Source organism: Hyla sarda, chromosome 2 (genome assembly GCF_029499605.1).
Source record: "Hyla sarda isolate aHylSar1 chromosome 2, aHylSar1.hap1, whole genome shotgun sequence".
Taxonomy (NCBI): domain Eukaryota; kingdom Metazoa; phylum Chordata; class Amphibia; order Anura; family Hylidae; genus Hyla; species Hyla sarda.
Window position 1 is genome coordinate 214,049,236 of NC_079190.1, and position 144,179 is coordinate 214,193,414.

A 144,179-nucleotide genomic window follows, 5' to 3' on the forward strand; every position below is an offset into this window, starting at 1 on the left:
AATTTTCTCTTTCACTTTGCTGCTATTCCTGTGAAACACCTAAAGGGTTAAAAAACTTACTGAATGTCATTTTGAATACTTTGAGGGGTGCAGTTTTTATAATGGGGTAATTTATTGGGTATTTTTATATGAAGGCCCTTCAAATCCACTTCAAAACTGAACTGGCCCCTAAAAAATTCCGATTTTGAAAATTTTGTGAAAAATTGGAAAATTGCTGCTGAACTTTGAAGCCCTCTGGTGTCTTCCAAAAGTAAAAACATGTCATCTTTATGATGCAAACATAAAGTAGACATATTGTATATGTGAATCAAAATATTATTTATTTAGAATGTTTATTTTCCTTACAAGCAGAGAGCTTCAAAGTTAGAAAAATGCAAAATTTTCAATTTTTTCATCAAATTTTAGAATTTTTCACCAAGAAATGATGCAAGTTACCACAAAAATTTACCACTAACATAAAGGAGAATATGTCACGAAAAAATAATCTCGGAATCAGAATGAAAAGTAAAAGCATCCCAGAGTTATTAATGCTTAAAGTGACAATGGTCAGAATTGCAAAAAATGCTCCCGTCCTTAGGGTTATAATGGGCTCCGTCCCCAAGGAGTTAAAAGAAAAAAAAGGCCTCTGAAAAATACAAGTGCAATCTAATTGGTTGCTGCGGGCTACTTGTCAACTTTTTCTCTGCACAAGTTTTGATAAATGTCCTAATATGTATGCGTTTAGTCCTGTATACTTGTTATACTTGTCACGTACCAGCAGATGGCAGCATAGTCCCTTAGGCTGGGTTTGTACTGTGTATATCATGGCGTGCATCAGAGGGAAACTGATAGCAGAACTTATCCCGCAGGATAGGGGATAAGTTTTAGATCACGGGGTTTGAGCGATGAGACCTCACCACCACCATGATCTGCTGTATGGAGCCCCGGCTCTCCATCACAGGGGCACATCACAACCCCTGCCCAAAGCGGGGGCCGCCACACCCCGTCCATATAGCTCTATAGGAGAGCCATTCGGCAATCTTCGGCTCTCCCATAAAGCTATATAGAGGGGGAGTGGCGGCCCCCGCTTTGGGCAGGGGTTGTGATGCCCCCAGCGCTCGGACCCCCCGCGATCTAAAACATTTCCCCTATCCTTAGGATAAGGGATAAGGTTTTTTTTTGTTCATGATACTTATCCTTTAACCCTTTGAAAGCAACACTTACTTAATCAAACCACATAAAATGTAAGGGCAGGTGGCAAGATTTTTGAGCCAGGCTGGATACATTGGGGTAGGGGCCTTCACTCTTACATCCAGCCCCTTGGTCAGTCGCCCAATGGTGTTTAACCCCTTTTAAGGGGTACTCCGGTGCTTACACATCTTATCCCCTATCCAAAGGATAGGGATAAGATGCCTTATCGCAGGAGTCCCGCAGCTGGGGACGCCCGTGATCATGCAGGCGGCACCCCGTTTGTAATGAGTCCCCGGAGCGTGTTCGCTCCGGGACTGATTACGGTCGACTGCAGGGCTGGCGGCGTGTGACGTCACGCTCCACCCCTCAATGCAAGCCTACGGGAGGGGGCGTGATAGCTGTCACGCCCCCTTCCATAGGCTTGCATTGAGGGGTGGAGCGTGACGTCACACGGGGCAGAGGCGTGACGTTACACGCCGCCGGCCCTGTGGCTGGATACACTTGGATATTATGTAGGGGCCCTTATTCTTTATATTCCTGCCATGTGGTAGGTGGCTCAATGGTTTTTAACCTTGAAATCCTCAGTTACACATTTTTTATATTGTTCTTTTTTCTTCTTTTTTTTAAACTAGATTTTTTTTTCTTCATCTGATGGTTCCCACATATTGGGGAGATTTATCAAAACCTGTGCAGATCAAAAGTTAACCAGTTGCCCATAGCAACCAATCAGCTCGTTTCTTTCATTTTGTAGAATCCTTGTGAAAAATGAAAGAAGCGATTTGATTGGTTGCTATGGACAACTGAACAGCTTTCCCTCTACACAGGTTTTGATAAATCTCCCCCATTATGTATAAAAAGCAGGTTTTATGATAGTAATAAGACAATGCTCGAAGAAATTAACTTCAGCCTTGTATACCCCTTAGTGCAGTGTTTTCCAAATAAAGTGTCTTTAGCTGTTGCAAAACTACAACTCCCAGCAGCCCCGGACAGCCAAAGGCTGTCCGGGGATGCTGGGAGTTGTAGTTTTGCAACAGGTGGAGACACACTGTTTGGAAAACACTGTCGTACTGTATCCACGTCATATGTATTCCCCTGCCAGCACTGAACATGGAGGCGCAGCCCGAGTCACCTGACACTGAGACGTCGCATCGTGTGACGTCACGGCGCCCGTTGCCATAGAAAGCAAATTAACGCTGATGCGCTGGGAGCGAGGATCGCGGCCTCCGGTGTGATCGCCGTGGCGTTAGGTGGGTGCACGCTGTACACTGGGCTGCCGGTGCCTTTCGTAGATCTCGGTGTGTGTCTCCCGGCAGCAGCCATCATCTTTATGTAAAGCCGACCATAGCGATCATGGTGTGGTCCTGGCCCGTTATGGGATGTGGAAAGCCCTTGGTGTATCCGATCTGATTGCCTGTATATACAGGTGTGTTATGGCTCTATAGGGGAATCCTCAGGTACAGTCACTGTAATAGGACCTGATGGGGTCTAAATATAGGAGATCTCATTCTGATCACTCTTCAAGAGTAGGAAGAGTTTTTCCTGTCAAAATGTTAGACCCCCCTAAGGGACCCAATTATAAGTCAACAGGGTCTGTATTACAGCCATGAATCTCTGCCAGACCACGGCTTTGATGACTTAACCCCTAAGGGACTCAGGGTTTTTCAGTTTTTGCACTTTCATTTTTTCCTCCTTACCTTTTAAAAATCATAACCCTTTCAATTTTCCACCTAAAAATCCATATTATGGCTTATTTTTTGTGTCGCCAATTCTACTTTGCAGTGACGTTAGTCATTTTACCCAAAAATTCACGGTGAAACGGAAAAAAAAATCATTGTGCGACAAAACCGCAGCGGGCCCGGCGTCATAGTGAAGCCAGGACCCGCCGCTAATAGCACGCAGTGCCGATCGCGACGCCGCGTGCTATTAACCCTTTAGCCGCACGCTCAGAGCTGAGCCGCGCGTCTAAAACCGAAAGTGAAAGCTGCCGGTTAACTCAGTGGGCTGTTCAGGATAGCCGCGGCGAAATCGCGACATCCCGAACAGCTTACAGGACAGCTGGAGGGCCCCTACCTGCCTCCTCGCTGTCCGATCGCCGAATGACTGCTCAGTGCCTGAGATCCAGGCATGAGCAGTCATGCGGCAGAATCGTCGATCACTGGTTTCCTATGAGAAACCAGTGATCAATGATAATGATCAGTGTGTGCAGTGTTATAGGTCCCTATGGGAGCTAGAACACTGCAAAAAAAAAGTGAAAAAAAAAAAGTGAATAAAGATCATTTAACCCCTCCCCTATTAAAAGTTTGAATCACCCCCCTTTTCCCATAAAAAAAAAACACAGTGTAAATAAAAATAAACATATATGGTATCACCGCGTGCGGAAATGTCCGAATTATAAAAATATATCATTAATTAAACCGCTCGGTCAATGGCGTACGCGCAAAAAAATTCCAAAGTCTAAAATAGTGCATTTTTGGTCACTTTTTATATAATTTAAAAATGAATAAAATCAATCAATAAGTCCTATCAATGCAAAAATGGTACCGTTAAAAACTTCAGATCACGGCGCAAAAAATGAGCCCTCATACCGCCCCATACACGGAAAAATAAAAAAGTTATAGGGGTCAGAAGATGACAATTTTAAACGTATTAATTTTCCTGCATGTAGTAATGATTTTTTCCAGAAGTACGACAAAATCAAACCTATATAAGTAGGGTATCATTTTAACCGTATGGACCTACAGAATAAAGATAAGGTGTCATTTTTACCGACAAATGTACTGCGTAGAAACGGAAGCCCCCAAAAGTTACAAAACAGCGTATTTTTTTCAATTTTGTCGCACAATGATTTTTTTTCCGTTTCACCGTAGATTTTTGGGCAAAATGACTGACGTCATTACAAAGTAGAATTGGTGGCGCAAAAAATAAGCCATCATATGGATTTTTAGGTGCAAAATTGAAAGAGTTATGATTTTTTAAAGGCAAGGAGCAAAAAACGAAAATGCAAAAACGGAAAAACCCCCGGTCCTTAAGGGGTTAAACTGACAGCATCATAGTGCTCTACAGTGTTCTCAGTTCAGACCAGCGGTCAGGTCAGGAGTTGCAACTGTAAGATGGGCCCAGAAATGTGCTCATACCTACTGGTGCGGAACCAGGCTTATCTATACATTTCTCCTGACCCTCTAACACGTGACACAAGCCCTAACACCATAAAAATGTGACATCTATAAACTCACAAAATCTGAAAAAACAGGGGGAGATTTATCAAAACCTCTCCAGAGGAAAAGTTGCTGAGTTGCCCATAGCAACCAATCAGATCGCTGCTTTAATTTTTCCAGAGGCCTATTCAAAAATGAAAGTAGCGATCTGATTGGTTGCTATGGGCAACTGGGCAACTTTTCCTCTGACAGGTTTTGATAAATCTCCCCCATAGTGATCTCCGGGATCATGGCCACATGAGCTCAGGAATGGACAAGCCATCTTGGTCTTAGGATGGTCGATTTCCCCCCCAACCTGCTGAAGCTTGACAGTTGCCAAACACAGCCTGCTCCAACCTGTAATACGCGGAGCACACATGTATGTATGGTTGTGTCATACTTGGATAGCAAACTGGCAACTGCATGTCCTCCACCCTTCAGTAGCCATCTTGTTCCTACATACTCGTCATCCTGGCCATGTTTTTTCTCCTGTGTTTACGTTACGCTACAAGTCCATAAGAACCTGTACACCACTTTTTCATCTGTGGACATGGCTGCTGTATAGAAAGTTGGGTGCTTCTAGCTGCAGTTAACATAAGAAACAGTTCTTATCGCTATAACCTATTCTTAGATTCTAGACAAAGACGAGTTGAAATAACTGAAGAAAATTCTATAGAAGTAGAAAATGACTGAAGATGGCAGGAGAATGGAAGAAGAGGAACGTGGCCCCGGAGCGGTCTACCATGTGTTCATCCTCATGGAGGACTTGTTGGAGAAATTGAAACTACTTGATTATGAAGAAGATTTACTAAGGAAACACAATATGAGGCCAATATCACGGTAAGGGATTTTCTTGTGTTATTTCTGGTGTTTGTGATTGTGCAGTCATTCAGAGCCCTGTATAGCCAGCATTCTCACTCAGCTCTCCTCTGGGATTCTGCTGGGCTGTGTACATAGCGGAGTCTCACGTCAGATGTTTCTGGTGTGGAAATTCCAATTCCACTTGCCGAAGTCCATTCTGTCTGCGGACTCTGCACAGAATGCACTGGCATCTATAAGAGAGCATGTTCCTAGGCGGTCTTAGCGCTGGCACAGGACATTGCCCCCAGTCTGTGGAATGTCCGCACAGAGATTTTCCGACGTGTGAACATAGCCTTAAAGAAACCTTATAGTGCAAGGGCCCCATCCCTATTTTGTGGGAAGGAACCTCCATGTAAGGCTGGAGTCGGACAGAGTTTTCTGTCTTTAGATTTTAGTTGGGGGTGTACACAAACCCTGCTATACTATATATTTTTCTATATGATAGTGTCAAATTAAGAGAAGTATTGTGTATGTATAACGTGCTGTTAATCTTCTCTCAATAGGCTATATTTTGCAATACCAACCAACCCTGGCGAGCAGTTCTACATGTTTAGCACTCTTGCTGCATGGCTTATAAATAAAGCCGGGCGATTCTTTGAACAGCCACAAGAATACGATGATCCAAATGCAGTCATTTCCAAAATTCTTACAGAGTTGCGTTCATTTGTAAGTGTTAAAGACTCTTCTTAAAAGTACATAAAATTGTGTAGAAATCTGCATATCTGTAATGTGATATATTGTTTTGCTCAGGGTGGCACCGCAGATTTCCCCCCCTCTAAACTGAAGGCAGGTTATGGAGAACAAGTGTGCTACGTCCTTGACTTTTTAGCAGAGGAAGCCTTAAAACATATAGGTTTTACATGGAAGAGGTAAGTTTGTTTGAATGGTAGTCTTACAGCAGACTACATATCTGTTATATAATGAAATTGCTTTATTAGCAGTTCCCTCATGTAATCTGATTGTGAGAGTCTCAGAATGACTGTTTTTTTAGTAGTTAAAGGGGTACTCCGCTGCTCAGCGTTTGGAACAAACTGTTCCGAACGCTGGAGCTCGTGATGTCATAGCCCTGCCCCCTCAATGCAAATTGATGGGAGGGGGCATGACGGCTTTCACGCCCCCTCCCATAGACTTGCATTGAGGGGGAGGGGTGTGACGGCACGAGGGGTGGCGCTATGATGTCACAAGCTCCCGGTGCCGGCTCCAGCATTCGGAACAGTTTGTTCCAAACACTGAGCAGCAGAGTACCCCTTTAAATCACTCTGCAAGGCACTTTCAGCAAAATGGCAGTGCTGGATTATTATTATAATTTTTTTTTTCCAGAATACTTGTGCCTTTTAATATTGTAAGGAGCAGTGGCTGTGATTCAAGGAAACCTGATGTGCCATTGTGGGCATGTACAGTACTGAGAGAACTGGTTTATAGTGTCCCTATCATTATACAAAACTTTTGATCAGTCAGGGTCTGACTCTCCAGACCTCACTGATCTCTAGGTATAGCAAAGTAAGGCAACGGTTGAAAGCTTCACTCCCTGGCTGGCTGCAATCTCCATCCAGTTGCAAGAGATGACTTCATTATAATTCTATTGGGCCATCCCTTCAACATATCAAAAGATTAGGGACAGTTTACAGTAGAGCTGGGCGGTATGAGCAAAAACGTGTATCACTGTATTTTTGTAAGTGTTGGCGGCTCCATGGTATTTAACGGTATTCCCCCCCCCCCCCCCCATGTGTGTGTCCCCCCATGTGTCCTGGGCGCAGCTTCTCTTCAAACACCCCGCCCCCAATGAATTATCAGCTGCGCTGTCCCCACATCTGTCCACACATCATGTCACCCGCAAGCGCTCCTCTGCGCATCCTCCTATGAGTTTATTTTTGCAGCCCGGGCAACGTTATTTGTAGTACAGTACAGATTTCCAGCGCCAGCGGCCCGCAACTCATAGGAGGATGAGCAGAGGAGCACTTGCGGGTGACATGATGTGGGGACAGCGCAGCTGATAATTCATTGGGGGGCGGAAGAAAAGCAGAACAGCGCTCACGGGTCACAGATGATTAGTTCCTCGATGTGGGGACAGCGCGCTGCAGCGGATAATTCACTCATTCAAGGGGGGAGGGACCCAACCGGTATTGTGGTATGGGCAAAATTCATATCGTGCAGGAAAACAATTTCGGTATTCGGTATGAACCGGTATACCGCCCAGCACTTGTTTACAGCAGTTCTGTCAGTGTAAGAAGGGGAAATGTAAAGGCTTATTTGTACGTCCACAATAAAATTTCACCTTAAAATCTATGTAGACTTTGCCATGCGGAAATGTTCAGAAAATCAGCATGTCATTTTTCTTTGAAGACCATGCTTTTTTTTAACATTCTCAATTGTTCTTTATTGAAATCAATTAAAGATGGTTTTTAATACGAAACTAAGCAATTTTACCGGAAAAATAGGCACTGATTCTACAACAAAATCTGAATTTCACGCATGTGAACGAGCCCTAAAAATCTTGTAGAAAGCAACCCTTTTAAAAATAAAGGTTGAAGCTGTTTTGTGTAATTTCAGACCATCCTACCCATCAGAGGAATTGGAAGAAGAGGTTGTTGCAGAAGATGATGCAGAGTTAACATTAAATAAGATTGAAGATGAAATAATTGTGAGTTCCATTACATAATAATGTAGACTTTTAGCCCCTTAGTAATTGTCCTATTGTAGCTCTTAAAGGAGTATTTCCATCTCAGCTTGTTATTCCCGATCCATAGGATAGATAACAAGCTGATCGGTGGGAGTCAAACTGCTGGGACCCCCACCAATTCCAAAAAGGGGGACAAAATTGTCCCTGGAATGAATGGAGCATGTGTGTGTCCATCGCTCTATTCATTATCTATGGAGCCTCTGAGTGTTTCTGAGTTTACTTCTCACAAATGTTCGGTGGCCCCATAGAGAATGAATGGAGCACTGTATCAAAATATAATGTTAAAGATTCATAATGGCATACATAAAAAATAGTGACAACAGATGCAAAGATTTTGAGACTTTACCCATAATTTGTACACTAGCTTGGTATGCCATGCACATAACTAATATTTAGGTTACTGTTTACTAGGAAGAAGATTCAGACAATGATGAAGAACAGTTCTTAGATTTAAATGTTCTTAAGGCACAAACCAGCAAGTTGGTAAGTATCTCTATTTTATTATAAATGTATAATGCCCCTGTGTACATTTTAGGGATTCCCATATCTCAGACTAGTCATTTTAAGTTTTCTTTAATGGCACATGTAGAGTAGAGGCACCACCCCATGTCTCCATACTCTGATATGCCCCACACCTCCTCCTTCCTGCTACAATCTTTAAGACTGAGAGAAGGAAGGGGGAGACCAGGGAGAGCAATGAAGCCAGGAGCAGTTTGCAGTCAAAGCTGTATCAGAAAAGGCAGGACAACCAGCTATGTGAAGGAGTTGTACAGACTCTTGCACAACATTTCCAGCATGGCAGCCCTGACTTGTTATTGTGCATGTGCAAGATTTCTGTGCTCGCTTGTTACGTCACTGCAGGGAAGGTAGGGGGTGGGTGTAGCTGTGCACTTGGGGACTAGGTAACACCCAGTGAACTAAGGTTGGTCATTTGCACAATTATAAAAATAAAGATTTATAGAAAAACTGCAGTGGATGTTAATAACAAAGGTACCATTGTGTTTAGCGCCACTAGCTCTATTACCCAAATTCAAGCAGCTTAGTATATAAACTAACTTAATGTCAGTTTCCCTTTTGAGAATTGTTGTCTTTCTTCAGAATTCCGGTGAATCTACTAAGCCAGGAGAGATTTTGGAATCCAATACAGATGCGGCAGAGTGGTACCTGGAAGTGGAGCGGGTTCTTCCTCAGTTAAAGGTCACAATCAGAACTGACAATAAGGTGAGATGTCCTCAATAGCTTACTGTCTTGCTAAACATATATGCACGACTTGTTGGAAGCGCTGAAATATTTCCATTGTTTTAATTTTAGGACTGGAGAGCCCATGTGGATCATATGCATCAGCACAAAGATGGCATGGAAACATCCTTAAGTGAAACAAAGGTGAGTGCAGAGAAGCTTTAGGAAAATGATAGAAACTGAGCTAGGTTCGGTGTGGTGATCAGCTGCTTTAGAGGTTCCTCAGAGTTTGTGTCTGGGACTGAACAGTCTTTTTAACCTCTTAAGGACGCAGGGCTGCCCTGCGCCTGCTCCCGTTCTATGACGCGGGCTCAGCTGCCAGCACCCTTGCCTACCGTCGGACATCACCGATCGCGGTGATGCCCGGCATTAACCCCTTAAGCGCCACGATCAAAGTTGATCACTGCTTCTAAAATAAAGATAAAAAAATTATTTCTGGCAGCTCAGCGGAGCTCTATGTTATGGCATAGCATTGAACAGTGTATGCAATCCAAGGATTGCATGTAATAGTCCCCCATGGGGACTAAAAAATGGTGTTAAAAAATTTTTATAAATGGGAATTAAAACCTTCCCTAATAAAAGTTTGAATCGCTCCCCCCTTTTCCCATAAAAAAAAAAAATATATGTACACAAAAATAAACATATGTGGTATCGCCGCATGCGTAAATGTCTGAACTATTAAAATATAATGTTAATTAAACTTCACGGTCAATGGTGTGTATGTAAAAAAATACCAAAGTCCAAAATTGCGTATTTTTGTAAATTTTGTATACCCCCAAAAAATTATAAAAAGCGATCAAAAAGTCCCATCAAAACAAAATAAAGGTGTAATGTTTACCAAAAAGTGCACTGCGTCCCACAAATATATATTTTTTTCTGTTTTGCTGTAGATTTTGTGGTGAAATGACTGATGTCATTACAAAGTAAAATTGGTAGCACATAAAACAAGCCCTCATATGGGTCTGTTGGTAGAAAACTGAAAGTGTTTGTGAGGTAAGGGGAGGAGAAAAAAATGCTAAAATGGAAAAACCCAGAGTCCTTAAAGGGGTACTCCGGCGCTAAGACATCTTATCCCCTATCCAAAGGACGCCCCCTCCCATAGGCTTGCATTGAGGGGGCGTGACGTCACAATACTCCGGCCCCGTGATCGGCAGTCATCAGACCCGGAGCGAACATGCTCTGGGGGCTGATGGTAACGGGGTGCTGTGTGAAAGATCACGGGGGGTCCCCAGCGGCGGGAACCCCGCGATCAGGCATCTTATCCCCTATACTTTGGATAGGGGATAAGATGTCTTAGTGCCTGTGTACCCCTTTAAGGTGTTAAGGAAAGTGTCAGCAAAATAATTTTTAAATTTTTTTTTTTGTTTAAAAAATAAAATAAAACCTTAAAGTGTACCTGACATATCACAGAAAAAAAATGCTTACATATCTTACTCACTATGTCTTGCAGATTCTTTACATGTCTTATAATGTTCTGCTGCTCACTCATTCTGGTATTCACTGCTCAGGAAGGGGCGTGTGCGAAGGCAAGCAGTGAGCCCGCCCTCACTCACCATGCATTCACTTCCTCCAAGAGTCTGCTGTGCTTGGTCTCTTCATCCAATCACTGCAGGCTTCTCTGTAATCCCCTCCTCCCTGTTTTCAGACAGGAGTCTAATAGGATGGGTAGGAGTGAGTACAGAGGAGTGCTTGTCCGACCTCTCTTCTTGGACTTTGTCCCAGCCTGTGCTTCAGCTTGGACAAAGATGATACTGCAGTCGGATTAAATTATGTTGTGCATGGTATGGGGACACTTAGTGGTCCGTATTTTTATTTTTTTTAAAGCCATGATTTCTATAAAAAGGAGATAATAATAATTAAAAAAAAGTATATTAGGTTAATGTTTGCCAAGATGTACAAAATATAAGACGATTTAGATTTGGACAGTTCCCAAATCTTTTATTGTAGTATGTGAAAAGCCTGCTACATTAAATAGGTCAGGGCCCCACCAACCACTAGCACATGGACCCCAAACCCCTGTTCTCCATCAGAATGATCTCATTGAGGGGTGTGTTTTATGAAATAGCAGTCCATATGTCGACCAAATACTTTAGTTTTCATTTTTAGTAAGTTATATTTTCAAACACATTCTGGGGATGGTGTAACTGGATTTTCACCTAAGTGATACCATGTTTCCATTGTATGAAACAAACAACTTGCAATTGCTGTGTGGACAAAGGACACTTCCTATTACAGTGGCTTTTATACCTGAGACCTAGTGAGACCGGTGGATTTTTAGATATAATATTGATTGATTTAGGTTATTGTAGAATTGGTACGTGTCTCCCTATGCATAGGTTTCTTTTACTATTGCCGTGTACATTACTTTTATAGCTTTTTATCTCACATGAAAGAAGAGTGTACAAAATGTTACATTGTTGCTGTTTTCTCTTCAGACTCCTCTGTACAAAAGATAAATCTCCCGCATTGTTTTTGCAGGGATATCTGGACAAGCTCCATAGTGAAGTCAGCAAGACTTTGGAGAAGGTGGGAAGTCGTGAGAAGTATATCAACAGCCAGCTAGATCCCTTGATCCAAGAGTATCGAGCTGCACAAGCCAAACTAAGTGAGGTAATACTTTGCAGGTTTGTTAAATGTATTTTGTTACTACTGGCCTAGTGGAAATAACAGATCTCAATACATTTTAATGTTAACAGTTTTGGAAAGTTATGTATACTTTACACTACATTTATTTTGATCATTTTCAGGTTCCTCTTTATTCATTACCTCTAATCTAATTGACATCAGTCTGTATGAACTGGCGCCATTTATAGTATATAGCATGTAGAATCGGTTTAGCACTCTGTGTATGTGTAGGCCAAACTGCTGTCATGCTACCATGTAGAATTGGTGCATCAGAGGGTTTATGGGCTGAAATTCTGGTTAAAGGGGTTGTTTGAGATATATTTAAAAAAATGACACACTGCTAAGGTTCCAAAATAATGAAAAATACAGCATACTGTCCCATCTGCGTCCAGCAACACCGCTGCTTCGGTACTTTCCGTGAACTTTAAGCAATGTTGCCGGAATGCCTTAAACAAGTCAGTATGTTGTACTTTTGGTTTAATTTTCTTTTTCAACTGTATATTTATTTATTTTTAGTTATAGTTAAGAAAAAAAACAATTATAACAAAACTGTATAAAGCGAGTCAAAGTACAATAAGCCATACGTGACAAGGCATCAAATATGGCAGAACCAAAGATAAATGCTCATAGAGCACGGCCAGACAGGCCACGCACAACAATCGGTTGAGAAACCAGTAACAGACACAGACAAAAACCTCAATACATGAAAAGGAACACAATACCAAAAAGACCACATGACCAAGGAAGGGGTCAAGGGGATGGACCGTCCGCAGGGTTCCCAAATAGAGAGAAACACATTTACCGTATTATTGAGGGAAGCAGTAAGATGTTCCTGAGACCAAATCTCTGCCGAAGATCAAGAAGAGACTGGGAAGACGACCTCTTTCAAAACTTTGCTATCAGAGTTTTGGCCGCCAAGAGTGGATGCAGAAGCAACGTAATGCTTTTTTTTTACCCATTTAGCTGGGGGAGAGATGAGGGAGGTACACTAAGGGGTCAAGGGGGACAGGTGTGATGAAGATACTGGACATCAGGTTACCAACTTCCCCCAAGATACCCACAATCAAAGGGCAAAACCAGAACATATGGTACGTTGAGCCCACTCCCCTTCCACAATGTCAACAGAGGGATCATTTAGGGTAGGGTTCAATCTGTGTAAAAGCTCTGGTCATGACCAGTTTATACTGAGTTTCCTTATAGGCGTGCATATAGAGGCCTTAGAAGCCCTCTCCCAGCAACTCTTATATTTATGGGACCACTGATCATCAACCACAGGGAAATTGAGAATAGAGTATATATCAGAAAGGAGTCCTTTAACCTGGGGACCCGAACGGTCAAATTTGGTAGGGATTGATACAGAGTGATTTTTTTCCCCACGGAAACCAATCGCAGCTCAGGTTTCACTTTACCTGAGCTGTGATTGGTTACTGTGGGAAAATCTCTCTATTTTTTTCAGAGATGTGGAAATTATATCGGCCGATTCCCAGGACATGCAGTTTCGGGCGCTGGGCAGGTGGATTCTTCCGGCATTTAGCCCGGCTTCGGGCAAGCAGCTCTAAATGCCGGAAGAATTTGAAAAATGTGCGCAGCTTTTGTATTGTACCTGCGGCCTCCTTCCTGAAGCGGTGCGCACTATCCATGACGTCATAGGAAGTGCAGAACGCCGGGACGCATAGGCAGCGGCGTAACGCTGACGTCCCGTGCATCCGCCGGCCCGTGCATAGTGGATCCCCCGGCCCGCGCAACGTGGATCCCCCGGCCCGCGCATCGTGGGTGCCTCCAGCTGTTGCAAAACTACAACTCCCAGCAACATGTTGGACTATATAGTAGTATATAGTATAGGTCAGTGTTTCCCAACCAGGGTGCCTCCAGCTGTTGCAAAACTACAACTCCCAGCATGCTCGGACAGCCGATAGCTGTCTGGGCATGCTGGGAGTTGTAGTTTTGCAACAGCTGGAGGCTCCCTGGTTTCTATAAACAGCGGTATACTGGTTGCACAGAGAGTCACAGCTCACTCCCCCACTGTGACACACAGGTCCCAGCACATAGAAGATACCCTATTATCCTTATGTGCGGGCGGCGAAAATGCATGTTTATATAAAAAAACATACCATTATTCGGTATGAACAGGTATACCGCCCAGCCCTAGGGGTCATATATATCTGGGGGCCTGTACACCTATTGGTAACCCCTATCTCATCATCATCACCCCTCCCGCAGCGTGATCGCAGGTGGAGATCCACTATAGAGGTAGCCGGAGGGCTTACCTCTGCTTCCTCCTGTCCCGACTCTGTCATTGATAGATCCTGGCTGGACTAGGCTCTATCAATGGATCACAGAGCACACAGATTAATGGAGTTCAATAGAACTCTATTCACCTGTCTGAGGAATCTAATGATTCCTCCTATAAATGTAATAAAGTGTAAAAAAAAAAAAAAAAAAAAAAAATAAAAGAAAGTTTTAATAAAAGTTTGAAAGACACACATTAACCCAGTGGTCTTCAAACTGTGGCCCTCCAGATGTTACAAAACTACAATTCCCAGCATGCCAGGACAGCTGTTGGCTGTCCGGGCATCCTGGGAGTTGAAGTTTTGCAACATCTGGAGGGCCACAGTTTGAAGACCGCTGCATTAACCCCTTCCATGTTAAAAGTTCAAATCACCCCCTTTTCCTATATAAAAACATGCAAACATAATAAAAATAAACATATTTGGTATCGCTTCGTGCGTAATTGTACAACCTATTAAAATATAACATTATGTATCCCGTACGGTACATGTAAAAAAAATAAAATAAAACACAGATTTGCAATTTGTATAATATCCCAGAAAAAAAAGTTAAAAAGCAATTAAAAGGTCAGATCAATACCAAAATGGTACCGATACAAAAAACAGATTATGGCGCAAAAAATGAGCCCTCATACAGCCTGGTATGTGGAAAAAAAGAAATAAAGCTACAGGGGTTAAAAAATGTCAATTAAAAAAAATTTGAAAAAGTTCTGAATTAGTAAAACATGACGTAAACGATACAAATCTGGTATCGCTGTAATCAGGCGGCCTAAAGTATAAAACTAACATGTTACCTCAACCACAAGGTAAATGGCGCAGAAAAGAAAAAACACCAAATCTGCAAAATTATCTTTTACTATTTCAATTTCACTTCACATAATATATATTTTTTGGTTTGGAGAATATGTTATTGAAAAATTAAAAGGTATCCTTATAGTAGGTAGTTATGGCTATTATAGGGTGAGGAGGAAAAAAATTAGAGCGTAAAAGCGAAAATTGGCCCGGACAAGTGAATCGTCATGAGGGACAAGTAGATTTTGCTCCATGTTAGTCCCGTGGACAAGTAGTTTTTTTATAAAATTTCCACACCCCTGACCTCATATGTGTATGTAACGTGATCTGCGGGTGCACTAGAGGGCTCAGAAGGGAAGGAGAGCAACATTGGGCATTTGGAGAGCGAATTTTGCTGAAATGGTTTTTGGGGGCATGTCGCATTTAGGAAGCCCCCATGATGCCAGAACAGTAAAAAAAAAAAAAACGCATGGCTTACTATTTTGGAAACTACACCCCTCACAGAACTTAATAATGGGTGCAGTGAGCATTTAAACCCCACTGGCATTTGACAGATCTTTGGAACAAAAGGCTGTGCAAATGAAAAATTACATTTTTCATTTTTACGGACGACTGTTCAAAAAATCTGTCAGACACCTGTGGGGCGTAAATGCTCACTGTACCCCTAGTTACATTCCGTGAGGGGCGTAGTTTCCAAAATGGGGTCACATGTGGAGGGGGTCCACTGTTCTGGCACCATGGGGGCTTTGTAAACACACACAGCCTTCAATTCCAGCCTAATTCTCTCTCAAAAAGCCCAATGGCGCTCCTTCTCTTCTGAGCATTGTAGTTCGCCCGCAGAACACTTTACTTCCACATATGGGGTATTTATATACTCAGAAGAAATGGGGTTACAAATTCTGGGGGGCTTTTTTTCCTATTACCCCTTGCGAAAATGAAAAATTTGGGGTAACACCAGCATTTTTGTTACGTTCTGTAGGGGGGTGTAGTTTCCAAAATGGGGTCACATGTGGGTGTTTTTTTTTTTTTTTTCCGTTCATGTCAGAACCGCTGTAACGATCAGCCACCCCTGTGCAAATCACCAATTTAGGCCTCAAATGTACATGGCGCTCTCTCACTTCTGAGCCATGTAGTTCGTCCCCAGAGCATTTTATGTACACATATGGGGTATTTCCGTACTCAGGAGAAATTGTGTTACAAATTTTGGGGGTCATTTTCTCCTTTTACCTCTTGTGAAAATGAAAAGTATGGGGCAACACCAGCATGTTAGTGTAAACATATTTTTTTTTTTTTACACTAACATGCTGGTGTAGCCCCCAACTTTACCTTTTCATAAGGGGTAAAAGGAGAAAAATCGCCCCAAAATTTGTAACGCAATTTCTCCCGAGTACGGAGATACCCCATATGTGTACGTAAAATGCTTTGCGGACGAACTACATGGCTCAGAAGTGAGAGAGCGCCATGTACATTTGAGGCCTAAATTAGTGATTTGCACAGGGGTGGCTGATCGTTACAGCGGTTCTTTTTGGAAACTACACCTCACGGAACGTAACAAAAATGGTGGCGTTACCCCAAATTTTTCATTTTCGCAAGGGGTAATAGGAAAAAAGCCCCCCAGAATTTGTAACCCCATTTCTTCTGAGTATATAAATACCCCATATGTGGAAGTAAAGTGCTCTGCGGGCGAACTATCTCCCGAGTACGGAGATACCCCATATGTGGCCCTAAACTGTTGCCTTGAAATACATCAGGGCTCTGAAGTGAGAGAGCGCCATGTGCATTTGAGGCCTAGTTAAGGAATTTGCAATAGGTTACCTACAGTAAAACCCTACAGCAGTGTTTCCCAAACAGGGTGCCTCCAGCTGTTGCAAGACTCCCAGCCTGCCAGCACAGTCTATGGCTGCCCGGCAATACTGGGAGTTGTGGTTTTGCAGCAGCTGGAGGCTCCCTTTAGGAGACACTGCCATATGTGACTTTTTTCATTTTTATTTGGGGTGGGGGGGGGGGAACGTGTAAGGGGGTGTATATGTAGTGTTTTACTTTTTATTATTTGGTAGTGCAGTGTAGTGTTTTTAGTAGAGGTGCACCGAAATGGAAATTTCAGAACCGAAACGAAACCGAAATAAAAAAAAATGTCCGGCCGAAACCAATACCGAAAATGACTTCTCCCCGTCTTCTGGTAAAATGCAGCACTCCGCTCATTAGATTAGATTCCCCCACATTAGATTGCCAGCTCCCCCACATTAGGTCGGGAGTTCCCCCACAATAGTAGGCAGCTCCCCCACAATAGTAGGCAGCTCCCCCACAATAGTAGGCAGCTCCCCCACAATAGTAGGCAGCTCCCCCACAACAGTAGGCAGGTTCCCAAATTAGGTCAGCATTTCCCCCACAATAGTAGGCAGGTTCCCCACAATAGTAGGCAGCTCCCCCCAACAATAGTAGGCAGTTCCCACACAATATTAGGCAGCTCCCCCCAACAATATTAGGCAGCTCCCCCCACATTTGTAGGCAGCTCCCCCCAACAATATTAGGCAGCTCCCCCCAACAATATTAGGCAGCTCCCCCCAACAATATTGGGCAGCTTCCCCCCCCCCACAATATCAGGCAGCTTCCCCCCCCCCACAATATCAGGCAGCTTCCCCCCCCCCCTCCACAATATCAGGCAGCTTCCCCCCCCCCCCCCCACAATATCAGGCAGCTTCCCCCCCCCCCACAATATCAGGTAGCTCCCCCCCCCCCCACAATATTAGGCAGCTCCCCCCCCCCCACAATATTAGGCAGCTCCCCCCCCCCCCACAATATTAGGCAGCTCCCCCCCCCCCCCCCCACACACATTTGTAGGCAGCTCCCCCCCCACATTAGGTCAGCAGTCCCCCCACCCCACTGACATACAGCTTCCAGTCATATACAGTGTATGGCTGGAGGCTGTATGTCTGTACTGCTGCCCCCACAGTGATCCGGTCACCGCTCCTCCGGCCCGGGGTCACATCTACTGCTATGGCCTATGGACCATAGCAGTAGGTGCCGTTGCCGGAGGAGCGATGACCGGAACACTGAAGAAGATGACGCGGTCACTTACCAGGCCCCGGCCGGCGTGCGTTCTCCTGCGACGATCCTGCGGTCCTCCTGCGTCTCTATGGTTGTACGCACGGGACGTCAGTGACGTCCCGTGCGTACGACCATAGAGGCGAAGAAGCGTAGGACCGAAGGAGGATCGCGGGAGGATCGCAGGAGGACGCCGGGGAATGGTGAGTGACCGCCGGACATCCTTATGTCCCGAAAAGATTTTTCGGGACACAGGGATGTCCGGGATAGGATTAGGAATACTTCTTTTTATGTGCCCGGGCCGGCTCCTGTGTGTGGCTGCAGGCGGGGGCCGACCAGAGCATATAAAACCTAATACTGTATACTGAAAACCAGGGGGCCTCCAGCTGTTGTGAAACTACAACTCCCAGCATGCCCGGACAGACTTTGCCGGTCCGGGCATGCTGGGAGTTGTAGTTTCACAACAGCTGGAGGCCCCCTGGTTTTTAGTACACAGTATTAGGTTTTATATGCTCTGGCCGGCCCCCGCCTGCAGCCACACACAGGAGCCGGCCCGGGCACATAAAAAGAAGTATTCCTAATCCTATCCCGGAGAGCGCAACCCCCCCCCCCCCCCACGAGTTGCGGCCGCCGCCCCCTGTACCGCCCACGAGTGCCTCTGCCACTGGCAATGTTTGTAACTTGTGCTGTGGGCGGGCAGGGGAGGTGGGTCATTATCGGCAGATTTTTAGTTGTTTCGGCATTTCGTTATGTATCGGCCGCCGATATATCGGTGCATCCCTAGTTTTTTGGGTACATTCACACAGGCGGGGTGTCACAGTAAGTTTTCCGCTGGGAGTTTGAGCTGCGGCGGAAAATTTGCCGCAGCTCAAACTTGTAGAAGGAAACCCACTGTAAACCCGCCCTTGTGAATGTATCCTGTACATTCACATGGTGGGGGCACCCCAAACCTATAGCTGTTACAAAACTACAACTCCCAGAATGCACTGACAGACCGTACATGCTGGGAGTTGTAGTTTTACAACAGCTCTAGGCACACTGCTGGGAAACCACTGAGTTAGAAAACAGACTCTAGCTCAGTGATTCCAACCAATGTGCCTCCAGCTGTTGCAAAGCTACAACTCCCAGCATGTATGGCCTGTCAGTGCATTCTGAGAGTTGTAGTTTTGGAGCTGGAGGCACACAAGTTGGAATCACTGAGTTAGGAAACAGACTCTAGCACAGTATTTCCCAACCAGTGTGCCTACAGCTGTTGCAAAACTACAATTCCCAGCATGGCCAGTTAGTCAGGGATGCTGGGCGTGTAGTTCTGCAATATCTGGCCCTTCAGTGGTCCTTATAGTGGTCTCCAAACTGTGCCTCTTCAGATGTTGCAAAACTACAACTCCCAGCATGGCCAGACAGTCAGTGCATGCTGAAAGTTGTAGTTTTGCAACATCTCGAGGACCACAGTTTAGAGACCACTACACAGCGGACTCCAAACTGTGACCCTCCAGATGTGGCAAAACTACAACTCCCAGCATGCCCAGACAGCCTTTGGCTGTGAGGGCATGCTGGGAATTGTAGTTTTGCAGCTTTTTGAAGGCCACAGTGAAGATCACTTACCGCGTTCTTCACTGCAGCCTTCTCCGCCGCACTTTCCGGCCATCGCTGCTCGTGGATGCCGCCTCCACCGGTCCGGGTAAGTCAGGCCATGTTCCTCCCCCCTCGCCTCCCGTGTTCCCCCGCTCTTTACCGACTTACGATGGGTGGCCAGAGCGGGGGAAATTAACTCTAACCCCCGCCCCCCCCTGCCATTGGTGGTCAGCCTGACTGACCAATGGCAGGGGATAGGAGGGGGTCGCAACGCTGCCACCTTGCTCCTATGCTTTAGTATGGTCGGAGCTGTCTTTGACAGCTCCGATCATTCTTATTTTCCGGGCGATCGGGTCACCAGTGACCCGATTTGCCCGGATCGTGGGCAAATCGCTGGTCTGACTTGACCAGCGATTTGCTGCGATCGCCGACATGGGGGGGTCTAGGCATCTATCAGCACGGGATGCCTGCTGACAGAGATCAGTCATCCTGATCCGATCAGCGCCCGGCATGCGGCAGTGAGCGGAAATGCCGAGGGCGTATGGATATGGGACGCGAGGGTGTATGCATACGCCCTCCGTCCCCAAGGAGTTAAACATTTGTATAGTTCCAAGACGAACTGAACATTGCAGTGTATTCATATAAGGATTTAGTGCAAAACTGAAACTGTCACTTATATATGTCACTTATATATTACAAAGTATATAAAACTGCATATAATGTGTTTTTTTTCTTCTCCTAGTTAAAAGAGCAACATAAAGAAGTAACTGAAAAGGTTACAGAAAAGACACGAATCCTGTCTGAGGTAAGCAATTTGTATTCTATGATTTTGAATATATGTAAATTTAGATATATGCAGTTAAGACCCTTTTGAAGGTTTATAAATAGTAGAGTTACAATTTAGTGGCATTTCCGGCTCAAAGCCTGAGGCGACACTGCAGAGAGATTCTCTTAATTTTATCCTTTATATTTTGCTATTGGGTATGTTGTATCCAAACATCCAGATTGTTGGATACATGAACATGTCTACAACTTGCCTTGATTTTGGGAGATTTATCAAAACCTGTGTAACAGAAAAGTGGTGCAGTTGCCAATAGCAACCAATCATTATCAATAAAGCAACCAATGCTTTATTAATAAAGGCCTCTGAAAAGTGAAACAATCTGATTAGTTTTGGGCAACTGTTCTACCTCTACACAAGTTTTTGTACATCTGCCCCATTGTTTAAAAAAAAAAAAAAGAAGAATACACCAATATAGGATTGTCTAATTGCTTTTAAAACTGGGCATTAAGGTATGTCTCAGACAGAAAAGGGGCTCTCAGAGGCTATTTTTTGGTAGTGTATCTCCTGTGAGAGATCGTTGACTGCTAGACATGCCTCTATAATGCACTCAAATACTTTTTGCCAGTTGATAGACTTCGACTCATACCCCTATCTATATAAGGTATCGCAGCAAACGCCAAGCCACGAGGAGAAAATAACTGCCTGTAGAGCTTAAAGACCTGATTGTATGGGAGAAATACAAAGAAGGGTACAAAAATGTTTTTGCTGCACTGAAACAGGACAGTGGCCTCCATGATTCTTAAATAAAAAAAAGTCTGAAACAACCAAGAGATGAGATGACTGAGAACCCAATAGTCACTCTGGATGAGCACCAACGATCCTGTGTGGAGATGGGAGAAACCTTAAGAAGGTCAACCTTCTTTCAATTATTCCCAATAAACGTATCCTTGCGCTCTAATATTGTAATCACTTACATACGGTATATCCTTATTGCATTCCAACATATATTGGGACATTTATTAAAACCTGTGCAGAGAAAAGATGACCAGTTGCCCATAGCAACCAATCAGATTTTCTTCTTTAGTTTTTCAAGAGCCTTTTTTTTTAAATAAAAGAAACAATCTATTTGGTTGTTATGGGGAACTGGTTACATTTTTCCTCTGCGCAGCTTTAGATGAATCTTCCTCTTAACATTTAATTGGATTTCATCGACCCCTTCTTGGTGAATTATATATTTTTTTGTTATTGAGGGTGTATATATAGATGGATACTAGGAATGGGTCATTTGTACCTATAACAATTCTGACAGAGGTCAGAACCACAAATGTTGTCTCTAAGAAAATGGCGGCAATTCTAATGCTTTCTCTGATAACCTTGGGCCTGCACCTTCCAGTCATCATATCTAAGCACGGAAGTAGAGTGGTACACACGTCACCTTCTCCTTCTGAAGGCTTAATAGCTCCTCTAACGCACACACAGCATCATGTGAGAGGGCATTAGGTTGAAGGACCTTTTTCTCTGTTGTAATGAATTCAGGTGTATGTCTATGACTATTTATTTGACTAGTCTAGAAGATATATTAAATGAAGCTCTATATATTTCTTTTAAGCTAAATGAAGAGTTAGAAAAAGTAAAGCAGGAAATTGAAGAAAAAGGAAGCAGCATTACAGATGGTGGTAAGTATGGAGGGAGGTGACTGGACCACGTCCGTGTTTGATTTTAATGTGATTTCCCTATAACTGAGTAGGGGGACTGATAGCTCCACTTTAGGTCAGAGATACAGGCATGACGTCTGCATAATGTAGGGGGAGATTTATCCAAACGTGGAGAGGCAAAGTTGCCCACAGCAACCAATCGGATCGCTTCTTTCATTTTTCAGAGGCCTTGTTAAGAATTAAAGAAGCAATCTGGTTGCTATGGGCAACACAGCAACTTTGCCTCTCCACAGGTTTTGATAAATCTCCCCCCCCCCCCCCAGTAGCCCCTGTATTATGGCAATTTGTGTCTTCCAACTGTCGAGAACTTATGACAGTTTAGGTCTCTTCATATCTGTGAGAGGTTTGCTATGGGGATTTGCTCCTACTCTGGGCAGTTCCTAAAATGGATAGAGGGGTCAGCAGAGAGCACTGTGGTCAGACAGTAAGGAAATTCAAAAAGAAAAGAACTTCCTGTGGAGCATACAGCAGCTGATAAGTACTGGGTTAGTTTTAGATTTTAAATAGAAGTAATTTACAGATCCTTTTAACTTTATTGCACCAGTTGATTTAAAAAAAAAAAAAAGTAATGTTTCTAATGGAGTACCCCTTTAATGTGGGGCCTTTCTGGTTTCAGACAGGTGTTCATTTATTTAGCAGGATCTGTCTGGCCAAAACATTTTCCGTTTTGTCTGTTCAGGTCCCGCTAATAAACCAAAATTCTGCGATAGAGCTCCCTGAACAGGATCATAGCTTTAGAAGCTTCTGATAGGTTTATTGCCATCATTTTAGGTAATTGAAATTGCTGGTAGTAGGATTAAAAAAAAAAATTCATAACTGAAAAAGGAGAGCACCTGTCATCAACAAAAACTTTTAATATGTTGTTCCTAATCATTAATGAAGACATATTGTAATATATCTTCATGAAAAATATTAATATTTATACCAGTTTTTTCATTTTATACTTTTGGCCACTAGAGGTCACTCTTCTATGCCTGGTCTGCAGGCAGCATCCTATGCTTTTCATAGTAAGTGTACAGCTCTTAGGACTAATGCTGAAGGGCACTGGTCCTTCCACAGGAAGTTCAGTCAATCATGCATGAGCATCACTGGGAGCTAGAAGCCTACACCACCTCCCCCGCCCCTCAGCACCTGTTATCTTATACATTGTATCCTCTCACTGCACTCCCTGCTCTGTGTTCCCGTATCATCTTACTTCTGTCACTGTAATAGCTTCCCTCACATTATATTTGTCCAGCCATCAGCATTGACTTTTTAGTGCAACACTGATGGTCTGAGGAGAGAGTGTGGCACTACTTTTGTTGGCTCTGATCGAGCTCTTATTTTTCTAAATGTAAGTCCTCTTTATGGAGCTAATGAACACCCCATGAAAAAGCGGAAGCCAGCCCGTGCAGTTCGTCCTCTCCCCGAGGAAACCTGCGTTATACACAGCAAACTAATATAACTCAGCCCTGGTTGGGATACACTGGCATACACACACAAGGGACTACAACTCCCAGCATGTGTCATTCAGGAGTCTTCAGTCTGTAGTATAACACCAGCAGCTGCCTCTGTAGTCTCCTGGGAGTTGTAGTTCACCACGCCTCTACAGGGCATACACCAGTGTTTCCCAACCAGGGTGCCTCCAGGTGTTGCAAAACTACAACTCCCAGCATTCCCTGGTTGGGAAACACTAGCATACACACACCTAACTGGGACTACAACTCCCAGCATACACACACACCTAACGGACCACAACTCCCAGCATATATACACACACACATAACAGGGACTACAACTCCCAGCATACACACACCGAACAGGGACTACAACTCCCAGCATACATACACACACCTGACAGGGACTACAACTCCCAGTATACACACACGCACACATAACAGGGACTACAACTCCCAGTATATACACACGCACACATAACAGGGACTACAACTCCCAGTATACACACACGCACACATAACAGGGACTACAACTCCCAGCATACACACACACACCTAACGGGGACTACAACTCCCAGCATACACACACCTAACGGGGAATACAACTCCCAGCATACACACACCTAACAGGGACTACAACTCCCAGCACACACACACACACACCTAACAGGGACTACAACTCCCAGCATACACGCACACATAACAGGGACTACAACTCCCAGCATAGACACACACACCTAACAGGGACTACAACTCCCAGCATAAACACACACCTAACTGGGAGTACACCTCCCAGCATACATACACACACCTAACAGGGACTACAACTCCCAGCATACACACACACCTAACAGGGAATACAACTCCCAGCATACATACACACAAGCCTAACAGGAACTACAACTCCCAGCATACACACACACACACACACCTAACTGGACTGGGACTACAACTCCCAGCATACATACACACACCTAACAGGGAATACAACTCCCAGCATACATACACACAAACCTAACAGGGACTACAACTCCCAGCGCGCACACACACACACACCTAACAGGGACTACAACTCCCAGCACACACACACACACACCTAACAGGGACTACAACTCCCAGCATATACACATACATACTCACACACACACACACAGGGACCCCCCTCCTCCTCACATAGAAATCATCCCCAGTCAGAGATTTATTCCCAGTCCCTGCAGTGTATGAATCCCCAGTCCATGTACAGTAAACACAGTCAGAGCTCAGGCAGGGGAGATGAGGAACAGTGCTCAGGCTTCTAGACCTGCTCTAGCCATGCTCTTCCTCTCTCCCCCTGCTCTGGCTTTCCGTGGAGATCTGGAGATGAGGGAGGGGGCGTGTACTTGTCCCCGTGGAGATCTACGTCCTCCGCTCGGGGAGATGAGGGAGGGGGCGTGTACCTTCTCCCTCCCCTTGCTCTGCCCTCCCCCAGCTCTAGCTTCGGAAATCTTCGGGGAGCTGGGGGAGGAGCGGACACAAGAATTGACGGGGGCGCAAAAATCCACCTCACACCGGCCCTCCCCTGTGCTCCACTTGTATGCGCACTCCAGAAAGGGAGCGCAGCATACAGGAAGAAGGGCGGATGCTGGCCCGGCCAGGCTTCTGATATCGTTGCGCCTACCGGGCCACCCCCAATTCCTGCCCTCGTATACTGCTCAACACTGAGCTACTGATGATGCTATGAAAAAGATATATACATGGGGTTTTAAACAAAAATAAATACAGGGATAGAGATAGTTAGAGTCAGGGACAGATGGGGAGGGGGGATTAGGGAAAGTTTAGTTGATGACAGGTGCTCTTTAAAACAGTGTTCAAAAAAACTGAAGGCAACATACATTTCACACATATATATTAAATACACTAGTACATGCCCCTTTGTGATATCAGAAATCATGCAGTGTGTTTTAAAGACATATCCTCACAAACGTGTAATTCTAAAAACACTTTGAGGTCAAAGTACATACTTTGGTTCCTATGATCCATTTTGCTTTTCTAACAGTAGTTTGTGTCTCTTTCTGATCGAAAAGCATTAACCCATTTAGTTCCTGCAAAATGCAGGGTCTCTGGATTACCCACATGTGCCTCTCACGCATGCTAGATCAATTGGGGTTACCCAGTCACTGTAGTAATATATCTAAAATGTTCCCTGAACCCTATTTGCATATTACTATTTGTTTTCCTGATAAGGACAGACTATTGCATACACAGCACAGTCTGACTTGGAGCTCATGTACTGAGTGTATGAGAGACTCTTTCCAAGGTCAATCTTTTGATGGGAACAAGTATTTACAGCAGTGTTTCCCAACCAGAGTGCCTCCAGCTGTTGCAAGGCTGTCCAGGCATGCTGGGAGTTGTAGTTTTGCAACAGCTGGGGGCACCCTGGTTGGGAAACACTGATTTACAGTAAGAGCATCTGTTACACTTGAATTGCAATTTCATTTACTCTTAACCAAAGTCTCCTTTAAACTAGCTTTGCAGTGAACATTTATTATGGGATTTTGTAAAGCCACATTTCTCTCCACTGAATTAACACTGGATTTTACAGAAATCCTTAAAGGGGTACTACCACCCTAGACATATTATCCCCTATACGAAGGATAGGGGATAAGATGTCTGATCGCGGGGGTCCCGCCGCTGGGAACCCCCGCATTCTTGCATGCGGCACCCACCTGTTTTTTCACCGGAACCGCTGGAGGGTCTGAGTCGCGACTACGGGAACGGAAGTCCATGACGTCAGGACTCCGCCCTCGTTTGACATCACGCCCGTCCCCTCAATGCAAGTCTATGGGAGGGAGCGTGACGGCCTATCCTTTGGATAGGGGATAAGATGTCTAGGGTGGGAGTACCCCTTTAAAGGGGTACTCCGGCCCAAAGACATCTTAACTCCTATCCAAAGGATAGGCGATAAGATGTCTGATCGTGGGTGTCCCGCAGCTTGGGACCCCCGCAATCTCTCATGCAGCACCCACCTGTCTTAGCTGCATGCAGCGATAATCGCTCCGTGTCTGAAGACTCATGACCGTGGGGCCGGAGTATTGTGACATCACGACTCCGCCCCCTTCCCATAGGCTTGCATTGAGGGGGCGGGGCGTGATGTCAGGAGGGGGAGGAGCTGTGATGTCACGATACTCCGTCCCCTGCACCACCCGTCATCAGCTACATCCTCGCTCTGTGCAGCTGAAAAACGGGGGTGCTGCATGAGAGATCACTGGGGTCCCCAGCGGCAGGATCCCCTCGATCGAACATCTTCTCCCCTATCCTTTTGATATGGGATAAAATGTTTAGTGCCGGAGTACCCCTTTATAAGTTAAAAACAAAAAACAGGTATGTGTCACGAAATGCTGAGCATTCCCTACATGTCCCAATAAAGATATATTTGTGTATATGACAGAGGGATGGTAATGTACGCTGGTCAGAGGTAGGGACATCACTCGGGGGGATGGGGCTTGAGCTCATTGACAAGATCCAGTCACACCTCCACCACTGCACTCAACGGGGACTATTCAACTTCCTATTAGTGGTTGTTAAAGGAAAACCAAGTGGCAGCCTGTATAATCTGCAACACTATATTATTAAGTTATATATCTTGGAGTGATAGTTTTATTTAATTATAATTTTCTGATACCGGAATGCCCCTTTAAATATATTTGTATTCTTTTACACAAAAATTAGGTAAAAATAAAGTTTTGTTCAGGAAGGTCCACATGCAGTTTCCATTAGCTGTCATATACTGTAGATATGTATATTTAAAGTGTACCTGTCGTCAACAAAAACTTTTTACATAATGTACATAATACCACTATATGTATATTTGTAAAATACATTGGTTAAAAAAAATATGTATGTTTTTGTCCCTGCAGCTATTGTCTGTCTGTCTCAGTGAGGAGTCCAAATACAGGCTCATCTTTGACCCGTATCCGGTTTTGTGACCGGACCTAAAACCGTAGTATACTACGGTTTTAGGTCCGGTCAGGAAACCACATACGGGTCAAAAATGAGCCGAACGGAGTCACCGTTTGACTCCGGTCGGATCATTAAAGTAAATGGAGTTCAGAGCTGATCCGGCTGGGGTACGGGAAAGCCCGGTTTGCCCCTCCCCCAGTCGGATCCGGCACCCGTAATATAAAAACGAAGTGTGAATGCAGCCTATGGTAGAGCTATATATACCCCTTATTGCTTTGTCTATCCCCCATGTTGCTACACTTAATTTATTGAGCATGCGCACGTGTTTTGGTAAATTGTGCACACCCTTAGAGATAACCTCATCTCTTCTATGTTGCGTGCTTCTCTACTTCCTGTGGATTGTAGACTGTCTGCTGCTCACATGACATTTTCCCTATTATCCTGTAAAGCAAAGAGGGCTGCTGTGGTGTAAGTAGTGCTATTTAAAATATTAAGCTCTATGGTTTTGAAAGGGGCTAACATGATGGCAGTGGAGTACCCATTTAAGGAATTTAATTAAAATACACTAGGATGTTGGGTTAAAGCACAATGTAAAAAAAAATAGGCAATATTGAACCTTGCTGTTTACCAAATTCCTAATGCTTGGCTATAAGGAACCGAATTTTAGAACACATACCAAACATATATGTTCTGGAAAACATGAGGTCAATCTGTCACCCTGGGCCTTGTTTACTCGTCCTATTGTAGAGGTTTAAAAGTTACAGTGGGGCAAAAAAGTATTTAGTTAGCCACCAGTTGTGCAAGCTCCCCCACTTAAAGAGAGAGGCCTGTAATTTTCATCATAGGTATACCTCAACTATAACTCACATTGTCTGATTTTTAAAGAATTTATTTGTAAATTATGGTGGAAAATGAATATTTGGTCAATAACAAAAGTTAATCTCAATACTTTGTTATATTTGTTGGCAGTGACAGAGGTCAAATGTTTTCTGTAAGTCTTCACAAGGTTTTCAGACACTGTTGCTGGTATTTTGGCCCATTCCTCCATGCAGATCTCCTCTAGAGCAGTGATGTTTTGGGGCTGTCGCTGGGCAACACGGACTTTCAATACCCTCCAACGTTTTTCTATGGGGTTGAGATCTGGAGACTGGCTAAGCCACTCCAGGACCCTGAAATGCTTCTTACGAAGCCACTCCTTTGTTGCCCGGGCGGTGTGTTTGGGATCATTTTCATGCTGAAAGACCCAGCCACGTTTCATCTTTAATGCCCTTGCTAATGGAAGGAGGTTTTCACTTGAAATCTCACGATACATGGCCCCATTCTTTCCTTTACACGGATCAGTCATCTTGGTACTTTAGCAGAAAACCAGCCCCAGAGCATGATGTTTCCACCCCCATGCTTTTTTGGATGCAACTCAGCATTCGTTCTCCTCCAAACACGACGAGTTAAATTTTTATCAAAAAGTTCTACTTTGGTTTCATCTGACCATATGACATTCTCCCAATACTCTTCTGGATCATCCAAATGCTCTCTAACAACTTAATGACGGGCCCGGACATGTACTGGCTTAAGCAGGGGGACACGTCTGGCACTGCATGATTTGGGTCCCTGGCAGCGTAGTGTGTTACTGATGGTAGCCTTTGTTACTTTGGTCCCAGCTCTCTACAGGTCATTTACTAGGTGCCCCCGTGGGGTTCTGGGATTTTTGCTCACTGTTCTTGTGATCATTTTGACACGACGGGGTGAGATCTTGTGTGGAGCCCCAGATTGAGGGAGATTATCATTGGTCTTGTATGTCTTCCTTTTCTAATAATTGCTCCCACAGTTGATTTCTTCACACCAAGCTGCTTGCCTATTACAGATTCAGTCTTCCCAGCCTGGTGCAGGTCTACAATTGTGTTTCTGGTGTCCTTCACCAGCAGTTTGGTCTTGGCCATAGTGGAGTTTGGAGTGTAACTGTTTGAACTTGTTATCAGTATAAAAGTCATCTGTCCACAACCTCAAACAGGTGCCATTAATACAAGTTACAAGTGGAGGACAGAGGAAACTCTTAAAAAAGAAGTTACAGGTCTGTGAGAGGTGACCAAATACTTATTTTACAACATAATTTGCATTTGCTCTACAGTAAACATGAACATAGACATCGCTAGGAAGAATTCTATCAAACTCTGCGCACCAAAAAAGCGCAAGGAGATGCTTTGTGCAAAATTTTGTGAACAAATATACACCAAAAAACCTCTGTGACTTTTATGCTGTCTATGGGGCCTGGCTTGCAGTTCTGTCTCTGAGTCCATGTAAGCCATGTCCCCTAGAAGCATCTGCACAGAAGAAAGATCTGGCAACTCTGAGTTTAGAGGCCGGGGACTTGGCTGCAGAAATCTTTAGCAGAGGAGAGACAGAAGAGGATGCTGTACTTGGAGGTAGTGTCAAATGTGGGGGGAACAGGGGAGATACTGATGTGTGATGAGACAAACTGTGTCTCTTATGAAGCAGAGGTGTGTGTGTCTGTCTGTCTGTCTGTCGTATGAAACAGAGATATGTCTGTGTCTCTCTTATGAAACAGAGCAGTGTGTGTTAGTGTTTGTGTCTCTTATGAAGCAGAGGGGTGTGTGTGTCTGTCTCATGAAGCAGAGATGTGTTTCTCTCTTATGAAGCAGAGCACTGTGTGTATGTTTCTCTCTCTCTCATGAAGCAGAGCTCTGTGTGTGTGTGTGTGTGTGTGTGTGTGTGTGTCTCTCTTATAAGGCAGAGCTCTGTGTGTGTCTGTTATGAAGCAGAGCACTGTGTGTGTCTCTCTCTCATGAAGCAGAGCTCTATGTGTGTGTCTCTCTTATTAGGCAGAGCTCTGTGTGCGTCTCTTATGAAGCAGAGCTCTGTGTGTGTCTCTCTCTCATGAAGCAGAGCTCTATGTGTGTGTCTCTCTTATAAGTCAGAGCTATGTGTGTGTCTCTTATGAAGCAGAGCACTGTGTGTGTGTGTGTCTGTCTCATGAAGCAGAGCTCTGTGTATGTGTCTCATGAAGCAGAGCTGTGTGTGTGTGTCTCATGAAGCAGAGCTGTGTGTGTGTTTGTCCTATGAAGCAGAGCAGTGTGTGCGTGTGTCTGTCCGTGTGTGTCTCTTATGAAGCAGAGCTATAGTCAGCTACGTTACCTCCGAGACCTGGACCATACTACCTCTGAGGCTGGGACCTTGGAGTCTGCAACTTGCTCTGGGGCCTGGCTTACTGCAGCATCTCTCTGGTAAGCCAGGCCTCCTTTATGACGTGACTCCCAACCAGTGTGCCTCTAGCTGTTGCAAAACTACAACTACCCAGCATGTTCGGACAGCCTCTGGTTGTGTGGGAATGCTGAGAGTTTTAGTTTTGCAACAGCTGGAGGCACCTGGTTGGGAAACACTGATTATATATAATATATATGCACACTATATACTTGTGTGTGTGTGTGTGTATGTATATATATATATATATATATATATATATATATATATATATATATATATATGTATATGTATATATATATATATAGCAACAGAAGAGTGCAGCAGCATTCTTTGTCTATATAATTACATATACACACACACTATAGCAATACTAAAATATGATATATTTTTATATGGCATATAAATTGATATATTATATGTTTATACTACATAGCAGTGTTTCCCACAAAGGGTGCCTTCAGCTGCTTAAAAACTTAAAAACTTCAACTCCACGCATGCACAGATGGACTTTGAATTTTTGGGAATGCTGGAGTTGTAGTTTTGCAACAGATGAAGGCCCCCATTTTGTGAATCATTGCTATATAGTACAGTAGGTGAAAGCAGGATGGGAATGGTTGCTTAGTAACATTCTGAGTGCTGGGGCTGGTCAGGTGACTGGGGCAGAAAACTGCAGTTATGAGGAAGTGAGCACAGAGCGGCATCAAAGAATGCTGGGACCTATAGTTAAAAGGAGTATTCCAGGCAAAACCTTTTTTTATATATATCAACTGGCTCCGGAAAGTTAAACAGATATGTAAATTACTTCTATTAAAAAATCTTAATCCGTCCAATAGTTATTAGCTTCTGAAGTTTTCTGTCTAACTGCTCAATGATGATGTCATGTCCCTGGAGCTGTGCATGATGGGAGAATATCCCCATAGGAACTGCACAGCTCCCGGGACGTGAGTCATCAGAGAGCAGTTAGACAGAAAATAACAACTCAACTTCAGAAGCTAATAACTATTGGAAGGATTAAGATTTTTTAATAGAAGTAATTTACTAATCTGTTTAACTTTCCGGAGCCAGTTGATATATAAAAAAAAGTTTTGGCCTGAAATACCCCTTTAAAGATAACGTGTGGGGAAGGGAACAAGTAGGGGGGCAGAAAGGTTTATTAGAGCCACGTACAGGAGATAAAAAGGTCATGGTAGAATAATAGATGCAAGGTTAATGTCCTATGCTGGTCTGAGTTTTTTAGTAATTTTTATTTTGTTTGTAGGATAACCCCTTTAAAGTGTTATGCAAATAAACATCTTTATATTTTGTCCCAGTGAAAGGCATTTGCTTGTAACCCGGGCTGTGTTGTGTTTGCAAATCTCATATCTTGGCAACATGCTGCTGATGAATAATATGATTACCTATACAAACATTTTGATTAAAGATCCTGTCAGCTCTCCTGGCATGTTTGTTGCAATTACAGTACTGAGGAGCCTTTTCTTAAGGTAGTCACACTTTTTCAACAAGCGTTATCTCTCCTAACTTTCCCATACACATGAACATTTAGTTTGTGCGCTCAAAAACATTAAAAGGTGTTACAAACATATGGCGTACACCAGAAATTACAAGTGCAAAGCACAGCTCTTGCCCCCCTCCCCCCCCCCCCCCCCGCCCCCCCCCCCCAAAATCAGGCTATAGTGAAGACATTTGCAAATTCAACACGGGGGTGGGCCGGACAGGGAATATTGAGGAGGCAGGGGAGCTTGGTGAGCCGGCTCCCCACCTCCATTGTGCACCGCAGCGCAACAGTAATGAAAGTATAAACGGCTGTCACTTGGAAACTACTCCACAGATAAAAGAAAGTGATGATTGTTCCAGAGTTAGAGCACCATAACGCCAGTTCTGATAAATTACAGTTACACTCATCTGAAAATGGGAAAATACTAGAAAAAAAACTAATGGATAAAAATGTAAGTCATTTCAATCTGTCAGAAATGCCTCTTTTACATCTATTATTTTACATACAAGTGGTTAGTGGATTTATGCTAAAGAATGGGTATGGACAGCATAGGGATAGTATAGTATGTATAAACATTCTTAATAATTGCTTCTGTATGGTATGAGCATTTGGTGCAACTTATTTGACTCTGGTTCAAAGTCAAGGAGTCAATAATAAGCAAATCTAGGTGTAGAGGAGGGATTAGATGAGCAAGTGCCCATGTTCTCAATGTACAATGCTCTGTACCATCTTAAATTCTTGTGAATGGGACAAATGCTGCCTATTTTTGTCTATGCCCATGGGCCTGCTGTAAGTGCCTATGTGCCCATGTACAACATCAATATAACATATGTACACCGTAGCAGTACCAACGTGATCACCCACAGGACAGCTAGAAGGCACAATGTACTAGGTGATAGGAACTGAGAAACTTACTGTTTTTTTTTATTGTTTTTTTTTAGTTTTGTTTGTTTTGCGCCAGTATTTTGGTGCATGGACTATTCTGTGGATGATGCGCCAAAATTTGCACCACTTTTTTTCATCCAACCTGTTCTTTGGGGCTGAAAGCACGACAAAACAAAACTCATTGACAAATATTACCACTATCGGATATTTTTAATGTTACCTGTCATTTTTTGGCCACATTGTATGCAACATTTTACTGGATGCACCAAATTTTTAAAGCCGTGTGCAGATTTCATTTATAAGAAGCCACGTATAGGCAGAGCTAACATCCACACTGGCCACCATTTTTCATTTATTCCCCCCCATTGTCTGGCTGGAGCACAGTTTAAAAATAAATAAATAGAATGAGCCAGATGAGCAAAAAAAATATTCTTTATTGAATAAACAATCAGCAAATCACACGTTTACATGAGTATCCAACAACATACCCGCACTAAATCCAATGAACGGGTTATAGTGTGGGTTAACCTGATTAAAAAGAGGTATAACGCCTCACTCCGATCCGTGGTCCGGGTTTATACATTAAAGGGTGTACTCCGCTGTTAGACATTGTATCCCCTATTGGTACTTCAGCATCCCGGAGCTAAGTTTTCTCCGAGGCTGATGACTGGCAGTGCAGGGGATGGGGCATAGTGACATCACGGCCCTGCTCCTCGTGACGGCACGTCCGCCACCCCTCAATGCAAGTCTATGGAAGGGGCATCGCGCCCCCACAATGTCTAACAGCGGAGTACCCCTTTAACCATTGGTAACCCCCCCCCCCCCCCCCCACACACACACACACCTTCTGCTCTCCTACGCCGTCCACCTCATAAATATATAAAGTGCAGTTTTCAAGATCTTTTACAGCTTTACAAAGTACTGTTTTCTCTATTTCTGTCTTAATGATATATGTTACATAGACTTTCCCAATTACACATGATGGGATCTGATCCTGGTGCCCCACATAACATATATGCTCCCACATCCAGTTTTCTGAAGGTCATCTGAATTCAGCCTTTTCTATCAATATGATCAGTAGGAGCACAGACACCTTGGTTGTTTTGAATGCTTTAAATCTCATTCTTTTCCCTGTTAATATAGTAAACTTTTTTTTGCAGCTCCCCTTGTGAAGATGAAGCAAGCCTTAACAAAGCTGAAGCAGGAGAACATTCAGATGGACATTAGGATTGGTGTTGTGGAGCATATGTTGCTTCAGTCAAAGCTGAAAGAGAAATCTATCATGACAAGAGACATGCACGCTGCAGTTATTCCAGAATCTTCTATTGGAGACTATTAAATATCACAGAGTCCTAGTTTTCAAAGAAAAATAAAATCGAGATCTTGTCTGTATATAAATCTATATTTTATATGTACAATTCTCCATTATTTCCAGTGGTAAAAATATTGTTTATTGTTGCAGCCAGGTTGACACCTGCAAACCTATAAAGTTACAATCTAGCAGAACTTAAAGGGGTTGAATGGTGAATAATTTCTTTTTTTTCGTTTTGTATTTAAAGCAATAATTCCAGCCTGCCCGCTAAAATCATAAAAACCTTAATTGACCTTCCTTGGCTCCCTCGTAGCTCCGGTATCATGGTGCTCTGCCTGTGGCCAGTGTTGCTTCTTTAACCAAGCTGCAAATTGTAGCATCTACAGCCGGGGGAACTCACAGTGATTGGCTGGGTGGCACTGTGATGTCACAGGTTCGGGAAGAAGACAGTCAGCAGAGACTGGCAAGAGGCGGGGCGCACTGATACCAGAGTCTACGAGGGAGCAGAGGAAGGTTAAAGACTTTATTAGGCAGTCAGGGAACATTTATAGAACACTTTTCCCATATCCAGACTAGATTTTGTGCAGGATTTCCAGTGCATTATACTTTATGCATAGTGGCCATTCTATGGTGAGTAGAATTGTGGGTTGTCTTCTCCAATAGATTTTGCTGTTATTGGTAAATACTGTCCTGTTTTCTATTTTTGTATTTTAGAAAATGTATTTATTCTTACTGGGAAATCATTTTAATTGGCAAATTATTTTGTAAGTGCTGGTAAAATATATATTTTAAATACTGTGCTGTGGTTGTCTTTTAAGAGTACACTTCTGCCACATATAAGTGCATATAAGTGGCTCTCAGTGCCATTACCAATGGTGGGTGTACACAGTATGTCACATAAAGATGGTCTGCTCACCTTGCTGGGTTGTGCTGTGGCCACAACACCAATCACTGCATATAGTATTGCTCATCGTTGTCCAGCCACAGCCTGTGTCTTGCCATGGTCCCTTGGTTTGGGGACATGAAATATAGAAATGAAGACAGTGCAGGTGCTGTGATGCTTCACAGGAAATTTGGATACTTCTTGGCGCTGTTCTGGGGGACTATAATAAAAATCCCTTATTGGACAGTAAAATAATAAAATGTTTTTTATTTTAATTTTGTTGATCTCTGTCCTTAAAGGAGTACTCTGTCCCTAGACATCTTATACCCTACCCAAAGGATAGGGGATAAGATGTCTGATTGTGGGGGTCCCGCCACTGGGAATAAGATGTCTAGGGGCAGAGTACCCCTTTAAGGGATTAGTCTGGTTCAACCAAACCGGAGGCAAATGCAAACTGCGCACTGTGTGGCTGATCATGGGAGTTCCCCTAGTCTACATTTATTTTTCTTTCTTACGTACTTTATTGACAGCCTTTACTAATCGTATCATGCTTGCATCAAAAAGGTCCGTAAGGAATTTCCAGCACGTGTTCAAATAGCATACAAAACAGAAACCTATCGGACAAATATTTTTTTTTACTTGTTCCCTTTTAAAGCCTTCTTGTCATTTGTAAAGACTTTTGACATGTCATCATGGCATAGCAATAATTTAGGTCCCACCAGGGAGAGAGACCTAAACCTGCTGTGATCACTAATACTCCATTAAAGGGCCACACTATACATTCAGCCAGAGCCAAGTAAAAGATTAAACAATACAAATGAATTTTAAAAAACAGAAAACCAATATCCCTAATAATAAATATACAATCCCAAGTACAAGAAATAGCATAATCGCTAAGAATAGCATCAAGTAGACACAAGTAGAGTGGCAAAACAGGGCAAATAAGACCAAAAGTCAAGTAGCAGAGACACAGAGGCAAGAAATGATGAAGCAGTCTGTCCAGAATTGTGGGTTCCTGAGCCCTTCCTTTTACTATAAATGTACTACTATTTGTTATGTGCGATTTGTGATGCATATTGCAATATCTTATTTGCATCGTTCTTGTATCTGCTACTTGACTTTTGAGCTTATTTGCCCGTATGTCTTACATTTTTTTTTTTTTTGTACCAGTGACTTCTACCTGACTATACATGTATAAGGGACCAGTTGCTTATAAGTGTTCTAATGATATACTGCATTTAGGGCTCATTCATACGGGCGCTGTGCTCTCATAAAATGCACTTTGTCGGAAGGACGTGAGTTAAGCAGAGAAAAAAAGGGTGCATGCCCTATTTTAAAAAATATATATATAAAACATAACAAATATAATAAACAGCAACATAATAATACAAACAAAATACACCTGTATAATATATACAAAAATGAGTTCATATGAGTCTATTAATGTCAAAGTATTTTTCAGTCATCTCCTGTAAAATACCGGACACTCAATGGACCCCATTTAAGTCAATGGGATCCAGCGATGTCAGTTGCATTTCAACCTGTTCATGGTCCATCCAACGTAAAAAAAAAAAAAAAAAACAGCCGAACAAACCCAGCATGGGTCGGAGCACAACGGCCGCGTGAACTTACTATCTAGCACCTAGTTCTTGCTTCTGGATACCTTAGAATGCTTTTAGGATGTATCTTTAGCAAAGTTTTATTCATCACTTTATTTGTGTCCTCTTTTTAAAATAAACTTAGTTTATTTTAAAAATAGGTTTTGTTTTAGCTTAAGTAAATAACTCTTTTCCAAAACAGGTCTTTTTGAGATCTTTTCTTGTTTTTGCCAAAATACACACATAAGGAACACATAATACAAATACAGATACATAAAAACATTCCAGACATGGCTACATTAATGTAAAAAAAAAAGCACAAATCCTAAAAAAGCACACTTTTTTTTTGCATTTTATTGTTGGGCAGAACATTTGCATACATTCTCTGCCCAACTATAAAATACAGAAAAAAATGTTCTGCTTGTGCCATACATTTGAGATATTATTAACTTTGTTGGAAAAGAAATGTTTTATAAAGGCCTGTGCTAAAAATAAAAAATTTACAGAAAGGTCGATGAAATGTTGACTTGTTTGTACAAATAATGGGGAAAATGTATCAAAACCAGTGCAGTGACATTGACCAGTTGCCCATAGCAACCAGCCAGCTTGCTTATTTTATTTGTTGTGGATCTTCATTGTTTCTGAACCTATGGATTATTACTTGCCTACTAAAGTAATTGCGGAAAATCTTCAAGATATCAGCAGCTTTTCAGACATATAAATTGCCAACACATCTCAATTTCCACATATATTTTTTGTGGAATTTGTTTCCTACATTGTGTGGATGACATTTTGTTTAATCTCATTCACTTTGTTACTGTACATACAGCAAGCATATCCTTAGTTGAAATAAGAAGGCAGTGTTTTCATTTTTCAAGTGAAAGGCTGGTTCCTTGCAAGTAGTACACCACCTACATGTATCGATATCATAGATGCGGATTGATTATTGTGAGGCCCACACTCTCTTCTTGGGTTGTGAGATCCAGAAAATTGTAGGAAATTACAAAATGTTTTTTATTTATAAATTTTTTTTTTTTTTCATATATGCCAATCACCTTTCATCAGATCTCTGGTATTATACATTGCAGATGAAATTCTGAACTTTGGACTCCGCTGAAAGAATGAACATGTTTGTTTTTCTTCAGCGGAATACAGTGCCTTGCAAAAGTATTCGTATATTGGTACATTACAGCCTTAAGTTCAATGTTTTGTTAATCTTAATTTTATGTGATGGATCAGAACACAATAGTCTACGTTGGTGAAGTGAAATGAGAAAAATAAATAAAACTATTGTTTAGAAACAGAAAATTGGCATGTGCGTATGTATTCACCCCCTTTGTTAGGAAGCCCATAAAAAGCTCTGGTGCAACCAGTTACCTTCAGAAGTCACATAATTAGTGACATGATGTCCACTTGTGTGCAATCTAAGTGTCACATGATCTGTCATTACATATACACACCTTTTTTTTTTTTTTGAAAGGCCCCAGAGGCTGCAACACCTAAGCAAGAGGCATCAGTAACCAAACACTGCCATGAAGACCAAGGAACTTTCCAAACAAGTAAGGGACAATGTTGTTGAGAAGGGCAAGTCAGGTTAGGTTATAAAAATATCCAAATCTTTGATGATCCCCAGGAGCACCATCTATCATAACCAAAGGGAAAGAACATGGCACAACAGCAAACCTGCCAAGAGAAGACCACCCACCAAAACTCACGGACCGGGGTAGCACAGAGACCTAAGGTAACCCTGGAGGAGCTGCAGAGTTCCACATCAGCGACTGGAATATCTGTACATAGGACAACAATAAGCCGTACGCTCCATAGAGTTGGTCTTTATGGCCAGAAGAAAGCCATTACTTTCAGCTAAAAACAAAAAGGCACATTGTGAGTTTGCGAAAAGGCATGTGGGAGACTCCCAAAATTTATGGAGGAAGGTGCTCTGGTGAGTCTAAAATTTAACTTTTCGGCCATCAAAGAAAACACTATGTCTGGCGCAAACCCAACACATCACCCAAAGAACACCATCCCATGTTTTTAATAACAGCCGGGACTGGGAAAGAGTCAGAGTCCGAGTTGAGGGAAAGATGGATGGTGCTAAATACAGGGAAATTGTTGAGCAAAACCTGTACCACTTTGTGCAGGATTTGAGGCTAGAATGGAGGTTCACCTTCCAGCAGGATAATGACCCTAAACACAATGCTAAAGCAACACTTGAGTGGTTAAGGCTAAGGTTCCACTTTTTTTCCCAAAGAAACTCCAAAACGGCCCCCATGGCGTTTTTTCATTGAAAAAAAAGCTGTGGCCAGATGTTAGCTGTAAATCAATGAGAAATCTCAAAATTCTTTTTCCACTTTTCGTTTTTCACTCTTTTTTTTAGCTCCTTGGTGGTTTTGCCAAAGTCGCAGCATGTTGAGCCTATGGCGTTTTTTTTCCCTGAAATCGTGCCAAGAAAAATGACATGTGGGTTTTAACTTTGGCATTTTTTGTAGGCTTTATTTTTCCTTTTTGGACTATAGCAATCCAAAAAAGTCATAGAGATACCTTTTTTTTTTATAAAATATTATAAAAGATACAGTAGTTATGGAAAAAATTGTATTTAACAAAATTATCTTTATTATAACAAAATTTGTATTCATTTTTAAACAGGGATCAATTTTTGTGGGCAGGCAGGGCACTAAAAATGTAGTGTGTGTGTGTGTGTGTGTTTTTCGCTTTTTTTAATTTTTTTTAATTTTTTAGGTAGTACTACCACTCTCAGCATGGAACACACTGTTCCATGATGGGAGTAGTAGTACCTGTACTAATTGACAGATCGCCTCAGGTCTTTTGCGATCCTTCTGTATAATGTATAGATGAGGGCTGCCGCTCTTCTATGGTCCCCTGAACTGCCGTATATATACACCTATTCATATTTCCTGCAGATGGTTCCAGCCAATCGCAACTCTCTGTGGGAAATATGAATAGGTGTATATATATACACCTCAGTGCAGGGGTCCATAGAAGAGCAGCCAACAGCATCTATACATTATACAGGAGGATCACAGCAGGTGTCAGGAGAGACACTCGCTGCGATCTGTCTATTAATGCAGGTACTACAGCTCCCAGCATGGAGCAGAGTGTGCTCCATGTTGGGAGTAGTAGTACTTGCAGTTAAGGACAGATCACAACGGGTGTCACTTCCGACACCCACTGCGATCATCCTTCATGAGATGTGGGGTGGCTTTCTCCGGCACTCACATCTCTGCTCTTTACTCCGGCCGGCCACTCACTCATTCATATTTCCCTCTGAGAGTGGGGATTGGCTGCCACCATCCAGACAATCCCCACTCTGGGCAGAAAATATGAATGAGTGATGTGAATTTCTATTCACATCACTGGCCGGCCCAGAGTATAGTGCAGAGATGCAAGGGCTGTATAGAGCCGCACCGCATCTCTGCTATATTATGGACAATCGCATCGGGTGTCAGGAGTGACACCCGGGACGATCTGTCTATTAATACAGGAACTACTGCTCCCATCATGGAACAGTATGTTCCATGCTGGGAGTAGTAATACTACCTAAAAAATATTTCAAAGAAAAAAAAAGTGAAAAACACACACACACGCACTACATTTTTATTATTGTCGGCTACATTTTTAGTGCCCTGCCCACCCACATAAATTGATCCCTTTTTTAAAAATGTATAAAAATTTCCTTATAAAAAAAATATAAATTTCGTTAAATAAATTTTTTTCCATCACTACTGCATCCTCTTTTTTTTTCCTTGCACTTTTTTCGGCCACAAAAAAAAAACAAGTCGGAAACATGTAAGGGGAAACATGTAAATGTGGAATGGCCTAGTCAAAGCCCAGATCTCAAGCCAATCGAAAAATTTGTGGTCAGACTTAGATTGCTGTTCACAACGCAAGCCATCCAACTTGAAGGAGCTGTAGCAGTTTTGCAAGGAGGGATGGGCAAAAATCCCAGTTGTAAGATGTAGCAAGCTCCTAGAGACTTATCCAAATCGACTTGGAGCTGTGATTGCCACAAAAATGTGGCTCTACAAAGTATTGACTTTAGGGGGATGAATAGTTATGCACATTGACTCTTTTCTGTTATTTTGTCCTATTTGTTGTTTGTGTCACAATAAATAAATAAAAAATAAAAAAAACACATCTTCAAAGTTATTGGTATGTTCTGTAAATTAAATGATCAAAATCCTCAAACAATCCATTTTAATTCCAGGTTGTGAGGCACCAAAATACGAAAAAAGTCAAGGGGGGGATGAATACTTTTGCAAGGCACTGTACATTGCTGTCTGTGGGGACCGACAATACTTGCATGGTTCAGCTACACTGGTAATGAACATGTTCATTCTTTTGATGGAATATAGTGCTGAATACATTGCTGTCTATGGAGACTGGTTAAGTCCACGTGGTCCTAGTGCCAGCCACCCTCATAATCAGAAATTACAATCATACTGAGCTGAGCTGAGCTGGTGAACATCTTCCTCATGAGTACAAAGTGAATTTTGACATAGATTCACCTCACCATTGTTGCCTCTGTTGTTATAGCTGTGCTTGGAGATGGGTTAATATTTTTGGTTGCTGAGGACACTTCCACGCTGGTTCATCCACCTGTGAAAAATGTGTCTCATGGAATAATTTTAAAAAAAGGGTTAATATGGCCTCTGGTGTATTCTTAGAGTCTCCACACCAAGGGACACAAGTCTCTTTCTTTTCTCTATTCAAGAATGTAAGTTGTAAGGTAAAGATGCACCTTGTGATGTATGTAAGAGATTTGGGTGTAATGCGCCACAATATATAATGCCCCCAAATTCGTTCTAACCTGAGACACATCAATAAATGTAAAGGGTTTCATACAGTAAAGAACAACACTATGAGAAATGCAAATCCACACTATTGCTAAATTTCCCCCTAAAGTCTTTATTTTACCTTGGTAAGTGCAGATAGAGGCTGCTCTAGGCTTTGTGAGGCCTTATGCAAAACCCGAAAATGAGGCCTTTACTGACACTTATTAAAAAAGATATTCAAGCATCGAGATGGTCGATATGTAGCATGATGTTATGGTGTAATGTGGGTTGGCAGCACCCAGGACAAGTATTTTAACAGAATTATGTTTTTTATTTTTTGGTCAAATCACATCCCCCAAAAATGTTATAAAAAGTTATTACAAAGTCTGAAAAATGCAAATGTGGTACCAATAAAAATGTAGATTACGGTACAAAAATTACCCCCTATACAGCTATCTACACACAAAAAAAGTTATGCCGTGAAATGCTGTGTGACTCAAAGTGCCTCTGCTGCTGATGCGCTTTCTTGGAGCCAGCGCCCACCTCACCCCTGCGAGGCCTTAGGTGGCCGCCTAACATGCCTTATGGTAGAGCCACCTTTAGGTGTAGATACCTTTCATTTTGCTGTTCTGCTGTATTTTTCTTCTGGCTAGCAACTAGTTTCCGCCTCTCCTTCTTCTTGTTTACTATTTAGTGGTGATGGATTTGGACTTGTTGATTCTTTAACCTTCGTATTTATGTATACTGCAGTAAAAAACAAGAGAACCACCGCAATAGATGAAACGATAATCCCACCTTTCCAATAACTTTCTGCAAATAAAATGTGAATTTTTAGATACATTTATACAGTTTTGAAACATTTATCAGATACAAGCGTAGTGTAATTATTGTACTGTAAGTATTTCATATCTGTTGTAAGAATATACCCCTCTGTTTTGGTAGGGAAGTTTTCCGGCATGAAACCCTTAAAGCGACCCTCCTTCCCTAAATTTTATATCATGAGGGCCATTAGTAGGGTGAGGCTTAACAACCACCTTGCTTTTCCTCTCACTGCATGGCTCTATTCCCCTGCTTTTCACTTGACTCCTGGCGTGCTAGAGTGGGACCAGCCATTTTACATATGGGTTTCTGTGTAAAGCAGTTTCTCTATGTAACCCACAAGCATCTTGTAAAGAAAGTGGCTTCTGCTTCACACACATACCCATGTGTAAAATGTCTGGTCACAATCTAGTGCCCCAGGAGCTAGAGGGCTATTTTTTTTTATTTTTTTGCACTGCAAACTCATGTCTGTAGTTTTTATCTGTACCATTTTGGGGTAGGTGGGACTTCTTGATCGCTTTTTGTTGAATAACATTACATTTTATTAGTTTGAACAATTCCACATGTGGTGACTTGATACCAAATATGTTATTTGAAAAAAACTTTTTCACATTTTACAGAACACTTTTTAAGTCCTCCATGGGACAGTTATAAGTAATCATTGGATTGCTTATACTAATCAATGCTGTTCCATTGCGTTGATAAGTTCAGTGGACTCTCTGATAGTACAACATGCCTGAAGCTATAGAAACACAGATGCCTTCAGATACAATGATAACTGAATGACACCCCAGGATCGTGTTTTGGGGGTGCTAATTGGGCCCTCAACACCCAAAGCGCCTGTCATTTAGCCTTTTAAATGATGTGATTGATCGTGGTATTTACGGGGTTAAATGATGAAACATCAGCAATTGCTGACGTCGTTTATATGGGGTGAGCGTCAGTTGCTCATAGCAGCTGGCACCGCCATCTATAAAGTGAGCTCTGCTTCAGAGTTCTTGAGCACCTGTCTGCGGTACATGTGTAGTGGGTTACCTGAAGTCCCTGGCTGCAGCTCCATAGATGTACATCCTATCACCAAGGGGTTGTCTACTTTTTATTGTGTTTTTTATGTTTAGACTAGGTAATCATACACTTTTCTTATATATACAGTATTTATCAAAACTAGTGTTGAGCGGCATAGGCCATATTCGAATTCGCGATATTTCGCGAATATATGGACGGATATTCGTCATATTTGCTAAATTCGCATATTCGTAATATTTGCGTTTTATTTCAAAATTAGCATATGCACAAATTTGCATATGTGAAAATTAGCATATGCAAAAATTTGCGTAAGCGAAAATTTGCATATGCAAAAATGTGCGTATGCGAAAATTCGTGCGCCAGTCTCACACAGTAGTATTAGAGCCTTCTTTACACCACACAAGCTGGAAGCAGAGAGGGGTGATCACTGTGATGTGTACTATGAAAAAAAATAAAAAAAAATAAACGAATATTCGTAATTGCGAATATATAGTGCTATATTCGCGAATTCGCGAATATGCGATACTCGTGAATAAAATTCGCATTTGCGAATATTCGCGAGCAACACTAATCAAAACCTGTCCAGAGGAAAAGTTGCTGGGTTGCCCAGAGCAACCAATCAGATTGCTTCTTTCATTTCTCAGAGGCCTTTTTAACCCCTTAAGGACTCAGGGTTTTTCAGTTTTTGCACTTTCGTTTTTTCCTCTTTACCTTTTAAAAATTATAACCCTTTCAATTTTCCACCTAAAAATCCATATTATGGCTTATTTTTGCATCGCCAATTCTACTTTGCAGTGACATTAGTCATTTTACCCAAAAATGCACGGCGAAACGGAAAAAAAAATCATTGTGCGACAAAATCGAAGAAAAAACGCCATTTTGTAACTTTTGGGGGCTTCCGTTTCTACGCAGTGCATATTTCGGTAAAAATTACACCTTATCATTATTCTGTAGGTCCATACGGTTAAAATGATACCCTACTTATATAGGTTTGATTTTGTCGTACTTCTGTAAAAAATCATAACTACATGCAGGAAAATGTATATGTTTAAAAATGTCATCTTCTGACCCCAATAACTTTTTTATTTTTCCACGTACAGGGCGGTATGAGGACTAATTTTTTGCGCCGTGATCTGAAGTTTTTATCGGTATGATTTTTGTTTTGATCGGACTTTTTGATCACTTTTTATTCATTTTTTAATGGTATAAAAAGTGACCAAAAAATTCGCTTTTTTTGACTTTGGAATTTTTTTGCGCGTACGCCATTGACCGTACGGTTTAATTAATGATATATTTTTATAGTTCGGACATTTACGCACGCGGCGATACCACATATGTTTATTTTTTTTTACACTGTTTAATTTTTTTTATGGGAAAAGGGGGGTGATTCAAACTTTTATTAGGGAAGGGGTTAAATGACCTTTATTAACACTTTTTTTTTACTTTTTTTTTGCAGTGTTATAGCTCCCATAGGGACATATAACACTGCACACACTGATCTTTTACACAGATCACAGGCGTGTATTAACACGCCTGTGATCAGTGTTATCGGCACTTGACTGCTCCTGCCTGGATCTCAGGCACGGAGCAGTCATTCGCCGATCGGACACCGAGGAGGCAGGTAAGGGCCCTCCCGGTGTCCTGCAAGCTGTTCGGGACGCCACGATTTCAGCTGGGTCACTTTCACTTTCGCTTTAGAAGCGGCGGTCAGCTTTGACCGCCACTTCTAAAGGGTTAATACCGCTCATCGCCGCGATCGGCGATGTGTGGTATTAGCCGCGGGGACCGTTGCGATATGATGCGGGATCGCGGCGTCGTTAAGGGATTTTGATAAATCTCCCCCTATGTGTATTTTAAATTGTATGTATATACTATTTTATTATTATTATTATTATGATGTGCATTAGACCCTAGTCTAGGAAAGAACATGGTATAGTCCACAGATTAATCCATAATGCCATGGACTAGCTGAATGGATTAAACATGGTGTCAGTCATGTGACCTGGTATTTTGGTATCACTGTTGAGGTATCTAACAAATATATAGTTTATTTAGGAGCAGAACTAAATATAAAGTATTTACAGCTGCCTCTCCGCATTGTGTCTGTAGGCATCTGTGTAGAAGTAGCTATTATATTCTTCTCTCTGCTTCCTCTGTGTAATTTAACTCTATTAACAACATTATACACATAAACAAGTAAATACATATAGTAAATTTGTTCGAATAACCTTACCAATGTTATTCCTATTCAGTTAGCCCATGGATGTCATGTCATTCTATTCTTAATTTTGAATGCCAGGGGTCACATGGTATATATGGTGTGACATGACTAAGGCCATGTTTTGTTTTATTAAATTCCTCCCTGATGCCGGTATATGATAGGTAAGCAAAATTTAATGTGCATGTATACTGTATAAGAAAACTGTATGATTTCCATTTCTATAAACAAACATTTATAAACTGGATAATTCCCATCAATATGTATATTTACCTTTATTACTACCATCCTGCTGCAAAAAAACCCCCAAAAAGGCTACATTTGCCACTAAAACGCTGGTTTGGCAATGGCTTCATATTGCAACAGGTCCCTGAACAACATTCTGGGCATGGCTTAGCCAATAACTGCCCACTGCTTGCTGGTATAAGCAATATTGGGGAGATTTATCAAAACCTGTGCAGAGGAAGAGTGGTCCAGTTGCCCATAGCAACCAATCAGATTGCTTCTTTCATTTTCCACAGGCCTCTTTAGAGGCCTGTGGAAAATGAAAGAAGCAATCTGATTGGTTGCTATGGGCAACTGCACCACTCTTCCTCTGCACAGGTTTTGATAAATCTCCCCCTATATCTATAATATTGGCTGGTAGCAATTTTCTATAAATTGTTCATAGTATTTAATAGTATATATTTAATAGGTAATAGTATATATTTGTATCTACAATTCCGTTATTTTACTGATCCACATTATGGGCAAAGGGTGAGTCCTAGAAACCCCTGGTGATATAAAGATAATTTTGATTTCAGATGCCGTTATTAGCGACAGCTAATAAATGCTTCAGAATAGTAAATAACTACACTAAAATACACTACAAAGTAGCAGGTCAATAATTACTTGTTTGTGAAAAATATACAGTACATTATCCCCTCCGACTTATCTGTACCTGCTTTAGGTAATAACAGTTATGGAAAAAAAAAGTGCACGTAATAGAGCCAGGTCATTTCTGACTGTCTAGTTATTACAGAATGACATTAATGTACCTATTCAGCTGAAATAGAGGCGTGGATTACAATGGTATAAAGTCATAATCAAGCACAGAATCTTAAAGGGGTACTCTGCCGCACACATCTTGTCCCCAATCCAAAGGATAGGGGATAAGATGTTTGATCACGGGGGGTCATGCCGCTAGGGACCCCCGCGATCTCTGGACCAGCTGCTGCAGCATCCGGAACACGGAAGCTTGCAGCTTTGTGATCATGACGTCATGCCATGCCCCCTTCATTCATGTCTATTAGAGGGGACGTGACGGCTAGTACATAGCCATCATGCTTCCTCCCATAGACTTGAATGGAGGGGGCATGGCGGCCTGCATCGCCAGTCTTCAGGTACGGAGCGGAGTTCGCTCCGTGACCCGAATAACAGGGGTGCCGGCCCGTGGATCGCGAGTTCCCCAGACGTGGGACCCCCGCGATCTAGCATCTTATCCCCATCCTTTGTATAGGGGATAAGATGTGTGCAGCGGAGTACCCCTTTAAGGTGTGGAGCACCGCCATTTATTACCATGAAATATGTCCTCATTATGACTCAAAGTACACTTACATCTGGAACATTGTACATATTCTAGCTTAGTGACTGTAAACTGATTATTCCAGATCCCTGACACATTGGGTTGTCACTATAATAGGTTAGTTCAAGAAGTGGCAGTGTACCATTGTAAAAGTTGTCCGCTTAGGAGAATTCCCTTTCATTTGAAGGGTCCCCAACAATAGCGTGATCATAGGGTGTGGGGCTGACGCCACTCACAACAGAAGAAATAGAGCGTTACATGGTAAATAATAAAATGATCTGTCTGTGTAATACCCAGAACCCATTGGGTCCTGTAAATTGAGAGATACTGTTTGACACTGTCTTCTCTCTTTTGAAAATAGGGTTTCTCCACCAGACCCCTCTAACCTTCTCTAAGTAACTATCCCATCTTGTAGCAAGTGAAGTTTACTATGAAGAGGTAAATACAGTATCTCACATAAGTGAGTTTAGACATTAATGGCTGTGTTGAGTTATTTTAAGGGGGTATAACATTAAAGGGGTACTCTGCCGCTCAGCGTATTGGAACGGGAGCTCGTGACATCATAGCCCCGCCCCCTCGTGATGTGACGCCCGCCCCATCAATGCAAGTCTATGGGAGGGGGCGTGACGGCTGTCACGCCCCCTCCCATAGACTTGAATTGAGGGGGCAGAGCTATGACGTCACAAGCTCCCGGCGCCAGCGTTCGGAACAGTTTGTTCCAAATGCTGAGCAGCGGAGTACCCTTTAATCACAGGTATACAGGCTGTGCACTCACTACTTTATCGTGTAGCAGAGTGTCATTTCTTCAGTGTTGTCACATGAGAAGATATACTAAAGTATTTATAAAAATCAGAGGGGTGTACTCACTTATGTGAAATACTGTATATACGGTATTGTGCATTATATACACTGTATCTGCTCTTTAGTAGATGAATCAAACAATTATTGGATTAAATGTCTATGTTATACAGTATGTTGGTATGTAGTACTGTTTACATTAATAAAATCTATAACTACTGCTTTGTTAATAGAGAAATCCAGCTTACCTTTCTTGTTTTCAATATTGACCCTGGTCATTTCAATATTCTTTTTCTGTTCTGTTTCAACAGAACAAATGTAGATCCCATTGTCGTTGGCACTAAGATTGGGTAAAGTCAGCGTGTGTTCATCAGAGCGTTCTATCCTATTCTGATAATGTGCAGAAACATCAGCCACCGATTTGTTCATTAAGGCTATTGTCACTTCACCTGTTTTATTTCCTAAATTCCATTTGGCATAGAAATCCGAGTTTGCAGCCAGACAAATACTGCATCCACATGTAATATTGTTACCCTTCTTCATGAAAAGGTCTAAACATAAAGACAAACATGTAAGTCATGTAAGTGTAACTAGGAATTACCATACCCAAAAACAAAGATAATCCCTGCAGTCCAAGTCATGATCTGGCAAAACAATGTTGGTCACTAGGCACCGTTGGTGAAGTTTATCGAAACCTGTAGAGGAAGAGTGGAGCAGTTGCCCACAGCAACCAATCAGATTGCTTCTTTAATATTTCAGAGGCCTTTTTAGAAATGAAAGAGGCGATCTGATTGGTTGCTATGGACAACTGCACCACTCTCCCTCTACACAGAAAATTCAGCTAGAAAATTCCTTGCTGCATTTACATATTGTTAATGGACTCTTAGGCTAACATCATAACTCGTGAAAAGGAAAGACTATATTAGCTTTCAGGTATATAAACTCTAGCAGTACAAATAATATGAACCAAAAATCAGAAGCCAAAAGAGTCATTTAAGAAATTATAAAAACATGAAATTTATTGGTATACATTAAAACCAAACACACATAGAGGAAAAATGCATAAAAAATATGATGCATTTTTCCTCTGTGTGTGTTTGGTTTTAATGTATACCAATAAATTTCATGTTTTTATATTTTCTTAAATGACTTTTGGCTTCTGCTTTTTGGTTCATATTTATATTCGGAGTCTAATATTATTTTTGGGCATTACTAATTAAGGGGGTGTTACGGTAGTTGTCTCTGTACTACACACCAATTTTCCCTGGTTTGTTGTCTGTTTCTCTGTACAGTACAAATAATAGTAAGCACAAAATGTAAATTTGCACAGACCTTTAAAAAAATATTGCAAGCTTGAGTGACACAACTGTGGCTGTCTGTATGTATCTGTATATTAACATTAATATGGGGAAAGTGCCAAAAGAAAAAAACTATTCTGCTATTTATTTATACCATTTACTTTATGTGTCAACTACATTTTTGTTACATTAAAGGAGATGTCCGGTGCGGACTATTCTTATTCCATCCTGCCCGAGCTGCAAAAAAAGAGGAAACAAACGTTCACTTACCTTGAACCTACGTTCCCCCGGAGCTCAGCGATGTCCCGCCTCGGCCGGTGATAGGCTGAAGCGCCATGTGACGTCCCGGGCTAAGGGAAGTAGCAAGTAGACAGCCCGGCCGGCCGATCAGCTGTTGCGGAGCTCCGGGGGAATGTAGGAAGGTAAGTGAAAGTTTGTTTTCTTTTTTTTTGCAGCCCGGACAGGATGGAATAAGAATAGTCCGCACCGGACATGTCATTTAATGAGGATACCAAACGTCTGTGTTATTTATGTTATTGATATATATTATTTTATACACTGCGTAAAAAAATAAAGGGAACACTTAAACAACACAATGTAACTCCAAGTCAATCACACTTCTGTGAAATCACTCAGGAAGCAACACTGACAATCAGTTTCACATGCTGCTGTGCAAATGGAACAGACAATCATTTTTGTGTGATTTATTTTTTTGTCAGCACAATAAACTATGTAAAGACGAATGTATTTCATATGATTAGTTCATTCATTCAGATTTAGGATGTGTTATCTTAGTGTTCCCTTTGAGCAGTGTATGTTCAGCCTTGCACAATTTTACTCTTTTCTGACCTAGGGATTCTTTTTATCCCTGACTTCCCAGAGCCATAACTTTTATTTTTCTGTCGACATACAAGGGCTTGTCGTTTTGTGGGATGAATTATATTTTTCAAGGGTAACATTCAGGTGGGGGATTTATCAGGACTAGCGTCTGACATGTCGGTTTAAATTATTTTACATCTAAAATGATGAAAATTGGCTTCCGCTATATGTTTTCTGTTTTACTTGCTCTGGACCAACACTATTGGGTACTAGGCAGAATACTATAGGTTCAAAGGCTAAACTGGATGAATAAATGTCTATATGTCTTTTTTTAAGCCTTATAAACTATGTATGTAATATGACATTACCTTGGGGAAATATAGTAGATATATAAATATAATGGATGTTTTATTTTTATTCAATTATTTATTTATTTTACTTTTAACTCTTTACAGGAGTTCTCTGGGGAAGTTAAGAAAAATAAAATTGTCTCAAAGCCAACAGAACACCTGTTCTGTGTCCCCTGTAGTTATCCATGTGTTTTTGCCAGCTCCTGTGGCCCTTGTTGTCTCCTGAATATTATTTTTCCTTGCTTGCAGCCCAGACTACAACTCCCAGAAGTCAGTGCAGCTCTGTGTAATGGCTGCCAGCCAATTGCTTTTACTATCTGTTTGCATGCTGTGTTGTTATAAACACAGTGAGCAGCACACATTGTACAAATCTTTTCTTTCAAACTATCCTTCCCCTCAGCAATAAATCATGTTATTCTTTGAATGGCGGCAGTCAGTGATGAGGTCTAACGCAGTCAAAGAGCAGCATTATGTGCTGAGTTGTGACTGAGAATCTTCACGCAAGACGCTGGCAAGCTCTTCACACAGGGAGGGGAGGTGTAGCTGTGAAGCCTGACAAGACAGAAATCATGTGGTGTTTGTCTTCAAGGAGGATGGGGGCTAGGTTTCAGTGGATCTGATAATGACGTCTTTCTCTCACTCTCTGCATGTGACAGCTGAAAGAGGAAAACTGCTGTATATAGCTAATAAATGATATTTAGACAAATTAGTAGGTTGGTGATAGGGAAAAAATGGTCTATGGGTTTAGTTCTCTGGAGTACCCCTTTAAGGACACATGCAATTTTGGCCTTAACCCCTTAACGACAATGGACATAAATGTACGTCATGGTGACGTGGTACTTATCGCACCATGACATACATTTACGCGCCGCCATGATCACGAGCACGCAGGTCCCAGCTGCTATCAGCATCCAGGGACCTGCCATTAATGGCGGACATCCGCGATCGCATGGATGTCCGCCATTAACCACTCAGATTTTGTGATCAATACAGATCACGGCATCTGCGGCTGTGCGGTACTTTGAATGGATGATCGGATCGCCCGCAGCACTGCCGCAGGGATCCGATCATCCAGCATGGCAGCCAGAGGTCCCCTCACCTGGCTCCGGCTGTCTCCCGAGGTCTTCTGCTCTGGTCTGAGATCGAGCAGACCAGAGCAGAAGATCACTGATAACACTGATCAGTGCTATGTCCTATACATAGCACTGAACAGTATTAGCAATAAAATGATTGCTATGAATAGTCCCCTATGAGGACTATTAAAGTGTAAAAAAAAAAAGTAAAATAAAAAAGTGAAAAATTGTGAAAAATCCCCTCCCCCAATAAAAAAGTAAAACGTCAGTTTTACCCATATTTGGGATCGCCGTGTGCTTAAAAGTCTGAACCATTAAAATATATTGTTAATTATCCCTTACTGTGAACGGCGTAAACGTAATTTTTTTTTTTATGTCCAAAATTGCTGCTTTTTATTCCCCAAAAAATTTATTAAAAATGTATAAAAAGTAAAACCTAAGCAAAAGTGGTACAGATAAAAACTACAGATCATGGCACAAAAACTTAGCCCTCATACCGCCCCATATATGGAAAAATGAGAGAGTTATAGGTGGCAAAATAGGGCAATTTCAAACAAGCTAATTTTGTTAAAATCGTTTGAGATTTTTTTTAAGCGGTAAAAGTATAGAAAAGCATATAACACGGATATCATTTTAATCATATTGACCCACAGAATAAAGAAAACATGCCATTTTACCGGAAAGTGTATAACGTGAAAAACCTTCCAAAATTTGCTAAATTGCGGTTTTCTTTTCAATTTTCCCTCATAAATAATATTTGTTTGGTAAAATAAGTGATGTAATTACAAAATAGAATTGGTGACACAAAAAACAAGCCCTCATGCCCTATGGGTCTGTGGATGGAAATAAAAGAGAGTTATGATTTTTAGAAGGCGAGGAGGAAAAAATGAAAATGAAAAAATTAAATTGGTCTGGTCCTCACGGTGTTAAGGATGTAGTCAATTTTAATTTTTGCGTTTTCTTTTTCCTCCTCGCCTTCTAAGTGGCATCATTTTTCCATCTACAGATCCAATTGTGCGGCCAATTGTATTTTCTAATGACACCTTTCATTTTACCATAAAATATATTGCACTGCAAAAAAATACTATTTGTGGGGAAAAAAACTGCAGTTTTGTAACTCTTGAGAGGTTTTATTTTTATGCATTGCACTGTATGGTAAAACTGACATTTCTTTCTGTGGGTCAATACAATTATAATGATGTCCTCAAAAGAAAGAATAGCGGAGCAACTTACCCGGTATTAGTAGAGTCAATTCAGACGATCAGCATCGCGGTCAGCATTGCGGTCAGGCGGGGGTGCAGCGGGAGGCGGAAGATGTTACAGGGGGAAGTCAGACGTCAGGCCACAGCCGTATCGCACCTTTTGGTGCTTCGTCAGGCCTGGGGGAGTTGCTCCGCTATTCTTTCTTTTGAGGACATTGATTTTGCTTATACTACTGGCGTAGAGCACCACCCACAGGAGAGCATACACCTGCTACACCAAGTTATGTATTAAGAGGATTTAAGTTGACAGGTACATAGGGCTGTGCCGGATCTGTTTGTTCTTTTGTGATTGCACACAATTATAATGATACCCATGTTTACATGCTTGTCTGTTACTGTACTTTATGTAAGAAGAGGAGTAAAAATGTACCTATTTTCTCCTCTATAACGTTCTTACTTTTCCATATAAGCAGCTGTATGAGGACTCATTTTTGGTACTACATTTGTGTATATGTGGCTTTTTAATCACTTTTTATTCCATTTTATCTTGGATGTGATATGACCAACAATGAGCAATTTTGGAATTTGGTATGATTTTTTTTTTTTTTCTTAAATTTTTTTAGCTGCAAAATGAAAAAAAGGGGTGATTTAATTTTTATTTAGGGAGGAGCTTATTTATATATTTTAAAAACGGGATTATATATAGCAATCTTTTGATCGCTATTACTGTTCAGGGTTATGCTTTGCATTAGCAGTGCAGCCTGTGTCTTACTGCTAGAGATTTTGCATTACAAAGACATTGTCCTGAGTAATGGCTCTTACCAGCCTTTGTAAAAAAAAATACACAAGATTAAATTACATGGCACATAGTATCAGTGGACCCTTCCTCCTGCAGTCGGTTCTGGCATTTGCCCATCCTCCCCAAGTGCTGTCGCTGACCATGAACTGTAAACCTAGTCTTGCTTGGCACCGCACAACAATAAATATAATAAATGAATGCAGAATGGATTCTGTAGGAATAATCAAGTTGAATTCTTACCCTTCATTGTCCAGGTACCTGTCCAGCTGCTTAGTGTAAGGGAGTGCTCCACAATGCACTGATGTTCCAGAGAATGATTTTGGACAGTATAGGAGCTTTTATTGCTTCGATCTTCATGAACTATAATGCTATTTACAATCCACTTTATAGTAATGTCTTCAGAACGAGAGGCAGTAACAGAGCATGAGAGATTTTGCACACCATTATCACCCCACTCATATTCCATTGTGTGTTTAAGATCTGTAAAATAAGTACAAAATTAGGATTCATCTGACAGCAATCCTTGGAAAAACAATCCCTTAACTGTGATTTTTCCAATGCATGTTTTTCTGTTAAAACAATAAAGGATTAAAATACAAGTTGTAGACATTGGGGAAGATTTATCAAAACCTGTGTAGAGGAAGAGCGGTGCAGTTGCCCCTAGCAACCTATCAGCTAGCTTCTTTCATATTTAAAATGCAAGAAGCAATCTTGTGCGCCACTTTTCCTCGACACAGGTTTTGATAAATTTCCCCCATTGTGATTTGTAAATTATGATCCTAACTGAGGCTGGAAAGGTCAGCAGATCTTTGGATGATATTCTGGGATGCTTGTATCCTCCTAGATGAGTTGTTACAGAGCCCTGTTTTGGCAAGTTAGTTTAGAATTAGGTTTATGGCTATGGACACCTTTGAAAAGCATTACTCCTATTTTCTACTTATTATAGAGCAAAACTGCTCTTTTTAAAAAATGCTTAGTCTCTTCTACACCTTTCAAAGTCTCTTATGTGAACTAAAATGAGTTATGCAGTATCCAAAAACGTATTCCCTATCTGCAGGATAGGGTATAAGTGTCAGATGGCGGGGGTCAGACAGCTCTGCTCATGAATGGAGGCCTGTCGACCACTGCACAAAGTGGTGGCCAGCATGCCCCCTCCATGCATCTCTGTGCTGGGCAGTAGAATGCGAGTGCTAGGCAGTAGAATGCGGGTGCTAGGCAGTAGAATGCAGGGGGTCCCAGTGCTCGAAGGGAATACATTTTTTGATACTGGACTACCTCTTTAATTCTTCTCTATACATGTACACAGCCTATACGATTCTCACCTACAAACTGCTTTGTATCTACTCTCCTCTCTTTTTTCAGTCTGTGTAAGCTGTGCTCCAAGGATTCTCCCTCCCCCTCCCACAGTCTTGAGTTGAGTGTAAACTCCTTGCTGCTATCTCTTACACTGAGCAGAAATTCTTTTTGACTGACTTATGTTTCTCTCGGTAGCAGCCCAATGGCAGGAAATCTTTCATGCAGACTGTTTAGAAAGTTGCTTCATTTTGCATTCAAGAGCTAAATCAACAATGAAAAAAAATCAAAGCTGTCATCGCAAAGGTGTCTCTATAGCTGCTAAATATTCTCTCTAATAGGGTATTCCAGGATTTTTTTTTTATTTGACTATGCTACAGGGGCTGTAAAGTTAGTGTAGTTCATAATATAGTGTCTTTACCTGTGTGTGACGGTTTTCTCACAATTCTTATGTGATTTTCACCCCAAGATTTATTTTTAACAGCATACAAAATTTATGTTGTCTCAGATTTTTCCCAGGTTGCAATACGGCCGAGACCTGACTCACTAGTCAGCTGATGACAGGGAGCCTGTCTGCTTCAGTGGGTGGAGGGATCAATCTGCAACTAATGCAACAGCTGTAGGCATCCTGATTGAAAACCACAGGTCGTTTGAATGGATGCAGCTCATTTATGTTTCAATGGGTGGGGTGGCTGATGTGCGGGAGGGAGGAAAATGGAATTATGGGATTTGTAGGCAAACAAGAAAAACTCAAAGAGGAAATACAGTTCACAAAAAGCTAGCCACAGTATTATGGTAATCTTACAACATAGCCATTTAGCCCCAAGACAAGCGCAGATCTTTCCTAAGCATGTCCATTACTGTCTGCCAGGTATGTACTAAAATCACCTTATGGTGGATAACCCCTTTAAATCTTTACATGTTGCTGGGCATTATGTAGAACAAACAAGCAATACTTACCTACCCTTGCAATGCCCCTCATCTCCAATTCCACAGCAACCAGTCTGCTGCTGGGTACAGGGGTATAGTTAAGTACTGCCTGTTTGTTATGTTTACATTATGCCAGGCAACATGTAAAAAAAAATATATATATATATATTTTAAATACCCTCTTTATATTTATAGTGAGAATAAGTTTTGTGCACACTATAATCCATGCGGCAGTTTCTGACAACTGCCATCTCGGCACCTATCATGGACTTCTGAAGCCATGATCACTGTAAGGCTCAGTATATCATGGGATATAGTACAGGGCTGACCACAATGAAGCCTAGATGTTTTTAACAAGATGAATGGTATGATAAATTACATTTAGTCATATGGTTAAGTATTAAAGAGAAAGAAACCTTTTTACACGGGAGGTGTAACTCTATACCTTGCAAAATACAGGGCTATTGTTTACTTGGTTTTTAAACACTACACTTTTTAAGATCAAATAGGGTTTTATATAAATAATTCAGTTTAGTAGATCTGATGTAGTCTGCATTTTGATCTTTGCTATATTAAGATCACATTCCTACACATTATATCATATCAGATTCCTCCAAAATTTCTTGTATACACTACTGAAACATTTTAAATATCACTTAACCTCTTCAGGACACAGGGCGTATGGATACGCCCTGCATTCCGAGTCCTTAAGGACCGAGGGCGTATCCATACGCCCGTGGGAAATCCGGTCCCCACCGCTAGCCGTTTGGGGACCGGAGCCGGATGCCTGCTGAAATCATTCAGCAGGCACCCTGGCACATCGCCCAGGGGGGTCCTGAGACCCCTCCATGTCAGCGATCGGAGAAAATCGCATGTCAATACAGACATGCGATTTTCTCCAATTCCGGGCTGATCGGGTCTCTGGTGACCCGATCACCCGGAAAATAGGGCTGATCGGAGTTGTCTGCAACAGCCCCGATCAGCCTAAAGAATAGGAGTGAGGTCGCAAAGCTGCGATCTACTCCTATCCCCTGGCATTAGTCAGAACGGAGTTCTGACCAATGGCAGCGGATGTCGAGGGGCTCTGGAAAGAAGATAGAGGCCGTACCTGCGGGAGAAGATGCCTGGGGACCTGGGATCTTCACTGGAGCCTGCTGGATCCTGATCAGGTAGGGAATCGACAGTGGGGGGGGGGGGGATTGAAAGTGAAAGTAAATCGATCTTTACTGTGGCAACCACTAGGGGGACCAAACTGCAACTCCCAGCATGCCCAGACAGCCAAAGGCTGTCTGGGCATGCTGGGAGTTGTAGTTTTGCAACATCTGGAGGGTCACAGTTTGGAGACCACAGTTACAGTGGTGCCCAAACAGTAGCCCTCCAGATGTTGCCAAACTACAACTCTCAGCATGCCTCGACTGCCCAGGCATGCTGGGAGTTGTAGTTCTGTAACATCTGTCCCTTCAGATTTAGCAATTTTCATGACATTTTTGAAAATTGCTGCTCTACTTTGAAGCCCTCTAATTTTTTCAAAAAGCAAAAATATGTCCATTTTATGATGCCAACATAAAGTGGACATATTGTGTTTGTGAAGAAAAAAAAAATTTATTTGGAATATCCATTTTCCTTACAATTAGAGAGCTTCAAAGTTAGAAAAATGCAAAATTTTCAAAATGTTCATGAAATTTTGGGATTTTTCACCAAAAAAGGATGCAATTAACGACGAAAATTTACCACCAAAATAAAGTAGAATATGTCACGAAGAAACTATCTCAGAATCAGAATATTTGGTAAAAGCGTTTTTGCGTTATTAATTCGTAAAGTGACGGTGGTCATAATTGCCAAAAAGGGCTCAGTCCTTAAGGTGAAAAAGGGCTGCGTCCTTAAGGGGTTAAACAAGGCAAAATGATAACCAGCCCTCACCCTCTCCTGGATTATGCTCAGCACAGACGACCTGGGGTCCAAAATGTCATATGAGTAGAAAAGATGAAGCTCCAGCAAAGCAAGATCCAGTAAACCCCTTGATTCCTTATTAGATCACAGTAAAAGCAGGTTCACACAACCTGGACAGACAAGAATGCAGGTCTGAAGAGCTTTAACTTTGTGTCTTAATCATAGACCATGATTAAGATACAAAGCCGAAACGCATCAGGCAGTATTCTTGTTTGTCCAGGTTGTGTGAACCTGCTTTTACTGTGATCTAATAAGGAATGAAGGGGTTTACTGGATCTTGCTTCTGCTGGTCATTTCACTTTTCTATTGTTAAATGCTTCATTATTTTACTAAGCTCATTTCAGACAATGACTCCTACGGGTTGCAATAGACTTATCACTGCATTAGGAGTCTCAATTTCCTCTTGTTTATGTATGACCGGATTGGCTAATTGTCCGTTGTAAGAAGATATATATATTGTTTGTTTTACAAAGGTAATCAATGGGCAACATATGCCACTGTAAGGTACAGGTATCCTCCAAGGGGAGATAGAACATGTGTGCACAGAGTCTAAGTCATGATCATTGTACAGTCTACACTAAGCTTGAGAAGAATATATTAGGTGTTGGCACCATTTATGGTGGTGCCATCATAGTCTAAACAGTAAACTTGAGGACAATATATTAGGTTGTGACATTTATCATAGTCTTGCTATGCTGTATATGGGGCTGTGTTCAGGAATATTAACTGACATAGAGGATAAATGTTTATTACCTATAACCTGCAGAATTACGTCATCTTCCTTTTTCCCTCCTTCCTTTGTCGACACATAGCATTTATATGTATTTTCATCACTTTTCTTCAAGTTCCTTATTTGCAGAGAAGCATTTCCTTTACTTATTTCATTTGGAAACAGTGAAGTTCTTCCAGAATAGTCTTTGTCTTGATCCTTTAGTTGGTCTGCTGACGTATAGTATGAATGCACATTTTTGCTGTCATTATTAGTCCAATGAATGACTTCCTTCTCTCCAGGTTGAAAAGAACACGGCAAGATGACATCTTTTGTTTGCTCACCCACAACCACACCTGTAAAATATGAAAGACATAAAACCATGGGTTATCCAGCTGAGTGCACGTCAGCCTAGGGCAGCATGAACACCAAATACGGGCCTGACTGTCTAGTGTATAGCGATCAGAGGATCGGATGTTAAAAAAAATGTGATAAAAGTTTTTAATTAGATTTCAAGAAGGTTTTAGAAATTTTTATTTTTATTTCCTGTACTAAGATTTACATAATTGCAGAGAATTACTAACCTCATTTAATACTCTAAACAACCTTGGAAGTTTATAGTAATCTCTTTACTACTCTAGGCCACCAGAATTATTACATTTAATATTTGGCAGTTTTTTTCATGTACTGTTCGGCATAAAAAAAAATAAATACAAAACATTATACTTCCTCATCCAACGCTCTTTGACAATGCTTTCCTGCTGCCCTGCCGGTCTCTGTACACCCAACTTTTAGTGATGTGTCAACCCACATAACCACTAAAGCCTGTGACCGGCAGCAGTGGTCATGCGTTGATGTCAACATTGAAAGCTGGTTGTATAGAGAACGGTAACTGCAAGGAAATCATTAGGTGAGTATAGTTTTTTTTTTTTTTAAATGTAACACTTTTTTTTAACTAGAATCACAAAGTAGAAGCAGGAGTCTGCCACTTCACCTCACTTCAGGTAGGTAACTTCAGTGGACATATGCAAGAGTGGGAGTGAGCACTAATAAATGAGGGTGGAGTTGCAGATTCAGTCCAAGTCAATAGCAAATATAACAAGTGAGGAAATTCAGAAGATCGCACTCCCCACTGTAGCTCAAGTCCTTTATTGGGGCATGTAAAGCAGGTACAGAAGATACAGATGCGGGGGCGCCTCCATGGGACGGTCTCCATTTCGTGCACCAAGTGCACTTCGTCAAGCCAACGCTCGGCACCGGGTCTTGCAATAGTCTTTGTTGTCGGGGGTGACTTTACTATACACTTGAGTGGTGCAGTGGCACTTAGACTGAGATGCGACAGTGTAGAAGAAAAGAATAACAGCACAGCACTCACCCACCCAAGGCGTGACCAAGCGTTTTTACCGCAAAATGTTGCTGCAAGAGCTCTTTGGAGCTCTCTCTCCTGTCCTCCCCACGAACCTCACTGTACTTGGATCATCACATGGAATGTTTATGGATCTGAAATAAATCACTGGAAAGGGTGAGTGCTGCGCTGTTATTCTTTTCTTCTACTAAGTGAGATACTGGATAGATATAGAAATCGCTCCACAGCACTCCATGTAGTAAACAAGGTGAACTTTATTCCATAAGCAGTGTCTCACAAAAGGGACGTTTGGACCAGCTCCTCCTGGTCTTTTTCAAGTTTGAGCCCCTAACCAAGGCTTAAGATTCTGCATGCACCTACCTACTGGACTCTTTGCTATGGGATGTGCTGTTTTTCTTCCTTTTGTAGATAGATAGATGGATGGATGAATGGAATAGATAGAGTAGACAGATATTTTTAAACTCTTTAAGAATGTACCATTTTTTTTTGGCGCTTTTATTTTATACTTCTCACCTTTTTTTTATAGGCATAATTCAATTTTCCATCTACAGGGCCAAATGATGGCTTGTTTTATGTCTGAATCAATTTTACTTTGTAACAACATCACTTATTTCATTACAGAATCTATGGCAAAGCTAATAAAATTGTTGGACTAAATAAAAAAATTGTATGTTTAAAATTGCCCTCTTCTGACCCCTATGAAAGCTGTTTTTTTGCGCTGTGATTTGAAGTTTTTATCTGTATCATATTTGCTTAGATGGGACATTCATTATTTTTTTTTCTAATAATTGAAGTGGGCAGAAATCAGCAACTCTGAAATTTCGTATTTATTTACGTTTACGCCAATTACCGTTCAGTTTCATTAACATTCTATTTTAATAGTTCTAACATTTCTGCAGGCGGTGATACCAACTATGATTATGTTTACTTTTGTATACCATATTAGGGGATGATTTAAATTCTTATTAGGGGAGGGGCTTAGGCCCCTTTCACACTGCCATTGCTCTCCTTTGAGAACGGCCGTCAAAGTCTCTTTTTTCTTTTTTTGTGTGACGGCCGATCTCATGATGGGAAGCAACGGGCAACAATGGGTCCCGGCGGCTCCCATTTACTATTATGGCACGTGTGGTAAGCTTGTGGGGGTGTAGGGTATATGGGGTGTAGCTGTGCAGTAATTAAAGGGTGCTGGTTTAACCCTTAACTGTCATGACGCCAGGGTGAGGGGTCCTCTGTATATACTTGTCCTATCGCCTCCCATCCCAAGAGCGATAGGGAAGAATAATAAATGATTGTCCACAACCGGAGGTTTCAGAAAACTGTCGGAACTTTTACTGCAGATTTTATGCAGAATTATGAGCATTGTGAGTTTTAAGCTCAGGAGATTTATATGTGCTGTTCCTCTGGATTTAGGGGATTGAGTTTAGGTCCAGCAGTCATGCAGACTTTAGCGGGGAGCTATATTGTAACTCACGATTTGGTAATTTGCAGTATTATCAGGCTTCGGCCTGGTCTTGTCTTTGAAAGTTGCATGGATCTCTTCTCTCTACTAGTCCGGAACCCAAGAGAGTGAGGATTGGCTGGCAGCTCCCTTATATGGGCAGGGGTTGGCCTTGAGCTCATTGGTCCATACCATCTGTCAATCACTTTACACAAGGAATTATGGTCTAAACATGTGACCACACATGTGACCTAGGAAGGTCCTTTAACATACCCAAAGAGAATTAACATTAGTCACATGACCGAAGGTCCTGCAACACTATATACACAATTAAAGATACATTAACAAACATCACAAAATCAAAGAAGGAAGAGGTGACTAGGGGCCATCCCACCAGGAGGACCCTACTGGAATGAAGTAACTCTGGCTTTGGGGACCACCATACAAGGTACGTTATACTATACGGTCCCGGGACACCACACATGCAATATTTTTTCTCCCGCTATTCTGCCGGGCTCTTTTAACGGCCGTCACACTGCTGTGTCCTAACGGCAGTCTGAAAGAAGCCTAATTCCCATTTATTAACCATTTTTTATTATTTTATTTATACACCCAGGGTATACATGTATGCTCTGCGTCATCAAGGGGTTCGGCACAGCTTGGTGCAAACAGAGCCTTTCCCTGTCAACTACAGTTTAAATTTTTACATAAAATGTTTCTTCTTTGGCATGTTTCTTAACTATAACCTGTCAAGTTATTTCCCTTTTTGTATTCCCAGACTTTACTGACATGTAACATTTATATGTTTTTATCATGATCATTGCACAGTCTACTCAACACTAAGCTTGAGGAGGATATCTTAGGTAGTGCCATTTATTAGGTAGAGCCATATATCATAGTCTTGCTGTACCTAGTATGTTCAGGTACATAGAGGCGTAACTTGTAGCATGTGGGCCCCAATGCAACATCTGTAACAGGGTCCCATGTCTACCATGTACAGGTAGGAATGGCTTCAAACGGAATGCCGGTTCATCATAGCGCAAGAACGACTCAAAACCTTGAGTCGTTCCTGCGCCATGATGAGCCGCAGTTCCATATGAAGCCATTCCTACCTGTACATTCACCTGAGCCGGAGGGCAGAGGATGTCTCGTTTTTGCTTACATGTGTTACCATTGTTGTGTATGTTGTTACACAACAAATCAGGGTGATTAGCTTTTATGCTTTCCTGTCAGTATTGATTTCATCATTAGTGTTGAGCGGCATAGGCCATATTCGAATTTGCGATATTTCACGAATATATGGACGAATATTCGTCATATATTCGCTAAATTCACATATTTGTAATATTCGCAGGTTTGTTTGTTTTTTCCGCATATGTGAAAATTCGCATATGTGAAAATTTATGAATTTTATAGCAAGTATACCAGTGTTACTTGATAGAAGCAGCAGAAGGGAGGGATAAATATTCGCGAATATTCGCCCGGCGGTCTCACACAGTAGTATTAGAGCCTTATATAGACCACACAAGCTGGAAGCAGAGAGGGATGATCAATGTGATGTGTACTGTGAAAAAAAAAAAAAAGCAAATATTCGCAATTTCGAATATATAGTGCTATATTCGCGAGTAAAATTCGAATTGTGAATATTCGTGAGCAACACTATTTATTATTTGAATTACACTATGGAGCGCTCTTATCCTTGTTTTTAGAATGTCTACCATGTGTCATTTATATTACTGGTGTCTCCTTATGGGGCAAACATGCCTTGGGGCCATTTCAGTCACGGGGCTCCTGTGCAAATGCTACCTCAGCACTGCTATAGTTACACCACAGTTCAGGTATATTAACTGACAAAGAGGATACATGTGTCACGATGCCGGCTGGCAGGTAGTGGATCCTCTGTGCCAGAGAGGGATTGGCGTGGACCGTGCTAGAGGATCGGTTCTAAGTCACTACTGGTTTTCACCAGAGCCCGCCGCAAAGCGGGATGGTCTTGCTGCGGCGGTAGTGACCAGGTCGTATCCCCTAGCAACGGCTCAACCTCTCTGGCTGCTGAAGATAGGCGCGGTACAAGGGAGTAGACAGAAGCAAGGTCGGACGTAGCAGAAGGTCGGGGCAGGCAGCAAGGATCGTAGTCAGGGGCAACGGCAGAAGGTCTGGAATCACAGGCAAGGAATACACAAGGAACGCTTTCACTGGCACTAGGGCAACAAGATCCGGCAAGGGAGTGAAGGGGAAGTGAGGTGATATAGGGAAGTGCACAGGTGTAAACACTAATTGGAACCACTGCACCAATCAGCGGTGCAGTGGCCCTTTAAATCGCAAAGACCCGGCGCGCGCGCGCCCTAGGGAGCGGGGCCGCGCGCGCCGGGACAGAACTGACGGGGAGCGAGTAAGGTACGGGAGCCGGGGTGCGCATCGCGAGCGGGCGCTACCCGCATCGCGAATCGCATCCCGGCCGGAGGTGGTAACGCAGCGCCCCGGGTCCGTGGAACCGACCGGGGCGCTGCAGTGAGGGAAGTGTAGCGAGCGCTCCGGGGAGGAGCGGGGACCCGGAGCGCTCGGCGTAACAGTACCCCCCCCCTTGGGTCTCCCCCTCTTCTTGGGGCCTGAGAACCTGAGGATCAGACTTTTGTCCAGGATATTGTCCTCAGGTTCCCAGGACCTCTCTTCTGGACCACAACCCTCCCAATCCACCAAAAAAAAAGTTCTTCCCCTGACCTTTTTAGAGGCCAAAATCTCTTTGACAGAGAAGATGTCCGAGGAGCCGGAAACAGGAGTGGGAGGAACAGATTTAGGAGAAAAACGGTTGAGGATGAGAGGTTTAAGAAGAGAGACGTGAAAGGCATTAGGGATACGAAGAGAAGGAGGAAGAAGAAGTTTGTAAGAGACAGGATTAATTTGACACAAAACTTTAAAAGGACCAAGATAGCGTGGTCCCAACTTATAGCTCGGGACACGGAAACGGACATATTTAGCGGAGAGCCATACCTTGTCTCCAGGGGAAAAAATGGGAGGAGCTCTTCTTTTCTTATCTGCGAATCTCTTCATGCGAGAAGAAGCCTGTAAGAGAGAATTTTGGGTCTCTTTCCATATGGTGGAAAGATCACGAGAAATTTCATCCACAGCGGGCAGACCAGAGGGCAAGGGGGTAGGGAGGGGGGGAAGAGGGTGACGGCCGTACACCACGAAAAACGGAGATTTGGAGGAAGATTCAGAGATTCTGAAATTATACGAGAATTCGGCCCAAGGTAGAAGATCTGCCCAGTCATCCTGGCGGGAGGAAACAAAATGTCGTAAATAGTCACCCAAGATCTGGTTAATTCTCTCTACTTGTCCATTGGATTGAGGATGGTATGCAGAAGAAAAATTTAATTTAATCTTGAGTTGTTTACAGAGAGCCCTCCAGAATTTAGACACAAATTGGACGCCTCTATCCGAGACGATCTGTGTAGGCAACCCGTGAAGACGAAAAATGTGTACAAAAAATTGTTTAGCCAACTGAGGCGCTGAAGGAAGACCAGGAAGAGGGATGAAATGTGCCATTTTGGAGAATCGATCAACGACCACCCAAATAACAGTGTTGCCATGGGATGGGGGTAAGTCAGTAATAAAATCCATACCAATCAGAGACCAAGGTTGTTCGGGGACAGGTAGAGGATGAAGAAAACCAGCGGGCTTCTGGCGAGGAGTCTTATCCCGGGCACAGATAGTGCAGGCTCGCACAAAGTCCACCACATCAGTCTCTAGAGTCGGCCACCAATAGAAGCGAGAGATGAGTTGCACAGATTTCTTGATGCCCGCATGACCTGCGAGATGGGAGGAGTGACCCCATTTGAGGATCCCAAGGCGTTGGCGTGGAGAAACAAAGGTCTTTCCTGGAGGAGTTTGCCTGATGGAGGCTGGAGAAGTGGAAATCAGGCAGTCAGGAGGAATGATGTGTTGAGGAGAGAGTTCAATTTCAGAGGCATCTGAGGAACGAGAGAGAGCATCGGCCCTAATGTTTTTATCAGCAGGCCGAAAGTGAATTTCAAAATTAAATCGGGCAAAGAACAGAGACCACCTGGCCTGACGAGGATTCAGCCGTTGGGCAGACTGGAGGTAGGAGAGGTTCTTGTGATCGGTGTAAATAATAACTGGAAATCTTGATCCCTCCAGCAGATGCCTCCATTCCTCAAGTGCTAATTTAATGGCTAGAAGCTCTCGATCCCCGATGGAGTAGTTCCTCTCCGCCGGAGAGAAGGTCCTGGAAAAAAAACCACAAGTAACAGCATGCCCGGAAGAGTTTTTTTGTAGAAGGACAGCTCCAGCTCCCACTGAGGAGGCATCAACCTCCAATAGGAAGGGTTTAGATGGGTCAGGTCTGGAGAGCACGGGAGCCGAAGAAAAGGCAGACTTGAGTCGTTTAAAGGCGTCTTCCGCTTGAGGAGGCCAAGACTTGGGATCGGCATTTTTTTTTGTTAAAGCCACAATAGGAGCCACAATGGTAGAAAAATGTGGAATAAATTGCCTGTAATAATTGGCGAACCCCAAAAAACGTTGGATGGCACGGAGTCCGGAGGGGCGTGGCCAATCTAAGACGGCAGAGAGTTTATCTGGGTCCATTTGTAGTCCCTGGCCAGAGACCAAGTATCCTAGAAAAGGAAGAGATTGGCATTCAAACAGACATTTCTCTATTTTGGCATAGAGTTGATTATCACGAAGTCTCTGAAGAACCATACGGACATGCTGGCGGTGTTCTTCAAGATTGGCAGAAAAAATCAGGATATCGTCCAGATATACAACAACACAGGAGTATAGTAGATCACGAAAAATTTCATTAACAAAGTCTTGGAAGACGGCAGGGGCGTTGCATAGACCAAAGGGCATGACCAGATACTCAAAGTGTCCATCTCTGGTGTTAAATGCCGTTTTCCATTCATCCCCCTCTCTGATGCGGATGAGATTATAAGCACCTCTTAAGTCCAGTTTGGTAAAAATATGGGCACCTTGGAGACGATCAAAGAGTTCAGAGATGAGGGGTAGGGGGTAGCGGTTCTTAACCGTGATTTTATTAAGACCGCGGTAGTCAATGCAAGGACGTAGAGAGCCATCTTTTTTGGACACAAAGAAAAATCCGGCTCCGGCAGGAGAGGAGGATTTACGGATAAAGCCCTTTTTTAAATTTTCTTGGACGTATTCAGACATGGCAAGAGTCTCTGGGACGGACAGAGGATAGATTCTGCCCCGGGGTGGAGTAGTGCCCGGGAGGAGGTCAATGGGACAATCATAAGGCCTGTGAGGAGGTAGAGTCTCAGCTTGTTTTTTGCAAAAAACGTCCGCAAAGTCCATATAGGCCTTAGGGAGACCGGTTACATGAGGAAGCACAGGGACACGGCAAGGTTTACTGGGAACCGGTTTTAAGCAGTCCTTGGAACAAGAGGGCCCCCAACTCTTGATCTCCCCAGTGGACCAATCCAGGATTGGGGAATGGAGTTGAAGCCAGGGAAGTCCAAGAAGGATTTCAGAAGTGCAATTGGGGAGGACCAACAGTTCAATCCTCTCGTGATGAGATCCGATGCACATTAGAAGGGGCTCCGTGCGGAAACGTATAGTACAGTCCAATCTTTCATTGTTTACACAATTGATGTAGAGGGGTCTGGCGAGACTGGTCACCGGGATGTTGAACCTGTTGACGAGAGAGGCTAAGATGAAATTTCCTGCAGATCCAGAGTCCAGGAAGGCCACAGCAGAGAAGGAGAAGGCAGAGGCAGACATCCGCACAGGCACAGTAAGACGTGGAGAAGCAGAGTAGACATCAAGGACTGTCTCACCTTTGTGCGGAGTCAGCGGACGTCTTTCCAGGCGGGGAGGACGGATAGGACAATCCTTCAGGAAGTGTTCGGTACTAGCACAGTACAGGCAGAGATTCTCCATGCGGCGTCGTGTCCTCTCTTGGGGTGTCAGGCGAGACCGGTCGACCTGCATAGCCTCCACGGCGGGAGGCACAGGAACAGATTGCAGGGGACCAGAGGAGAGAGGAGCCGGGGAGAAGAAACGCCTCGTGCGAACAGAGTCCATATCCTGGCGGAGCTCCTGACGCCGTTCGGAAAAACGCATGTCAATGCGAGTGGCAAGATGGATGAGTTCATGTAGGTTAGCAGGGATTTCTCGTGCGGCCAGAACATCTTTAATGTTGCTGGATAGGCCTTTTTTAAAGGTCGCGCAGAGTGCCTCATTATTCCAGGATAATTCTGAAGCAAGGGTACGGAACTGTACGGCATACTCGCCAACGGAAGAATTACCCTGGACCAGGTTCAACAGGGCAGTCTCAGCAGAAGAGGCTCGGGCAGGTTCCTCAAAGACACTTCGAATTTCCGAGAAGAAGGAGTGTACAGAGGCAGTGACGGGGTCATTGCGGTCCCAGAGCGGTGTGGCCCAAGCCAGGGCTTTTCCAGACAGCAGGCTGACTACGAAAGCCACTTTAGACCTTTCAGTGGGGAACTGGTCCGACATCATCTCCAAGTGTAATGAACATTGGGAAAGAAAGCCACGGCAAAACTTAGAGTCCCCATCAAATTTATCCGGCAAGGATAGTCGTATTCCAGAAGCGGCCACTCGCTGCGGAGGAGGTACAGGAGCTGGCGGAGGAGATGATTGCTGGAGCTGTGGTAGTAACTGTTGTAGCATAACAGTCAGTTGAGACAGCTGTTGGCCTTGTTGCGCAATCTGTTGTGACTGCTGGGCGACCACCGTGGTGAGGTCAGCGACAACTGGCAGAGGAACTTCAGCGGGATCCATGGCCGGATCTACTGTCACGATGCCGGCTGGCAGGTAGTGGATCCTCTGTGCCAGAGAGGGATTGGCGTGGACCGTGCTAGAGGATCGGTTCTAAGTCACTACTGGTTTTCACCAGAGCCCGCCGCAAAGCGGGATGGTCTTGCTGCGGCGGTAGTGACCAGGTCGTATCCCCTAGCAACGGCTCAACCTCTCTGGCTGCTGAAGATAGGCGCGGTACAAGGGAGTAGACAGAAGCAAGGTCGGACGTAGCAGAAGGTCGGGGCAGGCAGCAAGGATCGTAGTCAGGGGCAACGGCAGAAGGTCTGGAATCACAGGCAAGGAATACACAAGGAACGCTTTCACTGGCACTAGGGCAACAAGATCCGGCAAGGGAGTGAAGGGGAAGTGAGGTGATATAGGGAAGTGCACAGGTGTAAACACTAATTGGAACCACTGCACCAATCAGCGGTGCAGTGGCCCTTTAAATCGCAAAGACCCGGCGCGCGCGCGCCCTAGGGAGCGGGGCCGCGCGCGCCGGGACAGAACTGACGGGGAGCGAGTAAGGTACGGGAGCCGGGGTGCGCATCGCGAGCGGGCGCTACCCGCATCGCGAATCGCATCCCGGCCGGAGGTGGTAACGCAGCGCCCCGGGTCCGTGGAACCGACCGGGGCGCTGCAGTGAGGGAAGTGTAGCGAGCGCTCCGGGGAGGAGCGGGGACCCGGAGCGCTCGGCGTAACAACATGTTTATTACCTTTAACTTGCAGAATTACGTCATCTTCCTTTTTCCCTCCTTCCTTTGTCGACACATAGCATTTATATGTATTTTCATCACTTTTCTTCAAGTTCTTTATTTGCAGAGAAGCATTTCCTTTACTTATTTCATTTAGAAACAGTGAAGTTCTTCCAGAATAGTCTTTGTCTTGATCCTTTAGTTGGTCTGCTGACGTATAGTATGAATGCACATTTTTGCTGTCATTATTAGTCCAATGAATGACTTCCTTCTCTCCAGGTTGAAAAGAACACGGCAAGATGACATCTTTGGTTTGCTCACCCACAACCACACCTGTAAAATATGAAAGACATTAAATTATACTAATTTATAGAAATTATCTTAAGATGTTGAACCATGTTTTTTTTTATGATAAACATACAACCTAGACTTGAAGCCTAGACTAGACTAGATTTGAAGCTTTAGGATGGGTGCACACCACAGAATCTCTTGGCGGAATATTTGCTGGAGGACCAAAATTACTGCTTTACCTTCCCTGATAGACGGCAATGCATTTGTAAGTGGAGCTGCAAAAAATAAATTTTCAAATACACACATTCTTCCGGCGAAGTACATTGTTGTCTATAGGGACGGTAAAGCAGTCCGCGTGGTCCTAACACCGCCCTTGGGATTTCTCATGGAAATTCTGGCTGGAGATTCCATGGAGTGAACCCGGCCTAAGTGTATGAGGAAATGCATTTTTTTTCATACAAAAATTTGCCTCTCTTACTCCACACAAAGATGTGAACAGAATGTGGTTTTTAACAGAAATGCATCGTCAATCATCAAGCTGTCAGCTGTAATTGTCATGCCAATCCCCTGGACGCTCTACAGTAACAAGGTACGTAAAGGTGAATCATCCACTGAAAGTAATTCTGGCAATAGATTCATGTGTACCAAGGCCCATGTGCTTCAAACCCATAGAAGAGGTTCTGTAGCACAGTGCATCACAGCTTGCTGCATATGGAGCTATGTATAAGATCGCCCTGTCTATTTCCAGCATGAACAGTAGGGCATTACTATATTCAGATGGCACAGTGTGTTGATATTATATACATACAGTATGTGGCAACATTGGTTAAAAAATGTGTATGTTTGTGGGTGAAAAAATGCTGTCCCTGTATGTCTTTGTGTGGAGACAAAATACAAAAATAAAAATTATACATGTCCCAGGCTCACACAGCAGGCTGATTAACAAGCTAGAAGCCTGTACAGAGCCCTGCTGTGTGAGCCTGGGACATGTATAATTTTATTATCTACATTATATAAAAAGTTTTTGCAAATGACAGGTACAGTTTAATATTTAAGCAAAACTGTACCAATTTGTGTTGAAACAATTTATTTAATCTAAGAAAGATAAAGGGGAGCATTTATCAAGCCTCCTGCAGCACACTGGCTCCATTGCCAGAGAGCACAAGTTCAATAGATTTATGTAGAGGCGGAGGCCTATGTTAAAATCTCCATTAGCAGAGATTTTAACTGCAGCTTATGCTGGTATGACAGTGTAAACTGCTATATACCTGGTAAACACCTTCCAGTGAAACCACACCAGTTTTCGCTAAGCCACTATCAACCGGCGAGTGCCAGCGAAAAAGCAAATATTCTCATAAAATGTGGCGTTTGCACATAAAATATGCAAATATTTTCCATTTCACTAGTAGGAAAAAATGGAAATGGTGACTAACCCCCCCCCCCCCCCCCAAACTCTCCTATTTGGAAGTACAGTACACAGAAAACATTTTTTTAGAACTGGATTGACAATGTTACACACAATGCATTGGTCTTAATGTACTCCAATTGTTACGCTGAGCGCTCTGGGTCCCTGCTCCTCCCCGGAGCGCTCGCGGCATTCTCCTCTCTGCAGCGCCCCGGTCAGACCCGCTGACCAGGAGCGCTGCACTGATATTCACGATGGGGATGCGATTCGCATAGCGGGACGCGCCCGTTCGCGAATCGCATCCCAAGCCACTTACCCGTCCCGGTCCCCGGCTGTCACATTCTGGCGCGTGCGGCTCCGCTCTCTAGGGCGCGCGCGCGCCAGCTCTCTAAGATTTAAAGGGCCAGTGCACCAGTGATTGGTGCCTGGCCCAATCAGTCTAATTAGCTTCCACCTACTCCCTGTCCATATTACCTCACTTCCCCTGCACTTCCTGGCCGGATCTTGTTGCCTTGTGCCTTGAGAAAGCTATTAATATGTTTGCCATTACTGTGTTCCTGACCTACTGCTATTGCTATTGACTACGAACCTTGCCGCCTGCCCCGACCTTCTGCTACGTCTGACCTTGCCTCTGCCTAGTCCTTCTGTCCCACGCCTTCTCAGCAGTCAGTGAGGTTGAGCCGTTGCCGGTGGATACGACCTGGTTGCTACTGCCGCAGCAAGACCATGCCGCTTTGCGCCGGGCTCTGGTGAAAACCAGTAGCAACCTAGAACCGGTCCACCGACACGGTCCACGCCAATCCCATACTGACACAGAGGATCCACATCCAGCTAGCCGAATCATAACAGTAGATACGGCCCTGGATCCCACTGAGGTGCCGCTGCCAAGTCTCGCTGACATATCCACGGTGGTCGCCCAGCAATCCCGACTGATCGCCCAACAAGGTCACCAGCTGTCGCACTTGACCACCATGCTACAGCAACTTCAGTCACAGCTACAGCAGCTGCTACAGCAGCAACCATCTCCTCCGCCGGCTCCTGCACCTCCTCCGCAGCGAGCGGCCGCTTCTAACCTCCGCTTGTCCCTGCCGGACAAATTTGATGGGGACTCTAGACTCTGCCGTGGTTTCCTGTCACAATGTTCCCTACATTTGGAGATGTTGTCGCACCAATTTCCAACAGAACGGTCGAAGGTGGCTTTCGTGGTTAGTCTCCTGTCTGGGAAGGCCCTGTCATGGGCCACACCGCTCTGGGACCGCGATGATCCTGTCACCGTCACTGTACAGTCCTTCTTCACTGAGGTTCGCAGTGTCTTCGAGGAACCAGCCCAAGCTTCTTCTGCCGAAACTGCCTTGCTGAACCTGGTTCAGGGAAATTCTTCTGTAGGCGAATACGCCATCCAATTTCGTACCCTCGCCTCTGAATTATCTTGGAACAACGAGGCTCTCTGCGCGACCTTTAAAAAAGGCCTATCCAGTAACATCAAAGATGTGCTGGCCGCACGAGAAATTCCTGCCAACCTGCATGAACTTATCCATTTGGCCACCCGCATTGACATGCGTTTTTCTGAAAGACACCAGGAGCTCCGCCAGGAAAAAGACCTTGATCTCTGGGCACTTCTCTCACAGTATCCTTTGCAATCTACCCCTGTGCCTCCCGCCGAGGAGGCTATGCAAGTGGATCGGTCTCGCCTGACCCATGAAGAGAGGACTCGCCGTAGGGATAAAAATTTATGTCTGGGAGGGCGTGTCCTGCCATGCTGCACTGAGGACGTCTTTCTGTGGAGCTCCGTCCCTTACTGCCGCTTCTCCGGGATTTACTACCTGCAAATGACCAACAAGAGGAACTAAAAGCCTCCTAAGGCTAGGGGAACTCCCGCTGCCCCGGGGGTTCCTATCTCCAACTTCTTTACCCCTCTACAAGAGCCGCTGCAAACCGTGGACCGCGGCGGCCCCCGCCAGACGCCATCTTCCTCCTCTCCCGCCCGTGGGCCGCGACCTCACCGCAGTCAGCACACCGGAACACTGCCACCTCGGGAGGGTGAGTCCTTGAACCCGGTTTGTGCCCCCGTCATTTCCCTGCGGGATCTGGCCTCCCCGCACTGCTCTGCCCCGGTCCTGGCTTGTCAACAGGCGCCATCTCCCTGCTGGCTGAGAGCGGAACCCTTGGCCCCGCCCCCTTTCACCTCGGCCGAGCAACCACCATTGCAGAGGCCCTGCACACCCACGGCGGCTGCCGGAGGCCCCAGTCCAGGCCACCCTACATCTGATCACCCTGAGGGGCCGCTCCTATCCTACAGTGACCCCCACTTTCCACCGGCTCTGGACACTGAGGACGCTGCAGAGTCAGCTGCTGTTGCTCCTGACTCCCCTGCTGCCCTGGACCCCATAAGTCTGGCAAACTCCCTGAGGGGGTCCCCCTTATTGTTTGGCTCTATGGAGCCTCAAGTATCTCCTCCTGCAACCTTGGACATCCCGCCTGAGCCACGGGTGACCCGTCTGCCTCCTCCACCAACTGGATCCCCTCAAAGACTTCCTGACCCTTTGTGCCCTCCGGGATCACCAGCACTGGGTTGCCCGCTATCTCCAACCCCCTCCTGGGGCTCATCAAGTCTCTCCTCCTGGCCTGCAGTGGAGAAGAAGGGTGCTCCAACCTCCCTGCATCCAGACCACCTGCCCACCATGCAGACTGTGGAGCCCCCATGGGTCCCACGACCTGCTCCTCTGCCTCGCTCAGCCTGTGACACGTTACCAGGGTCCCTGCCACCTGCCGCAGCCCACCACATACTTAGAGACCACCCAGAACTACAGGCCCTGCTATCTTTGCTGCCATCTAAGCAGGATCTCTCATCTCTCGCATCTGAATTAAAGGCGTCTTGGAGGCAGGACCTCCAGGTGGTTCAATCAGAAGTGGATTCTCTACGCTCTTCTGTGCAGGAACTCCAGGCATTCAAAACTTCCATACAAAACGAGATGATCTCCCTCCGCTCTGACATATCCACCCAAGGGCATCACCATCACCTTCTACACTCACAGTTGGATGACCTAGAAAATCGCAATCGCCGGAACAATATCCGGATCAGGGGCCTCCCTGAATCGATCCGACCTCAGGACCTATTTCCTGCGCTCACTGAACTTTTTAATTCTATCCTGGACCGACCGGCACGCACGCCCATTGATATGGACAGGGCACACCGGGCGTTGCGCCCCCCCGAATCCTGACCCCCTTAAGCCAAGGGATGTTATCTGCCGACTGCACTACTATACTGCTAAGGAGGACATTATGCAGAGAACCAGACAAATACGTGATCTAGAGTTCCACGGCACCCGTTTACAACTATTCCCTGATCTCTCCCGCCACACTCTCAGACAGCGAGCTGCCTTGAAACCGTTACTGACTGTCCTCCAGAACCGCAGTATCCCCTACCGCTGGGGCTTCCCCTTCGCCCTCACGATCCGGATGGAAGATAAGGTTGTGACCCTACGTCGCCCCTCTGAACTACCTCTATTTCTCCAGACCTTGGGTCTACCCACATTGGACTTGCCCCAATGGACTGAACTCCTTCAAAACCCATATATGCAATCCCCCTCCGACGTGGTACCGGGGATTGTCACTATGCTGAATCCGGCTACTCCCCGCCCTCAAAGGTCCCGCAGACGACCCCGAAGTACCTCACGCTCCCTGCGAGGATCCCAACGGTCGCAGTGATCCATCTCACCTACAGTTGCTGGTCGTGACCGCTATGACAGGCCTGGTGCATATTGCTTCGCACTGGCCTTACCTGTAGGCTGCTAGCCTCTTGGACGTTGCATCTCCGTCTACCGGACCTAATCCTGCAGCCGACAAGACTGATGAGTATTATGGTGTTTCTGTGATCCTCCTGTTTTATTATTGTATTACCCTGTCATCATTTTTCCCATTTGTTACTGTTATATACTCCTGTTATTATCGGGCAGTCATACGGATTTTGAAAGTCTGTGTTACTTCACTACCTCCTTGCATTGCCCTCCTTTTAGTGTGGCTCTCACAATCCGTATTACCTTGCACTCTATAATCGCCCCCAGTAGGTTGCTGGTAGATTTAATCTTCTACCGTGTTTTTTTTTTCTTCTTTGCCTTTGGCCTCAGGCTACTTTGTTAGATTTATTGCGCACCCATACATAGTGCGCTTTACACCCCTGTTCCTTCTCCCCCGCTCTTCTCTTCCTCCCTCTCTCTCCCCTTTCCTCCTAGCTCCCTCATCCTACTCCTTCCCTATTCCCCGACCCACCCACCTCCTCTCCTAGCTTGCCTGGCGCCCCCACGGCCACCATGTCCTCGCTTAAAATTACATCCTTGAATGCTCAGGGCTTAAATACCCCAGGGAAACGAGCAAAACTACTCTACCACCTACACAAACAGAGGTCCCAAATAATATGTTTGCAAGAGACACACTTCCGCAGCGATCAGCTATCGGGGTTCCGTAATTGGTACTTCCCGACGTGGTATCATAGCAGCTCCCCCTCCCAGAAAGTCAAGGGTGTGGCAATATTTTTCCATAAATCGCTGGCAGTACAGATTTTGGATACCCGCACTGACCTAGATGCTCGCTATGTGTTTGTCAAATGTTCCATTCAGGGCCGGGAATATACAGTGGCGAACATTTACGCACCGAATCATGGCCAACGGTCGTTCCTGGAGACAACATTAGAGGACCTAAATGAGTTCTCTCAAGGTACGTTGATAGTGTGTGGGGACTTCAACGCTGCCCTTGATCCAGCGCTGGACACCTCATCGGGCTATAGTACACTTTCCTTTGCAACTCTGAGGGGCATCAAGAGAACGCTCCACAGACACCAACTATGTGATGCCTGGCGTCTCCTCCACCCCACTGACCGTGATTATTCCTTCTTTTCACATGCCAGGGGAGTGTACTCTAGACTCGACTATATAATGGTCTCCCATCACCTCCTACCCGCTCTGACCTCAGGTACAATTGACCCGATGATCCTTTCAGATCATGCCCCAGTCTCTTGCTCTCTGTCACTGCCCGCCCTACCCAAGAGGGAATTCACGTGGCGTCTTAATGAGACGCTTTTGCTGGACCACCTATGTATGTCAGACCTGAAATCTACAATGGCCTCTTTTGCTCTGGACCATGCGGCTGACTCCACGCCGCCACAAACCCAATGGGAGGCACTAAAATGTGTCCTTAGAGGAGTCTTGATTCAGCATGGGGCCAGACGCAAAAGGGAAGCCTCCGATAAATTAAAAACCCTCCTTTCCCAACTCCATACTCTGGAGGTCCGCCATAAGCGGACTCTCGCTGAGAACGACCTATGGGATCTCCTTCGAGTGCGCAAGGAGATCCAAGTCCTTCTTGATAAGAAGCATAATAGGTTTCGGCAACAGTGTTCGGCCACCCACTACGAATGGGGTAACAAAGCGGGCCGCCACCTGGCAAGGGCTTTGAGAGATAAAAGGGCAGCCCTTTTCGTCCCCTCGATCAAAAACCCCCAAGGTAGCTTAGAACATCTTACTTCCGAAATACTCAATTGTTTCCACTCCTATTACTCTGACCTGTATGACCTGTCTGGCGTGGGCGGGACTCCTCCTCCCCCTCCACGTGCAATATCCTCATATCTTCGCCGCACGGCTCTACCGTCCCTATCACCTGAGGTTATAGCTAGTCTGGAGGATCCCTTCACTGCTGAGGAACTGGACCTTGCCATTTCCTCCTCCCCCTCAGGTAAATCCCCGGGACCTGACGGCTACACCGCCCGGTTCTACAAAGCACTTAAAACTGAGATCTCCCCCCTCCTTCTAGCAGCCTTTAATGCCATTACCCCCTCCTCAGGTTTCCCCGACTCATTCTTAGCCGCGTACATCACGGTACTCCCGAAGGAGGGCAAAGACCCCAATCTTTGCCAGAGCTATTGTCCCATCTCCCTACTAAACTTAGATGCCAAGCTATATGCTAAAATGTTGGCTCTCCGCCTCACCCCCCTCTTGGAGTCCCTAGTACACCTGGATCAAGTGGGGTTTATCCCTTCTCGGGAGGCCCGCGACAACACTCTCAAAACCTTTACCCTGCTTCACCATGCCCAATCTTCCAATCTCCCCTGTATGGTGTTGTCCCTGGATGCTGAAAAAGCCTTTGACCGAGTGGGATGGGACTTCATGAGGGGTGTGCTGCATCAAATGGGTCTGGGGCCCACGGCCCTAGGTCGCATATTAGCCCTATACCGTAACCCCACAGCTAGGATTAGAATCAATGGGTCCCTTTCCCCCCCAGTTTTGATCCGTAATGGTACCCGACAGGGATGTCCCCTCTCCCCCCTGCTCTATGTATTGGTTATGGAGCACTTGCTCCAAGCCATTAGACTTGATGATAACATTAGTGGCATTCAGGTTGGAGATTTGAATTTTAAATGCTCTGCATTTGCAGATGACCTTCTCCTTTATGTCTCCTCTCCTGAAACGTCGCTCCCCGCTCTTATGTCGGCGTTGGAGGACTTCAGTGCTCTTAGTAATTATAAAATCAATATCTCCAAGTGTATAGCCATGAACGTATCCCTCGACCCCTCCCTGGCCCTCAGGTTGCAGGGACTATACCCCTTCTCCTGGCACCCATCCTCGTTTTGCTATCTTGGGGTTCTGATCCCCAAAGACCTCTCTCGGATAGTGGAACTGAACCTCACCCCCCTGATATCCAGATTTAAGGGTGACCTTGCGAAGTGGGACCGAAAGGATTTCTCGTGGATAGGGCGTATCAATATCTTAAAAATGAATCTACTGCCGCGTTTGCTCTATCTGTTCCAGACTCTGCCAGTGACGCTCTCACGTGCTTATTTTAAGCCCCTAACCTCTCTCTTCTCCAATTTTGTCTGGTCCAATGGACGGCACCGTCTTTCCCAGACTGTCCTGGCTCAGCCTAAAACAGATGGGGGCCTGGCTTTCCCCAATCCATACACGTACTATATAGCTACGCTAGCGACCCGTATACTCGACGGATTCCCCGCCTCCCCTGCCAAATTATGGGTCCAACTAGAAAATAGACTTTCCCCTTTCCCCCTCACTTCCCTCCCATGGATTCGCCCTGCATACTGGACGATGGCCACCAAAGGCCCTCTTCCGTTTGTTTCAAGGGTTATCCTCAACTCCTGCCTAACACATCTCTCCAGACTCAACCTCCTCAGAGCACTAGGCCCCTTAACCCCCCTGGTTGGCAATCCGGACTTTTCCCCGGGTTCCTTTCCGGGTGGCTTCTTGACTCTACGCGACGTCAGCCCGATTATTAGGGTCCTTCAGGCTTCCTCTTTGAAGACGCTACCTGACATCCTAGGGGATTCCGTACTGTCACGGTTCCACTCTTTCCAATACTTTCAACTCCGGCATTTTTACAACACATGGCGAGCCTCGGGTGAGCTGCATAGGGATCCTACCCCATTCGAGAAACTTTGCTTAGCACAGTCTGGACCCACCCATACGGTATCCTTAGTATACTCCATGCTTCGCACCCGTGACTCTCGTTCCCTATTGCCTTACCAACGGAACTGGGCGAAAGAATTGGACTACACCCCCAGCACTGCCGAATGGGACACCTCATACCTGTTGTGCCATAAAGCCTCTAGAGCAGTTGCCCTTCAGGAGACTAATTATAAATTGCTCTCTCAGTGGTATAGGGTTCCGGCCTTACTTCACCGTTTTTATCCCTCGGTCCCGGAGGCATGCTGGAGGTGTGGACAAACCAAGGGAACCCTCACGCACATTTGGCACTCATGCCCACTTTTAGCCTCCTACTGGTCCTCGGTCCGCGCTCTTATATCGGATATTACGGGTATGCAGTTAGATGATACTCCTCAGATTCTCCTCCTCTCAATGCTGCCCGGGTCACCAGATTCCCTGCGGAAAAGTCTCACAGGTGTTTTACTAGCAGCGGCCAGACGAGTCATCCCTAAACGATGGAAAACCACCGCTCCCCCCACGACTACTGATTGGCTTCGTGAAGTCCTACACATTCAGGGGCTGGAGGAATGTCTAGCAGATTTGAATGCCTCCACCGACCGATATGTCCTGCGCTGGCGCCACTGGCTGGATTTTGCGGCCTCACCCCGCTTCCTCCAATATGGCCTCACCTGAACCCTCTCCTTTTCCTCTCGCTCACCTGTCCTGCCCCGCTCCCCCCCTCTGACCTCACCTCCCTCCCTACCCCCCCCCCCCCGCACCCCACCCACTACCGATTGCACTGGTTACCCCACTACTTGCCTAATATGTTCGGACTTACTAGACTAATGTTGTTACTCGGATGAGTATTGGTTCTCCCTATAAGGTACAACTTTGCCCCTGCTGTACCTTGCTTGCTAGGTTTATTTTACATGTACATGTCATGAATCTGGTATGTGCTATTGTTCCTTTTTCTTTTTGCTTAATAAAGTTTATAGTTGAAATAAAAAAATAAATAAATAAATTTATGTCTGTACTGCGCTAGTACCGAACATTTCTTGGTGGATTGCCCTATTCGTCCTCCACGTCTGGGAAACGCACGCACGCACCCAGCTCACGTGGGTGTGGCGTCTCTTGGTACGAAGTCTGCTTCTCCATGTCTCACTGTGCCCGTGCGGATTTCTCCTTCTGCCAACTCCTCCTTCTCAGCCGTGGCCGTCTTGGACTCTTCTGGAAATTTTATTCTGGCCTCTTTGCTTGATAGGTTCTGCATCCCGGTGACCCGTCTCGTCAAGCCGCTCTACATTTCTTCGGTCAACGGAGTGAAGTTGCACTGAACTGTGCGTTACCGCACAGAGCCCTTGCTTATGAGCATTGGACTGCATCAAGAGAAAATTGCATTTTTGGTCCTGCCCAACTGCACCTCCGAAGTCCTCCTCGGTCTGCCATGGCTCCAGCATCATTCTCCCACCCTTGACTGGACCACTGGGGAGATCAAGAATTGGGGTCCTGCTTGCCACAAGAAATGCCTCACGTCTGCTCCCAGTCCCGTCTGTCGGGCCTCAATGTCTCCTCCCGTGCCTGGTCTCCCCAAGGCCTATCAGGACTGTGCTGTGCCTCCTCATAGCCCCCATCCTGGTAACACTCTGCCCCTTGCCAAGCTTCACCCTCTGCCCCCTCCCCATTCCCACTTCTTCTGGATTACCGGCCGCTGATGTAGCTACTCAAGACTTCTTTTTGTTCCAGAAGGAAACTCAAGAGGCGTCCCCTTTGTTCTCGTCTCATTTGAAGGGACAAGGAGACAAAAAGAGGGGGAGACCTAAGGGGGGGGTACTGTAACGTCGAGTGCTCCGGGTCCCTGCTCCTCCCCGGAGCGCTCGCGGCGTTCTCCTCTCTGCAGCGCCCCGGTCAGACCCCCTGACCGGGAGCGCTGCACTGACATTCACGATGGGGATGCGATTCGAATAGCGGGATGCGCCTGCTCGCGAATCGCATCCCAAGCCACTTACCCGTCCCGGTCCCCGGCTGTCACGTTCTGGCGCGTGCGGCTCTGCTCTCTAGGGCGCGCGCGCCAGCTCTCTAAGATTTAAAGGGCCAGTGCACCAGTGATTGGTGCCTGGCCCAATCAGTCTAATTAGCTTCCACCTGCTCCCTGTCCATATTACCTCACTTCCCCTGCACTTCCTGGCCGGATCTTGTTGCCTTGTGCCTTGAGAAAGCTATTACTGTGTTTGCCATTACTGTGTTCCTGACCTCCTGCTATTGCTATTGACTACGAACCTTGCCGCCTGCCCCGACCTTCTGCTACGTCTGACCTTGCCTCTGCCTAGTCCTTCTGTCCCACGCCTTCTCAGCAGTCAGCGAGGTTGAGCCGTTGCCGGTGGATACGACCTGGTTGCTACTGCCGCAGCAAGATCATCCCGCTTTGCGGCGGGCTCTGGTGAAAACCAGTAGCAACCTCGAACCGGTCCACCGACACGGTCCACGCCAATCCCTCGCTGACACAGAGGATCCACATCCAGCTAGCTGAATCCTAACACCAATGTTCTAACATGAAGATGGCCGCATGATGTGTACTACCCACACATACAAGCATGGTTCACCACATGTGGCAACCACAACATTAATATGTATTCTTTCATGGATCCGGTATTTAACCCCTTAACCCCTTAAGGACTCAGGGTTTTTCCGTTTTTGCACTTTCGTTTTTTCCTCCTTACCTTTTAAAAATCATAACCCTTTCAATTTTCCACCTAAAAATCCATATTATGGCTTATGTTTTGCGTCGCCAATTCTACTTTGCAGTGACATTAGTCATTTTACCCAAAAATGCACGGCGAAACGGAAAAAAAAATCATTGTGCGACAAAATCGAAAAAAAACGCCATTTTGTAACTTTTGGGGGCTTCCGTTTCTACGCAGTGCATATTTCGGTAAAAATTACACCTTATCATTATTCTGTAGGTCCATACGGTTAAAATGATACCCTACTTATATAGGTTTGATTTTGTCGCACTTCTGGAAAAAATCATAACTACATGCAGGAAAATTTATATGTTTAAAAATGTCATCTTCTGACCCCTATAACTTTTCTATTTTTCCACATACAGGGCGGTATGAGGACTAATTTTTTGCGCCGTGATCTGAAGTTTTTATCGGTATGATGTTTGTTTTGATCGGACTTTTTGATCACTTTTTATTCATTTTTTAATGGTATAAAAAGTGACCAAAATACGCTTTTTTGGACTTTGGAATTTTTTTGCGCGTACGCCATTGACCGTGCGGTTTAATTAATGATAGATTTTTATAGTTCGGACATTTACGCACGCGGCGATACCACACATGTTTATTTTTTTTTACACTGTTTTATTTTTTTTATGGGAAAAGGGGGGTGATTCAAACTTTTATTAGGGAAGGGGTTAAATGACCTTTAATAACACTTTTTTTTTCCCATAGGGACCTATAACACTGCACACACTGATCTCTCATCCTGATCACAGGCGTGTATTAACACGCCTGTGATCAGTGTTATCGGCGCTTGACTGCTCCTGCCTGGATCTCAGGCACGGAGCAGTCATTCGTCGATCGGACACCGAGGAGGCAGGTAAGGGCCCTCCCGGTGTCCGGTTAGCTGTTCGGGACGCCGCGATTTCACCGCGGCAGTCCCGAACAGCCCGACTGAGCAGCCGGGTCACTTTCACTTTAGAAGCGGCGGTCAGCTTTGACCGCCGCTTCTAAAGGGTTAATACCGCACATCGCCGCGATCGGCGATGTGTGGTATTAGCCGCGGGTCCCGGCCGTTGATGAGCGCCGGGACCGACGCGATATGATGCTTCATATCGCGGGAGCCGGCGCAGGTCGTAAATGTACGTCCTGCGTGGTTAAAGGGGTACTCCAGTGGGAGAAAAAATTCACATCACCTGGCTCCAGAAAGGTAAACAGATTTGTAAATTACTTCTATTAAAAAATCTCAATCCTTACAGAACTTATCAGCTGCTGTATGCTCCAGAGGAAGTTGAGTTGTTCTTTTCTGTCTGACCCCAGTGCTCTCTGCTGACACATCTATCTGTGTCAGGAATCGTCCAGAGCAGGAGCAAATCCCCATAGCAGACCTATCCTGCTCTGCACAGTTCCCGACATGGACAGATATGTCAGCAGAGAGCACTGTGGTCAGACAGAAAAGAACTACTTAAAGTGTACCCGTCAGATCACTCAAAAAACCTAAACTGTTATATGTTGCCCAGTATCTCATCCTGATCATGTACATGTACTTTTTATGTGTCTGTGACCTACATTTCTCTCAGAATTAGCTTTATTTCTGAAATACCTTAATTTTGTCCACCAGAAGCAGGGGGCCGGGTCCCTCACTGTGATAACCACTCCCTGTCCCTCTCCTCAGTCCAGTGCTTCCCAACCATGGTGCCTTCAGCTGTTGCAAAACTACAGCTCCCAGCATGCCCACACATCATTTGGCTGTGCAGGCATGCTGGGAATTTTGGTTTTGGAGACATATGATTGTAGTCCCCCTTTATTACACACACACACTCTGGCTTCATATATTCTTACACATACACATCAGATAGACACACTGATATACACACATATATCCACACACATACATGCAGGGACACTTTTTCGTCTGCAATACAATGTGTTTCTCTCACACAGCAGACATCAGTGAGAGCCCGGCAGCAGTCTTCCTGCCCCTCCCCCTCCCCTTCTCTTCACATGAGTCTGCAGTGTGTACAGCCCCTCCCCCCTCCAAAACGTCCAGGACGAAGCAGTGTACAGAGAAGGACTGAATGCGTTCCAGAAGGCGGGGTGTCGGGGTGTGTGGGGGGGGGGCAGTTCTTTGACTGGCTTTTTCAGTATGAAATACTGAAAATTTTCTAATGAAAGCAACTGCAGCTTTACAACATATCAAAAGTTTTTATATCTGACAGTGCCTATTTAACTTCCTGTGGCATACAGCAGCTGGTAAGTACTGGAAGGATTGTGATTTCTTTATGAAAGTAATTTACAAATCTGCTTAACTTTCTGGGGCCCAGGTGATGTGAAAAAATAGTTTTCCACCAGAGTACACCTTTAACAACCCCGGATATAAATGTACGTCCTATTGCGGAGTTACTTAGCACACCAGGACGTACATTTACGTCCTGTGTATGACCGGGATACAGCGGATACAGATCACGGCACCTGCGGCAATGCGCATGTTAAAATAGATGATCGGATCGTCCGCAGCGCTACCGCGGGGAGCCGTTTACCGTCCTCTCACCTGCCTCCGTTAATACTGATCAATTATTGCTATTGATAGTACCCTATGGGGACATAAAAAGTGTAAAAAAAAAGTTTAATTATTTTTTTTTTAAAGTGAAAAATCCCCTCTCCCAATAAAAACCAAAATTGCCCCTTTTTCCCATTTTACCCCCAAAAGCGTAAACATTTTTTTATAAACATATTTGCTATCGCCGCATGCATAAATGTCCGAACTAATAAAATATAACTTTAATGATCCCGGACGGTGAACAGCATAAACGTAAAAAATAAAAAAGTCCAAAAATGCTGCTTTTTTTTGTCACATTTTATTACCAAAATAATGTAAAAAAGGGATCTAAAAGCCTTATATATGCAAATGTGGTATCAATAAAAAGTACAGATGACGGCACAAAAAAGCAACCCTCATACTGCCCCATATACAGAAAAATGAAAAAGTTATAGGTGGTCAAAATAGGGCGATTTTATGTTACTGATTTTGTACAAAAAGTTTGAGATTTTTTAAGCGGTACAAAAATAGAAAGGTATCTAGCCATGGGTATTATTTTAATCATATTAACCCACAGAATGAAGAACACATGTCATTTTCACCGTAAAGTGTACAGTGTGAAAACGAAACCCTCCAAAATGTGCAAAATTTTGTTTTTCATTTAAATTTCCTCTCTGAAAAAATTATTCTTTGGGTTCACCGTACATTTTTTGGTAAATTGAGAGAATTCATTACAAAGTACAATTGGTCACGCAAAAAAAAAACAAGCCCTTATATGGGTCTGTAGATGGAAATATAAAAAGAGTTATGGATTTTAGAAGGCGAGGAGGAAAAGCCGAAAACGCAAAAGTATAATTGGCCTGGTCCTTAAAGGGGTTGTGCGCTGCCCTGCAGTTCGGAGCTCCGCGCACATCGTCCGGAAGTTCATTACTCCGAACGCTGTGTGCGGGCTCCCGTGTTCGCGGCCGCCAGGCGTGACGTCACGCCCGGTCCCTTCGTGACGTCTCGCCCGCCCCCTCTACCAAAGTCTATGGGAAGGGGGCGTGACAGCGGTCACGCCCCCTTCCCATAGACTTTCGTTGAGGGGGCGGGCGTGACGTCACAAGGGGGCGGGCGAGACGTCACAAAGGGGCCGCGAACACGGAAGCCCGCACACAGCGTTCAGAGTAATGAACTTCCGGATGCTGTGCGCGGAGCTCCGAACTGCAGGGCAGCGCACAACCCCTTTAAGGTTAAAATGGGCTTGGCCCTTAAGGGGTTAAAGACACAACTATTTTTTGTTTTTGCACTTTGGTTTTTACCTCCTCACCTTCTTATAGCCATAACACTTTCAATTTTCCACCTAGAGACCCATATGAGGGCATGTTTTTTACGCCAATTGTACCTTGTAATGACATCGCTAATTTTACCACCATTTTCAGTAAAAATGATACATTATCTTCATTCTGTAGGTTCATACGATTACAACAATACCTAATTCATATCAGTTATGTTTTACTTTACTACTTTGAAAAAATTATAACTTTTTGTACAAAAATTATTATGCTTGGAATTGTCCTCTTCTAACCCCTATAACTCTTTTTTTATTTTACACGGGGAAGTGTGAGGGTTCATTTGTTGAACCATGATACGTTGTTTTTATTGGTACCATTTTTGTTTTGATGGAACTTTTAAAATGTTTTTTATCATTTTTTTTCTGGTATATGAAGTGACCAAAAATCTGCAATTCTGGACTTTGGTATTTTTTTGTGTTTATGTTTTTTGTTTACATTATTTTATTCGAAAAATTGGAGCGATTCATTCTTTTATTAGGGAAGGGGCTTATTCACTTTTATTAACACTTTTTTTTCCCCACACATTGTTTTTAATTTTTTTTAGTCCCCATGGGGGACTATTGTATGCAATCTTTTGATTGGAAACACTGAACAATGCTGTCCTATAGAACAGCATTGATCAGGGTTATCGGCATGCCATTAGTGCAGGCTACTGAGGCTGTTTCTACTATTGAAGCACAGATAGCACAGATGGAAGGCTCCAAGATGATCGGGACCCTGTGATTTAGTTTGTGGTTCCACTCAGCCCCCTGAGCTAACAGGCCATGATTTTAGCACTTTTAGATGCCCCCCGGGCATTATTACACTAATTAGGGAAATTTATTGTTAGTAAAAAGCACAAAGGGGACATTATTATGCTGTAAGAGGCAAAAGGAAGCATTATGACTTTGTAAGGGGCCGAAAAGATGGGCAATATTATAGTATGGGGTAAGAAGAAAACTATTATTGTGTAAGTCCTAGAATGGGTGCTATTACTGATTTGCAGCCCTGGCTAGGTTCTCACTGGGAATCTCTGGCTAGAAAAATTCCAGCTGGAGATCCAGAGCGTGGTCAGCGCTGACTTAGTTAGCACTAGGACCGTGTGGACATTGCTGTCCTCATACACGGCAATGTTTATGGAGCAGATTCAACCTGAAGAATGATCAAGCTAATTCATTTGGCAGCAGAAAATCTGCTGCGGAAATTCCGAAGTGTGCACTGTACAGCGGAATCCCATTGCCTGCACCAGAATTCCTAAGCGGAATTCCGGTCTTAAATTCCCAAGTGTGAACCTTGCCTTACTGTATAAAGTACAAAGGTGACACTATAAGGATAGAGCTACAATGACAGTGACCATGACCATGATGTAAGGGTGAAATTGTCATAACCAGAAATCTATCCTGGTTGGATTTATCAAGTTGTGGTTGCAGCTACTTGTGTTTTACAATGCAGCTCCATTCTCTCACAGTAGTTCAGATGTAGCACCATTCAGGGGTGTGCCATGGTGCCAAGGTGAGCCACAATTACTCTAAAACCAGCCCCCCATGCATGAATTTAGGTTAATGGAACAGTTGCAAAACTTTCTGTAACACATCTAATACATGTGAATATGTCCAAGCTACTGGTTGAATAAAAAGGGGACCAGAAGATCCATCAGGCTGTTCTCCACCTAACATCAACACTGAAGAGGAGAATGTTTCTGTTCATGGGCTTATTCTACCTGTCACTACTCTGAAATCAGAGTCATGAAGAAGGCAAGTGTCACTGATGGTGGATGCTATCATTTTTTTGAGGGAACCAGAGCATCTCAAAAGAGGAACGCTAACATTTAGATTTTCTTGTCCCTTCTTCCTAGATTAGAAAAAAAGTTAATTCCAAATGTTTTGATACTCCTCTTTTAATTAATATTGAGCTCCATTTCTATATCCTAACTTTAAGTATTCCCATAAAATGTGAGACAGACATTTTGCAGACTGTGTTTTGTTATTAGAAGGATTGTATCTGCACCTGTTCATAGCTGTTGATAGCTGTTCATATATGTGTATATATATATATATATATATATATATATATATATATATATACAGCTATGGTAAACTGTACACTGATAATAAACCATTATACAGTAACTAAACATTGCGAAGACCTGCCACTGCTGGATTATTTACCATAACTACAACACCCATCAATTGGTGCGCGTGCTAAATAGTGCAAATCTTATCATTCATGTTCCCATAAAAGCTCTTTACGGTGTTTAGCAGCCTATACTAGCAGGTTAGAGCAGGTAACGCTGCTGTGGGGTTTCCTTTTAATAATATCATCATTTATGAATGTAATAGAGGTTAAGTTAGATATGCATATATTACATGGGCACTTACCATGAATGACTGTGAAGCCATAAAAAGTCAGGATAATGAAAAACATGGCAGCCTCGTTGCTACTTCATGCCTTAATGTTAGTGGCATACTAAAATGAAACAAAATTTTGACACTGTGATAAAAGAATAAATTACGGTACTTTTCATAGTCACAAGACCTCATGTAACCTGAAGGGTTCTGTCAAAAACAAACAACACTGTTTGTTTTAAGAACCAAGGATTTTATTCATTTTGGTAAATAATAGGTACTGGGGGGCTCAGACTATGTAGATTATATATATATATATATATATATATATCGAGGTACTTGTGTTGCACGTAACTCTTTGTGCGAAACAAAAATAGTGATAAAAGAATGCGAAATACAGACCTCTAGATACATATATTACTATATGGTTAATGATAGACTAGTTGTATATAGAGTATTATTTATTATTATTTAATAGTTATTTAATACAGTAGATAAACAGATAAATGCTGTATTCACCTTTTCATCTTTGCAACAGCTGGAACCCCTCAGTTTAGGGACCATTGTTCAGGCGCGCGCTTTCCGCCGCTTGATCCACGAGGACGCTGCCTGTCTGCATCTCCACTCACCGCTTCCCCGCTGCATCCATCTGCCGGCCGGACGCAAGTTTGTGCCACTCCGGGAAGATACCGTGACCACACACGCCGCGTGGATTAGGGATCGACCAATTATCGGTATGGCAGATATTATCGGCCGATAATCACGATTTTGGGCATTATCAGTATCGGCAATTACCTTGCCGATAAGCCGATAATGCCCCGCCCCCCGCACCGCCCCCCGACCCACCGCACCGCGACCGCCCCCCCGTAGTGCTGGGCGGTATACCGGTATGGATTTTTGCCCATACCGCTATATCGGTCGGGCCCCTCCCCCACCCTCCGAGTCAATAAAAAAAAATAAACTTACCCGTAATGGGGGTGGTCCGGGCCATCCATCCTTCCTGTAGTGTCCGGCAGCATTCTGGGTGGAGGGTGAACCGGTCCGGGCTGTCCTTCTTCTCCGGGGGTCATCTTCTCCACTCCAGGCAGGCTCCGGTCTAGTACGCTGCATAGATGCCGCTACGTCGTGACGTCAGGTGCGTCTATGCAGCGTACTAGGCCGGAGCCTGCCCGGAGTGGAGAAGAGGACCCCCGGAGAAGGACAGCCCGGACCGGTTCACCCTCCACCCTGAATGCCGCCGGACACTACAGGAAGGATGGATAGATGGCCCGGACCACCCTGACAGGTAGGGGAAGAGAAGCGGGTGGTGGCGGTGGCGGCGGTCTCTGGCACCGCAAAAGCCACTGCAGTGCATTGATTTAAAGCGCCTGCTTTAAATCAATGCTCTGCAGTGGTGTCGAGGGGGGATAAATAGCCGATAACTTATACCGGTATATCGGTATAAGTTATCGGCTATCGGCCCTAACCTCCACCGATTATCGGTATCGGCCCTAAAAAAACGATATCGGTCAATCCCTAGCGTGGATACCATCTCCGGGCTGGCTGCACAGCCGTGCTAGTCTTCAGGAACGAGGTCTGTTTTGAAGTTGCAACATCACCCCGAAGTCCTCTTCTGTACATCAGTGCGGTGAATGGTGCAGAGCACCAAACTATGTTTTGAACGATTTATAAACATTGGATCTAATTCCACAAACTACATTGTATCAACTTTATTGTATCTACTATTTATCAACTCCATTCACTATAACGTGGAGGGTACCTGAAGTTGGATACAGTAACACAACAATATAACAATGCAATATGTGCCTGTGTATTTACACAATTGACTTTTATCCAGATTTATTACGGACTTTATACAGATAATTTATTTTAAATATTCACTGTGTATTAATCTATGGTAAAGTCGATAGCAAGGGCCCTGCTTGGACATGTATTTACTAAATAACTATTAAATAATAATAAATATTTCTCCATATATTCACCTTATATACAACTAGTCTATCATTAGCCATTATATATACATATATATTTTGCATTCTTTTATCTTTATTAATTTTGGCACTTTTGATTTTTCCTCCTCACCATCTAAAAATCACACTTTGAAAGAAACACTTTCAATTTTCCACCTAGGTTTGTTTTTTGTGCCACCAATTTTACTTCGTAACGACATCAATAATTTCACCACAAAATCTACGGTGAAACCAGAAGAAAAATATTTGTGGGAGAATTAACACCTTACTGTATATACTCGAATATAAGCCGAGTTTTTCAGAATGATTTTTAGTGCTGAAAATGCCCCCCCCCCCTCGGCTTATACTTGAGGGAACAAAAAAAAAATACCGGTTTGGGTTTTAGTGGGCCTGGCTGTCCATCTTCTCTGCAGGGACAATCTACATTCCGGTGGGGAGGGTGAGCCGGTCTGGGCTGTCCATCTTCACCGGTAGGCCCTCTTCTCCGGTCCGGCCCCGGACTAGTGACGCTGCATTGACTCTGCCATGCTGGACGTCCGTGCGCAGGGATGCCCCTGACGTCACGGACATCTGATGCGCCGGCCCGGACCAGCTCACCCTCCCCACCAGAATGCGGACGGTCCCTGCAGCTACTAGGCAACAGGACTGAGAGAACTTGGGAGGTGAGTAGACAACGAGGGGAGCCTGTATGATGACGGAGGGGACGGTCTGGATGATGAAAGGGAGGATATTGACTGGGGGTGATGATGACGGGGGGGATGATGAAGGGGGTCTGGATGATGACAGGAGGTGATGATGGCAGGGGGGATCTGGATGATGACAGGAGGTGATGATGACAGGGGGGTCTGGATGACGACAGCGGGGATGATGCATTTCCCACCCTAGGCTTACAGTGGGGATCAAAAGTTAGGGCACCCCAGGTAAAAATTTATATTAATGTACATAAAGAAGCCAAGGAAAGATGGAAAAATCTCCAAAAGGCATCATATTACAGATTAGATACTCTTATATGTCAACAAAAGTTAGATTTTATTTCCATCATTTACACTTTCAAAATGACAGAAAACAAAAAAATGGCATCTGTAAAAGTTTGGGCACCCTGCAGAGTTAATATCTTGTACTGCCCCCTTTGGCAAGTATCACAGCTTGTAAACGCTTTTTGTAGCCAGCCAAGAGTCGTTCAATTCTTGTTTGAGGTATCTTTGCCCATTCTTCCTTACAAAAGTCTTCCAGTTCTTTGAAATTTCTGGCCTGTCTGTCACGCACTGCTCTTTTAAGTTCTATCCATAGATTTTAAATTATGGTGAGGTCAGGAGATTGTGAAGGCCATGGCAAAACCTTCAGTTTACACCTCTTGATGTAATCCCCTGTGGATTTTGAGGTGTGTTTAGGATCATTATCCATTTGTAGAAGCCATCCTCTCTTTAACTTCAGCTTTTTCACAGATGGCATCAATTTAGCATCCAAAATTTGCAGATATTTTATTGAATCCATTTTTCCTTCTACTCGTGAGATGTTCCCTGTGCCACTGGCTGCAATACAACCCCAAAGCATGATTGATCCACCCCCATGCTTAACAGTTGGACAGAGGTTCTTTTCATTAAATTCTGTTCCCCTTCTTCTCCAAACGTACCTTTGCTCATTCTGGCCAAAAAGTTTAATTTTAACCTCATCGGTCCACAGAACTTGTTTCCAAAATGCATCAGGCTTGTCTATATGTTCATTTGCAAAGTTCAAACGCTGATTTTTGTGGTGAGGACGTAGAAGAGGTTTTCTTCTGATGACTCTTCCATGAAGACCATATTTGTACAAGTATCTCTTTATAGTGGAATACCACAACTCCAGTGTCTGCCAGATCTTTCTGGAGGGATTGTGCAGTCAAACGTGGGTTTTGAATTGTATTTCTCACAATCCTGCGAGCTGTTCTGTCTGATATTTTTCTTGGTCTTCCAGATCTTGCTTTAACTTCCACTGTTCCTGATGACTGCCATTTCTTAATTACATTCCAAACAGAGGATATTGACATCTAAAAAAGTTTTGCTATCTTCTTATAGCCTTCTCCAGCTTTGTAAGCGTCAACTATTTTCAGTTTCAGATTTCTAGACAACTGCTTAGAAGAACCCATGGTGCTGATTGTTGGGGCAAGGTCATATGAGTCTGGGCATTTAAAACCTTTGAGATTGACATCACCTGGTCTTCCTAGATGATGATTGAGAACAATCCACGACACTAGCAGGTCTCAGCTTTGCAAATGGGGCAGTGCATGCTATAAATTCTGCAGGGTGCCCAAACTTATGCAGACACCATTTTTTGTTTTCTGTTATTTTGAAAGTGTAAATGATGGAATTAAAATCTAACTTTTGTTGACATATTATAAGAATGTCTAATCTGTAATTTGATGCCTTTTGGAGATTTTTCCATCTTTCCATGGCTTCTTTATGCACATTAATACAAATTTTTACCTTGGGTGCCCAAACTTTTGATCCCCACTGTACATAAGCATAGAGATGAGAGATAGAAGCTGATCTTAGCTTATAAAAGTGTACAGAACCTATTTAATAATGGAACATAATTTCCCTTCTAAGGTTGAGACCCGTAGGAAAACAACGGGCCCAGATAGTAGATCCAGAAAGCCTCCTAACACACTTTATAGCAAAGTATCTAAAGGAAACATAACTATCCCTCATGTTTGTCTATAAAGTGTTTGGACGCCATAGACATATTGGCCCTGATTTACTAAGAGTGGGCTGTAGTTTTCTTTGTGGGTTTTTTTCTTGACAGGTAGTTGACAATTTGTCCCTATGTTTTGCTTTATTTTATAGTAAATCTGTTGAGATTTTTCAAAACTGTCGGGGACATGCCACTTTTTTTGGCAGCCACGTCGTCTTTTCCTGGTGGTCACGCCCCTTTTTCAGGTTTTCTGAGTAGAATGGAGAGTTGGTCAAGCTTTTTGGATTTTTTTGGTCACAAATTCTGGCCTCCCAAACAGAGCCTAATAGTATGGAGTGCCTATTATAATTTATCAACACCAATAGGGAGCACACCATGTGTTGTGAAAATAATATCCAAATCTTTATTGAAAACACTTCAATAAAATACAACAAAAGACATTTAACATATGACAGAACTACAATAAAGAGCAGGTTGCACTGAAGGCAAGGGTGAATAAAAATAACAACCAACCTAAGTTGTTAACCACATCAAAAATGGCTCTGCCAGAGCCACTGCAGCTTGTGGCACTGTGCAGAAAAAACAAATAGGCCTCCCAAGATATCCACCACCAATCCCTAGGGGTGAGAGCAGGACCTTGGCAAATGACGAGGTACCATGACAACGGTCATCATACCTCAATGTATTGTGGACTACAATCAGTATATGGGAGTAGTTGATCTCTCAGATAAAGTCCCCAGACCATATGGTACCATGCACAAAACCAGAAGATAGTACCAAAGAGTAGCGGTTTACATGGTCCAGACAGCATTGTACAATGCTGTAGTACTATACCGAAGTGCTGGCAACATGGGGACAACATGGGTTCCACAAAGCAATCATTAAGGCCATGATATTTGGTGACCAAACTTCCCCCACATTGTTCCCCCCACATTGGACCTCCAGGTGAAGTCCCAGAAAAGATACAAAGGTTGTGCTAAAAGGGGGATATGAATGGACAGCATTTTCCATTTGTGACACCTGTGCTGAAAAACCAGGCCTCTGCATCCAAGAATGCTTCAAGGCATAACATACGTATTTGGAGTACTAAATTTATGATTTACCCCATTTTTATCTTTCCCCAAATTAATTGTGCATTGTACATGAGCCATGCGGCATTGTACAATGCTGTTGTTCTTTTCCAATGTATTGGTGGCATTGTACATGAGCTTGGACCAAGGCTATGTACAGCGCTTTTCCAATGCACTGGCAACACTCCAGTCCCTTGTTATAATTATCCCCAGAAAGTCCCTAGAACATGGATCCAGGGATTAATTCTGATGCCATATTTTCAGTCAGGAAGGAATTTTACTCCATGGAATGGGGCAGTTGGCATCAGCCTTAGGTTAAGTTTCCACTTTGATTTTCTTTGCAAAAACGTACCCAAAAAACGCCAAATCTGCTGCACAGATGTTAGCTGCAATTCAATAAGGAATGGCAAAATGCTATATCGACTTTTCCTTTTTTTCACTCCTGTTTTGATGTCGAGACTATGACGTTTTTTCTGAAAAATTGTGACATTAAAAACATCATGTTGGTCTTTACTTTTGGCTTTTTTTTTACCCTTTTTTTTTACTTTTCATTGAGGAAAAGGGATGCACAGGCAGCTTTAACTCGATGCAGTAGGGATGCTGGAATTTGTATCTAATGAATTTGTATCTTTTTTAAATTAATGTTTCATTTATTTTTATGCAGGGACCAATTTCGGGAGTGGACAGGGATCTGAGTTGCAGCTGGATTTAAGAATGGAAACTGGAGTAAGATACCATATGAATGGATCTGATAGCTTGAAACATGAAAGACTTAAAGGGGTACTCCACTGGAAGAATTTTTTTTTAAATCAACTGGTGTCGGAAAGTTAAACAGATTTGTAAATTACTTCTATTTAAAAATCTTAACCATTCCAGTACTTATCAGCTGTTATATGCTCCACAATAAGTTCTTTTCTTTTTGAATTTCCGTACTGTCTGACCACAGTGCTCTCTGTTGACACCTCTGTCCATTTTAGGAACTGTCTAGAGCAGGATAGGTTTGCTATGGGGATTTGCTCCTACTATAGACAGTTCCTAAAATGGACAGAGGTTCAGGGAGCACTGTGGTCTGACAGAAAGGAAATTCAAAAAGAAAATAACTTCCCGTGGAACATACAGCAGCTGATAAGTACTGGAAGGATTAAAGGGGTACTCCAGTGGAAAACTGTTTTTTTTTTTTAAATCAACTGGTGCCAAAAAGTTAAACAGATTTGTAAATTACTTCTAATTAAAAATCTTAATCCTTCCAGTACTTATCAGCTGCTGCACACTTCAGAGGAAGTTCTTTTCTTTTTAAATTTATTTTCTGTCTGACCACAGTGCTCTCTGCTGACACCTCTGTCCATGACAGGAACTGTCCAAAGCAAGAGAGGTTTGCTATGGGGATTTTCTCCTGCTCTGCACAGTTCCTGACATGGACAGAGGTATCAGCAGAGAGCACTGTGGTCAGACTGAAAAAAAACTTCCTCTGCAGTACAGCTCTGTACAGCAGCTAAGTACTGGAAAGATTAAGATTTTAAATATAAGTAATTTACAAATCTGTTTAACTTTCTGGCACCAGTTTAAAAGAAAATGTTTTCCAGCGGAGTACCCCTTTTAAGAATGATTGATGGGTGAAAGATGGATGTGTTTGATTTGTGTTATTTTCATGTTTAATTTCTCAATTTTAGTTTTTTTTTATAATTTTACGTATATTTTTTATTTTTCATTGTTATATATTTTAATATTTCCAGGATGTTTTATAATTTTTTAAACTTAGAAAATATGTTTAATGTATTTTTATATCTTGCGCTAACATTCTTTCCTTTGAGAATTTCAAATTCTCCGTAATACAGTGCAGTGGAAAGTATGTAAACTAGATACAAATGGGCCTGACCACAAACTAGTTAAAAAAGAAAAACAATACAAATGAATCCATTTTGGAAACTACACCCCTTATGGAATGTAACAAACTTTTAAATTTCACACCCCAATGTTCCAAAAACACTTGTGGGGTCCAAATGCTCACTGCACCCCTTGTTACATTCTTTGAGGGGTGTAGTTTCCAAAATGGGGTCACTTGTCGGTTATTTATTTATTTATTTTTATTTCCAAACCTCTGCAACTATCAATCATTGAAGTGCAAATCATCTATTAAGACCTCAAGGCCTCATGTGCATGGTGCTCTCTCACTCCTGACCCCTACCGTGCATCTGCACAGCACTTTTTTCTACATACGGGGTACTTCCATTCTTGTGAGAAGCTGTGTTACAAATCTGGGGGGCTTACCCCTTGTAAAAATTAAGAAAAATAAAATGGGGTTACACCAGCATGTTAGTGTAAAAAAATGATTTTACACTAACATCCTGGTATACACCAAAATACAAGACCACAAGATGATATGAATAATTAAGAAGTAAAACAATCTTTATTAAACATATACGTACAGATACAATTACATTTTTTTTTCTCTGCTATTCAATTTTAATTGTATCTGTACATGTATGTTTAATAAAGATTGTTTTACTACTTAATTATTCATATCACCTTGTGGCCTTGTGTTTTGGTTTATATAATTAGGCGGCCCACAATATATATTTATATATTCATAGCCCTATATGTGTTTGGTGATCACTAACATCTTGGTGCAGTCCCAAAGTTTTTATTTTCACATGGGATAAAAGGAGAAAAAAAATATACATTTTTTAACACAATTGAAATGGTAAGGAAATACCCCATATGTAGAGGAGCGCTATTTGTCTTTTGAAAAGTAGATTTGGCTGCAATAAATGCCAGGAGCTCTCATGGTGCTGGTAGAGTGGAAACCCTCCACACGGGACCCCATTTTGGAAACTACACCCATCAAGGGGTGTGTGGTATCCCAGTGCAGGATGTTGTCCTGTCGGCTAAGTGTTGCTTCAGGTATGTGCTAATGTCTGTTCTGGGCCCACTGCTCCAGGGTATACTGTATTGTGTTCTGCTGCTATTTTGTGTTAAATGATCATTCCCAGTACTGTTAGTTTATTACTTTAAGAGAACTTGCAGAGTGAACCAGGTGATCTTGATTCCCCAATGGAATGCCCTCACCTTAATCCTTATGAAGGGTGGGTGGGGGGTACTAGCTGGACAGTTAGAAGTTGGAGGAGAGCTGAGGTACAGTGTGGAGAAATGTGAGGAGAGGTCTGAGGTGATCCGAGAAGGCCTTAAGAGAGGAGAAGTCTAACGTTTGCAACCACGCCATTCTCAGAAACCCCATTGCACAGGTGAAAGTCAAGCCTAGCGGTAAGCTCAAAGCTTCAAGGAAATAATAATTGTCAGTCAGTCTATAGTTTCAAAGTCAGCGTGGGTGGCTATCAATTTTAAGTCAATCACCATTCAGTTCAGTGCAAACAACTTCAAGTCCCAGCAAGGTGACAGGCTTCCCGGGGTCAAACTGCACGTCCCCTGCATCAATCTGTACTGTGAAGGAATTACCATCTATCATGCCTCAGTAAAGATAGTTTTTAATAACCCTGCATTGTGGTCATTATTATCTCAACCTTGGAATGTGGAGGTTAATATTTCACTAGAAATGTACATGATACCCGTCCTACAGTTAGGCACAACAGGGGTTCAGTGAACATTCGGACCTGAAACATTAGGAGCCATGAAAATAAAAAATTAAATTTTTACACTAACATGTTGGTGTAGCCCTAATATTTTTCATTTTCACAAGGGATTAAAGGACAAAAAGCCTCTTAAAATTTGAAACTCAATTTCTCCTGAATATGGAAATACCCCATATGTGGATGTAAAGTGCTCTGCAGGTGCACAACAGGGTTCAGAAGGGAAGGAGTGCCATTGAGCTTTGGGAGAGTGGATTTGGCTGGAATTGGGGCCAAGTTGCATTTGTAAACCTCCATGGTGCCAGGACAGCAGAAATCCCCCACAAGATACCTTATTTTGGAAACTACACCCCTTAAGGAATGTAACAAGGGGTGCAGTGAGCAGCTTGGTGGCTCAGGGGTTACCACTGTTGCCTTGCAGTGCTGGGGTCCTTGGTTCAAATCCAACCAAGGATAACATCTGCAGAGAGTTTGTTCTCTACGTGTTTGTGTGGGCTTCCTCTGAGTACTCCAGTTTCCTCCCACATTCAAAACATACGTGTTTGGTTTGGAGTGTGAGCCCCAATGGGTACAGGGACCAATATGAGTGTACAATGCTGTGGAATCTGTGTGCGTTATATAAAGAATTATTATTTATACCCTGTGGGGTATAAATGATGACTGCATTACATTCCCTCAGGGGTTAAGTTTCCAAAATGGTGTCACATATAGGGGAAGGGGGGAGGGGGGTTGTAAAAATGACATGGCCCCCAAAAACGATTCCAGCCACTATCTCTCTCAAAAAGCCCAATGTCAATCCTTCCATTCTGAGCCCTGTTGTACACCCGCAGAGTGCTTTATGTCCACATATGGGGGTATTGCTGTCAGGAGAAATTGGGTTACAAATTTTGTGGTGCTGTTTCTTTTACTCCTCGTAAAAGTGAAAGCTTATGGGTTACATCTAATTTTTTGTGTAAAACTTGCAGTTTTAATTTTCATGGTACACTGTTCCAAAACTGCCTTGAGTGGTTTAATTTCAAAATAGAGTCACACTTGGAAGGGTTTCCACTGTTCTGGCATCATGGGGGCTTTGTAAAAGCGACATATCCTCCAAAAACTATCCCAGCCAAATTCTCTATCCAATAGCCAAAAGTCACTTATTCTCTTCTGAGCCCTGCATTGCACCCACAGAGCACCTTAGCCTGGGACCCCCCACGATCTCCTGCACGGCGCCCTGAAAGTCTGCAGGAAGGGGTGTGCCGACCCTAGCATGAAGCAGTGGCAGGCATGCCCCCTCCATGTATCTCTATGGAAAATATCAGTGGAATCAGCCCCGACTTCCTTCGGGGGTTGGCACGCCCCCTTCCTGCAGACTGCCAGGACGCCGCGCAGGAGATCACAGGGGATCCCAGAGGTCGGAGCCCCCACAATCTATAACTTATCCCCTATTCTTTAATTTCACTGGAGTCCTCCTTTAATGTAAATTGTGACACAGGCCAGATTTGAAAAATGTGTCTCTGTCCTTAAAGGAGTAGTCCAGGATTGGAAATCAATATCCTTAGGATACAGGGTAAGTTTCAGATCACGGGGGTCCAACCACTAGGCCCCCCTGCAATCTCCCGTACAGGGCCCCAGCTCTCCAGCCAGATAGCATGTGTCGACCACCCCACGAAGCGGCGGCCAACACACCCCCTCGATACAATGCCATGGCAGAGCCAGAGATTGCCGAAGGCAGCGCTCCGGCTCTCCCATAGAGTTGTATTGAGACTGCCGGGCCCCCTAAAGGGATACGTTTCAGATTGCGGGGGGTCCGACTACTGGGACCCCCCACAATGTGAACCTTATCAACTTAGGATAGGGGATAAGTTTTCCAATCCTGGGGTTTTCTGGTGAAAAATATCTCATTCCCTATTATTCCCTTATTCTCTGGCGCTACAATTCAAATGAATGGATTGCATGGCATCTATAGCACATGCTCTCTCTGAAAGTTGGGGCCTTGCTTGGGAGATCATGGGGATGGGGGTCTCAGCAGTCAGCCTCCCCCCTTGATCAGACAGTTATCACCTTATCCTGTTGGTATCGTTGTCATTATATTGACCCACAGATTAAAGATAATGCATGTATTTACTAAGATTTTGTGTTAAATCATAGTTAATCATGTCCCTTTTCCATCTGGCCATGCCCATTTTCAGGTTTGACAGTTCTGTAGGTTTATTTTGATGCAGTGCACCGCAAATTTTAGCGCAGACAGAGTTTGTGGCACAATGGGCCAAACTGTGGTGCTCTGCACCTCATTTTGGTGCACAACACGACAAAAGCAGTTCAAGTTCACAAAAGAAAATCAGAGCACTGTTTTAGTTTTACATAAAGTACAATAGTTAATGATGCTGATATCCACCATAAGTTGTGAGTACCACCAACAGCCGGCAGTTCTGTGCTTGCTTCAGAGAATGCACTGCAAGGCATACATGTAAGCCCCGCTGCATTAAGTACCAGGCTCCCAGGGCGTACATGTTCACCTTGTGTCGTCTAGGGGTTAAACAGGGCAGGGAAAAAATTGAACCTGTATAATTTTTTCGTGCCCAGTTGCATTCTGTTTTAAAGAAGCAGTCCAGGATTTATTATTATTTTTTTGTATATTGCAGCACAGGCTATTTTTGCTTATTTATTTCTGCACAGGCTATAATTTGCTTCTGTATTGCAGCACTGGCTATTATTGTCTTATTTATTGAAGCATGGGATATTATTTGCTTTTGTATTGCAGCACAGGCTATTATTAAAGGAGTGCCCTGGGGAAGTTAAGAAAAATAAAAATGCCCCAAAGCCACCACCAAGCAAATACCGGTCCTGTGTCCCCTGTAGTTATCCATGTGGTTTTGCAGCTACTGTGGCCCCTGTTGTCTCCTAAATATTATTTTTCCTTGCTTGCAGCCCAGACTACAACTCCCAGCAGTCAGAGAAGCTCTGTGTAATGGTTGTCAGCCAATTGCTCTTACTATCTGTGTGCATGCTGTGTTGTTGTCAGCAGCACACACTACATGTATTTTTTTTAAACTATCCTTCCCCCAACAATAAATCATGCTATTCTCTGAATGGCAGCAGTCAGTGATTAGATCTACAGCAGGAAAAGAGCAGCATTCTGTGCTGAAGAGACTGGGCTTCTCTGCCGGCAAGATCCTCACACAGGGAGAGGGAGGGGAGGTGTGGCTGTGAAGCCAGAAATCACGTGGTGTTTGTATTGCAGGAGGAAGGGGCTAGGTCTCACTGAGGAGTTTGAAAAGAGACAAGCAGGATCTGAATATGACATATTTCTCTCACTCCCTGCATGTAAGTGACAGCTGAAAGAAGGGAACTGCTCTGTATAGCTAATTAATGATATGTAGACAAATAAATAGGTTGGTGAGAGTGAAAGGATGGGCTATGGGTTTAGTTCCCCGGAGTACCCCTTTAAATAATATAGCAGAGGCTGTTGTGTATGCCTGTTTTAGCTGATGTTGCATGCATGGATTATCTGCTATTTTTGATTTCTCTTTCCTTTCTGATATGGTTTCCTTGTGCTGCTTACATTTACCAGGATGCCTTTGGCTTTGCAGAGAGTGGGGATAAAGTCTTGTCACTGCTCTTGCTCTGCTGTTATGACACTTGCTGCACTTAAGCAGGTCTATCAGTTCTTAAAGTGTCCCTGTAATTTCAAAAAACTTTTATCATGTCATAGAGACATGTCAAAAGTTTAAATAGTTTGGTGTCTCGGTCCAGGCTTCACTACTCAGCTTTCAGTGATCTACATCCTGCAGCTCCAGTATAAGTCAGTAAGGCAGCAATATATGGATCGTTGCAAGCTGGAGGTAAAGTGTTCTCTAGAAATGAAACTGAAAGCTATTTCTATAATTACGGTAGTAAGATAAAGGTGTGCCTCACCTCAAGAAGACAATCTGCATTCCAAAGACGAATTTTCAAAGGTGAATTTTCCTGACGAAGTCTGACTAAGACGGAAGTTTTTTAAATGACACTTTATGGGACACTTTAAACTGTGACCCCTCATGTATAGGACTCTGTACATCAGTTAAAGGGGGCCTGGGAGGTGAGGGCAAGCAAGGAGGCAGGCAGGCTTTATCACTTAATCAGCTGGACCTTGCCTCCTTGACACTTGGCAATTTTATAAGTTTGGCAACCACCATGAGCTCCAGGAAAGATACAGTTTGCTCTTATACCCCAACAGCTATAAAATGGGGTCTGCAGCTCTTAGCAGCAAATAGAGGCGAGTGATTACCTTTCACACGTCCCGGACACAGGGCGTATAAGTACGCCCTGGCGTCCTGAGACTTAAGGACCCAGGGTGTACCTGTTTGCCCAGGACGTTTCCTTCACCGCCTGTAACCAGGCGGTGAGCGGAACAGGATGCCTGCTGAAATCGTTCAGCAGGCATCCTTTGCAGCCTGCTGGTCTGAATTTTCACAAGAGGTAAAAGAAAAAAAAGACCCCCAAAGACCCCATTTGTAACGCAGTTGCTTCTGAGTACGGAAATTCCCCATATGTGGACGTAAAGTGCTCTGTGGGCGCACAACAGGGCTCCGGAGTGAGAGCGCACCAAGTACATTTGATGCCTAAATTGGTGATTTGCACAGGTGTGGCTGATTTTACAGCGGTTCTGACATAAACGCAAAACAATAAATGCCCGCATGTGACCCCATTTTGGAAACTACACCCCTCACGGAACGGAACAAGGGGTCTAGTGAGCCTTAACACCCCACAGGTGTTTGACGAATTTTCCTTAAAGTTGGATGTGAAAAAAAAAAAAAAATGTTCACTAAAATGCTGGTGTTACCATCAATTTTTCATTTTTAAAAGAGAAAATAGGAAAAAAGCCCCCCAAAATTCTCTCTCCAAAAGCTCAATGGCGCTCCTACTCTTCTGAGCATTGTAGTTCGCCTGCAGAGCACTTTACATCCACATATGGGGTATTTCCATACTGGTGTTACAAATTTTGGGAGGCTTTTTCTCCTAATACCCCTTTTAAAAAGGAAAAATTTGGAGTAACATCAGCATTTTAGTGTAAAAAATAAAAATTTTCATTTTCCAGTTCAACTTTAGCAAAAATTCGTCAAACATCTGTGGGGTGTTAAGGCTCACTGTACCCCTTGTTACGTTCCTTGAGGTGTGTAGTTTCCCAAATAGTGTAGTAGTTTTCTTTTTTTTTGCTGTTCTGGCACCATCGGGGCTTCCTAAATGCGACATGCCCCCCCAAAATTATTTCAGCAAAATTCGCTCTTCAAAATTTCATTGTCGCCCCTTCCGTTCTGAGCTTTCTATTGCGCTCGCAGAGCACTTTACACAGTATTTCCTTACTCGAGAGAGATTGGGTTACAAATTTTGGTGGCTTTTTCTCCTTTTACCCCTTTTAAGAATGAAAAAAAAAATGGGTCTACGAGAATAAGTTAGTGTAAAAAAATTGAGATTTTGAATTTTCTCCTCCACTTTGCTGCAATTCCTGCAATTCCTGCCCAAAGGGTTAAAAAAAAAACTTTCTGAATGTCACTTTTAATTTACGGGGTGCAGTTTTCATAATGGGGTCCATTATGGGGGATTTTTAACATAAAGACCCTCAAATTCACTTAAAACTAAACTGGTCCCTGAAAAAACTTTTTTTTTTTTTTTTTTTTGTTAAATCAACTGGTGCCAGAAAGTTAAACAGATTTGTAAGTTACTTCTATTAAAAAATCTTAATCCTTCCAGTACATATCAGCTGCTTTATAATACAGAGGAAGTTATTTTCTTTCTGAATTTATTTTCGCTGTCTGTCCACAGTGCTCTCTGCTGACACCTCTGTTCATGTCAGGAACTGTCAAGAGCAGGAAAGGTTTGCTATGGGGAATTTTTCCTGCTCTGGACAGTTCCTGACATGGACAGAGGTGTCAGCATAGAGCACTGTGGACAGACAAAAAAGAAATTAAAAAAAAAATGAACTGTATATATTATACAGCAGTTGATAAGTACTGGAAGGATTAAGATTTTTAGATAGAAGTCATTTACAAATGTGTTTAACTTTCTGGCACCAGTACCCCTTTAACCCCTTAAGGACCGAGCCTTTTTTCACCTTAAGGACCAGAGCATTTTTTGAACATCTGACCACTGTCACTTTAAACATTAATAACTCTGGAATGCTTTTAGTTATTATTCTGATTCTGAGATTGTTTTTTCGTGACATATTCTACTTTAGCTTAGTGGTAAAATTTTATGGTAACTTGCATCCTTTCTTGGTGAAAAATCCCCAAATTTGTTGAAAAAAATGAAAATTTTGCATTTTTCTAACTTTGAAGCTCTCTGCTTGTAAGGAAAATGGATATTCAAAATAATTATTTGGGGGTTCACATATACAATATGTCTACTTTATGTTTGCATCATAAAATTTATGAGTTTTTACTTTTGGAAGACACCAGAGGGCTTCAAAGTTCAGCAGCAATTTTGAAATTTTTCACAAAATTTTCAAACTCACTATTTTTTAGGGACCAGTTCAGTTTTGAAGTGGATATGAAGGGTCTTCATATAGAAATACCCCATAAATGACCCCATTATAAAAACTGCACCCCCCAAAGTATTCAAAATGACATTCAGTCAGCGTTTTAACCCTTTAGGTGTTTCACAGGAATAGCAGCAAAGTGAAGGAGAAAATTCACAATCTTCATTTTTTACACTCGCATGTTCTTGTAGACCCAATTTTAGAATTTTTGCAAGGGGTAAAAAGGAGAAAATTTTTACTTGTATTTGAAACCCAATTTCTCTCGAGTAAGGACATACCTCATATGTCTATGTAAATTGTTCAGTGGGCGCAGTAGAGGGGTCAGAAGGGAAGGAGCGACAAATGGTTTTTGGGGGGCATGTCACCTTTAGGAAGCCCCTATGGTGCCAGGACAGCAAAAAAAACACATGGCATACCATTTTGGAAACTAGACCCCTCAGGGAACGTAACAAGGGGTAAAGTGAACCTTAATACCCTACAGGTGATTCACGACTTTTGCATATGTAAAAAAAAAATTTTTTTTTTTACCTAAAATGCTTGGTTTCCCAAAAATTTTACATTTTTAAAAAGGATAATAGCAGAAAATACCCCCCAAAATTTTAAACCCAATTTCTCCCGATTCAGAAAACATCCCATATGGGGGTGAAAATTGCTCTGCTGGCGCACTACAGGTCTCAGAAGAGAAGGAGTCACATTTGGCTTTTTGAAAGCAAATTTTGCTCTGGGGGCATGCCGCATTTAGGAAGCGCCTATGGTGCCAGAACAGCAAAAAAAAAAAACACATGGCATACCATTTTGGAAACTAGACCCCTCGGGGAACATAACAAGGGGTAATGTGGACCTTAATACCCTACAGGTGTTTCACGACTTTTGCATATGTAAAAAAATTTTTTTTTTACCTAATATGCTTGGTTTCCCAAAATTTTTACATTTTTAAAAAGGGTAATAGCAGAAAATACCCCCCAAAATTTGAAGCCCAATTTCTCCCGATTCAGAAAACACCCCATATGGGGGTGAGAAGTGCTCTGCTGGTGCACTACAGGTCTCAGAAGAGAAGGAGTCACATTTGGCTTTTTGAAAGCAAATTTTGCTCTGGGGGCATGCCACATTTAGGAAGCCCCTATGGTGCCAGAACAGCAAAAACAAACCACATGGCATACCATTTTGGAAACTAGACCCCTCGGGGAACGTAACAAGGGGTAATGTGAACCTTTATACCCCACAGGTGTTTCATGACTTTTGTATATGTAAAAAAAATATATATTTTTTTTACCTAAAATGCTTGTTTTCCCAAAAATTTTACATTTTTAAAAAGGGTAATAGCAGAAAATACCCCCCAAAATTTGTAACACAATTTCTCCCGAGTACGGCGATACCCCATATGTGACCCTAAACTGTTGCCTTGAAATACGACAGGGCTCCAAAGCGAAAGAGGCCTAAATTAGGGACTTGCATAGGGGTGGACATAGGGGTATTCTACGCCAGTGATTCCCAAACAGGGTGCCTCCAGCTCTTGTAAAACTCCCAGCATGCCTGGACAGTCAGTGGCTATCTGGCAATACTGGGAGTAGTTGTTTTGCAACAGCTGAAGGCTCCATTTTGGAAACAGTGGCGTATCAGACGTTTGTCATTTTTATTGGGGAGGGGTATGTGTATATGTAGTGTTTTTTACTTTTTATTTTATTGTGTGTTAGTGTAGTGTAGTGTTTTTAGGGTACAGTCGCATGGGCGGGGGTTCACAGTAGTTTCTCGCTGGCAGCTTGAGCTGCGGCAGCTCAAACTTGCAGCCGGATACTTACTGTAATCCTCCGCCCATGTGAGTGTACCCTGTACATTCACATTGGGGGGGGGGACATCCAGCTGTTGCAAAACTACAACTCCCAGCATGTACGGTCTATCAGTGCATGCTGGGAGTTGTAGTTTTGCAACCGCTGGAGGCTCCGTTTTGGAAACAGTGGCGTACCAGACGTTTTTCATTTTTATTGGGGAGGGGAGGGGGGCTGTGTAGGGGTATGTGTATATGTAGTGTTTTTTTACTTTTTATTTTATTTTTTGTTAGTGTAGTGTTTTTAGGGTACAGTCGCACGGGCGGGGGTTCACAGTAGTTTCTCGCTGGCAGTTTGAGCTGCGGCAGAACATTTGCCGCAGCTCAAACTTGCAGCCGGATACTTACTGTAATCCTCCGCCCATGTGAGTGTACCCTGTACGTTCACATTGGGGGGAGGGGGGGGGGAGAAACATCCAGCTGTTGCAAAACTACAACTCCCAGCATGTACGGTCTATCAGTGCATGCTGGGAGTTGTAGTTTTGCAACAGCTGGAGACACACAGGTTGTGAAACACCGAGTTTGGTAACAAACTCAGTGTTTTGCAACCAGTGTGCCTTCAGCTGTTGCAAAAGCTACAACCCCCAGCATGTACGGACAGCGGAAGGGCATGCTGGGTCTTGTAGTTATGCAACAGCCGGAGGCATACTACTTTGGCTGGGGATGCTGGGGATTGTAGTTATGCAACAGCTGGAGACACCCTGGTTTGCTACTTAACTCAGTGTGCCTTCAGCTGTTGCAAAACTACAACTCTCAGCAGTCACCGACAGCCAACGGGCATGCTGGGAGTTGTAGTTATGCAACCACCAGATGCACCACTACAACTCCCAGCATGCACTTTAGCTGATTATGCAAGCTGGGAGTTGTAGTTATACAACAGCTGAAGGTACACTTTTCCATAGAAAAATGTGCCTCCAGCTGTTGCAAAACTACAAGTCCCAGCATGCCCATAAGGTGGTCTGCCTCCTGCTGTTGCATAACTACAGCTCCCAGCATGAGCTTTTTGCATGCTGGGAGCTGTTGCTAAGCAACAGCAGGAGGCTGTCACTCACCTCCTGCTGCTGCTCCACGATGCCGCCGCACAAGTCAGTCCCTAGCCGCAGCCGTCGCTCCTGGGGCCCCGATCCCAACAGGGACGCCGGGGATCGGGGTCCCCAGCACCCGGGGTCGTCTTCCCGCACCCGCTCACATCCTCCGGAAGAGGGGCGGAGCGGGTTGCGGGAGTGACACCCGCAGCAGGCGCCCTGATTGGTCGGCCGGTAATCCGGACGACGAATCAGGGCGATCGTGAGGTGGCACCAGTGACCTCACCCCTGCTGGCAATGGCTGTCAGAGACGGCCCCGATCAGCCAGTAATTCCGGGTCATCGGGTCACTGCAGACCCGATTGACCCGGAATCCGCCGCAGATCGCTGGACTGAATAGTCCAGCGATCTGCGGCAATCGCCGACATGGGGGGACATAATGACCCCCCTGGGCGATATGCCGGGATGCCTGCTGAACGATTTCAGCAGGCATCCAGCCCCGGCTCCCCTCCGGCTAGCGGCGGGGGCCGGAAATGCTCAGGGCGTATCCATACGTCCTCGGTCCTTAAGGACTTGGAAACGGGGGGCGTATGGATACGCCCTATGTCCTTAAGGGGTTAAGGTCATAATGAGTTTGGTCCTGAAGAGGTTAAAGGGGGCTATTCAGGAACAGAAAAACAGAGTTAATTTCTTCTAAAAACAGTGCCACCACTGTCCTCAGGTTGTGTGTGGTATTACAACCTGGCTCCATTCACTTTAAAGGAGTATTCCAGGATTTATTTTATTTTATTTGACTATGCTACAGGGGCTGTAAAGTTAGTGTAGTTCATTCATAATATAGTGTCTGTACCTGTGTGTGACGGTTTTCTAACAATTCTTCTGTGATTTTCACCCCAATATTTATTTTTAACAGCATACAAAAATGACAATTGTCTCAGATTTTTCCCAGGTTGCAATGTGGCCGAGACCTGACCTCACTAGTCAGCTGATGACAGGGAGCCTGCCTGCTTCAATGGGTGGAGGGATCAATCTGCAACTAATGCAACAGCTGTAGGCACCCTGATTGAAATCCACAGGTCTTTTGAATGGATGCAGCTCATTTATGTTTCAATGGGTGGGGTGGCTGATGTGTGGGAGGGAGGAAAATGGAATTATGGGATTTGTAGGCAAAAGTAGAAAACTCAAACAGGAAATACCAGTTCGCAAAAAGCTAGCCACAGTATTATGGTAATCTCACAACATAGCCATTTAGCCCCAAGACAAGCGCAGACGCTAAGCATGTCCATTACTGCCAGGTACGTACTAAAGCAGCAATATCACACACACAGACTGTGGCACTGACTTTCTAAAAAAAAAAAAAATAATAATGTTTTACTCCTGGATAACCCTTATATTGGTAAATTTCTCCAACATAATACTGTTACTATTAGAAGGCAAAAACGTGGGGGAGCCTTAGCACATTTTACATTGTATTCAGAGTCTAGGTGTCCATAATGAATACAAATGGGACATTTTGCTGGTGTTAGAAGCAGGAAACTTGATATTCGCTGCAACTCTATATAATACAGGACTTCTATTTATACAGGGTTAAGCCTGCTTCACATTATGTTCACCTAGAAGAGATCAGTCTAATGTTCACCTAGAAGAGATCAGTCTAATGAACGATCAACAAACTCTCTATAATGCTGCCCTTCAGTCTTAAAACAGCAAAAATAGTGGTAAGCATATATGTTCATTAAAGTTAAAGGAGTACTCCGGTGCACACTTTTTTCATTTTATCCCGTCCGGGCTGCAAAATAAAAGAAAACACACTTTCTCTTACCTGCCAATGAGCCCCCGGAGCTCCGGTACAGGTGTTCGGTCCCCGGGCTGTATTCTTCTTACTTCCGGTTAGCCCGGCACGTCACACGGAGCTTCAGCCTATCACCGGCCAAGGCGGGACATCGCTGCGGCCGGTGATAGGCTGAAGCTCCGTGTGACATGCCGGGCTAACAGGAAGTAAGAAGAATACAGCCGGGGACCGAACACCTGTACCGGAGCTCCGGGGGCTCGTTGGCAGGTAAGATAAAGTGTGTTTTCTTTTATTTTGCAGCCCGGACGAGATAAAATAAAAAAAGGGTGCACCGGAGTACTTCTTTAACCCTGAATTCTCCAGCTTGTCTTTTTTTTTTTTTTGCTGATCCTTTAATGCACCTGTGTCACTGCTGTATTCAATGGTCTATAAGTTACATCTAACCTCAGACATTGACCTCAACTGCCCTCCTACATATACACCCTTTTGTCTTTTCTTGTACCTCTTCAGTATAAGCATATGTCAAAACCTGTGGATATATATAGAAAATATATGTAGAGACGTGTACAAGAGAGACTTTCTTACCTTGTACCTTGGAACCTTCAGACTGAAACAGGTTTGTTGTCCTTTGACCACAGTTACGAATATCACTATGTACGATGTAGGTGGAGATAGTTTACACTGGCTGACTGTTGCACAGTGACATTAACAGATTCCAAGGCAGTAACATCAGGGAAGGAGGGTCAATGTATTTTGAGCTCTAAATGCTGGCAAATGAACTGTACTATACTGATCAATTTGCATCTTGTTAGAGCAGAATTGTACCAGATTTCATTATGTGTTGTTAGTTGTAATCATAGAGATTTTTTTTTTTTACCTTTAGAGAAAAAAAATCCATGTTTAATAAAATTAGAGGCTTGGGAATTTCAACAAATACCTTTCATACAATGTAGGACACTGTAGGAAAATTGGAAATGTAACATGGACGATTTTTTAAATGCAAAAATCCGTAGTGGAATTTGCAGCAGAAGTCCGATGCCAGGACACAGCTTATCATTTTGTATGTCATAGATTTCACTGTGGTTCTGAACTCAAAACAGCCCCAGACTATGGGGCTAATTAGAGATGAGCGAACTTTTCAAAAATTTGATTCGGCCGATTTGCCGAATTTTCCTGAAAAGTTTGTTTCGATCCGAATTTATTTGCGGCGAATCGATATTAAAACAGGCTATTTCTAGCCTACATACAGCCTCTATAGGGGTATAGAACACTTTGCTGTGTCCTAAAACGCATATGGAGTGTGCTGGGTAGTGTAATAATACTGTTGTTCAGAATAGCATGCAGATTACCGGCATCGCTCTTAGAATCACTGCCGCACAGCAGCACAATGACAGAGCCTGGTGGTGGCATCAGTGTCAGGAGACCCTAAAGTGACTGAATGACATAGCGTGGACATGTTGGCAGCAAGAGGAGACCATTTAGTGGCTGAATGGCACAGCGTGGAGTTGGCTGATGCACTAGTATACTACACACGAGGGCTTCACAATCCCCCCCAAAAAACAACACAATATATGAAATTTTTGACGAAGATTTCTCATTGGTAGCACCCGCTATCCAAAAATTTGAAATTAACAGACCCAGGCCCCACCTCTGCGGCATCAGTAACCCATATATTGCCTGTAGGACACAGCCTGGAGTTGGCTGATGCACCAGTACACACCATGGCTTCACAATCCCCCCTCCAAAATAAACACAATGAGACATTTTTGTCAAAGATTTCTCATTGGTAGCACCCGCTATCCAAAAATTTTTAATTTCCAGAACCAGGCCCCACCCCTGCGGCATCAGTAACCCATATATTGCCTGCATGACACAGCCTGGAGTTGGCTGATGCAAGAGTACACACCAGGGCTTCACAATCCACCCCAAAAAAACAACACAATATATGAAATTTTTGACAAAGATTTCTCATAGGTAGCACCCTGTTACGCCGAGCGCTCCGGGTCCCCGCTCCTCCCCGGAGCGCTCGCTACACTCTCTCCGCTGCAGCGCTCCGGTCAGATCCACTGACCCGGGGCGCTGCGATTCTGCTGCCAGCCGGGATGCGATTCGCGATGCGGGTAGCGCCCGCTCGCGATGCGCACCCCGGCTCCCGTACCTGACTCGCTCTCCCTCGGTCCTGTCCCGGCGCGCGCGGCCCCGCTCCCTAGGGCGCGCGCGCGCCGGGTCTTTGCGATTTAAAGGGCCACTGCGCCGCTGATTGGCGCAGTGATTCCAATTAGTGTCTTCACCTGTGCACTTCCCTATATCACCTCACTTCCCCTGCACTTCCCTGCCGGATCTTGTTGCCATTGTGCCAGTGAAAGCGTTCCTTGTATGTTCCTAGCCTGTGTTCCAGACCTCCTGCCGTTGCCCCTGACTACGATCCTTGCTGCCTGCCCCGACCTTCTGCTACGTCCGACCTTGCTTCTGTCTACTCCCTTGTACCGCGCCTATCTTCAGCAGCCAGAGAGGTTGAGCCGTTGCTAGTGGATACGACCTGGTCACTACCGCCGCAGCAAGACCATCCCGCTTTGCGGCGGGCTCTGGTGAAAACCAGTAGTGACTTAGAACCGATCCACTAGCACGGTCCACGCCAATCCCTCTCTGGCACAGAGGATCCACTACCTGCCAGCCGGCATCGTGACAGTAGATCCGGCCATGGATCCCGCTGAAGTTCCTCTGCCAGTTGTCGCTGACCTCACCACGGTGGTCGCCCAGCAGTCACAACAGATAGCGCAACAAGGCCAACAGCTGTCTCAACTGACCGTTATGCTACAACAGTTACTAAAACAGCTTCAGCAGTCATCTCCTCCGCCAGCTCCTGCACCTCCTCCGCAGCGAGTGGCCGCTCCTGGGCTACGCCTATCCTTGCCGGATAAATTTGATGGGGACTCTAAGTTTTGCCGTGGCTTTCTTTCCCAATGTTCCCTGCATCTGGAGATGATGTCGGACCTGTTTCCCACTGAAAGGTCTAAGGTGGCTTTCGTAGTCAGCCTTCTGTCCGGAAAAGCCCTGTCATGGGCCACACCGCTCTGGGACCGCAATGACCCTGTCACTGCCTCTGTACACTCCTTCTTCTCGGAAGTCCGAAGTGTCTTTGAGGAACCTGCCCGAGCCTCTTCTGCTGAGACTGCCCTGTTGAACCTGGTCCAGGGTAATTCTTCCGTTGGCGAGTATGCCGTACAATTCCGTACTCTCGCTTCAGAATTGTCCTGGAATAATGAGGCCCTCTGCGCGACCTTTAAAAAAGGCCTATCCAGCAACATTAAAGATGTTCTGGCCGCACGAGAAATTCCTGCTAATCTACATGAACTTATTCACCTAGCCACTCGCATTGACATGCGTTTTTCCGAAAGGCGTCAGGAGCTCCGCCAAGATATGGACTCTGTTCGCACGAGGCGTTTCTTCTCCTCGGCTCCTTTCTCCTCTGGTCCCCTGCAATCTGTTCCTGTGCCTCCCGCCGTGGAGGCTATGCAGGTCGACCGGTCTCGCCTGACACCTCAAGAGAGGACACGACGCCGCATGGAGAACCTCTGCCTGTACTGTGCTAGTACCGAACACTTCCTGAGGGATTGTCCTATCCGTCCTCCCCGCCTGGAAAGACGTCCGCTGACTCCGCACAAAGGAGAGACAGTCCTTGATGTCTACTCTGCTTCTCCACGTCTTACTGTGCCTGTGCGGATGTCTGCCTCTGCCTTCTCCTTCTCTACCGTGGCCTTCTTGGACTCTGGATCTGCAGGAAATTTTATTTTGGCCTCTCTCGTCAACAGGTTCAACATCCCAGTGACCAGTCTCGCCAGACCCCTTTACATCAATTGTGTAAACAATGAAAGATTGGACTGTACCATACGCTTCCGCACGGAGCCCCTTCTAATGAGCATCGGATCTCATCACGAGAGGATTGAACTTTTGGTCCTCCCCAATTGCACCTCGGAAATTCTCCTTGGACTTCCCTGGCTTCAACTTCACTCCCCAACCCTGGATTGGTCCACTGGGGAGATCAAGAGTTGGGGGCCCTCTTGTTCCAAGGACTGTCTAAGACCGGTTCCCAGTAACCCTTGCCGTGACTCTGTGGTTCCCTCAGTAACCGGTCTCCCTAAGGCCTATATGGACTTCGCGGATGTTTTCTGCAAAAAACAAGCTGAGACTCTACCTCCTCACAGGCCTTATGATTGCCCTATCGACCTCCTCCCGGGTACTACTCCACCCCGGGGCAGAATTTATCCTCTCTCTGCCCCAGAGACTCTTGCCATGTCTGAGTATGTCCAGGAAAATTTAAAAAAGGGCTTTATCCGTAAATCCTCCTCTCCTGCCGGAGCTGGATTTTTCTTTGTGTCCAAAAAAGATGGCTCCCTACGTCCTTGCATTGACTACCGCGGTCTTAATAAAATCACGGTTAAGAACCGCTACCCCCTACCCCTCATCTCTGAACTCTTTGATCGCCTCCAAGGTGCCCACATCTTTACTAAATTGGACTTAAGAGGCGCCTATAACCTCATCCGCATCAGAGAGGGGGATGAGTGGAAAACGGCGTTTAACACCAGAGATGGACACTTTGAGTATCTGGTCATGCCCTTTGGCCTGTGCAACGCCCCTGCTGTCTTCCAAGACTTTGTCAATGAAATTTTTCGTGATCTGTTATACTCCTGTGTTGTTGTATATCTGGACGATATCCTAATTTTTTCTGCCAATCTAGAAGAACACCGCCAGCATGTCCGTATGGTTCTTCAGAGACTTCGTGACAATCAACTCTATGCCAAAATTGAGAAATGTCTGTTTGAATGCCAATCTCTTCCTTTTCTAGGATATTTGGTCTCTGGCCAGGGACTACAAATGGATCCAGACAAACTCTCTGCCGTCTTAGATTGGCCACGCCCCTCCGGACTCCGTGCTATCCAACGCTTTTTGGGGTTCGCCAATTATTACAGGCAATTTATTCCACATTTTTCTACCGTTGTGGCCCCTATCGTGGCTTTAACCAAAAAAAATGCCGATCCCAAGTCGTGGCCTCCTCAAGCGGAAGACGCCTTTAAACGACTCAAGTCTGCCTTTTCTTCGGCTCCCGTGCTCTCCAGACCTGACCCTTCCAAACCCTTCCTATTGGAGGTTGATGCCTCCTCAGTGGGAGCTGGAGCTGTTCTTTTACAAAAAAATTCTTCCGGGCATGCTGTCACTTGTGGTTTTTTTTCTAGGACCTTCTCTCCGGCGGAGAGGAACTACTCCATCGGGGATCGAGAGCTTCTAGCCATTAAATTAGCACTTGAGGAATGGAGGCATCTGCTGGAGGGATCAAGATTTCCAGTTATTATTTACACCGACCACAAGAACCTCTCCTACCTCCAGTCTGCCCAACGGCTGAATCCTCGCCAGGCCCGGTGGTCTCTGTTCTTTGCCCGATTTAATTTTGAGATTCACTTTCGTCCTGCCGATAAGAACATTAGGGCCGATGCTCTCTCTCGTTCCTCGGATGCCTCAGAAGTTGAACTCTCTCCGCAACACATCATTCCACCTGACTGCCTGATCTCCACTTCTCCAGCCTCCATCAGGCAAACTCCTCCAGGAAAGACCTTTGTTTCTCCACGCCAACGCCTCGGAATCCTCAAATGGGGTCACTCCTCCCATCTCGCTGGTCATGGGGGCATCAAGAAATCTGTGCAACTCATCTCCCGCTTCTATTGGTGGCCGACTCTGGAGACGGATGTTGTGGACTTTGTGCGAGCCTGCACTATCTGTGCCCGGGATAAGACTCCTCGCCAGAAGCCCGCTGGTTTTCTTCATCCCCTGCCTGTCCCCGAACAGCCTTGGTCTCTGATTGGTATGGATTTTATTACTGATTTACCCCCTTCCCGTGGCAACACTGTTATTTGGGTGGTCGTTGATCGATTCTCCAAAATGGCACATTTCATCCCTCTTCCTGGTCTTCCTTCAGCGCCTCAGTTGGCTAAACAATTTTTTGTACACATTTTTCGTCTTCACGGGTTGCCTACGCAGATCGTCTCGGATAGAGGCGTCCAATTCGTGTCTAAATTCTGGAGGGCTCTCTGTAAACAACTCAAGATTAAATTAAATTTTTCTTCTGCATATCATCCCCAGTCCAATGGACAAGTAGAAAGAATTAACCAAGTCTTGGGTGATTATTTGCAACATTTTGTTTCCTCCCGCCAGGATGACTGGGCAGATCTCCTTCCATGGGCCGAATTCTCGTATAACTTCAGAGTCTCTGAATCTTCCTCCAAATCCCCATTTTTCGTGGTGTACGGCCGTCACCCTCTTCCCCCCCTCCCTACCCCCTTGCCCTCTGGTCTGCCCGCTGTGGATGAAATTTCTCGTGACCTTTCCATTATATGGAGAGAGACCCAAAATTCTCTCTTACAGGCTTCTTCACGCATGAAGAGGTTCGCGGATAAGAAAAGAAGAGCTCCTCCCGTTTTTTCCCCTGGAGACAAGGTATGGCTCTCCGCTAAATATGTCCGCTTCCGTGTCCCTAGCTACAAGTTGGGACCACGCTATCTTGGTCCTTTCAAAATTTTGTGTCAAATTAATCCTGTCTCTTACAAACTCCTTCTTCCTCCTTCTCTTCGTATCCCTAATGCCTTTCACGTCTCTCTTCTTAAACCACTCATCCTCAACCGTTTTTCTCCCAAATCTGTTCCTCCCACTCCTGTTTCCGGCTCCTCGGACATCTTCTCTGTCAAAGAGATCTTAGCCTCTAAAAAGGTCAGAGGGAAAACTTTTTTTTTAGTGGACTGGGAGGGTTGTGGTCCTGAAGAGAGATCCTGGGAACCTGAGGACAACATCCTAGATAAAAGTCTGCTCCTCAGGTTCTCAGGCCCTAAAAAGAGGGGGAGACCCAAGGGGGGGGTACTGTTACGCCGAGCGCTCCGGGTCCCCGCTCCTCCCCGGAGCGCTCGCTACACTCTCTCCGCTGCAGCGCTCCGGTCAGATCCACTGACCCGGGGCGCTGCGATTCTGCTGCCAGCCGGGATGCGATTCGCGATGCGGGTAGCGCCCGCTCGCGATGCGCACCCCGGCTCCCGTACCTGACTCGCTCTCCCTCGGTCCTGTCCCGGCGCGCGCGGCCCCGCTCCCTAGGGCGCGCGCGCGCCGGGTCTTTGCGATTTAAAGGGCCACTGCGCCGCTGATTGGCGCAGTGATTCCAATTAGTGTCTTCACCTGTGCACTTCCCTATATCACCTCACTTCCCCTGCACTTCCCTGCCGGATCTTGTTGCCATTGTGCCAGTGAAAGCGTTCCTTGTATGTTCCTAGCCTGTGTTCCAGACCTCCTGCCGTTGCCCCTGACTACGATCCTTGCTGCCTGCCCCGACCTTCTGCTACGTCCGACCTTGCTTCTGTCTACTCCCTTGTACCGCGCCTATCTTCAGCAGCCAGAGAGGTTGAGCCGTTGCTAGTGGATACGACCTGGTCACTACCGCCGCAGCAAGACCATCCCGCTTTGCGGCGGGCTCTGGTGAAAACCAGTAGTGACTTAGAACCGATCCACTAGCACGGTCCACGCCAATCCCTCTCTGGCACAGAGGATCCACTACCTGCCAGCCGGCATCGTGACACACCCGCTATCATAGGTAGCACCCGCTATCCAAAAATTAGAAATTTCCAGACCCAGGCCCCACCTCTGCGGCATCAGGAACCCATATATTGCCTGAAGGACACAGCCTGGAGTTGGCTGATGCACCAGTACACACCCGGGCTTCACAATCCCCTCCAAAAAACAACAACATTTTAGAAATGTTTTAAAGAAATACCTTTGTGTAAGAACAAGCGCATATCCAACAGTTCACAAGACTCTATAATGCAGGACGGTGGACCACCCAAAGACATTCTTCTCAAAAATAATAAACCACACAATGTTTGAAATTTTTTTACAAAAACCTGTCGGGTTGACAGGTTGCTGGGCGGGGCTGGAGAGGTCCCAGCAGTCATGGTACATATTGGCACCAATGACAAAGTAAGAGGTAGGTGGAGTGTCCTTAAAAATGATTTCAGGGACTTAGGCCGCAAGCTTAAGGCAAGGACCTCCAAGGTAGTATTTTCTGAAATACTACCAGTACCACGAGCCGCACCAGAGAGGCAGCGGGAGATCAGGGAGGTAAACAAGTGGCTCAGAAGCTGGTGTAGTAAGGAAGGGTTTGGGTTCATGGAGAACTGGGCTGACTTCGCTGTCGGTTACCGGTTCTACCGTAGGGACGGGCTGCACCTCAATGGGGAGGGTGCAGCTGTGCATGGGGAGAAGATGGCTAGAACGGTGGAGGAGTGTTTAAACTAGGGACTTGGGTGGAGGGAACCTACAGCAAAGAGGGGGAAGATAGTGTAGATAGAGAGGTGGGAATTATAAATGTACCTGGGGGTGGAGCGGAGGGAGGGGTTAGAATAGTTAATAGGAATAGGCTTCATAGGAAAATAAAACTTACACCCTTGAATCCCATTAACATAAAGGATGGAAATGTAAAGTGTATGTTCACAAATGCCAGAAGCCTAGCAAATAAAATTGGGGAGCTTGAGGCCTTGATACTGGAGGAACATATTGATATAGTTGGGGACACTGAGACATGGCTGGACTCCTCGCATGACTGGGCTGTCAATCTGCAGGGGTTTACATTGTTTCGCAAAGATAGAATGAACAGAAAAGGTGGTGGAGTCTGTCTGTATGTAAGAAGTGGTATGAAAGTCAGTGTGAACGATGCTATAGTGTGTGATGATTCTGAGGAGGTGGGATCACTGTGGGTAGAATTACAAAAGGAGGGAAATACTGAAAAAATAATACTTGGTGTAATCTACAGACCCCCTAATATCACTGAAGAGATAGAAGGTCAGCTGCATAAACAAATAGAGAGGGCCGCCCGGGCAGGTACAGTGGTAATAATGGGAGATTTTAACTCTCCAGATGTAGATTGGGTTCGGGGTTGGCTAAAACTACAAAGGGGCGACAATTCCTAAATTTATTGCAGGATAATTTTATGGGCCAGTTTGTGGAGGACCCAACAAGAAGTGATGCCTTGTTGGATCTGATCATTTCCAACAATGCAGAGCTGGTTGGTAATGTAACTGTGCGGGAAAACCTTGGTAATAGCGACCACAATATAGTTACTTTTGACTTTAAATGTAGAAAACAAAGACAGGCGGGGAAGGCAAAAACATATAACTTTAAAAAGGCAAACTTCCCTGGGCTGAGATCTGCACTACAGGACATAGACTGGGGGAGGCGTTCTCAAATACTGATACAGAAGGTAAATGGGACATCTTTAAATCAACTCTAAATAACTATACAGCTAAATATATACCAAAGGGGAACAAATACAAACGATTAAAACTAAATCCTACATGGCTGACAAATTATGTTAAAAGAGCAATACACAACAAAAAAATAGCCTTCAAAAAATTCAAATCTGTTGGGTCAGCTATAACATTTAAACAGTACAAAGAGCTTAATAAAATCTGTAAAAATGTAATAAAAACAGCAAAAATTCAAAACGAGAGACAGGTGGCCAAAGAAAGCAAAACTAATCCTAAATATTTTTTTAGATATATAAATGCAAAAAAAACCAAGGACAGAGCATGTAGGACCCCTTAATAATGATAATGGGGAGGTTGTCACAGGCGATAAAGAGAAAGCGGAGCTACTGAAGGGGTTCTTTAGTTCTGTATATACTAGGGAAGAAGGAGGAGCTGACATTGGACAGATCAGTGCTGGTAACACATCATGTAATGTACTGAACTGGCTTAATGTAGAGATGGTACAAGGTAAGTTAAGTAATATAAATGTAAGCAAATCTCCAGGGCCAGATGGATTGCACCCAAGAGTTCTTAGGGAGGTAAGTTCAGTAATATCTATACCCCTGTTCATGATATTTAGAGATTCACTGGTGTCTGGTATTGTGCCAAGGGACTGGCGCAAGGCGAATGTGGTGCCAATCTTCAAAAAGGGCTCTAGGTCTTCCCCAGGAAACTATAGACCGGTAAGTTTAACGTTCATTGTGGGTAAATTGTTTGAAGGACTTATAAGGGATTACATACAGGAATACATAGGGGATAATTGTATTATAAGTGATAGCCAGCATGGGTTTACTAAGGATAGAAGTTGTCAAACCAATCTAATTTGCTTTTATGAAGAGGTGAGTAGAAGCCTTGACAGAGGAATGGCTGTGGATATAGTGTTTCTGGATTTTGCTAAAGCATTTGATACTGTCCCTCATAGACGTCTGACAGGTAAGTTAAGGTCTTTGGGTTTGAAAATTTTAGTTTGTAACTGGATTGAACACTGGCTCATGGATCGTACCCAGAGAGTGGTGGTCAATGATTCGTACTCTGATTGGTCCCCGGTAATTAGTGGTGTACCCCAAGGTTCAGTACTGGGCCCGCTGTTGTTTAATTTATTTATCAATGATATAGAGGATGGTATTAACAGCTCTGTTTCTATCTTTGCAGATGACACCAAGCTTTGTAGCACGGTACAGTCTATAGAGGATGTGCATAAGTTACAGGATAACTTGGATAGACTAAGTGTCTGGGCATCCACTTGGCAAATGAGGTTCAATGTGGATAAATGTAAAGTTATGCATCTGGGTACTAATAACCTGCATGCATCGTATGTCTTAGGGGGGGATTAAACTGGCAGAGTCACTGGTAGAGAAGGATCTGGGTGTATTTGTAGATCACAGACTACAGAATAGCATGCAATGTCAGGCTGCTGCTTCCAAAGCCAGCAGGATATTGTCATGTATCAAAAGAGGCATGGACTCAAGGGACAGGGACATAATACTACCCCTTTATAAAGCATTGGTACGGCCTCACCTGGAATATGCTGTTCAGTTTTGGGCACCTGTCCATAAAAGGGACACTGCGGAGTTGGAAAAGGTGCAGTGACGCGCGACTAAACTAACATGGGGCATGGAACATCTTAGCTATGAGGAGCGATTAAAGGAGTTACATAAAGTATATTAATGGCCCATACAAAAAATATGGAGAAAAACTGTTCCAGGTAAAACCCCCCCAAAGGACGAGGGGGCACTCCCTCCGTCTGGAGAAGAAAAAGTTTAGTCTCAATGGGCGACACGCCTTCTTTACCATGAGAACTGTGAATTTATGGAACAGTCTACCTCAGGAACTGGTCACAGCAGGAACAATTAACAGCTTTAAAACAGGATTAGATACATTCCTGGAACAAAATAACATTAATGCTTATGAAGAAATATAAAATCCCATCCCTTACCCAATATCGCGCCACACCCCTACCCCTTAATTCCCTGGTTGAACTTGATGGACATATGTCTTTTTTCGACCGTACTAACTATGTAACTATGTACTATGTAACTAAATGGGTTTTTGGGTTCAAAATGTTTAACTCCTTGGGGACGTAGCCCATTATAACCCTAAGGATGGGAGCATTTTTTGCAATTCTGACCACTGTCACTTTAAGAATTGATAATTCTGGGGTGCTTTTAAACTTCATTCTGATTCCGAGATAGTTTTTTTGTGACATATTCTACTTTATGTTAGTGGTAAATTTTTGTCGATACTTGCATCATTTCTTGGTGAAAAATTCCAAAATTTTATGAAAAAATTAAAAATTTTGCATTTTTCTAACTTTGAAGCTCTCTGCTTGTAAGGAAAACAGACATTCCAAATAAATTATATATTGATTCACAAAAACAATATGTCTACTTTATGTTTGCATCATAAAGTTGACATGTTTTTACTTTTGGAAAACATCAGAGGGCTAACAAGTTCAGAAGCAATTTTCCAATTTTTCACAAAATTTTCAAAATCGGAATTTTTCAGGGACCAGTTCAGTTTTGAAGTGGATTTGAAGGGCCTTCATATTAGAAATACCCCACAAATGACCCCATTATAAAAACTGCACCCCTCAAAGTATCCAAAATGACATTCAGTAAGTGTGTTAACCCTTTAGGTGTTTCACAGGAATAGCAGCAAAGTGAAGGAGAAAATTCAAAATCTTCATTTTTTACACTCGCATGTTTTTGTAGACCCAGTTTTTGAAATTTCACAAGGGATAATAGGAGAAAAAGCCCCCCCAAATTTGTAACCCAATTTCTCTCGAGTAAGGAAATACCTCATATGCGTATGTCAAGTGTTCGGCGGGCGCAGTAGAGGGGTCAGAAGGGAAGGAGTGACAATGGGATTTTGGAGAGTGAATTTTGCTGAAATGGTTTTTGGGGGCATGTCCCATTTAGGAAGCCCCTATGGTACCAGAACAGCAAAAAAAAAAAAAAAAACACATGGCATACTATTTTGGAAACTACACCCCTCAAGGCACGTAACAAGGGGTCCGGTGAGCCTTAACACCCCACAGGTGTTTGACGACTTTTCGTTAAATTCAAATGTGTAAATGAAAAAAAAAAATTTCACTAAAGTGCAGTTTTTCCCCCCAAATTTACCATTTCTACAAAGGGTAATGGGAGAAAAATCCCCCCAAAATTTGTAACACAATTTCTCCCGAGTACGGAGATACCCCATGTGTGGCCCAAAACTGTTGACTTGAAATACGTCAGGGCTCTGAAGTGAGAGAGCGCCATGTACATTTGAGGCCTAAATTAGGAATTTGCAATAGGGGTGGACCCGGTTACAAGGATGGGAGTCGTCGTTTTGCAATAGCTGGAGGCACACGGGTTGGAATCAATGAGTTAGGAAACAGACTCTAGCTCAGTGTTTCCCAACCAGTGTGCCTACAGCTGTTGCAAAACTACAATTCCCAGCACGGCCAGACAGTCAGGGATGCTGGGCGTGTAGTTCTGCAATATCTGGCCCTTCAGATGTTGCAGAACTACAACTCCCAGCATGCCTGGACAGTGCGGGCATGCTAGGAGTTGTAGTTATGCAACAACTGGGGAAGAACAGTTTGGAGACCGCTAAGTAGTGGCCTCCAAACTGTAGCCCTCCAGATGTTGCAAAACTACAACTCCAAGCATGCCCAGACAGTCAGTGCATGCTGAAAGTTGTAGTTTTGCAACATTTAGAGGACCACAGTTTAGAGACCACTACACAGTGGTCTCCAAACTGTGACCCTCCAGATGTTGCAAAACTACAACTCCCAGTATGCCCAGACAGCCTTTGGCTGTGTGGGCATGCTGGGAGTTGTAGTTGTGCAGCTTTTAGAAGGCCACAGTAAAGATCACTTATCACGATCTTCACTGCAGCCTTCTCCGCCGCAATTTACAGCCGCCTCTCCTCCTGCTGCCGCCGCTGGTTCCTAATGCCTCCTCCGCCGCCTCCGAAGGTCCGCGTAAGCCGGACCATGCTCCCTCCTTGCCGCCTGTGTCTCTGACAGCTCCGATCATGCTTATTTTCCGGGAGATCTGAATAGACCTGCGATTTGCTGCGATCGCCGACATAAATGGGGGCATTGCCACGGGATGCCTGCTGATAGATATCAGCAGTCATCCCGGTCCGATCACCGCCCAGCGAGCTGTGGTGATTGGAAACACGCAGGGCGTATGGATACGGCCTCCGTCCTTAAGTGACGGGACGCGAGGGCGTATGCATACGCACTCCGTCCCCAAGGAGTTAATGTTCCCTTATGCTGCTACCCTTTTATAATCCATAATTTTTGGGCCAGGTAGTCTGATAACTTGGCGATGTGAGAACAGAATGAGTGTATGATGGTTTGGGAAAATAATTGTAGAAGAACAAATGGATGAAAGAATAGCAGCAAATGGCAACTTTACTGTTTGTTTTTCCAATGCAAAAGAGGAGCGTATAATTGTTAAAAAAAAGAAATTTGTGGAGATGGACAGGCGGCCTGAAGGGGAAGAGGTAGGCCTCTATTTTGAACTTAAAAACTCAAACGGGTTTTTGGGTTCAAAATGTGTAATTTTCCCTTATGCTGCTACCCTTTCCTAATCCATAATTTTTTGGCCAGGTAGTCCGATAACTTGGCGACATTAGAACGGTAAGTGTGTAAAATGGATTGGGAAAATAGGTGTGGAAGGACAAATGGATGAAAGGATAGCAGCATATGGCAACCTTACTGTTTGCTTTTTTTCAAAGCAAAAGAGGAGCGTATAATTGTTGAAAAGGGTATTTTTGGAGATGGACAGGCAGGCTGAAGGGGAGAAGGTAGGCCTGCATTTTGAACTTAATAACTCAAATGGGTTTTTGGGTTCAAAATGTGTAATTTTCCCTTATGCTGCTACCGTTTTATAATCCATAATTTTTATGTCAGATAGTCCGATAACTTGGCGATGTTAGAACAGTATGAGTGTATGATGGTTTGGAAAAATATGCGTAGAAGGACAAATTTATGAAAGGATCGCAGAATATGGCAACTTTATTGTTCGCTTTTTTTCAATGCTAAAGAGGAGTGTATAATTGTTTTAAAAAAAGGCAATTTTTGGAGATGGGCAGGCAGGCTGAAGGGGAGGAGGTAGGCCTGAAATTTGAAATTAAAAACTCAAATGGATTTTGGGTTTAAAATTTGTAATTTTCCCTTATGCTGCTACCCTTTTATAATCCATAATTTTTGGGCCAGGTAGTGCGATAGCTTGGCGACATTAGAACAGTAAGAGTGTAAGATGGATTGGGAAAATAGGTATTGAAGGAAAAATGGATGAAAGGATAGCAGCATATGACAGCCTTACTGTTTGCTTTTTTTAAACGCAAAAGAGGAGGGTATAATTGTTGAAAAGGGTATTTTTGGAGATGGACAGGCAGGCTGAAGGGGAGGAGGTAGGCCTCCATTTTGAACTTAAAAACTCAAATGGGTTTTTGGGTTAAAAATGTGTAATTTTCCCTTATGCTGCTACCCTTTTCTAATCCATAATTCTTGGGCCAGGTAGTCCGATAACTTGGCAATATTAGAACAGTAAGTGTGTAAGATGGATTGGGAAAATAGGTGTGGGAGGACAAATGGATGAAAGGATAGCAGCATATGGTAACCTTGCTGTTTGCTTTTTTTCAACCCAAAAGAGGAGTGTATAATTGTTAAAAAGGGTATTTTTGGAGATGGACAGGCAGGCTGAAGGGCAGGAGGTAGGCCTATATTTTGAACGTAATAACTCAAATGGGTTTTTGGGTTCAAAATGTGTAATTTTCCCTTATGCTGCTAACCTTTTTTATTTCATAAATATTTGGGCCAGGTAGTCCAATAACTTGTCGACATTAGAACAGTAAAAGTGTATGATGAATTGGGAAAATAGATGTGGAAGGACAAATGGATGAAAGGATAGCAGCATATGGCAACCTTACTGTTTGCTTTTTTTCGACGCAAATGAGGAGCATATAATTTTGAACTTACAAACTCAAATGGGTTTTTGGGTTCAAAATGTGTAATTTTCCCTTATGCTGCTACCCTTTTATAATCCCTAATTTTTATGCCAGGTAGTCTGATAACTTGGCAATGTTAGAACAGTATGAGTGTATGATGGTTTGGGAAAATAGGTGTAGAAGGACAAATGGATGAAAGGATCGCAGAATATGGCAGCTTTACAGATTGCTTTTTTTCCAATGCAAAAGAGGAGTGTATCATTGTTAAAAAAAAGGCCCTTTTTGGAGATGGACAGGCAGATTGAAGGGAAGGAGGTAGACCTCTATTTTGAACTTAAAAACTCAAATGGGTTTTTGTGTTCAAAATGTGTAATTTTCCCTTATGCTGCTACCCTTTTATAATCCATAATTTTTGGGCCAGTTAGTCCGATAGCTTGGCTACATGAGGACAGTATGAGTGCATGATGGTTTTGGAAAAAAGGTGTAGAAGGACAAATGGATGAAAGGATGGTAGCATATGGCAACTTTAATGTTTGCTTTTTTTCAATCCAAAGAAGGAGCGTAAAATTATTAAAAAGGGTATTTTTGGAGATGGACAGGCAGGCTGAAGGGGAGGAGGTAGGCCTGAATTTTACACTTAAAAACTCAAATGAGTTTATGGGTTCAAAATGTGTAATTTTTCCTTATGCTGCTAACCTTTTATATTCCATAAATATTTGGGCCATGTAGTCCAATAACTTGGCGACATTAGAACAGTAAAAGTGTATGATGAATTGGGAAAATAGATGTGGAAGGACAAATGGATTAAAGGATAGCAGCATATGGCAACCTTACTGTTTGCTTTTTTTTTCGACGCAAATGAGGAGCATATAATTGTTAAAAAGGCTATTTTTTTAGATGGACAGGCAGGCTGAAGGGGAGGAGGTAGGCCTGTATTTTGAACTTAATAACTCAAATAGGTTTTTGGGTTCAAAATGTGTAATTTTCCCTTCTGCTGCTACCCTTTTATAATCCATAATTTTTATGCCAGGTAGTCTGATAACTTGGTGATGTTAGAACAGTATGAGTGTATGATGGTTTGGGAAAATAGGTGTAGAAGGACAAATTGATGAAAGGATCTCTGAATATGGCAGCTTTACAGTTTGCTTTTTTTCAATGTAAAAGTGGAGTGTATAATTGTTTAAAAAAAGGCCCTTTTTGGAGATGGACAGGCAGGCTGAAGGGGAGGAGGTAGGCCGGAATTTTGAACTTAAAAACTCAAATGCTGTTTTGGGTTCAAAATGTGTAATTTTCCCTTATGCTGCTACCCTTTTATAATCCATAATTTTCGGGCCATGTAGTCCGATATCTTGGCGATGTGAGAACAGTAAGAGGGTATGATGGATTGGGAAAATTGATGTAGAAGGACAAATGGATGAAAGGATAGCAGCATATGGCAACCTTACTGTTTGCTTTTTTTCAACGCAAAAGAGGTGTGTATAATTGTTAAAAAGGGTATTTTTGGAGATGGACAGGCAGGCTGAAGGGGAGGAGGTAGGCCTGTATTTTGAAATTAAAAACTCAAATGAGTTTTTGGGTTCAAAATGTGTAATTTTCCCTTATGCTGCTAACTCTTTATATTCCATAAATATTTGGACCAGGTAGTCCAATAACTTGGCGACATTAGAACGGTAAGAGTGTATGATGAATTGGGATAATAGATGTGGAAGGACAAATGGATGAAAGGGTAGCAGCATATGTCAACCTTACTGTTTGCTTTTTCAACGCAAATGAGGAGCGTATAATTGTTATAAAGACTATTTTTGGAGATGGACAGGCAGGCTGAAGGGGAGGAGGTAGGCCTGTATTTTGAACTTAATAACTCAAATAGGTTTTTGGGTTCAAAATGTGTAATTTTCCCATATGCTGCTATGCTTTTATAATCCATAATTTTTATGCCAGGTAGTCTGATAACTTGGCAATGTTAGAAAATTATGAGTGTATGATGGTTCTGGAAAATAGGTGTAGAAGGACAAATGGATGAAATGATAGCAGCATATGGCAACCTTACTGTTTGCTTTTTTTCAACGCAAATGAGGAGAGTATAATTGCTAAAAAGGCTATTTTTGGAGATGGACAGGCAGGCTGAAGGGGAGGAGGTAGGCCTGAATTTTGAACTTAAAAACTCAAATGCGGTTTTGCGTTCAAAATGTGTAATTTTCTCTTATGCTGCTACCCTTTTCTAATCCATAATTTTTGGGCCAGGTAGTCCGATATCTTGGTGACATGAGAACATTATGAGTTCATGATGGTTCAGGATAAAAGGTGTACAAGCACAAAAGGATGGAAGGATGGTAGCATATGAAAACTTTACTGTTTGCTGTTTTTCAATGCAAAAGATTAGTGTATAATTGTAAAAAAACAAAAAGGCTATTTTTGGTGAGGACAGGCAGGCTGAAGGGGAGTAGGTAGGCCTGTATTTTGAACTTAAAAACTCAAATGGATTTTTTGGTTCAAAGTGTTTAATGTTCCCTTATGCTGCTACCCTTTCATAATCCATAATTTTTGGGCCAGGTAGTCTGATAACTAGGTAGTCTGATAACTTGGCGATGTGAGAACAGTATGAGAGTATGATGGTTTGGGAAAATAATTGTAGAAGGACGAATGGATGAAAGGATATCAGCAAATGGTAACTTTACTGTTTGTTTTTCCAATGCAAAAGAGGAGCGTATAATTGTTAAAAAAAGATATTTTTGGAGAAGGACAGGCAGGCTGAAGGGGAGGAGGTAGGCGTGTTTTTTTTAACTTAAAAACTCAAATGAGTTTTTGGGTTCAAAATGTGTAATTTTCCCTTATGCTGCTACCCTTTTATAAACCATATTTTTTAGGCCAGGAAGTCTAATAACTTGGCGACATGATAACAGTATGAGTAAATGGTTTAGGAAAATAGGTGTAGAAGGACAAATGGATGAAAGGATAACAGCATATGAATTGCTTTTTTGTTCCATTGCGTTTTTTTTAATGCAAAGGAGGAGCGTATAATTGTTAAAAGTATATTTTTGGAGATGGACAGGCAGGCTGAAGGGGAGGAGGTAGGCCTGTATTTTGAACTTAAAAACTCAAATGGGTTTTTGGGTTCAAAATGTGTAATTTTCCCTTATGTTGCTACCCTTTTATAGTCCATAATATTTGGGCCAGGTAGTCCGATAACTTGGAGACATCATAAAAGTATGAGTGCATGATGGTTTGGGAAAATAGGTGTAGAAGGACAAATGGATGAAAGGCTGGTAGCATATGGCAACTTTAATATTTGCTATATTTGAATGCAAAAGAGGAGTGTATAATTGTCAAAAAATGCTCTTTTTGGAGATGGACAGACATGCTGAAGGGGAGGAGGTAGGCCTGAATTTTGAACTAAAAAACTCAATGGGTTCTTAGGTTCAAAATGTTTAATTTTCCCTTATGCTGCTACCCTTTTATAAACCATATTTTTTAGGCCAGGAAGTCTAATAACTTGGCGACATGATAACAGTATGAGTAAACGGTTTGGGAAAATAGGTGTAGAAAGACAAATTGATGAAAGGATAACAGCATATGATGTTACATTGCGTTTTTTCAATGCAAAGGAGGAGCATATAATTGTTAAAAGTATATTTTTGGAGATGGACAGGCAGGCTGAAGGGGAGGAGGTAGACCTCTTTTGAACTTAAAAACTCAAATTAGTTTTTGTGTTCAAAATGTGTAATTTTCCCTTATGCTGCTACCCTTTTATAATCCATAATTTTTGGGCCAAGTAGGCCGATAACTTGGATACAGGAGAACATTATGAGTGCATGATGGTTTCGGAAAATAGATGTAGAAGGACAAATGGATGAAAGGATGGTAGCATATGGCAACTTTAGTGTTTGCGTTTTTCAATCCAAAGGATGAGCGTATAATTATTAAAAAGGGTATTTTGGAGATGGACAGGCAGGCTGAAGGGGAGGAGGTAGGCCTGTATTTTGAACTTAATAACTCAAATGGGTTTTTGGGTTAAAAATGTGTAATTTTCCCATATGCTTCTACCCTTTTATAATCCATCATTTTTATGCCAGGTAGTCTGATAACTTGGCGATGTTAGAACAGTATGAGTGTATGATGGTTTGGGAAAATCAGTGTAGAAGGACAAATGGATGAAAGGATCATAGAATATGGCAGTTTTTCAGTTTGCTTTTTTTCAATGCAAAAGAGGAGTGTATAATTGTTAAAAAAAGGCCCTTTTTGGTAATGGACAGGCAGGCTGAAGGGGAGGAGGTAGGCCTATATTTTGAACTTAAATATACTGTTGAGCGGCATAGGCCATATTCGAATTCGCGAAAATTCGCGAATATATGGACGAATATTCGTCATATATTCGCGAATATTCACATTTTATTTTCGCATATGCAAATATTCGCGTGTGCGAAAATTAACATATGCGAAAATGTGCATATATAAAAACCCGTACAAACAAAAATTTGCATATGCGAAAATTAGCATATGCAAATTTTCGCATATGCGAAAATTCGCACACCAGTCTCACACAGTAGTATTAGAGCCTTCTTTACACTACACAAGCTGGAAGCATAGAGGGATGATCACTGTTATGTGTACTGTGAAAAAAAAAAAAAAAAAACAATATTCGTAATTACGAATATATAGTGCTATATTCGCTAATATTCGCGAATATGCGATATTCGCGAATAAAATTCGTATTGCGAATATTCGCAAGCAACACTACTTAAAAACTCAAATGAGTTTTTGGGTTCAAAATGTGTAATTTTCCCTTATGCTGCTAACCTTTTATAATCCATAATTTTTGAGCCAGATAGTCTGATAACTTGGCGACATTAGAACAGTTAGAGGACATGATGGATTTGGAAAATAGATGTGGAAGGAAAAATGGATGAAAGGATAGCAGCATATGGCAACCTTACTGTTTGCTTTTTTTCAACGCAAAAGAGGTGCGTATAATTGTTAAAAAGGGTATTTTTGGAGATGGACAGGCAGGCTGAAGGGGAGGAGGTAGGCCTGTATTTTGAAATTAAAAACTCAAATGAGTTTTTGGGTTCAAAATGTGTAATTTTCCCTTATGCTGCTAACCCTTTATATTCCATAAATATTTGGGCCAGGTAGTCCAATAACTTGGCGACATTAGAACAGTAATAGTATATGATGAATTGGGATAATAGATGTGGAAGGACAAATGGATGAAAGGATGGCAGCATATGGCAACCTTACTGTTTGCTTTTTTCAACGCAAATGAGGAGCGTATAATTGTTAAGAAAAGGCTATTTTGGAGATGGACAGGCAGGCTGAAGGGGAGGAGGTGGGCCTGAATTTTGAACTTAAAAACTCAAATGGTGTTTTCGGTTCAAAATGTGTAATTTTCCCTTATGCTGCTACCCTTTTATATTCCAGAATTTTTGGGCCAAGTAGTCTCATATCTTGGTGACTTGAGAACATTATGAGTGCATGATGGTTCAGGATAAATGGTGTAGAAGGACAAATGGATGAAAGGATGGTAGCATATGGAAACTTTACTGTTAGCTGTTTTTCAAGGCAAAAGAGGAGTGTATAATTGTAAAAAAAAAAGGCTATTTTTGGAGAGGATAGGCAGGCTGAAGGGGAGGAGGTAGGCCTGTATTTTGAACTTAAAATTTCAAATGGGATTTTGGGTTCAAAATGTTTAATGTTCCCTTATGCTGCTACCCTTTTATAATCCATAATTTTTGGGCCAGGTAGTCTGATAACTTGGCGATGTGAGAACAGTATGAGTGCATGATGGTTTGGGAAAATAATTGTAGAAGGACAAATGGATGAAAGGATCTCTGAATATGGCAGCTTTACAGTTTGCTTTTTTTCAATGTAAAAGTGGAGTGTATAATTGTTTAAAAAAAGGCTATTTTTTGAGATGGACAGGCAGGCTGAAGGGGGGGAGGTAGGCCTGTATTTTGAACTTAATAACTCAAATAGGTTTTTGGGTTCAAAATGTGTAATTTTCCCTTCTGCTGCTACCCTTTTATAATCCATAATTTTTATGCCAGGTAGTCTGATAACTTGGTGATGTTAGAACAGTATGAGTGTATGATGGTTTGGGAAAATAGGTGTAGAAGGACAAATGGATGAAAGGATCTCTGAATATGGCAGCTTTACAGTTTGCTTTTTTTCAATGTAAAAGTGGAGTGTATAATTGTTTAAAAAAGGCCCTTTTTGGAGATGGACAGGCAGGCTGAAGGGGAGGAGGTAGGCCGGAATTTTGAACTTAAAAACTCAAATACTGTTTTGGGTTCAAAATGTGTAATTTTCCCTTATGCTGCTACCCTTTTATAATCCATAATTTTCGGGCCATGTAGTCCGATATCTTGGCGATGTGAGAACAGTAAGAGGGTATGATGGATTGGGAAAATTGACGTAGAAGGACAAATGGATGAAAGGATAGCAGCATATGGCAACCTTACTGTTTGCTTTTTTTCAACGCAAAAGAGGTGCGTATAATTGTTAAAAAGGGTATTTTTGGAGATGGACAGGCAGGCTGAAGGGGAGGAGGTAGGCCTGTATTTTGAAATTAAAAACTCAAATGAGTTTTTGGGTTCAAAATGTGTAATTTTCCCTTATGCTGCTAACTCTTTATATTCCATAAATATTTGGACCAGGTAGTCCAATAACTTGGCGACATTAGAACGGTAAGAGTGTATGATGAATTGGGATAATAGATGTGGAAGGACAAATGGATGAAAGGGTAGCAGCATATGTCAACCTTACTGTTTGCTTTTTCAACGCAAATGAGGAGCGTATAATTGTTATAAAGACTATTTTTGGAGATGGACAGGCAGGCTGAAGGGGAGGAGGTAGGCCTGTATTTTGAACTTAATAACTCAAATAGGTTTTTGGGTTCAAAATGTGTAATTTTCCCATATGCTGCTATGCTTTTATAATCCATAATTTTTATGCCAGGTAGTCTGATAACTTGGCAATGTTAGAAAATTATGAGTGTATGATGGTTCTGGAAAATAGGTGTAGAAGGACAAATGGATGAAATGATAGCAGCATATGGCAACCTTACTGTTTGCTTTTTTTCAACGCAAATGAGGAGAGTATAATTGCTAAAAAGGCTATTTTTGGAGATGGACAGGCAGGCTGAAGGGGAGAAGGGAGGCCTGTATTTTGAACTTAAAAACTCAAATGAGTTTGTGGGTTCAAAATGTTTAATATTCCCTTATGCTGCTACCCTTTTATAATCCATAATTTTTGGGCCAGGTAGTCCGATAACTTGGCGACATTAGAACAGTAAGAGGGCATGATGGATTGGGAAAATAGATGTGGAAGTACAAATGGATGAAAGGATAGCAGCATGTGGACACCTTACTGTTTGCTTTTTTCAATGCAAATGAGGAGCGTATAATTGTTCTAAAGGCTATTTTTGGAGATAGACAGGTAGGCTGAAGGGGAGGAGGTAGGCCTACATTTTGAACTTAATAACTCAAATAAGTTTTTGGGTTCAAAATGTGTAATTTTCCTTTATGCTACTACCCTTTTATATATCCATAATTTTTATGCCAGGTAGTCTGATAACTTGGCAATGTTAGAACATTATGATTGTATGATGGTTTGGGAAAATAGGTGTAGAAGGACAAATGGTTGAAAGGATCGCAGAATATGCCAGCTTTACAGTTTGCTTTTTTCAATGCAAAAGAGGAGTGTATAATTGTTTTTAAAAAAAGGCCCTTTTTGGAGATGGACAGGCAGGCTGAAGGGGAGGAGGTAGGCCTGTATTTTGAACTTAAAAACTCTAATTAGTTTTTGGGTTCAAAATGTGTAATTTTCCCTTGTGCTGCTAACCTTTTATAATACATAATTTTTGGGCCAGGTAGTCCAATAACTTGGCGACATTAGAACTGTAAGAGGGCATGATGGATTGGGAAAATAGATGTGGAAGGACAAATGGATGAAAGGATAGCAGCATGTGGACACCTTACTGTTTGCTTTTTTTCAATGAAAATGAGGAGCGTATAATTGTTATAAAGGCTATTTTTGGAGATGGACAGGTAGGCTGAAGGGGAGGAGTTAGGCCTACATTTTGAACTTAATAACTAAAATAAGTTTTTGGGTTCAAAATGTGTAATTTCCCTTTATGCTGCCACCCTTTTATAAATCCAGAATTTTTATGCCAGGTAGTCTGATAACTTGGCAATGTTAGAACATTATGATTGCATGATGGTTTGGGAAAATAGGTGTAGAATGACAAATGGTTGAAAGGATCGCAGAATATGGCAGCTTTACAGTTTGCTTTTTTCAATGCAAAAGAGGCGTGTATAATTGTTTTAAAAAAAAGGCCCTTTTTGGAGAGGGACAGGCAGGCTGAAGGGGAGGAGGTAGGCCTGAATTTTGAACTTAAAAAGTCAAATGGGTTTTTTGGGTTCAAAATGTTTAATGTTCCCTTATGATGCTACCCTTTTATAATCCATAATTTTTGGGCCAGGTAGTCCGATAACTTGGCGATGTGAAAACAGTATGAGTGTATGATGGTTTGGGAAAATAATTGTAGAAGGGCAAGTGGATGAAAGGATATCAGCAAATGGTAACTTTATTGTTTGTTTGTTTTTCCAATGCAAAAGAGGAGCGTATAATTGTTAAATAAGATATGTTTGGAGATGGACAGGCAGACTGAAGGGGAGGAGGTAGGCCTATATTTTGAACTTAAAAACTCAAATTCGTTTTTTGGTTCAAAATGTGTAATTTTCCCTTATGCTGCCAACCTTTTATAATCCATAATTTTTGGGACAGGTAGTCCGATAACTTGGCGACATTAGAACAGTAAGAGGGCATGATGGATTGGGAAAATAGATGTGGAAGGACAAAATGATGAAAGGATAGCAGCATATGTCAACCTTACTGTTTGCTTTTTTTTCAACTCAAAAGAGGAGCTTTTAATTGTTAAAAAGGGTATTTTTGGAGATGGACAGGCAGGCTGAAGGGGATGAGGTAGGCCTATATTTTGTAATTAAAAACTCAAATTAGTTTTTGGGTTCAAAATGTGTAATTTTCCCTTATGCTGCTAACCCTTTATATTCCATAAATATTTGGGCCAGGTAGACCGATAACTTGGCGACATTAGAACAGTAAGAGTGTATGATGAATTGGGAAAATAGATGTGGAAGGACAAATGGATGAAAGGATAGCAGCATGTGAACACCTTACTGTTTGCTATTTTTCAATGCAAAAGAGGAGTGTATAATTGTTAAAAAAAAGGCCCCTTTTGGAGATGGACAGGCAGGCTGAAGGGGAGGAGGTAGGCCTGAATTTTGAACTTAAAAACTCAAATGGGGTTTTGGGTTCAAAATGTGTAATTTTTCCTTATGCTGTTACCCTTTTATAATCCATAATTTTTGGGCCAGGTAGTCCGATATCTTGGTAACATGAGAACATTGAGTGCATGATGGTTCAGGATAAAAGGTGTAGAAGGACAAATGGATGAAAGGATGGTAGCATATGGAAACTTTACTGTTTACTGTTTTTCAATGCAAAAGAGGAGTGTATAATTGTAAAAAAAGGCAATTTTTGGAGAGGACAGGCAGACTGAAGGGGAGGATGTAGGCCTGTATTTTGAACTTAAAAACTCAAATAGGTTTTTGGGTTCAAAATGTTTAATGTTCCCTTATGCTGCTACCAATTTATAATCCATAATTTTGGGGCCAGGTAGATTGAAAACATGGCGATGTGAGAACAGTATGAGTGTATGATGGTTTGGGAAAATAATTGTAGAAGGACAAGTGGATGAAAGGATATCAGCAAATGGTAACTTTACTGTTTGTTTGTTTTTCCAATGCAAAAGAGGAGCGTATAATTGTTAAAAAAAGATATTTTTGGAGATGGACAGGCAGGCTGAAGGGGAGGAGGTAGGCCTGTATTTTGAACTTAAAAACTCAAATGAGTTTTTGGGTTCAAAATCAGTAATTTTCCCTTATGCTGAAAACCTTTTGTAATCCATAATTATTGGGCCAGGTAGTCCGATAACTTGACGACATTAGAACAGTAAGAGGGCATGATGGATTGGGAAAATAGATGTGGAAGGACAAATGGATGAAAGGATAGCAGCATATGGCAATCTTATTGTTTGTTTTTTTTCAACGCAAATGAGGAGCGTATAATTGTTATAAAGACTATTTTTGGAGATGGACAGGCATGCTGAAGGGGAGGAGGTAGGCCTCTATTTTGAACTTAATAACTCAAATAGGTTTTTGGGTTCAAAATGTGTAATTTTCCCTTATGCTGCTACCCTTTTATAATCCATAATTTTTATGCCAGGTAGTCTGACAATTTAGCATTGTTAGAACATTATGATTGTATGATGGTTTGGGAAAATAGGTGTAGAAGGACAAATGGTTGAAAGGATCACAGAATATGGCAGCTTTACAGTTTGCTTTTTTCAATGCAAAAGAGGAGCGATAATTGTTAAAAAAAAAAAGGCACTTTTTGTAGATTGACAGGCAGGCTAAAGTGGAGGAGATAGGCGTGAATTTTGAACTTAAAAACTCAAATGGAGTTTTGGGTTCAAAATGTGTAATTTTTCATTATGTTGCTACCCTTTTATCATCCATAATTTTTGGGCCAGGTAGTCCGATATCTTGGTGACATGCGAACATTATGAGTTTATGATGATTCAGGATAAAAGGTGTAGAAGGGCAAATGGATGAAAGGATGGTAGCATATGGAAACTTTACTGTTTGCTGTTTTTCCAATGCAAAAGAGGAGTGTATAATTGTCAAAAAAAAGGCTAATTTTGAAGAGGACAGGCAGGCTGAAGGGGAGGAGGTAGGCCTGTATTTTGAACTTAAAAACTCAAAAGGATTTTTGGATTCAAAATGTGTAATTTTCGCTTATGCTGCTACCCTTTTATAATCCATAATTTTTGGGCAAAGTAATCCGATAACTTTGCGACGTGAGAACAGTATGAGTGTATGATGGTTTGGGAACATCGGTGTTGAAGGACAAATGGATGAAAGCATGGCAACATATGGCAACTTTACTTTTTTTCTTTTTTCCAATGCAAAAGAGGAGCGTATAATTGTTAAAAAGTATATTTTTGGAGATAGACAGGCAGGCTGAAGGGGAGGAGGTAGGCCTGTATTTTGAACTTAAAAACTCAAATGGGTTTTTGGATCAAAATGGGTAATTTTCCCTTATGCTGCTACCCTTTTATAGTCCATAATTTTTGGGCCAGGTAGTCTAATAACTTGGCGACATGATAACAGTATGAGTGCATGATGGTTTGGGAAAATAGGTGTAGAAGGACAAATGGATGAAAGGATGGTAGCATATGGCAATTTTAATATTTGCTATTTTTAAATGCAAAAGAGGAGTGTATAATTTAAAAAATGCTCTTTTTTGGAGATGTACAGCCAGGCTGAAGGGGAGAGGTAGGCCTGAATTTTGAACTAAAAAACTCAATGGTTTTTGGTTCAAAAAGTGTAATTTTCCCTTATGCTACTACCCTTTTATAAACCATAGTTTTAGGCAAGGAAGTCTACTAACTTGGCGACATGATAACAGTATGAGTGAAGGGTTTGGGAAAATAGGTGTAGAAGGACAAATGGATGAAAGGATAACAGCATATGGCAACTTTACTGTTTGCTTTTTTCAATTCAAAGGAGGAGCGTATAATTATTAAAAAGGGTATTTTTGGAGATGGCCTGGCAGGCTGAAGGGGAGGAGGTAGGCCTGAATTTTGAACTTAAAAACTCAAATGGGGTTTTGGGTTCAAAATGTGTATTTTTCCCTTATGCTGCTACCCTTTTCCAATCCATAATTTTTCGGCCAGGTAGTCCGATATCTTGGTGACATGAGAACATTATGACTGCATGATAGTTCAGGATAAAAGATGTAGAAGGACAAATGGATGACAGGATGATAGCCTATGGAAACTTTACTTTTTGCTGTTTTTCAATGTGAAAGAGGAGTGCGTAATTGTAAAACAAAAAAGGCTATTTTTGGAGAGGACAGCCAGGCTGAAGGGGAGGAGGTAGGCCTGTATTTTGAACTTAAAAAGTCAAATGGGTTTTTGGGTTTAAAATAGCGTGTAGAGAAGAATGAATCGGAGCACTCACCCAGTAGAAGTATGCAAAATCTACAGGCTTTATTCAATATTGAAGAAGCTAAACAGAGAGCTGAGCTGGTCTCCCGGGTTGACTTACTCAAACCAAAAGTCAAAATGAAAAACAAAAAACGAAATCAAGACCGATTCATATTTGCGTTTAATAATACCCCTATGAACTCAGCTGTTAGACGAGCTATACACCAAAATTGGTACATACTTCAACATGATAATGAATTAAAAGATTCCACAAAAAATAAACCAATAATTACCTACAAAAGGAATAAAACAATTCACGATTATTTAAAGATGAAAAGTAATTAAAAAAAGTCAAGTAAAGAAAAATTGGTTATCTGCATCTATTCCAGTAGGCAATTATTCATGCGGTAATTGTCCATTTTGTCCTCTAAATAGTAAAGCAAAAGAAATAAAATTGGGAGGTGAAACAGTTAATATTAAGCAATTCCTTACATGCCGATCAAATTTCGTGGTATATACTATATTTTGCGAGTGTGGCCTATTTTATATGGGCAAAACTATTCGCCCCCTATACCACCGCATTCGCGAACATGCTAAATCCATAACTAGTGGTATAGGAGCCACGAGATTAATCGACCATGTAAGGACTGTTCACACCAGCAATCCGAAAGCATTGCGTTTTGCAGCCCTTGAAAGAGTTAATCAGTCCAGAAGGGGAGGTAATAGACACCGACAGCTTCTCATTAGGGAAGCAAGGTGGATAGCTAAATTAAATGCTACGGGCCCGATTGGGTTATATGACAGATCTGAAGTTGTTCTGTAACCGTTTAAAAGAAGCATGTTTTTTACATTTGTATTTATTGCTATCATACCTATCCCTGTTATATCGGATTCACATGCATGTTTTAGAGTTGTTTTAATCTACCTTATGCTTTGTTACCTTGTCTTTTTTGTGTTTGGTTTGTTTACATCCTTTGCCATGGTAACAAGCTTCAGGTGTTATATAACACCTACTGCACGGAAGCACACTAGTGGCCTGACAAAGCGCGAACTCGCGCGAACACGGTCCATTTGTCCAACCCCCCACGCCAATCCTCTCTCCTGCACTGTGTTTATTACCTGCTCCAATATTGAATAAAGCCTGTAGATTTTGCATACTTCTACTGGGTGAGTGCTCCGATTCATTCTTCTCTACACGCTATTGCCAATGTTATATATCAGTTCGTGCAGCACCACCCTTAGCTTTACACGAGGAGATCAGGATATTCACAGCTGTTGCAGTGGGCATTTGAATCTAGGAATTCCAGCGGTGCCAAGGTGCTTTCTCTCTCTCATGCTCCATTTGGGTTTAAAATGTTTAATGTTCCCTTATGCTGCTACCCTTTTATAATCCATAATTTTTGGGCCAGGTAGTCTGATAACTTGGCGATGTGAGAACAGAATGAGTGTATGATGGTTTGGGAACATCGGTGTAGAAGGACAAATGGATGAAAGCATGGCAACATATGGCAACTTTACTTTTTTTCTTTTTTCCAATGCAAAAGAGGAGCGTATAATTGTTAAAAAGTATATTTTTGGAGATGGACAGGCAGGCTGAAGAGGAGGAGGTAGGCCAGTATTTTGAACTTAAAAACTCAAATGGGTTTTTGGGTTCAAAATGTGTAATTTTCCCTTATGCTGCTACCCTTTTATAAACCATATTTTTTAGGCCAGGAAGTCTAATAACTTGGCGACATGATAACAGTATGAGTGAATGGTTTGGGAAAATAGGTGTAGAAGGACAAATGGATGAAAGGATAACAGCATAAGGCAACTTTACTGTTTGCTTTTTTTCAATGCAAAGGAGGAGCGTATAATTATTAAAAAGGGTATTTTTGGAGATGGACAGGCAGACTGAAGGGGAGGAGGTAGGCCTCTATTTTGAACTTAAAAATTCAAATGGATTTTTGGGTTCAAAATGTTTAATGTTCCCTTATGCTGCTACCCTTTTCTAATCCATAATTTTTGGGCCAGGTTGTCCGAAAAGTTGGCGACATTAGAACAGTAAGTGTGTAAGATGGATTGGGAAAATAGGTGTGGAAGGACAAATGGATGAAATTATAGCAGCATATAGCAACCTTACTGTTTTTTTTTTTTTTCAAAGCAAGAGAGGAGCATTTAATTGTTAAAAAGGGTATTTTTGGAGATGGACAGGCAGGCTGAACTTAATAACTCAAATGGGTTTTTGGGTTCAAAATGTGTAATTTTCCCATATGCTGCTACCCTTTTGTAATTCATAATTTTTGAGCCAGGTAGTCCGATAACTTGGCGACATTAGAACAGTAAGAGGGCATGATGGATTGGGGAAATAGATGTGGAAGGACAAATGGATGAAAGGATAGCAGCATATGGCAACCTTACCGTTTGCTTTTTTTCAATGCAAAAAATGAGCATATAATTGTTAAAAAAAAGGCTATTTTGGAGATGGAGAGGCAGGCTGAAGGGGAGGAGGTGGGCCTAAATTTTGAACTTAAAAACTCAAATGGGGTTTTGGGTTCAAAATGTGTAATTTTCCCTTATGCTGCTACCCTTTTATAATCCATAATTTTTTGGCCAGGTAGTCCGATATCTTGGTGACATGAGAACATTATGAGTCCATGATGGTTCAGGATAAAAGGTGTAGAAGGACAAATGGATGAAAGGATGGTAGTAGCATATGGAAACTTTACTGTTTGCTATTTTTCAATGCAAAAGAGGAGTGTATAATTGTAAAAAGAAAAAAGGCAATTTTTGGAGAGGACAGGCAGGCTGAAGGGGAGGAGGTAGGCCTGTATTTTGAACTTAAAAACTCAAATGAGTTTTTGGATTCAAAATGTGTAATTTTCCCTTATGCTGCTAACCTTTTATAATCCATAATTTTTGGGCCAGTTAGTCCGATAACTTGGCGACATTAGAACAGTAAAAGGGCATGATGAATTGGGAAAATAGATGTGGAAGGACAAATGGATGAAAGGATAGCAGCATATGGCAACCTTACTGTTTGCTTTTTTCAACTCAAATGAGGAGCGTATAATTGTTATAAAGACTATTTTTGGAGATGGACAGGCAGGCTGAAGGGGAGGAGGTAGGCCTGTATTTTGAACTTAATAACTCAAATAGGTTTTTGGGTTCAAAATGTGTAATTTTCCCTTATGCTGCTAACCTTTTATAATCCATAATTTTTATGCCAGGTCGTCAGATAACTTGGCAATGTTAGAACATTATGAGTGTATGATGGTTTTGAAAAATAGGTGTAGAAGGACAAATGGATGAAAGGATAGCAGCATGTGACAACCTTACTGTTTGCTTTTTTTCAACGCAAATGAGGAGCGTATAATTGTTAAAAAAGGCTATTTTGGAGATGGACAGGCAGGCTGAAGGGGAGGAGGTAGGCCTGTATTTTGAACTTAAAAACTCAAATGGGGTTTTGGGTTCAAAATGTGTAATTTTCCCTTATGCTGCTAACCTTTTAGAATCCATAATTCTTGAGCCAGGTAGTCCGATAACTTGGCGACATTAGAACAGTAAGAGGGCATGATGGATTGGGAAAATAGATGTGGAAGGACAAATGGATGAAAGGATAGCAGCATATGGCAACCTTACTGTTTGCTTTTTTTCAATGCAAATGATGAGCATATAATTGTTAAAAAAGGCTATTTTGGAGATGGACAGGCAGGCTGAAGGGGAGGAAGTAGGCCTGAATTTTGAACTTAAAAACTCAAATGGGGTTTTGGGTTCAAAATGTGTAATTTTCCCTTATGCTGCTACCCTTTTACAATCCATAATTTATTGGCCAGGTAGTCTAATAACTTGGCGACATGATAACAGTATGAGTGAATGGTTTGGGAAAATAGGTGTAGAAGGACAAATGGATGAAAGGATAACAGCATAAGGCAACTTTACTGTTTGCTTTTTTTTCAATGCAAAGGAGGAGCGCATAATTACCCTTTTATAATCCATAATTTATTGGCCAGGTAGTCTGATATCTTGGTGACATGAGAACATTATGAGTCCATGATGGTTCAGGATAAAAGGTGTAGAAGGACAAATGGATGAAAGGATGGTAGTAGCATATGGAAACTTTACTGTTTGCTATTTTTCAATGCAAAAGAGGAGTGTATAATTGTAAAAAGAAAAAAGGCAATTTTTAGAGAGGACAGGCAGACTGAAGAGGAGGAGGTAGGCCTGTATTTTGAACTTAAAAACTCAAATGAGTTTTTGGATTCAAAATGTGTCATTTTCCCTTATGCTGCTAACCTTTTATAATCCATAATTTTTGGGCCAGTTAGTCCGATAACTTGGCGACATTAGAACAGTAAAAGGGCATGATGGATTGGGAAAATAGATGTGGAAGGACAAATGGATGAAAGGATAGCAGCATATGGCAACCTTACTGTATGCTTTTTTCAACTCAAATGAGGAGCGTATAATTGTTATAAAGACTATTTTTGGAGATGGACAGGCAGGCTGAAGGGGAGGAGGTAGGCATGTATTTTGAACTTAATAACTCAAATAGGTTTTTGGGTTCAAAATGTGTAATGTTCCCTTATGCTGCTAACCTTTTATAATCCATAATTTTATGCCAGGTCGTCAGATATCTTGGCAACATTATGAGTGTATGATGGTTTTGAAAAATAGGTGTAGAAGGACAAATGGATGAAAGGATAGCAGCATGTGACAACCTTACTGTTTGCTTTTTTTCAACGCAAATGAGGAGCGTATAATTGTTAAAAAAAGGCTATTTTTGGAGAGGACAGGCAGGCTGAAGGGGAGGAGGTAGGCCTGTATTTTGAACTTAAAAACTCAAATGGGGTTTTGGGTTCAAAATGTGTAATTTTCCCTTATGCTGCTAACCTTTCATAATCCATAATTTTTGAGCCAGGTAGTCCGATAACTTGGCGACATTAGAACAGTAAAAGGGCGTGATGGATTGGGAAAATAGATGTGGAAGGACGAATGGATGAAAGGATAGCAGCATACTGTTTTCTTTTTTTCAACGCAAAAGAGGTGCGTATAATTGTTAAAAAGGTTATTTTTGGAGATGGACAGGAAGGCTGAAGGGGAGGAGGTAGGCCTGTATTTTGAAATTAAAAACTCAAATGAGTTTTTGGGTTCAAAATGTGTAATTTTCCCTGATGCTGCTAACCCTTTATATTCTATAAATATTTGGGCCAGGTAGTCCAATAACTTGGCGACATTAGAACAGTAAGAGTGTATGATGAATTGGGATAATAGATGTGGAAGGACAAATGGTTGAAAGAATGGCAGCATATGGCAACCTTACTGTTTGCTTTTTTTCAACGCAAATGAGGAGCGTATAATTGTTTTAAAAAAAGGCTATTTTGGAGATGGACAGGCAGGCTGAAGGGGAGGAGGTAGGCCTGAATTTTGAACTTAAAAACTCAAATGGGGTTTTGGGTTCAAAATGTGTAATTTTCTCTTATGCTGCTACCCTTTTATAATACATAATTTTTGGGCCAGGTAGTCTGATATCTTGGTGACATGAGAACATATGAGTGCATGATGGTTCAGGGTAAAAGGTGTAGAAGGACAAATGGATGAAAGGATGGTAGCATATGGAAACTTTACTGTTTTCTGTTTTTCAATGCAAAAGAGGAGTGTATAATTGTAAAAAAAAAGGCTATTTTTGGAGAGGACAGGCAGGCTGAAGGGGAGGAGGTAGGCCTGTATTTTGAACTTAAAAACTCAAATGGGTTTTTGGGTTAAAAATGTTTAATGTTCCCTTATGCTACTACCCTTTTATAATCCATAATTTTTGGGCCAGGTAGTTTGAAAACTTGGCAATGTTAGAACAGTATGAGTGTATGATGGTTTGGGAAAATAATTGTTGAAGGACAAGTGGATGAAAGGATATCAGCAAATGGTAACTTTACTGTTTGTTTGTTTTTCCAATGCAAAAGAGGAGCGTATAATTGTTAAAAAATATATTTTTGGAGATGGACAAGCAGGCTGAAGGGGAGGAGGTAGGCCTGTACTTTGAACTTAAAAACTCAAATGAGTTTTTGGGTTCAAAATGTGTAATTTTCCCTTATGCTGCTAACCTTTTATAATCCATAATTTTTGGGCTAGGTAGTCCGATAACTTGGCGACATTAGTACAGTAAGAGGGCATGATGGATTGGGAAAATAGATATGGAAGGACAAATGGATGAAAGGATAGCAGCATATGGCAACCTTACTGTTTGCTTTCTTTTCAACTCAAAAGAGGAGTGTTTAATTGTTAAAAAGGGTATTTTTGGAGATGGACAGGCAGGCTGAAGGGGAGGAAGTAGGCCTGTATTTTGAAATTAAAAACTCAAATTAGTTTTTGGGTTCAAAATGTGTAATTTTCCCTTATGCTGCTAACCTTTTATATTCCATAAATATTTGGGCCAGGTAGTCCCATAACTTGGCGACATTAGAACAGTAAGAGTGTATGATGAATTGGGAAAATAGATGTGGAAGGACAAATGGATGAAAGGATAGCAGCATATGGCAACCTTACTGTTTGCTTTTTTTCAACGCAAATGAGGAGCGTATAATTGCTATAAAGGCTATTTTTGGAGATGGATAGGCAGGCTGAAGGGGAGGAGGTAGGCCTCTATTTTGAACTTAATAACTCAAATGGGTTTTTGGGTAATTTTCCCTTATACTGCTACCCTTTTATAATCCATCATTTTTATGCCAGGAAGTCTGATAACTTGGCGATGTTAGAACAGTATGAGTGTATGATGGTTTGGGAAAATAGGTGTAGAAGGACAAATGGATGAAAGGATATCAGCATATGGCAGCTTTACAGTTTGCTGTTTTCAATGCAAAAGAGGAGTGTATCATTGTTAAAAAAAAAGGCCCTTTTTGGAGATGGAAAGGCAGATTGAAGGGGAGGAGGTAGACCTCTATTTTGAACTTAAAAACTCAAATGGGTTTTTGTGTTCAAAATGTGTAATTTTCCCTTATGCTGCTACCCTTTTATAATCTATAACTTTTGGGTCAGATAGTCCGATATCTTGGTGACATGAGAACATTGAGTGCATGAAGGTTTAGCATAAAAGTTGTAGAAGGACAAATGGATGAAAGGATGATAGCTTATGGAAACTTTACTATTTACTGTTTTTCAATGGAAAAGAGGAGTGTATAATTGTAAAAAAAAAAAAGGCTATTTTGGAGAGGACAGGAAGGCTGAAGGGGAGGAGGTAGGCCTGTATTTTGAACTTAAAAACTCAAAAGGGTTTTTGGGTTCAAAATGTGTAATTTTCCCTTATGCTGCTACACTTTTATAATCCATAATTTTGGGCCAGGTAGTCCGATAACTTTGTGACATGAGAACAGTATGAGTATATGATGGTTTGGGAAAATAGGTGTAGAAAGACAAATGGATAAAAGGATGGTAGCATATGGCAAATTTTATATTTGCTATTTTTAAATGCAAAAGAGGAGTGTATAATTGTTAAAAAATACTCTTTTTGGAAATGTACAGCCAGGCTGAAGGGGAGGAGGTAGGCCTGAATTTTGAACAAAAAAACTCAAAAGGGTTTTTGGGTTCAAAATGTGTAATTTTCCCTTATGCTGCTACCCTTTTATAAACCATAATTTTTGGGCCAGGTAGTCTGATAACTTGGCGATGTGAGAACAGAATGAGTGTATGATGGTTTGGGAAAATAATTGTAGAAGGAGAAATGGATGAAAGGATATCAGCAAATGGTAACTTTACTGTTTGTTTGTTTTTCCAATGCAAAAGAGGAGCGTATAAATGTTAAAAAATATATTTTTGGAGATGGACAGGCAGGCTGAAGGGGAGGAGGTAGGCCTGTATTTTGAACTTAAAAACTCAACTGTTTTTTTGGGTTCAAAATGTGTAATTTTCCCTTATGCTGCTACCCTTTTATAAAACATATTTTTTAGGCCAGGAAGTCTAATAACTTGGCGACATGATAACAGTATGAGTGAATGGTTTGGGAAAATAGGTGTAGAAGGACAAATGGATGAAAGGATAACAGCATATGGCAACTTTACTGTTTTCTTTTTTTCAATGCAAAGGAGGAGCGTATAATTATTAAAAAAGGTATTTTTTGAGATGGACAGGCAGACTGAAGGGGAGGAGGTACACCACTATTTTTAACTTAAATACTCAAATGGGTTTTTGTGTTCAAAATGTGTAATTTTTCCTTATGCTGCTACCCTTTTATAATCCATAATTTTTGGGCCAGGTAGTCCGATATCTTGGTGACATGAGAACATTATGAGTGCATGATGGTTCAGGATAAAAGGTGTAGAAGGACAAATAGATGAAAGGATGGTAGCATATGGAAACTTTACTGTTTGCTGTTTTTCAATGCAAAAGAGGAGTGTATAATTGTTAAAAAAAAAAGGCTATTTTTGGAGAGGACAGGCAGGCTGAAGGGGAGGAGGTAGGCTTGTATTTTGAACTTAAAAACTCAAATGGGTTTTTGTGTTCAAAATGTTTAATGTTCCCTTATGCTGCTACCCTTTTATAATCCATAATTTTTGGGCCAGGTAGTCCGATAAATTGGCAACATTAGAACAGTAAGAGGGCATGATGGATTGGGAAAATAGATATGGAAGGACAAATGGATGAAAGGATAGCAGCTTATGGCAACCTTACTGTTTGTTTGTTTGTTTTTCAACGCAAAAGAGGAGCGTATAATTGTTAAAAAGGGTATTTTTGGAGAGGACAGCCATGCTGAAGGGAAGTAGGTAGGCCTGTATTTTGACCTTAAAAAGTCAAATGGGCTTTTGGGTTCAAAATGTTTAATGTTCCCTTATGCTGCTACCCTTTTATAATCCATAATTTTTGGGCCAGGTAGTCTGATAACTTGGCGATGTGAGAACAGAATGAATGTATGATGGTTTGGGAAAATAATTGTAGAAGGAGAAATGGATGAAAGGATATCAGCAAATGGCAACTTTACTGTTTGTTTGTTTTTCCATTGCAAAAGAGGAGCATATAAATGTTAAAAAATATATTTTTGGAGATGGACAGGCAGGCTGAAGGGGAGGAGGTAGGCCAGTATTTTGAACTTAACCCCTTAAGGACCCAGCCATTTTACACCTTAGGACCCGGCCATTTTTTTAACATCTGACCACTGTCACTTTAAACATTAATAACTCTGGAATGCTTTTAGTTAACATTCTGATTCCGAGATTGTTTTTTCGTGACATATTCTACTTTAACATAGGGGTAAAATTTTGTGGTAACTTGCATCCTTTCTTGGTGAAAAATCCCAAAATTTGATGAAAAATTTTGCATTTTTCTAACTTTGAAGCTCTCTGCTTGTAAGGCAAATGGGTATTCCAAATAAAAAAAAAATGTATTCACATTTCCAATATGTCTACTTTATGTTTGCATCATAAAATGTTTGCATCATAAAAAGACACCAGAGGGCTTCAAAGTTCAGCAGCAATTTTCTAATTTTTCACAAAATTTTCAAAATTGAAATTTTGCAGTTACCAGTTCAGGTTTGAAGTGGATTTGAAGGGTCTTCATATTAGAAATACCCCACCAATTAAACCATTATAAAATCTGCACCCCCAAAGTATTCAAAATGACATTCAGTCAGCATTTTAACCCTTTAGGTGTTTCACAGGTGTAGCAGCAAAGTGAAGGAGAAAATTCACAATCTTCATTTTTTACACTCGCATGTTCTTGTAG

General features: G+C 42.9%; 2 protein-coding genes across 3 annotated transcripts; one reads left to right on the top strand and one right to left on the bottom strand.

Moving 5' to 3' along the window:
- The first annotated feature begins 2,261 nt into the window (after nt 1-2,261).
- Nucleotides 2,262-35,052, top strand: IFT57 (intraflagellar transport 57). 2 transcript variants are annotated; one of them, XM_056556309.1, is made up of 12 exons: nt 2,262-2,417; nt 4,996-5,204; nt 5,729-5,891; nt 5,976-6,094; nt 7,776-7,866; nt 8,317-8,388; nt 9,004-9,126; nt 9,217-9,288; nt 11,623-11,754; nt 20,212-20,274; nt 21,863-21,929; nt 34,103-35,052. In XM_056556309.1, exons 2-12 carry the CDS (start codon nt 5,050-5,052, stop codon nt 34,279-34,281), a joined length of 1,236 nt encoding a protein of 411 aa, XP_056412284.1. In that variant the 5' UTR covers nt 2,262-2,417; nt 4,996-5,049; the 3' UTR covers nt 34,282-35,052. The 2 variants fall into 2 exon arrangements, with proteins under 2 accessions (XP_056412284.1, XP_056412285.1); XM_056556310.1 differs by lacking the exon at nt 2,262-2,417 and adding an exon at nt 2,427-2,593.
- A 5,434-nt stretch (nt 35,053-40,486) lies between these two features.
- Nucleotides 40,487-69,267, bottom strand: HHLA2 (HHLA2 member of B7 family). The gene is made up of 6 exons (XM_056560114.1): nt 69,201-69,267; nt 68,692-69,003; nt 58,421-58,732; nt 53,735-53,974; nt 48,202-48,504; nt 40,487-42,338 (listed from the first exon to the last, which is right to left on the bottom strand). The coding sequence occupies exons 1-6, from the start codon at nt 69,265-69,267 to the stop codon at nt 42,178-42,180; spliced, it is 1,395 nt and encodes a 464-aa protein (XP_056416089.1). The 3' UTR covers nt 40,487-42,177.
- Nucleotides 69,268-144,179: the final 74,912 nt, after the last annotated feature.

Bases quoted from the DNA above. Each gene is read 5' to 3' on its own strand.
- HHLA2 (XM_056560114.1), bottom strand. From the start codon at position 69,267: ATGTGTGTATTTGAAAATTTATTTTTTGCAGCTCCACTTACAAATGCA. The intron at 69,004-69,200 runs GTAAAGCAGTAA...CATATTTTACAG, and splicing joins ATTGCCGTCTATCAGGGAAG to GTGTGGTTGTGGGTGAGCAA. The intron at 58,733-68,691 runs GTAATAAACATG...CATATTTTACAG, and splicing joins CGTAATTCTGCAAGTTAAAG to GTGTGGTTGTGGGTGAGCAA.
- IFT57 (XM_056556309.1), top strand. From the start codon at position 5,050: ATGACTGAAGATGGCAGGAGAATGGAAGAAGAGGAACGTGGCCCCGGA. The intron at 7,867-8,316 runs GTGAGTTCCATT...ACTGTTTACTAG, and splicing joins AGATTGAAGATGAAATAATT to GAAGAAGATTCAGACAATGA. The intron at 20,275-21,862 runs GTAAGCAATTTG...ATTTCTTTTAAG, and splicing joins AGACACGAATCCTGTCTGAG to CTAAATGAAGAGTTAGAAAA.